We start from the raw sequence: 144,179 nt of genomic DNA on the forward strand, positions 1-144,179 counted from the left end.
GGAATTTGATATTGTGACGATGCCGGAAGGCTCCACTCTCCCACTTTTGTTTGGGAGCCTCTTGAACCCGACACCATCTCGATAGTCGCGACCTGATGAGGATAAACGCACAATGCATTGCAAAATGGAGATGCAAAAGTGAACTGTGCTTTTATTAAAAACAATCAAATGAACAGTGTCTCCAAATGCTGTTGCTCCAAAATGGAGCGATAAATAAATAACCTAAAAATAAAAAGGTGCTGGTGAAGGTTAAAAACAGTTCAATAAGGAACCCATCAAAAACATGGAGGTTAAAAACCAGAGGCAGTCTATAACAAAAAGCGAGCCCCAATGCTTCCCTTCAAACCTAGCATCTCCTCTCCTTATTCCTGTCCGGACCCGGCAGGAGGAGGAGACGCACACCGACAAGTGCAGTCAACCTTCATATTGGAGCCCCGTTCACGAACGCCCTTCCTTCGGCATCTGCGGGGCAACTCAACTAGCCAGACACGCCTCTCCTGGGAGACGCGGTCAATCGTGCCGCTCCCCAAGGAAAAACGCTCAGTATGAGCGCACCTTTCACCGCCTCGAGCTCCCACGAACCTGAGGCTCACTCCCGACCACCTGACTCACTCCATTCAACTCTGGCGCTCTCTCGTATCTGCCCGTTTGTCTTTCTTTTCCTTTAAACTTCCGTCGTGTTTCTTGACTCTCGGTCACTGGCCAGTCCGTTTTCCTCTCAATCCTCCGATCTGCCTTTTTCTCCCCTCCTGTGCCCAAGCTTCCCTTTTAAAACGAGGACGTGGCACAGCAGTCAGCAGCTCCCAACGCCAATCTGGGTGAAGGACTGCCCTCGCCACGGTACCACGCCCCCATTTAAAGAGGCGAGTACAACAATTAGAGTTACTTATTTATTAAAAACTCCCCCACCTGCCGCACACCTCCCGTTACACACGAGAGCGTAAATGCTAATAAACTGTATATGCATTTTAAACTGTCACACATCATATTTTGTCATTTTGATATTACGTTTATTAAATTTGATACCGGGTTTTTAAACTCTGACATCAAGTATGTTGATATCAAATTTCAAAAGCATGGCATTAAATTTTAAAAACTTGATATCAAATTTCAAAAGCTCTATATCAAAATTTAAAATTATAATATCAAATTTCAAAAGCGCGATATTAAGTTTTATAAGCCAGATCTCAAATTTCATAACTAGGAAAATGGATTATGGCCTACCATAGTATATTAGCATTAAGCTCTCTTTTTTGAAGTTTCAAATGCTCGTTATCAAATTTAAAACCGATAATATTAGCGTTGTAACTGAATTTCTTTTTTTTCTACTCTGAGATGTATTGCGCCGATACTTTTGAATGTACTACACGTGTGCACGAGGCACACAGAAATAGGATTTTTACAGAGCTGTTTATTTTTAGCTGCACGGTCCCAATGCGCGCATGCCCAGTGTAGGCAAAGGCCACTGTCATATGCGCTTTCGGGCAATTCAGTGTGGGCGGAGATTCAACGATGCGAACGCTCCAGTTTGGACCGAGATTGCTTACGTTTAAAAAGTTCGGTAGTATGGACGCCAGCTGCGTGTGAAGCCAACATATTTGCTTCTTTCATAAGCTGCCAAGAAGAAACACGCAATTCATCTTGCTTGTCATCAATAGATAATATTGGTTGGCATGTCTACTTTGGGGTTCATCAGTTCCAAAAACTTGTTAATGCCTGGCTGCTGGTAAGAACCAATCTTGGTTTTGTTACCTGCCCACCGTAGGGCACACTTACACACCCGCACACTGCTTCAGGGCACGTGTCCATGTGGGCTTTAAACGCTCGTGCAGCCCATAGCAAATCATTTAACAAACCTGTAAAACATGCAGCAGATACTGAAGAAATAATGATGCTTCATGTCAGACGTCAGCATTCTCTGAAGATGTTTAATATAAATAGGCATTCTCCCTGGGTGGGCTGCAGGCCCCCCATGTCCCAAAGTTCTGTGATGTACTGACTCCCCTATCTGGGGATTACACTTGAATTGTGCCTTGTGCCTTCAAGCTTACAGTAAATCAACAGAAATGGGGAGGGATGAAAGTGGGATTTGGGGGTGAGAGAGAATGTTGTTTCCTAAAAGAAATTTGAGCACTATGATGGATGTAGTTGCAATTAAGTGTCACTGGACTTTAAACATCAACAGTGTCCGTTATATTAATTCTTCTGTTTGTGGTTTTCTTGTACAGGATATCTAGGTGCACCTAGGGGTATCCAGTTAGCAAAGCAGGAAGTGGGTATCACTGTTTCACTCAGATGATGTTGTCCTCTCTGCCTTATCTGATGGTGTACTTTGGCACATACAGTACTTTGAGCAATTTGCTTTGGAGTGTGAAGCAGCAGTGATGAGGATCAGCACCTCCAAGTTTTGGGTTAGAAAAATGTGGATTGCTCTCTCTAGGGGTCTCAAGTATAAAACGTGTGGATTTGAGCGTGAAAATGAATGTACAAAAAAAAACCCCAGGAAAATGCATAGGGTCACTTCACGCGCCTGAGTTCCAATTGGAAAAACAAAAGAAATGTAACTGATTGCATCTCAGATGTTATAAGTCACCTTGGATAAAGACATCAGTCCAATACTAAATAGTCCTGTACACTTCAGAATTCATCCTGCTACTTCTGGCAGCATTCACATATCTCTCTCTCTCATATATATATATATATATATATATATATATATATATACACACACACACATATACACATATATACATATATATACACACACACACACACTTAGACTTGACAAAAGTCACCCGACCATAGGATACGCACGACAGAGCCCCGCCCGCCAACTTAACCCTCCTCCCGTGTCCACCCTCGCTCTCGAGGCATGCGCACTGCCTGCTCATGTGCCTGCCCCCAACACATCACCAAACACATGTTTACACGCTGCATACAGCGATTCCCATTCGCGACAAACATGCTTCTTCTTAGATGGTCCTGCAGGAACAGGGAAAACCTTTGTCTACAAAACCCCGATTCATACCATCAGAGCTAGGAAGCTAGGACCATCGTCCTGCTTCCACCTCAAAACCGGTCCCACCCACACGCAGCCAACATGGCATTTCTCGCCAAGCTTCTGCAGTACGCTTACAAAATAAAGCAAACTCTACATGCAGCGAAAATTTACTTCTCCAGCTAGATTCCATGCTCAGAACCATCAAACCCTTTGCTAAATCATACAAACACATGCATGAAATCGCTCAGTCCAATCCAACAGCATCTGTATGAATGCTTTTCGAGGAAAACCCTAGGCAGGATTTACGATGATACAATGCCCCGACATGTCACACCAATGTTGCAGCGATTTTCGTCTGAGAAACTGGCGAACCGCCTGCCGAAAGGGACATTTGCATCTGTCCCATAGCCAACTCCTGTAAACAGATTTCCACGCCCAATATGAATTGCAATCCTATGGTTTACCCACTTTTATTCCACTTATGGAGACATTGGCTGGCACAAAGATTTACAACATGTTCCCGATAAAAGAACCGGCAAGCGAAAAGGCTTACTCAATGCCAATTTTACGCATACAGATTAGCAACGAGGAATACATTTAGTATTTTGCACTCCAGCGACACACTATTCCAACAGTACGTCGTAGATGCGTATGTTAAAACAGAGGGCGCGCGTTTCAACTGTTTCAGATTAGATCAACAAGATTTGCGCGTGGAACAATACAAAGGACTGTCAGACGCACTGCAAGCAAACACCGAAAGTAACAACGTACGTGTAGGCAAAATATTCATATTACCGTGCACATTTCCAGGAAGTCCAAGATGCATGCAACAAAACTAGCAGGATGCCATGGCCATAGTACGTAAATTCGGACAGCCTCATTTATTTATCACTTTCACATGTAATCCTGCTTGGCCGGAAATTCTACATGCACTGTCGGATACCCAAAGACCAGAGCACAGACCTGATATTGTAGTACGAGTCTTTTGGATTAAGCTGCAGGAATTACTTAGAGACGTTCTACAACATCTTTTTGAGGTTGTTACTGATTATATTTACGAAACAGAATTTCAGAAGCGCAGCCTTCCTTATACCCACATGCTGTTTACTCTTCATAATAATTCTAACAACCAGTCTTCAGCCACAGTCAGTTATACATGGCTTTTTCTAGGGTTAGATCTTTCGACTTATTATTTGTCATCACCACCAAATCACCTATTCACAACTGGGTCTTTCAAGAAGTATTTATTTCTTCATTTCTGAATACCTTTCTCACCGTTTTCTGTTCCAATTCTTACGGCGGGGTTCAGCTATACAATATATATATATATATATATATATATATATTCCAACGTCTGCCTATCTGTTTTTCACAAGAGAAGTACTTAACTGATTTAGATCAGGTTTTTTCTATAATTTGCCTGAACATTCCGGTTGATTTTGGGACTTCTCTAATTGCGCTAAGTATCATAGCTCCCTTGTGGTACCGGTTTGTTCGCGTGAATCCAAGAGAGCAGCTGCGGGCCAAGGGGCCCTCCTCACTCACACACCAGCCTCCGTTCCAGTCGGTCTGCCTCTTTTCAAGTGTTGGAGCTTACCTTGCTTCTGAATGGCTAGCGATACCTGTTTGTTCATTAGAAATTATCAATTAAAAACGTTTGACGTTTTTGAGAGAGAGAGAGCTAAGAGCCAAGTGTGTTTTAGAGGGTAGCTGCTGATCGCCACAGATATCATGGCCATGTGCTTTTCTCCCCATGCAGGGGATGCTCACCCGTCAGAGCTGAACACGATCAGCTACAGTACCAACCTTTGACGTTAGAGCTTCCGATTGGCCAAGATTACATTTTTTTTTTTTTTTTCTGAAATTTGTCTGGTTTCACTACTACATTGGTCGGAGCCATGGGGGACAGCTAGTCATTAATTAACACTAGTGACTGACTTTTGAGGACATGCATGATCGTGCCATAAAACTGCATCCACAATGTTTCATAGATAATGCAGCATTCAACTGATCAAGAGCCAATTTTTCTCTTCTCTTTCCAATATTCTGGCATATACCGATCTTAGTTTAATTTGTCCAAAGAAAATTGTGCCAGAACTGGACAGGCTTTAAAAATGTTTTCTTGCAGTGTAGTCTGCCCTTCCCATGCTTTAGGTTTACCAACAGTTTGCACTTTGTGGTAAACCCCTCTCTCTTTACTTTCATGAAGTCTTCTCTTGATTGTAGACTTTCTCAATGATAGGTCTACGTTCTGGAGGGTGTTCCTGGTTGGTCTGAATGTTGTGAAGGGGATTGTCTTCACCAAAAGGCAGAACACTACAATCTTCCAGCAAATGTCTCTTCTGTGGTTTTCTGGACCTTCTGGTATTGCGGAGTTCACCTGTGTTTTTTTAAAAAAAAATGCACCAGCTTGTTGCTTTGACCACTACTCGTATTCCTACCATTTCTCTATAAGGTTTGTTTTGTTTTCTCAGCCTAGTGATGGATTGTTTTTACCTGCAAGGACAGCTCGTTTGACCTCATAGAGAGTTCACAGCGAGAGCATCCAAATGCACACTTGGAATCAGCTCCAGACCTTTTACCTGCTTAATAGTTAATGAAGTAATAAAGGAATTGCTCCCTTCTAGTTATGGTAACAGATTGTTAAGTGTTCATATACTTTTGTAACCCTGGAAAAATTGGTCGGTGGCCACGTAGAAAATGGCTGTCATTCCTAAAAGGTGCATACACTATTTTTGGTAAACCCCTTAAATAAAGCTGCAGGTCTACACTTCAACCACATAATGATTGCTTAATTTCAAATCCATTGAGGTGGAGTAGAGCCAAAAAGTATGAAAATTGTGAGTGTGACGATGCAGGTTCTCTTCCATGCTCTCGTCGTCTGTTCAGGAACCCTGAACCCAACACCGTTGATAATGTCACCGAGATGAGCACCTCCGAGCCACGTTGACTGTTTTTATAGATGCATCTTTCTCGCGGAGGTGAATCGCCATATGCAGCGTGTGAAACGGTTTGCGAGGGGTATCCCATGGGATCTTTAAAACAATCCTTTATAACGGAGGTTAAAGCACAATGAAGCGAGCAGTCTTTAAAAACCGAGTTTTCGGTTACGACGCACGACCGCATGCACCATAGCAAACTGTTTTACACGCTACAGCAATTCTCATCCACGACAAACATGCGTCTTCTGAGATGCTCCTGCAGGAACCCGGAAGACGTTTCCCTGCCCACCAACAGTCATTTTTCTCCGGCGTCGTCTACCCTCGCTCTCTAGGCATTCACACTGCCTGTTCATTTACCCGGACGCAAAAACTCACCGACCACCCAGTTAGTCCCTTTCGTCTGTGGTAGGAGTCCACATGCACATCTGAGCCACGCGGCGTTTATTATGCCGCGGGTTCACTATTGTGTTGTATTTTGCTCTCTCCAGAGTTCCATCTTTTCATTCACTTACTGTTGTATTCTCACAGCAACCCGTTTTAGACAACCGTGTCTTTCCAGAAGTGTGTAGCATTCAATAAATTATTATGCATGACATTACGCGTGTGTCTACCTGGCGCAGAGAGGCATAGGTAAGCCGCTGAACCCCATTCGGGCTGCAAACCGTGGAATTCCCACTAAGTGCGACTCATACGCTCACACTGCTTGCGCCCCTACCGTTTGTGCACACCCCCTCACACCTCGCTACTACTGCGCCGGTCGGGTGTCTTGGTGGATTATATTTAGAAAAGCAGCCAACGACTCAAGTGACAAGTTGGAGGTGGGCACATTAGCGGGCAGTACATACTGAACAAGAATTCAGCAGACTAGCATGACGGAGGGAGCTGAATGGACCCCCATCCCTCCGTCTGGCAAGAGAAGGCGCGATTGCGGTCCGCCAGTTTTCAGTCACGGACGATTGTGTGTTGGTTCGTTCCGTGCATTGTTACAGTGTTGCTTTTCTTGCTGATTTATTACATTACCGATTTTTCAAATTTTAATTTTCTCCCAGTGCTTAAAAAATTAAAAAACGGCCCGATTATGCGGCGTATGGTACGCCGCGGGTTGGCTAGTATTCCGTAAAGTGCTTTTATTTAAAGCAAATCAAAAAGTGCAAAAGTGCAGAGTCAAAGTTCAGTAAATAAATCCATAAAATCATGTGTCCAGTGGGGTTAAAACTATCAAATAAATCCTTTAAAATCGGAGGTTAAAAATGCAGTCTCTCCGTCCCTTGTTATTCTCTGGCCCACTTCCATCACTGTATCCCCGGCTCACCATAACTCGCAGCCGCGGAGACCCACCAGTCACGTGCTCCTTCAGTCAACCTCCGTCTTGGCCTACAAACGGACGTCACTGCCAGACCGACGAGGTTGGCTCTCCTCCCGTGATCTTTCGCGCACCCGTAGTCGCTCCTCAGACCCGACGGGATGACACCTCTTCTGCTCACCCCACTCGCTAATTGTCAGTGGGACGAACTAGCCCCAGAGCGCATCGGCCAAACGCTCCTTTATAGGTAGCCAGATCTTCCCACCTAGACTGACTGCAGTATTCCCCTCATCTTTAATTCGTGAATCTCGTTTTTCCCCACGATCTTCTCTTATCTTCCTCCACGATTGTATTCCTTTTTCCACGATTTATTCCCCTCTCTGGTGTACCTTCGTTTATATATACACCTCTACCTCCGTGGGCACAGCGTCTTAATTACACACCACAGGAAGCCACTGAGGCAAACAAGAACGACCGCACCCACACGTGCAGGTGCGACTCACTTCAATCACCTCATTAACTCCCCCGCGGCCGTGCAATCGCGCCCACGGAGAACGACACGGCTATACGGATTTTAAAAAACCTGACTTTTTTTCGAAAGCCGCGGACCCGCTATACCACAGTGGGACTGTCAAAATACTTGTGGACCTAACTGTACATATATAGACAAGGCTCAATTTAACTAACTGCCAGGCACTGTGAATAAAGGTTAAATAATCCAGCCATCCATTTTCCAACCCGCTGATTCCGAACACAGGGTCACGGGGGTCTGCTGGAGCCAATCCCAACAAACAGGGCACAAGGCAGGAACCAATCCCGGGCAGGGTGCCAACCCACCACAGGACAGGCTAAATAATTGTTAACTTAAGTAACAAAATAATTTCAGAGCCAAGCATACAACATTAAACCATAAAGAACTACATTATCCACATGGCAGACACTATTTATGCATTTAAGGAAATAAAAGTACAAGGGACATTCAATAATTCCTCTACCTCAGTAGGAGTTTTCAAGCAATTTTGGTTTTATTTTTCAGTATAGCCTCCTGATTGCTCCATACACTTCATCTACGTTTCCTGCAATGACTTTAACCCCTTGGGGGAAAAAAAAAAATCTTCTGTTTGACCTTCAAGCCAGGGTTTCACAGCTGCCTTGACATCTTCATCACTTGAAAACTGCTGTCCATACAAAGATTTCTTCAAAACCTGGAACAGAAAAGGATTTGTGGGAGCCAGGTCTGGACTGTAGGGTAGACAGTTCAGGTGCTGGAATCCACATTCTTGGATGGCAGCCTGTGACTGATGTGACACATGAACCAGCACATTGTGGTGAAGAAGCTTACTTGATTCGTACAAGGACTCTCCTGACCTCCTGTCTCTTGGAATGTTACACTCGCACTCGGCCACAACTGTGCAAGAGTAACCTTGAGACATGTCACGACATGCTTACTGACTTTCTTTAAAAGCTCAGGTAAATTACTGAACACCCCTCGCAAGAATCCATTTTTGAGGCAGTTCTGACAGATGTAACTGAACTGCAGCAATCTAAAAAGATGTACATGTAACCATTATAGCTTGTCTTTTAGCATTGATTTCACTAACAGCAATTTATAAAGCTAACATTTACATTCCTGTGCCCAGTTACTTGATTAGTTAACACAACCTATGCACTCAGCTTGTCTTTTTTACAGTGGTTTTCTATTCACCTTCATAATGCCTGTTCACTGTTATTATGGCCTACTTCACGTCACAGGCTCAAATCTACCCAATGGAAAATCGCAGCTGTCTACAGAATCTTAAAAACCGCAATAGCCCTAAATATGGCCATTGCATGGACCACACAAACTAATAAACCTGTAACAGATTCATTTTTACATTTCTATAAAGATAAACCATGGAACAATTAAATGTAACTGTACATTTCTTTTTAAATGTCCCCTTTATCATACTTCAATCTAATGTTTGTGGGCATAACTGTAGATAACAGAAGAGACCCTTCATCAAGCCTTAAGACATGTACACCCTAAAATACTACGCTTAGCTAGGAGACTCTACATTGATTACTTTAGTCGATGAGCTGAGACAGAGGTAGACAGACAGGACTACTTTTCCAGCCTCACACCTTGTGTTCTGGTAACTTCCTTCATTTTAAATTGATGGTACTGAGAGAACAGTGGATAGGAAGTCAGGGCATCACACTCTCTTAGGACATTTAAGTTAGTTTATGAGGATCTTGGTGTTAACTCATCTGCTATGCATGGAAATGAAATCGGATTCCAAATTCGACAATTAAGCCTATTATTTCATCTAGATACAAATGGGATAAACAGATGAAACTGAAATCATACTGAAGTGTAAGCATTATACATCTACTTCCAACACAAAGGTACTTTGGTTCACTTAACGTCAGGCTTTGTATATGAGCAGGCTACACGAAAACCTGAGTAATTTTAGGGGAAATTTCATCTATCAACTTCAATATATTCTTTGTCATGTAACACGGAAAATCATAAGTGATGCTTTTAGTACTATGTTTATAGTATTAAGTATAGCATTACAGTTTTGTTTTTTTTTAACCTTTTCTCACAGATTTTCCTCTCTGCAAGGAAAGTTACAATAAAATATATTTTCAAGAGTTTCAAAACCTCTTCTCTCACATGGTGGTAATATTTAGTGTTTCTTTTATTTTGATCTGCTACACATTTTTATGTTCCATGGAATCATTATGCTTATTCAAGGATGCAAATAGCCAAAAATACAGAAAGAGATTCTTAAATATTATAAAGCCAGAAAGGGAAAAAAAATAAAAATAAGGTGGTCTTGACATTGCGGAGAGCTCTGCATTCAAGGAAGCTGTTGAAGAATCTGTTTGTTTGTTTTAGTTAACTTTTGAACAATAACAGATCTGGCTAAAATTGAAATTACAATAATAAAACTACTTGACTTAATGATTCAATACAGATTATTCTGTTCTAGGTTAAAATCCACAGGGAAATGGCACACCTGTATAAAATGCAACACCTTTATACATTAATGCACACTCTTAATAAATATTGGACCTCTTACACACAATTACTAAACAATTAAATATTACAATCCAAATTTTTATACACAAATGTTTATTGTCAAATAAACATCCCATTAGCACAATAAATGGAATATTAACCTTAATAAAAGATGGTCATAATACAGATTTGCTCCATAGAACATTAACAAGTATACTTCTAATGCTCACCATTTTTGTGAGATAACATTACTTGCACGCTCATCACTGTTTCTGTTAAGAAATCAAGTGTATTTCCAAAACTATTGACTCTTACTGTACACATTTGTAAAACAATTACAATGGCTGCCTACCATCTGCCACAAGAAACAGATTCAAAGCAAAAAAAGGACCTGTAATCCTATAAAATGATTTAAAGACAATAAAAAAAGAAAGATGTCTTGGTCAAAGGAAATGGTTATAAGCAGTACTCCAGCTCATAACGAATGTAGGTGTTCTTTTCATCATTATATACACGTGGATAATGTGCAATCAGAGCATCTTGTGAACCAATGTAAATAGAGTTGTAGATCTTCCAATAAACGTCCCTCACTTTTCTTGCTGGATGAAATAAACCCTAAAAAACAAAAGTAAGCAAGTTATCATAGCCTGATAAGAATCTGAATAGTGTTGTCAATGTAGTCACTAAAATTGATTATTTTATCCATTAATCATTTAAGATCAGCAGCTGCAAAACTTACATTGATGTCACATAAATGCAAATCTTAGATTAATAATTAATGTATACCACCAGAGTGGCCAAATACAATGTACAGAATTTCAAAAGCAAATATCACACAGATTCAAAGTATGCAAAATACATGCACTGGATTTCAAAAAGATCAGGGTAGAAACACCAATTTTCATTTTGCAATGTAAAGCTAAATCAAGATCACATGGAACCTGTTTCAGAGTATTAGTTACAGGTCAAATTATACAAGTAGCTGTTTAATAATCATAGTCATGATTAACAAACTATGACTATATAAACTTGAGTAAAGGCATTTCCAAACACCCATGGCAAAAAAACATGCAACAAAGAACAATATCACTTTTGCATTTAAGGCTATATGGCTGGAGGAAAATGAACTGGAAAATATTGTTCTAGTGTTACTATAGTAGGTAGTCCATCATGATTTACTCTGAAATGTACCTACTTTAGTTCCAACATTAAGATTATGTTTTTAAAAGTACTATACAAGTATATTGTAAACATCTGAAGCTACACATAAATGTACAAACCTGGAGGCAATACTGTAACATACGACAAGGTCCAATTGCAACTCGTAAACCTTCTAATGCTCCCATGACAGCCTGAATGACATGGGGCGATGTTTCAAAAACATTCGGCCACACATAGTTAAGCAAGTGATTCAGAGAGTCTTCACAACCAAACCCATAGACTCCAAGAGACATGTGCTGAACCACTGCACTTGCAGTCTGTCTGTGCACCAAATCCCTGTGAAAGCAAATATAAAATGAATACAAAAAATTAGGAATGTCTCAATTAAAATTATTTTGCATGCCTTGTGTGTACTGTTCATCTTTCAACTGGTCTTTCATATTTCACCAATAAGGGCTATTAATATTAGAATTTTTACCAGGAGGCCAAAAAAAAAAATATCCACAACTTTAATTTCACTTTTACGGCTAATTGTCTTCTGTAATTTTTTTTTTTTTGCCAATTTTGCTGGATCATGAACTAAAAACAAGACAACTGCGATTTTCAATACTTTCTGTTCAAAGACTCCAAAAGGAACTAACGGTAGAGTGCACAAGATTACTGGGATTACACCTTTAAATTTTTGAATTTCTTCCGCTCTAAATGATTTACTGATTTCTTCACCATGAAGTTATACTGTATGCTGATGACTGTATATGACTGTACAGATGTAGGAGGGGGTGCCCAATATAAAATAAAATAACCAGAATCCATCCCTGGCACACAATCTAGACAGATGCTAGGTGTAGCATACTTACAGTATTCTGTGGCAGTCTGCCAAGTGGTACTGCTTTATATTGTTCGTACTGCATTCCGTGTCGGTTTTGCTTGGTGCTTATTCAGCGTATTGTGTCATTTTTGTGAGGGGTGATCATAAAGAACAGCAAGTTTGCGTTAAATTTTGTTTTCTCTTGGGGAAAACAGCTCCTGAAACTGTAGTGATGCTTGAAACTGATTTTAAAGAGGAAGTTTTAGGTAAAACACAGGTCGGCAAATAGTTTTCGCATTTCAAACGAGGGGGAATGTAACTTTAAGACCAACCAAGATCGGGCCTACCTTCCACAATTAGGAATGATGAAAATCTTTAAAACGTTTGCAATGCAATTTGCAAAGATCGTCGACGGACTATTGAAGAGATTTTTGAATTGACTTGTGTGTCTTGGAGTTCTTGCCACCTTCCCTACTCGCCTGATCTTTCTCTGTGTAACTTTCTTGTTCTCGTCTATGAAAAAAGAACTCAAAGGAAAGAGTTTTTGTACCGCGGAGGAATTCAAAGAAACATCACTGCAGGCATTGGACAACGTTCCTCTTCAGCAATTCCAAAACTGTTCCCACCAGTGGGAAAACTGTTGGGACAAGTGCATTCTTTCACATGGCGAGTACTTTGAAAGAGACTAAAGTTTCAAGAAGTAAAAATTATTTCTTTTTTTTTTTTTTCGAATTCCGGTTATTTTTGGGTAACCCCCATATATAATATCTTTTAAGTTCATTCATTTTATTAAAAAAAATGCCAAAATCATTTGAATGTATTTTTTACCCCTCATCAAGCAACACTCAAAAACCTTGAACATCAAAGTGAAAATATTTCAAAAAGTTTTGTAAATGTGTTAAAAACAAACTGAAATATCATACTGACACAAGAATTCAGTACTTTGCTGAAGCACCAATCAGTTCAAATGTGGTTTAATCAAGCCAGAGAATCATGTTCCTCCTAGTCAGAGAGTGCTTTAAGTGCCTTTTTGCAAACTCCAAACGGGCTTTCATGTGTCACCTGACCACTCTTTCATAAAGCCCAGATTAGTGGAGTGTTGCAGTGGTGGTTGCCCTTCTCGAAATTTCTCCAATCTCTAAATAGGTTGTCTCAAGCTCAGCCATTACATTTTTAGTCACTGCTCTTATAAAGGCCCTTCTCCACAGGCACCTCTATTTGGTCAGCTCTAAGAAAAGTGTGTGTGTTCCAAATGTCTTCCATTTAAGAATTATGGTGGCCATTGTGCTTCAATTCTGGAGAAGTTTTTGAAGCACTTCTCAGATGTGCGCCTTGATATAAGTTTGAGTCTAAGCTCTGCAAACTACTTCTTCAACCTCATGGTTTGATTTTTGCTCTGATAAACAATGCCAACTGTGGGTCATTCTATAGACAGGAGTGTGCTTTACCTAATTATGTTCAGCCAATTGAACTGACCACAGGTGGACTCTAAAGAAGGTGTAGAAACATGTCAGTGATAAGCAATAAAACAATTTCCTTGAGTCAAATTTTAACTCTCACAGTAAAGGGTCTGAACAATTGCATTAATGTGATAATTCAGTTGTTTTGTTTTTTTTTTTACTTTTAATACTTTTACAGAAATTCCTAAAAATCTGTTTTTGTGTTATTATTCTGGGATATTAACTGTTATTTGACTAAGGAAAAAAATATTTTTAATTTTAGCATAGGCCTGCAACATGGCAAAATGTGGAAAAAGTGAAGGGGACAGGCACTGAATACATACATATACTGTACACATGTTTACATACACAAATACACAACATATCTTTTTATAATAGCATACATTTGGAAAGTGAGTCATATAATCAAAAATGAAAAATTAGCAATGATATTTAAAAGAAAATTGCAATGTAATTTTTAGTACACCAAAAGTTTGAAAAACGTATGCTATATACCTGTCCATCAGTGCATCCTCCAGCAGTGGGGTGACAGCATAAATATAATCCTTGCCCATTTCTCCAATATACTCAAACAGGAAAGATAGTGACTTCAGCACACCATTCTGCACATTAAGTTCTGGGACTCTATATTCATTCATAAGTGCTGGTAGAACAGTAAAAGGTGAACAAGTCTCTGCCACTATTGCAATAGCAACAGTGGTACAGACACGATTTTGTCTTTCCTGGACCTTCAGATTATTCAGTAATGTTGCCAGAACATCATGAGGGCTAACAAAAAAAGAAAAGAAAATAGTATTATATTAAACACAGCCATGCTGAGATACAATTAAAAAATGATGACTAACAAGTAATTCAAAATGTCCATCAGAGGTCAAAATTGAATTGTACTGCTCTATGCCAAACAAATATTATCATAAATATTCACACACAGTCTGGCAGATGAATGCCAAAGTTGTGCTAATGACTCCAACTTTCATACTGAAAATATCGATACATAAATCAATTATACTACAACCTTTTACTGGGAGATTCTGGAAAAGTGTCAAACAATTCCTTAATCTAAGTTACTTTCTTTTGTTGATTGATAATCAGAGGATCATCTGGTAGGTTTATAACAATTCACTAAATCCTCTATAGTTGGGTACAACTTAAGAATTAAAAAGTTGCACAAACTGAAAGCAAAATAAGCTAGACTGGCAAGGAGAAAAAAATCTCTGTTTGCTTATAACATGCCATTCTCAAACTTGCTTAATCCAATTCAGGGTTACAGGAGATTTAGCACCTATCGCAGCAGCACTAAGCATAAGGCACAAAATTGCCCTGAACAGGATGTCAGTTAACTGCAGGGCCCACTCAGGTATATGCCTATAGTCTCACAGGCCAATTCGAAATCAAACCTGCAAACCTTTGAGAATGCCCGAAGGAAAGCCCACCTACATATGCTAGAGCATATACTGTGAAATGAAATTTCATATAAGGTTAGATGGAAATTACACACTAGAAGGTCACAAAAGTATACCTAAGTCAGTATCGCTCAAGTTAGAAATACAAGAGGCAAGTTACATTAAAATGCATATAAGGCGTAACAAACGAAATATGCAGACATCATAAAACTATGACTAGCGAGATTGATTCTCTTACTCCACATACATAAAGCTACCCTAGGATTTAATGAAGTATACTATAGAAAGTTACACATAGGAAGTATATAATCATACATACAGTAATTATATAATTATTCTGTCCTAGAATTGCATTTTACAGATTGTCTTTGTGGATTCCAGTTCCTCCAAACATTTACATAGTGCCACACAGATGTTCAGTGTTATCATAAAAATCTGTTTGACAAAGCTAAGTATAGTGGATAAATGTATTAATTACTTTTTCATTAAGGCGGTAATATTTTTTTCAATTTTGCTTTTAACAATCTTGGTACATAAAAACAAATCTCATTTAAAATAAAAATGGACAATGATAAAATAAATGTCTGCCAGCTCATCCGTTTCAGTGCTGGAAAACAATACCCATCCTGAGAACGCTAGCCAGAAGGCAGAAATACTACTAACACAGGGTCCCAGACGATTGCAATTGCTCACTCAGCCACCCATCCACAATTTCCTACACTGGGCAAATTTATACTTGCCTGCTAAAATAATCTGCAAGAATTTGGGAAATTGGGAATAAAACTGAAGTAAAATACTAAATAATTTATACCGCTAATTTAAAAACTACTGAAGAAATATTAAAAGAAAAAACTGTCTATACTAATATTTCTTTACAGTATGGCAATATGTAGAACTGCTTAATCAGAAGACATACAAACAAAAAACAGCTAATTATAAATTTAGCACTTATATTCAAATAAACATTTCATGCCAAACAGCAATAAAATTAAAATGGTTTACATTATTAAAACTTACCCAATAGCTTTTGCAATGTAACCAAATGTATTCACAGTTGCTCTTCTAATTGCCTTTTTATGAGCTTTCAGCAGCTCCAGGAGTTCAAAGCAGATTCGCATCCACTCCCTGGCTGAGACATACTCTGCTCCTCTGAAGAAAAAAAAAGTCAGAAACAATTAATACCTCTCACTCTTATGTAAGAAAGCGGTGCTAATTTTCAGACCAAAATGCAGGAGTGGTCCACAAATGCAGAAGGTTTTTAAAAAATGCTTGGCAAGGCTGCAACCTACAGACAAGGAACAAATGGTGTTTACGAGGAATACATGAGAGTTAAAACTTTAAATCTCACTGGACTATAATCTGGTGATCACTGTTAACACATTTTAGTTATTAAACACATGTTGCCCCATGTTTTTCTTTAGAAGAAAATGGGTCCAAAATCAGCTTTTCAGGCTGTGCAGTGATTTAACAGTGCAGGGAGATATACTTGCAAAAATGAAGATCTCAATTTCTATCAGATAAAGATGTCATATGAATCAGTACTTTGGCACTAGGTTGATACCAAAATTCTAAAAATTTTTACTGTATCAGTAGTACCAAATGAAATCAGTGAAAGGCACAATAATAAGTGAGAAAAAACACACGGCTGAAGTTACTTATTTATTTAGCTGGCTACTTATTTGCAAAAATGGCTTAGTGAAGATACATTACAGCATCAAATCATGAAAAGAAAAATGGTCAAGGTCATGTCTAGAAATACTTTGTGCTCAACACAGAATTGTAGGAATTGTGTTTATTATTATTTAAAAAAAAGACACAGGCTTTTGTTATTGATTTTACCCTATTATTAGTTAGTTCAAGTTAGTTCAGAAATAGGTTTGTGCATGCTTGGACAGCACTATAATGTGAGTGAGCAGAGTTTTATTCACTCAAGTTGCAGAGTCATAAAGATGTAAGAAGAGACAGAACAATGACAAGATGAATTGCTTTTTAATATCAAGTCCTGCACAACCCCTAACAAGGAACAGAGCCTTTGCATTAATTTTAGGTAACAATATAAACTTCATTGCTTAATACACACAGCAGGTACTATATTGGTGACATTTATATGGCTTTTGAAGCCAAAGTAATGTTCATTAGTATAACCCCCAAAAATGTGACGAACATAATATACACGTCATAGTATATGAAAGGTACACTGGCAAATGGAATGTAGCCCACAAGTTATACTGCAGGTCCAGTTAATGTTTAAACTCTGGATTTGTACACGGGCTAAGCAATAAAGTCTTAATAGTCTTACAAGGTACTTTAAAAACAGCACAACAAAGTGGGTTTCACAAGTTCTGAGTAAATTAGTATGAACAAATATTAAAAAACGAAGGGAAAGATCTGGAAAATTAAAGCAGTAGTATTTTGTGACATTTGAAATTTGAATCAATTTGACTTATCTGTTAAATATTATTTTTGCACATGGTGAGATTCTACTCTGTTGGGCCCTCAAGCAAGACCCTTAACCTGAGAATTGCTCTAGGGGCACTCTACAAAGGGTTGACACTGCACTATGATACCCAAAGTTCATGCAAAAAGACAGTCTCCACTTGGGGATTAATTAAGTATATCGGAATTTAAAAAAAAAAATCAAAATGATGCAATCATACTTTATAAACACTATGCTGCAACGTCTCCATGATTATACAATCCCCACCATTTGTTGTCATACCAGTTGAATCGCCATGTCCACCACAAATTAAAATTCAAGCCCTGCATTTTCCATTGATAGCTATGAATTCCAAAAGTGTATTTAAATTATAATTGGGTAATTATTTGATGCATACACATTTACCATGCATTACTAATAGTATTTAAATAATTAAATTATGTTACATAATATTGTTCACTTTTAACAAAAAAAATTGAATGGGATTTCTGTGGTACTAAATATAATATTTTATTGCTATTGGTATCAAATACAAAAATTTTGGTATTGACGACATCCCTACTACCAACTGATATAAAAATTGTGCAAAATATTGTACTGTTTGTGTGTGTATTATAACATATGCACTCACAGACAACAGCCCACATACTACAAGAGCATTTTTACCAAATTTCATATCATTGCAATGCAAGAATATCACAAAAAAATTAAAACATTTATGCAACTCTGAAATCAACAGGACTCAACAAACCACCTGTAATAATCATAGCTCATTCCATTTTCTCTCAAAACTCTTTCACCAAGGTTTGTTTGCTTTCAAGTAATATAAGTAGCTGTTTAATGATTATATTAACCACAAAATGAACTACTGTAAATACTCGCAACACATGCATATTCAATAAAGCAAAACTTAAAAATAATTACCTGTCAGCAATCCTTCCAACTAGATCAATGCAATTTTCTTGAACCTTCTCATGCCTATTCTTTAGAATGGGAGTTAATCTGGGTAGCAAGTCCTTTATTGGTGGAGTCATCTTATGCATACCTTTGGAAAACAAAACAGTAATTTTTACAATGAAAAGGAGGCAATTTGAAAAGGATGCTTAACCATTAAAATGATAAACCCATCAGGATTGAACACAATCCATTTGTCTCTATCCTTATTCCTACTTGCACTACGTAAGTATTAAATAGTTGCAGGCTTGATAGAACTACAAAGTCTAGTCCTAACAAAGCAGAAAGATGTTTAACACAGAAATCTTTTTATTCAGTACATTTGAGAATACGATTAACTGCGCTCAGAACAATTCTCATTAGCAGCAGCTTTTTAGGCTACATGTTGTGTGTGTGTGTGTTTTTTGGGGTATCAGCAAAAAAAGGCAAGAAGGACAGTGAACTTGAACTAACTTTCAGTTGTTGAAAATAAGGTATTAACTATTGTTAATAACAGGATAAAATCTTACATAGCTGTGAATAAAGGAGCTTTATAGATTGTTTTAGTATGTTAAGAATATGATTTTTCGTAGTTAATAAGCTCATAATATGTTGTCTGAATTTTTACTGGTATAGAAGTTCTTCTTCTATTGTGTAATAGGAACTGAACTAGGATTATTCCAGCTAAGCATAAGTGGACATGCCAGCAGAGGATCATATGTTACCACAACAGACAGTTCATTAGACACTATTGATTCTTTCAATATTACCCCCTAAATACAGGATTACTTGGAGTCCAAACCTACTGTAAAAAGAGTTTCCAAACAGTCCCCATGTAAATGTACTTGACAAATAAGCTTTTATTCCAGTACAGGCCGAGTGCCGGACACTGGCAAAACATGAACAAGTGACACAGGCATCTAACAACAATTCTCCCAATAATGCCAGCAAGATATGTACAATAAATGATGCTTAGGTGAACTAGTCACCTAATGTAGAGTGTACAGTGGAAAACAAAGTACATTGCTTTCTAAAACTTAATTCATACATTCATGTTTACCTGTGCTCTTTTCTGAAGTTTTGTAACGAATGTAATCCCTTGCACACTGGTAAAATCAATTTTACTTAGAAGGAATGCAGTGCATGTGACATGCTGCATTATTTCCTAAACAAAAAGTTGCTGCCTTCACTACAACCCACATTATTTGCAACCATTTTATCCTGTTCAAGGATAAGCCTATTTCATTCATCGTTGAGCTCAAGATTTTTTTTTTCTGCTTCCAATATGTCTTTAGGATTGTGACTACCAAAAGACTGCAAGCACTGTAATACATACTTCAGGAACAACCACAAAATACTGCTCGGGAAATGTCTCCAAGTGACAGGATACGAGTCTGGCATTATAACATGGCAGACCCCACCTCCATATTTCCCAAAACTAGATATTCTTATTTAAATACTACATGACAAGCATATGCATGGATAATTAATGCATGAACAACCTTACAGACAGAAGGTAAATGCCTTTCTTCTTGTGCCAATAACATGAATTTCAGTGGGCTTGAAACTGCACTTGTTTCTCAAACGTTTTTGCATAGCGCACACACACAAAATTTGGCTGCAAACTCAGTTTTCAGTTAATCATTTTGCACATTATTATATTTAAACAATGTTAATTCTTCATTTAAGAAACATGTTGAGTTGATAACATCTTCCTTAACACTTTTCATTAGGACACAAATTAAACTTTATAAGCCTTTAAATGATTATTTAATTATGATACCTAGTTATATGAACTGCTGCAACTCACTTAAAAAATTACCACATTTAAAGTGATTCAAGGCAACTGAAATCTCAAGTTCCAACATTTTGTAAAATGTTTCTAATACATAAAGTACATTAAGAGTAGAAATCAGCAATATCTCACTTCTTCATAAAGAAAACATTTTATTTAAGTTCTCCTTAAAATTCCCTGAATTCTATAGTTAAGTTTTACACTTTCATCAAGTTGACAACATTGCACTAGATTGGCACGATTATGACAAAAGTAATAATTGACAATTACTACCTTTATTATAATTGTGATTATTAGTTTTAACAGTACAATATGCCCTTTGTCCTACTAACTGCATATACTGCATTCTGTTTACACACAGTACAGTAAAACCTCCATTTTGCAATAAAGCACTTTAAAATTAATATATATGCTGTATTTATTAAAATATTTAAAAATTTACATTTAACCATTTCAACAATAAAGATACGGCAGACATATTAGAAACTGTGTGACTTTAATACAGTAAATAACTGAAGATACCAAAATATTTCAAAAATAAACTTCCATTTTTTTTTACTTCAAAATAAATTGCTACTTCTAAAAAACCAGACATCACTACCACTCAAAAATGTAAAATGTTGAAAATGTTAAACATGGAAACGTTCAATTGGGGATGTGCTTAATTAAGAAAACAAATGTTGCATGCAAATGCAAAATCAAAGCAATGACAGTAAGATTAAGAAGTTAATGTAAACACAACCTAATAGTTCTCTTGTACATACATGTAAACACATTACATTTAACAAAGTAAATATATAGCAAGCTCAAAAAGTATTTAGATAGTAGCACATTGTTACATGCTGCTACAAGGTTCGGTCAGCTTGAACAGTGGGTTCTCTTTTCCAGAGGAAGGTATTGTAATGAAAAGTAAACTCATTTAAAGAAGTAGCATTACAAACATATATTCCTCATCAATATTGTGAACCATTATGATCAGGAATGTGTCAACAGTTCTACTCAACCTCGAACTAAATGCAGATTCAGGAGGTGCTACTTATTTCAGATACATTTTATTTTTGTCAAGATTTCTGGCATGAAATAGAGGCAATGTTAACTTTGGAAAAATAAAGGCATTAGGGAATGATTTCTCTTACCAAATATTGATCAGTTGTTATGCAGAGTTTTAATCTGAGCCTTGTCTTAAGATAAATAAAATGTGATGAAAACAGTTATCTGATTTTGCTGTGGACAGCCTGATGGATACTGATCTGTGTTACCATAAACAGGTAATTAATGGCTATCCCAAGTCATAGACCTAGTGTTACTAAGACTTGGTGCTCTTGCTTAGTTTTCACGCATGCTTTACACTTGTCTATGTGCCTGAATTTTAAAGGGCTATATAAATTTTACATGCAGTGGTTTAATAGTTGTCACAATAAAAATTTGAAAATATTCACAAATTAAGGACAATTTTCTTAATTTTGGTGCTTGAATGTCTAAAAGGTGTCAGGTGATCTTCTGTAGGTTCAACATTAATTATACTTCACAATTTTTGTGGATGCGGCAAACAACAAAGAAATATATTCACACCTTTTAAAAGTTGTTGTTTGGGATCAGACTCCAAGAAATGTTTTCACCATTTAGCAAGTGGTTGTTAGTACTAGTACTAATAATGTGAGTGCTTCTAATTTGCCAGTGTAATTGTACTTTGTGAATGTATCTGTGCTTGATAACCACTTATTTGCTGTTTAGAGCAGTTTATAACTGGGAAAGTAGGACTTCTAAGTCATCTTCCACAATTAGTATAATGAGGCAGTCATAATTATAATCTATATATATAATTCACTAAGGCAGTTGGAGGTGGGCACATGAGCGGGCAGCACATACTGAATTTCATACTGAGAATTCAGCAGACTAGCATGACGGAGGGAGCTGAATGGATGTCCTTCTCCTCTCCTCCCGTTCCACACTCCGTGCCATGCACCCCCATCTCTCCGTCTGGCAAGAGAAGGTGCGATTGCGGTCCGCCAGTTTTCAGTCACGGGCGATTGTGTGTTGGGTTCATTCCGTGCATTGCTACAATGTTGCTTTTCTTGCTGATTTATTACACTACTGATTTTTCAAATGTTAATTTTCTCCCTGTGCTTAAAAATCATTAAAAAACCGGCCTGATTATGCGGCGTATGGTACGCCGCAGGTTGGCTAGTTGTGATTAATATACGATTAATTTTGCAGTCCTGCACTTGTTGAAAAGAAATAATTATAAAAAGCAGAAATCCACAAACAGGATTAGAAAGTGACTATTTCTTGTCTACACGAGATATTGAAAGTGTCCCCTCCAGACATCAAAATACTGCAGGCATAAACTGACAATAAAGTACACAAAATTAACAGGTGAACTGTACAATACATTTTGTAAACTACAAAGGCAGCTTCTATCCAACACAATATTAAGGTGTAATTTCTGTCTTTACTTTTCACAGAATGGTTCATATGCAACTATAAATGCACTTTCTGTTTACTTTGAATGAAATGTATTAGATATTCTGAATAAATTAAATATTCTTGAGAATGATAAGACTAATACTATATATTAACAGATTACACAGAAATGGACTACTTGTTTATTAGCTTAGTTGCCCTTATAAGTGTGCAATTCAGTTCAGTAAAAAAAGAAAATCTGATGTATTACATACTTAATTTATAAGGAAAGTACACCATTGTTATAGAAGTCAGAATTAAACTAATAACTTATAATGATGTGATAAATAAATATAGAAAAGAAATAAATGTTTTTAAAGATTTACAGTATACCTAATACAATCTTTTAATGCTGTGTTCCCAAAATCCTAAATTATTCATTAAACTTAAATTAATTCTTAAAAAATCTGGCAAAAAACTGATTTAGGTATTTAAAAGTATGCTTAATAAAAATTTGGGGTTTTCTTGATCCACAGACTGATTTTCAAAGACATCATATTTGCTATACAACTAATGCTACATTTGATATAGAGATCACTTTCAGTTCAGTACAAAAGTAGTATGAGTCAAAATGTCATTCAAATATTAACCATTTGAGTGTCATCAGGTTAAAAAAAACTAACAGAGTTTACATATTACTTTTCTGGGGAAAAATAAAAGGTCATGAAATGAGACTGGAATGATAAATCCCTGTAAGAATGCCTAATCTGAGACTTCCTTTTTGGAATATATTCTAAACATATAACTGCAGACCACCACACAAAAGGTTACATTTCGACATCCAACACAATATTTTACTCCCAATTTTTAACAGTGTATGAATACACAAGAAAACATACCAATGACATTGACAATGGCCTTCAGGGCTCCCAGAATACTACCCAGAACCTCTGGGTACTCTTCTCCAAGGTACTCGTACAAAACCACACCCAAGTGACCCATCAGTTTTTCCTTTGGTTAAAAAAAAAAAAAAAGTTAAAACACATTAACTAAATTAGTATTATATACACCTTAAAATTCTTCAAGAAATAGTAATAAAATGACACTGGAAAACAAGTTGTAATGAGTATAAACTACAACCTGTGGATTCAGAAACAAGAGCTCCACCTTTAATAAACAGTAATGAAGCATGGATAAACTTTGAAAAGAACCTTCTGTCCTTCAGTGTTAATACAAAATGAAATTCTAAAAAAATCCCAAAAACTTCACATAATTAATCCATCAAGTGAACTGTAGAAAAAGTATTATGGCATAATTACATTTTCCTTGTAGCACAGTTTTGTTTGAACTGTCCATTTCACTCAAATTGACTTTCATGCTGCATTGTAATTGACTACATACTTTGTATGCGTTTTTAAACAGAGAACTGGAAGGGTAAATGACTTGCCAAGAACCACACTGTAAGAGGAAGACAAGAATCGTCCAAAGCCTTGGTCACCGCCCTAAACAGCCTGCTGTTTATTAAAGTACCACATTTAGTTAATTTTCACATTACAGCAGAGTGCCCCACTTCACAAGACTTCTAAGCATCGTACAACATTTAAACAGCAGAAGAAACCGGTCTTTTCCCCCCACTGTAAACCATGCTCTTTGTAATCTGGTCTTATCTCACAGCTGTAACATAGTTCCTTTACTCAAAGGCTTTAACTCATTAAGATTATGGCACAATTTATTCCAAAAAATTCAGAAAATACTATTCTGATACATATTTCTGTATTCTGATAGCATCAAAAATAAAGACAAGATTATAGTCCTTTTCATGCCGAAATTTACATTGTTTACTACAAATGCTTCTTTTTGCTCCAAGTCTATAAAAATTTGTACCAGAAAAATACTTGAACATTACAACATGGCAAAGGAAGAGTACTGCCCATGCTAGACACTTATAGCAACGCATAAAAGAAAAATACCTCTTGACAGGTCTTCATGACCACTGCAGTTCTAGATATAAGATCAGCTGCTTGCTGTCTGACTTTCGCAGACTTGTTGTTAAGTCGCCACAAAACTGTACCACAGATCTGAGGGAGATATGGCTTAACTCTTTTTCCCAAGGCATTAACAACCGTGCCAAAACCATTCAACATCACAGAGTCCTGAAAATGTCAAAAAGAATAAAGTATAATAATAATAATAATAATAAACACATTTAATAAAGAGTTACTCTGATTTAAAGATGTTTTTCTAAAAATGCTTAATACAGTATATTAAAAACTATTTGTGTGTGTGCCTTATAAACCCTCCTTCAATCTAAGTTTTAATCAGCATCTTGTGTATAAAATTACATACATGTACTTTCCAAATACAGTCAAACCACAAAATGGGACTGGAGTTTGTAGTGACTTAGAATTTTTTTTTTTTTTAAATGTTGATATTTCTTATGCACTTTTTTCCAAGCTTCATGGCAGTAATATATCTAAACTTTAAAGAAGATAATTCAAGTGCTATTATGTAAATACTTAAATGCTAAAATGACAAATTGATTTTAAAGTGAAAATGTCAATCTTTCAAGTCAAATGTACTATCACTGATTTAACAATATAGTAATACCTCAGTGGTCTGTTCCTGGAAAGCATACAGAATGCCGTCAATAAGTTGCTCCTCCAGTTTGTGATCAATATCTGCTGCCCCAAGATTTCCCATGATTTTTTCAATAGTTTCCATCACCATTTTACGGTACTGTTCAGCCTCATCTTTCAAATCATCCACAATGCGGGAGATGATTTCTGCAGCCCCAACCTTATTTGCCAATTCCACTGTCGTATCCACCAACTATATGAAAACAAAAATCGGGTAAACAGAAAAAACACACTTTAATTCTTTGATATTACATGCATAAGAGTGACAACAGAATATACAGGATATATTAAATCAGTTTGTCAAAATGTAAGATGTTTTAAAGTACTTGTCTATAATTCCTTCGATCCAGGGCCATTCTATGCTGCCAGAAATGTTTGAAGAAAGGTGGCAGGATTTCAGTTTTGATGTAGTTTGCTTCTACACCATCAGTCCCACAGCACTGTTTAACCACCTAAAAGATAAAATCATTTATATTTTATAACATTATATTAACATAAGACACTGAAGTCAAGCCAATCTCTTCTATTAACACTTAGATATTTTTAAATGGCAGCTACTCTTTTAAATATGCATTTTTTTTTACAAAATATTGCATACTTTTCATGCAACAAAACACACCAACGACAAATACTCACTTTAAGCACAATCTTTTTCATCTCTTCATCAGGAGATTGGAATTCTCTAATCAAGATTAACATCACTTCTCTAGTATAGTAATTTGCATATTCAGCATCCATCAAGGGTATAAGATAACCAATTGCTTTGAGGAAAGCAGCAAGACCCTGTAGAGTAAAAAGGAAAACTACTGAAATGTCTAAAGGAGAAAAATGGGAAAACACAACTCCAAGTTACACAATATTCAATTAAATTGCCTTAGTTTAATCAATGAAGGTTGACAATTCCTTACCAAATAACAAAAATGAAAATCCAATACTGAAGAACTTCCTAAGGACAATTTGTTCCAGCACTTAATTTGCAAAATGTGTGTATTTAATGTAAAAAAAAATAGCAGTAGCACACACTGTACAGAGAGTAATGGTTAGGGGACAATATTTCTGTTTGCAATTCTGTTCTACTAAGGACTGTTACTGAGTTCAACAGAGCAGGTTGTTTTTAAAGTTTATCATATGCTTTGATGTCCAACTGGATCAGAGTTACAATAGGTATAAAACTCTCCACCTTGGATGCCTGTGAGAAATTAAGAAATTTGAGGGGTTTTTTTTCTTGTTAATTCAGTTGGGCTAAATAAATCTAGCATGCTAAAAATGGTTTCAAACGAAGAGTTTTAACAAATAAGCATCACTGACTTTAAGCGAAGGCAGCAAAATCGTAACTCTGATATCCCTGAAGTTAGTGTACAAAACACTAGAAGAAAGTTTTATCAAACTTAAGACTTGCATCTACTGGGCTATCATGAGTAATTTATGTAACATCTAGAATCTGCTTATGAATCTGTAAATGGATGTTAATCACAAGTGTGCTAAAATATTCAGTTTTCTATATTTTTTTTTTTTTGAATGATGTTGAGCTAATGCAGACAGCATTGTTTGTTCCCTCAACATATCAAGCATCTCTTTGTAGGCTGAACAAAAATAGGTTTAGAACTTTGACAATATGAACAAAAGTGACTTCATAAGGATAGCATAATGTATGGTAGCAATACATCTCATTGTACACTTAACAGAGAAATCAGGTTATTAGACAACGACAAAGCCCGGCCTCTTATACAACACTGGTTTGAAAGAAAGAATCATATTCAAGCAGAGAACCAATTTTGGTTATCCTCTCATTACTATCCAACTTCCAGATATTTAAGATCTTATTTACATTGTTCAGCCTTTTTATTGCTATACATTTGGCTTGTGATAAGAATTAAGAAAGCTATTAGTGAACATATTACTACAAAACAGTCAGATTGGCTGAAAAGATATTCTACTTTACTAGCTATGTCAAGCGGTCTACAATTTTTGGTATTTGGGGACAGAAAGGACTGGGGTTGTTTCTTTCTTAAAAAGATTATTAGGAAACTAGAATTACTATTTTGAACAAAGGTTAATGCTCCGGTCTCACAGATCCAGTGCTGTGCCTGGTATTTTGTAATTGGAGGTTGCAAGTTGTATTTGTGTCCCAAAGGGTTTTTCTCCAGGTACTCCACTTTTAATCCCAATTCCCCAAAATCTACTTAAGGTAACTGAATGACTAAATGGGCCCTAAAATGGACTACTGTACTTAGTGTGGAGTCAGCCCTGTGGTTAATGCTGTCACTATATGCCTCTGTGCCATGACCTTGAATTGCATTAAGAGCATTTGAGAACAACATCTTTTATCATCAAGCTACCTTTTTTACAAATTGGCACATGAACTAGATGCTAGCATGTTGTTCGAACTGCAACATAGCGCCGAATGACTATGCACAAGTCTAACTCAAAAGGTAATTAAAACAATACTACATGATGAAACCAACCCGGACCTGTTGTAACTGGTCTACAGATGTGCTGCTTTCCCCTCCACAACAATGTGTACATAATCTGTTCTCTCACTCTCCCGCTATATCACAATTACGGAAACTTTTTGACTGCCCCTAACAGAGAAAAATGATGATCAACAGGAAAAAAAACGAGTGTAAACCACATTTACAAACACCTACATAAGCTCAGAAAAGAACAGAAACACATAAAATGTCTGCAAAACAAGAAAATTAAACATAAAAGAGAAGCTACTGTCTCACCTTGCCTCTGTGCTGCCTAATACCCTTCCAGAGAGGCTTGAGGACAGAATCAAATGACTCAATGCCGTATGGTGTAGCAGCCTCAGCCAAAGCAGCTATAGCAAGGGCACTAATAGTACGGACTTTTTGCTGCTCATCCACTAAACCTGAAATACAATAAAACAGTAAAGTTTAGTACAGTCAACTTTACAGAACACCTTTACTTATAACTAGTGGTCTTTTGGGCAAAATTCAGATTTGACAAAAGACATATCGGTAACTGATACAGATGTTGTACACAATCATGGAAATATCTACCAATATATTAATATCAAAAACCTAATCTTTAGGATTCAGAATAGCTTCAGTCCTTCTAGAAATGCTGTCTTAAAACTTCTGAACTATGTGTAGCGAAATAATGCATTATCCCTCAAGAAGATAAGCCTTCAATTTTCTGAGGGAAATGGATGGTGAAATTTGCTTTTCAAACCGCGCTACATTGGCAGGGGAGGCCATAGAAGATACATCAACTTGGTATTTGTGAAACCACTATGTATTAAGTACTAATTGTCAGCCTTTTTTTAAAACAGTTGACACACATGCTAACTAGCAATCAATTTAAAAGGATTCACATTTGCACCTGCTTTTTTAATTCTGTTATTTGAAATGTATAACCCTTTCTCATTCTGTCTTTCCATTATTTAAAAAAAAAAACTTTTCATAAATGACCTGGCTGTTCTTGAGTGCGTATATTTATACAACTGCAGCTGGATTGGTATAATTTGATATTTTTTTGATTAATTGGTTATAATCAGTCTTTGACCGTTTCCATAATTTTTAAAGATAAACATGAGAGTTACATATTAGAATATGTTTTATATGCTTTTTTGAGATTATGGGTGTTAATTTAATTTATAATATTGTACTACACTCCTCAGGCTACGTCGTCGTAACAAGCTCCTAATTTAATTAATGTATTGGATTTACGGCCATACCAAAACATAACAGTGTGCTCTTTACATAGGGAAGAGGTCCATTAGTAATCAAAATTGAAGACACTTTGCTTGAGAAGTGTCTCAAAATCTTGCACTTTTCGGTAAGGTTTTATTGTGAATACCCCTTTCTGAGCATGTACAGTATTTACATGGATTATGTAATGAGATGTGAAATGTATTTATCTTTAGTTCCCAGTTGTTAGGCCCTGACGAAAGGTTAGAGACCCGAAACACAACGTCCTAATGGCCAATGTGGATACTATTGCTATATTGACTACTGACCATCTGAACTTTGTTACCTACAACATGCAATTAAGGATTGTTTGCATGACCTGCTTATATTTTGACAAATGTCTAGTATGAGTTCATGCATGATCAGTTCTCAGTCTGGGTCTGCTGGCTTCTACATTCTGGTGCTTGTTTTTCATTTTGGTTGTTCCCTAACATAATAAGGACCGATTTATTATGCAAGTGCCTTAAAAATCCCATTTGACTCTTACTTTGTTTAAATTTCAGGCTTACTAAACAGATACAGCTTTAGTAATGGTCATCCATAAGTACATCATATAGCTCTCAGCATGTTGCTTGTATGCATTTACTAACTATATGCAAGATTCAATAATTTAAGAGCGCAATATACACAACCTACATGAGATTTAAATAAAAAAGAAAAAAAACCAAAATCATACCATGTTCAATGATTTCAACAAGACTCCGAAGATGAGGCAAGATGGCACAGCCCATCAGGATGGCAATCTGCTGGACAATTTTAATGCCAGTGTGTCTTGCTTGCCAGGACTTTTTGCTTTTACATACAGCCTTGAGGAAGGGTAAAAGTGATGGAATGCCAAGGGCAGACGCCACAACAGCAAAGGCACGGGCAGTTGTGTTTCTCACATACTCGTCCATGTTGTCAATATCTGGACGCATGGTTGAGATCATTGTGGCCAAGCCAGCAGCCTAAAATTACAGATTAACAAAACAAGACTGATGAGCAATTTTCAATTTAGAAAATTCATAACACTTTTGACAATATAAAAATGAAAACCTAATTACAACACTAATAAAGATAGCTATTTGCACCTATTATTTATTTTTAATACATCACATACTAGTTAAGGAAGTGCAATTAAGGTATGCCGTTACTGAAAAATATCAGCTTCAAGTGCATAATGCAAACATATTATGACCCGTAACATAATACAAACAAATTAGCAATCTAAATTATTTGGGGGAAAAATGTCATGTAGACCCACCTTTGCCAAGTTGGAAATAATTTCTCTGCCTTCCACTCTAGCATAGTAATCTTCATCAATCAACAATGGCTCAATAACGACAAGAATCTGTCAAGTAAGAGAAACATGTTTATATTCTGTTTAAGCACTCAATTGATATTTAATTTTACATAATAACATAGGATAAAATACTGTACATTATTCTAGTTTTTATACAAATACAAAAGATTTGCTATGTAAAGTAGTCCTTAAAGCCCTGTATACTGATATTCTTGAGTTTTGAATATTAAAAAAACACCACCTTACCTTATGTACATAGGGTCGGACCAAGTCGTCAAGTTTGTACAATATCCTGTCAATGACCTTTACTAGAAGATGACGCTCCTGATCTTCCAAAGTGGGTGACATCAGCAGGGGCAGAATCTGATTAAACAAGGGCCCTGCCCCAAATTCCCTGGCTTTATCAGTAATCTGACGAAGAGCTGCCTGAAAATTTAATGGAAAAAAATATAGGGTTTAAAGTTGGAACACATTAAGTGCGGCCAATAACTGTTTAACACTATCATTTTCAGAAAAGATATTTATAACTTAAGCTTCCAAACTACAGTAAAGTTATACAGATATTTTAAAATAAACATATTACACTCACCATTTTCACTGCATACTTTTTCTAATGTATTTTAAATGATACAAATTATGTGAATGACACATGTGTATTCACTTAAGTCACATTTTATAAACACGATTGTTGACCAAAAAAAAAAAAATCAGGGCAAGGGTTTGTGTGTTCTGGGGGAAATTCTAATGTGCTCCCCCAATCCTACAAAAGTAGCCTCGAAAATGATTAAAAAGATTTTATAATTTTACAATGCTATTTTAAAATCAGCTACTTAATCTTCATGCCTTGAACTATGCTAATGTAGACTTAGAATTTACTGTAAAAAATTTCTCAGAATCTCTCTGATTATCAACAGTGCCAAAGATGAGACTGTTACTTTCCTAAATATCTTGTGGAATTGCAGGAAAAGAATCGGCTTAAAACTGCCATGTTCCATGTGACCAAACTAAAACTGTACTTTGGTCCCAAGAATGGTTTTGGTTCAGGGTGCCACAACACAGAGTATGGTTTCATTTTTTTCTGCACCATTAAGTTGCCTCACAGCAAAAATGTGTAGTGTGGTTACACTGACCTCACTTGCAGGAAATTACTAATTACAACATTTCAACAAAGAAGAAGTTGTCTAGAGAAGAGGAAATGCATTTTTGGAAGACCAGCTTGGGCACATCTGGACATACCCCACTTTCATTTACAAGAGGGTATTCCGGAAGAGGTTCAATTAACAATATACTCATAGAAATACATGTGTTTCGGACATTGTAAGCATAAGACTGGATGAGTTCAAATGTGGTTTATGTGACACAAGTAACGTTATTTTTTCTTGAACTTTTGATGTTGTTTGATGCTATCCTCATGCTGGTCACTACAGACCCCTATTACATCAGATGTGTTATCACCATTCTGCATGAAAACATGAGATTAAAAGTTTTCTTTGGCCTGCACTAAACTACATGCATAAATAATATAGTTTTTTATTATACACAGGAAAACTAAAACAAGAAGACCTTTCTCATTGGAGGAGTCCCATTCTTAATTTTCAAAAGCAACTTCATTATCTTCCTCTCCTTCTGTTCCTCTGGGCTAAGAGTAGATTCATCAACTTCTACCTAATAAAAGACAAATAAAATTGAATTTTAAAATAAATTTTAAATTATTACCATTAAAGAAAAATCAAACATCAGAAAGCATATATTTGATTTTTATTACTTACCAATAACTTGTCAAAGTACTGAATATCATCAGGTTTAAGGAAAGGCAGATTGCCAGAGGGTTGGTCATTTAAAGTCTTCATGGAACGGTCTTCTGTCTGCATGTGAAAGCCAGTCATTCCTCCAATAGGGGTTGGTGTGGCGGTAAGTTTACGAGCAGGTGTGCGGATAGGGACATAGCCTGCAGGAGGTGGCAAAACCTATACCAGGAATGCAATATATATTAAAAAAACAGCTTCAAATGCAGGATAATAAATAAAATAATCTGTTGCCGATACAAATATACAGGCATGTGAACATCCTCAATGGCAGACGCAGAAAAACAGATATTTCATTTCAAACCAAAAAGATGGAGGCCAATCTTAACAGCTATAAAGAAAAATTATTAAAAATTATTTCAGGAACTGTGGAGGCTGAACCTCTTTTAAATACATGGTTGCAGGAATTACTGTACTAGTAAGAAATCAAACAGTAATGGCTGCATACGACTAAACAATCTAGGCTACAACAGAGTTGGATATACCATAGTGTTTAGAATTAAAAATTAGTTAAATATATGGAAAAAATAGATCATAACACAGATTTAGTTCATATAACAACCACTCCATATTTATTGAGCTAAGTTTATTGAATTAACAAATACATGACGACAATATAATAGTATAAATAACAATCTTCTTAAATCTGAAAAATTCTATTTTCTCTTTTAAAATTTGTAACATATGCTCAAACTGCTAGTTGTTTGTTTAACAAAAGGTATACCTTATAGCCTTCAGGAAACATTGCATCAAGCTCCTCATCTGTAAGAGGTCGATTTCTTTCATCAATCTCTCGCTCCCAGCGCCAGGCTTGTAACTGCTCCGGGGTCATGCTCATTAAGTGACCTGAAAAAGAATATTTATTTAAATATTCTATCCAATTTAAGACAGTTGTAGGTATTATCATAGTTAAAAAGCAGCTGCAATAAAAAATTGGCAGAATGTTTGTCTCAGAATGATGCAGAGAATTACTTATGGCCATGAGCTAAATAAAACAGAAAAAAGGACCTTCACAGTTAAAAGTCAGCTGAGAGCACAATTTCTATACTGTTTTCTCTGAACAGTCAGAAAAAACAAGGTACAAACCTTGGAAACTTGCACTCACTTTAATCCTTTATTCTAGATAATGCAAATTACAGAATAAATTAAGTACTATATGTTTTCATCAATTAAGTGTAACATGGGCAATTTATGTTAACATTTCTATACTAAATTATTAATGCACATCTTATTATTGCAAATCAATGTCTCCCCATGTTACAAGAGTACTTTTCACGGATTCTGTTTTAAAGCCAAAGTTGTTAAAATTAACTCTTTTAAAAATACACTAATAATTTGGCAAATAAAACCAACAATAACATTAGAAAGACAGAAAATAATGAATTCCAAAAGAATCTACAGTAATATACGCAATGATGCAGCAAGTTTGTAGGAGATGTTTCCAGGGAAGCTGATATCCCTGAGCAGCAATGTCAGGTGGCCTTCACGCTCACCTGATCTCGCTTCGTGTGATTTCTTCTTGTTGGCCTACCTGAAATCGAAGGTATACACAAACCGACCTGAAAACTTTGAAGTCCTCAAGAACAGTATTTACCACAAAAGTGCCGTTATTCTCCTTTAAATGGCCAAATGAGTCATGTAAGCTTTCAGAAATCATCGCAAAGAGTGTATCACTAATGATGGCCATCACCTTGAAGACACTGTTTTTAAACCACAGTGAAAAAATCTATTTTTCATACCCTTTCTTATTTCATAATGAAACTTATTTTATCTTGTAGTGTTTTTGTAGAATAATCGTTTGAAATGTGGTACTACTTTATGGCTTGCCCTGCATATTTCACCAATACTACTCCTGCAAAAGAAACAGATGATGCTTAAACCTAATCAGTCTTTTTAGTTTGTACTCAATTAATTTAGCATTCACATTTATTGGCAAAACCTTCACCACAAAATCTCCCACTAACAAACTTAAAACCAAATTGCAATTAAAAAGAAATAACTACACTTTGGAAAAAGATTAACTTCTGGCAGCATTTCTAGCATTAGGTAATAAATCTTATATACCTGGTGTAGGTGTGGACATGTTCATTGCTGGGGTTCCAATTGGAGTCTTTCCAGGAGTAAGGAGTGGAGTAGATGAACCAATTTGACTTGCTGGGGTCTCATCCCATCTAGATTTCCTCTTACTGGCTCCAGGAGTTGGTGTTTCCCCAATAGAGTCACCTCCACGATCTGTACGAGGGGTCTCTGCCCAACCACTGCCATGACCAGGCGTCTCTGAAATGTACAAAAAGATACTGCAAGATTACAAAATGAAGAAATTGCATTATCAAAAGGAATACTGAAACTGTACTATAAATGTGCCAAATGAATACCTTAACGATACATTTTGCCTAAATCAGCCAGACATGGCACCACAATCATACCAGTCTAGCCACTTGTCATCAACTGTTTCAGAAATGGAGCATGAAACCATATAACAAAGATGTAATCAATACAGAACAAACAGTAAAATTGTTTGTTGCACCTAACTCCTCAATGCTGATCCATTGGTAAGGCAATGCCAGAAACAACTTGCAGTACTTGACATGAAAGAAGCAGAAAACTACATATCTTAAAAATGGCAGCTGTACTGCCAACAGCAACACAAAAAGAAATGAAGAGTCCTACCTAACTACCAGCAATGATAAACCTCTCTTGTCCATTTGCCTGGAGAGGCAAATACTATAAACAGACAAGTTCAAATAGGAAATAATAAAAAAATCTGAGACTAGAAAAAATGGAGACCTGAATAATGCTAGCAGCAGCAACAGCTAGCTTTGGATCATCATAAATTACACTGCTCAAGATGAACTGGTTAAATAAATATAGCATATAGAGGACATATACACACACACACACACACATATATATACATATACACATACATACACACTTTGATACAATGTAAAATAGTGTACAGCTTGCATAACAGTGTAAATCTGCTGCAGCCCAAAACCATGACACTCCCACCACCATGCTTGACTGTAGGCAAGACACACTTGTCTTTGTAGTCCTCACCTGGTTGCTGCCACGCACGCTTAACACCATCTGAACCAAATAATTTTATCCTGGTTTTATCAGACCACAGGACATGGTTCTAGTAATCCATGTCCTTAGTCTGCTTGTCTTCAGCAAACTGTTTGCGGGCTTTCTTGTGCATCATCTTTAGAAGAGGCTTCCTTCTGGGATGACAGCCATGTAGACCAATTTGATGCAGTGTGCGGCGTATGGTCTGAGCACTGACAGGCTGACCACCCCACCCCTTCAACAATGCTGGCAGCACTTGTACATCTATTTTCAAAAGACAACCTCTGGATATGACGCTGAGCATGTGCACTCAACTTCTTTGGTCGACCATGGCAAGGCCTGTTCTGAGTGGAACCTGTCCTGTTAAACCGCTGTATGGTCTTGGCCACCATGCTGCACCTCAGATTTAAGGTGTTGGCTATCTTCTTATAGTCTAGGCCATCTTTGTGTAGACCAACAATTCTTTATTTTCAGATCCTCAGAGAGTTCTCTGCCATGAGGTGCCATGTTGAACTTCCAGTGACGAGTGTGAGAGCGATAAAACCAAATTTAACACACCTGAGACCTTGTAACACTAACGAGTCACATGACACTGTGGAGGGAAAATGGCTAATTGGGCACAATTTGGACATTTTTTACTTAGGGGTGTACTCACTTTTGTTGCCAGCGATTTAGACATTAATGGCTGTGTGTGGAGTTATTTTGAGGGGACAGTAAATTTACACTGTTATACAAGTTGTACACGGGCTACTTTACATTGTATCAAAGTGTCATATCTTCAGTGTTGTCCCATGAAAAGATATAAAATATTTACAAAAATGTGTGGGGTGTACTCACTTTTGTGAGATACTGTATGTGTATATCTATATATCTATCTATATCCTGTTCTTCCTGTCTCCCTGTAGCGCTGTCTTAGGCGTCTCACAGTGCGGACATGGCAATTTATTGCCCTAGCCACATCAGCAGTCCTCATGCCTCCCTGCAGCATGCCTAATGCACGTTCACGCAGATGAGCAGGGACCCTAGGCATCTTTCTTTGGGTGTTTTTCACAGTCAGTAGACAAGTCTCTTTAGTGTCCTGCGTTTTTAGAACTGTGACCTTAAATGTCTACTTTCTGTAAGCGGTTAAGGTCTTAACGACCATTCCACAGGTGCATGTTAATTAATTGATAATGTTAATTGAACATGCATGGAAAACATTGTTTAAACCCTTTACAATGACGATCTGTAAAGTTATTTGGATTTTTAAAAAATTATTGTTGAAATACACAGTCCTGAAAAAGGGACATTTCTTTTTTTGCTGAGAATGTGTGTATATATATATATATATATATATATATATACACACACACACACATATATCTATAGATATCTATCTCTATCTATATAGATATATCTATACTAGACATTAAGCCTGTTACAATAACGAGCGCTAGAACAGTAGTGCATAAACATTAGTAGGAACAGTCTATATTAAATGGCAGGGGACCTTGACCTCATTCTGTTTCTTGTCTTAATTTTTTTTTGTCGAAAATATTTTTTCAAGAAGCCTAAAGTAAAATAATAATAAAAATAAAGTAAAAAAACGTACATGACAATACAGTAAGTATAATTAATATTGCATGAGTGTAAAACTTTGTAACAATCTGTAAGACACAATATCTGAAGAAGATATTCAGGTAAAATTTTCAATTTTTTATCTCATGAAATTTTTCTGTACAATTTCATTATAGACAACATTTCTTGTAAATATTCTGTCTGAGTTTGGCAACAGTTTGCCTTGTTCAGGAATCTGTACAACCTTGACAACATCTGGAAAACGTCTAACTCTTGATAATGCAACATAAAACTGACCATGGCTGAATACTGGTTCTGGCAAGTAAATGCCAACCTTTTCTAAGGTTTGCTCTTCTGAGTCTCTCTCTTTTAGCGTTTTTCTGACAGTCATTTTCTTTTTCTTCAATCGATCTATTTGCTATTTTGTCTTTCAGCGTTTCTTTTGTTGATGTTTACTTGTTGAACTGACCGTTCTTCCAGGAGATGTTGCTTATATAGGATTTGATTGTCTAGGTCATTTGTCCTACTTGACGTGTTCTTTTTTTGGGTGGCATGTTGTTAGTAGATACGTCCGTAATATTTTCTCCTACAGTAATACTGGCTTGTATGTGGCTGTAATATGCATCCTTTAATATGTCTTTAATTTTCTCTCGCAGTAATACTGGTTTGTATTTCCATAAAATGCCTGTAATTTTCTCTGACAGTAATACTGGCTTTGATGTCCGTAATATGACTTTAATTTTCTGTCACAACAGTGGGCAATCAGCAGAGTGTCCCCAGCAACTGATGTAATGTGTGCCATGCTGCTTATAATCGTGCCTGTGGCGTCTCCCCAGCAAGTATTTTAATCTGTGGGGACGTGCAACTGATTATTTTGTGTGGCGTCTCCCTAACAATGGATTTTATGTGCGCTGCCGTGACTACCCAATCAGCACTCTCCCCAGCAATGGTGTCCTTTATATCTTATCATGCGCAGCCGTGGAAAGGCCATTCACTGTGTGCCCAGCTTCCAGTGTGTGTGCTTTATTTCCTTACCGTGCGCTGCGGTGGCGGCTAGGCCATTCACTGCGCGCCCAGCTTCCAGTGTATGTGCGTCCACGTGCCGAGCGCATGGGCGGGGCGCGGTACAATGTGCGGCGAGGCCAGCGCATCACTTCACCAGAAGACACACACACGGACACCTGGGCGCACACAGGGTTTTATTAAAGAGGATGATATATATATATATATATATATATATATATATATATATAGGGCGGCACGGTGGCGCAATGGTATCGCTGCTGCCTCGCATGTAGGAGACCCGGGTTCGCTTCGCGGGTCCTCCCTGCGTGGAGTTTGCATGTTCTCCATGTGTCTGTGTGGGTTTCCTCCGGGTGCTCCGGTTTCCTCCCACAATCCAAAAACATGCAGCTTAGGTGGATTGGCGATTCTAAATTGGCCCTAGTGTGTGCTTGGTGTGTGGGTGTGTTTGTGTGTGTCCTGCAGTTGGTTGGCACCCTGCCCAGGATTGGTTGGCTGGGATTGGCTCCAGCAGACCCCCTGACCTTGTATTCGGATTCAGCGGGTTGGAAAATGGATGGATGGATATATATAGATAATATATATATAGATAAAATATATATATATATATATATATATATATATATATATATATATATATAAATATATATATACATATATATATATATAAAATATATATACACATATACATACACTGCTCACAAAAATTAAAGAAACACTTTAAAGAAACACATTAGATACATCAGATCTCAATATGAAGTTGGATATCTATACAAATAACGACAGGGCAATGTCTTAGGAACAATAGGATGCCAAGTCTTTTAATGGAAAAAAAAGTTTTCTGCCTACAGAGGGCTCAATTGTGTAGACACCCTAAAATCAGAGTGAAATGAAGATGTGGCAGGCTAGTCCATTTTTCAAAAACTTAATTTCTGCTACTCAAAATGCTTTTCAGTATCTTGTGTGGCCCCCACAGGCTTGTATGCATGCTTGACAACGTCGGGCATGCTCCTAATGAGACGACGGATGGTGTCTTGTGGCATTTCCTCCCATATCTGTATGAGGGCATCCCTGAGCTGTGGTACAGTCTGAGGAGCAACCTGGCGGCGCCTAATGGACCGAAACATAATGTCCCACAGATGTTCTATTGGGTTTAAGTCAGTGGATCGTGAAGGCCATTCAATTGTTTCAATTCCTTCATCCTCCAGGTACTGCCTGCATACTCTTGCCACATGAGGCCGGGCATTGTCGTGCATTAGGAGGAAACCAGGACCTACTGCACCAGCGTAGGGTCTGACAATGGGTTCAAGGATTTCATCTCGATACCTTATGGCAGTCAGAGCACCATTTCCTACGCAGTAGATGTCTCTGCATCCCTCCATGGATATGCCTCCCCAGACCATCACTGACCCACCACCAAACCTGTCATGTTGAACGACGTTCATATCGTTCTCCTTGTATTCTCCAGACTCTTTCAACGTCTATCACAGCTGCTCAGGGTGAACCTGCTCTCGTCTGTAAAAAGTACAGGGCGCCAGTGGCGGACTTGCCAATTCTGGTGTTCTTGAGCAAATTAGTCGAGCTCCACGGTTCTGGGCAGTGAGCACAGGGCCCACTACAGGACGTCGGGCCCTCAGGCCATCTTCATGAAGTCTGTTCCTGATTGTTTGGGTAGAGACATTCACACCAGTGGCCCTCTGGAGGTCATTCTGTAGGGCACGAGCAGTGCTCAGCCTGTTCCGCCTTGCACAAAGGAGCAGGTATCGGTCCTGCTGATGGGTTGAAAACCTTCTACGGCCCTGTCCAGCTCTCCGAGAACAGCAGCCAGTCTCCTGAAATCTCCTCCATGTTCTGGAGATTGTGCTGGGAGACACATTAAACCTTCTTGCTGCAGCACGTGTGGATGTGCCATCCTGGAGAAGTTGGACAACCTGTGCAATTTCTGTAGGGTTAAGGAATCACCTCATACTGCCAGTAGAGATGATTACTCAAGCCAAAACTAGCACGAGTGGAAAACCAGCCAAAAAGATCAAGAGGGAGAAACTTGAAATGACCTCCACATGTAAAACCAGTCCTGTTTTGAGGGTTTTCTAATTGTTGCCACTTTAGTGCACCTGTCGTTAAGTCCATGAACTCCAATACAGCTGAAAGTGATTAACAATGACCTCAGCTGCTTAACCAACCAGAAAATTATCAGACAGGTTTAATTGATTTCATGCCAGGCCCAATAAAAAAGTGTTCCTTTAATTTTTGTGAGCAGTATATATATATATATATATATATATATATATATATATATATATATATATATATATATATATAAGATATATAGATATATAGATATAAGATATAGAGATATAGAGATATATAGATATATATAGATATAGATATATACATATACACACACATACATATATACATAAACACGTACATATACACACACATATATATGCACAAACACACACACATCACACAAAATCAAAAAAAGCAATCTTTAAACTATTTTCTAAAATGGAAAAAGCTAAATTGTTTCTGGACTTTAATTTAGTAAAGGCTTTTAATTTTCTTTTAATTTTGAGTGGTCGGAGTGGTGGCTCTGAAGGTAGGGACCTGCAATCGGAAGGTTGCTGGTTCAAATCCCATAAATGCCAGAAGTGATTCCACTCCATTGGGCCCTTGATTAAGGCCTTTAACCTGCAATTACTCCACCCTGGGAATGATGTTAACCTGAATCCAGCTCTGTAAGGAGGCCCTCCAATCTGCAGGGAAAATTTGGGACTTGGTGGCAAGATTGGCACCTCCGCCACCATAAAATACTTCACTGTTCCATTCCATCTGAACTAGTAAGGTGTCTGAGGTGTCACCCATTGAATGGCTGCACTCGGGTCCTAATCTGGGATCCTGAGGTGGTTTGTCATGTGGTTGGTGCTCCTAAACTCTATTCTGAGCAGCACTGTGAAAAAGAGTGCTTGATATACTGTACTAATAAAAATCTCAGGTTGAGACAAACAGTTGTGTATAAAAAATGATTGGGACTAAATACTTTTTTTAGGGAACTTTGTATGTAAATATGTCTGTGTGTATATACAGTATATACGCAAACATACACAATTTTTTTTTGCAGTTGCCCGGGAAGGTTGGAATTGACTGTAACAACTACACATACTGTATTTTAACAAACTACATACTAGATGTGCTGCAACAAATTACATATGTTACTTAAATTTAATAGTGTGGTTAAAATGTGGCTCGTTGGAAACAAACAAGAAAGCCTTAATTATATCACCACTTTTATAACTCATAAAAAAACCCATTTGAAAAGAAAAGTACATTCTATCCACAAATACTGTGATAATCTCTTATAAACCTGAAACACAAAAAAGAGTTACTTAACTGTATAAAACCATAGTATCATTAAACATGAACTGTGCTGCAACATGCATATAAAATAGCACAAGCTTTATTGTGCAGAGATATTTACAAAAACTAACCTCTTTCTGTCTTGGGAGTCTCATCCCAGCGATTCTTTCGAACACTGGATGTTGCACCTCCATGTCCAGGGGTAGCATGCCCAGGTGTATCACCTCTGCCAGGTGTAACTGCACCAGCTGGAGTGTGACTAGGTGTTGGATCCCACATGCGTGTACTGGGTGTGGCCCCAGGTGTCTCACTGCCTTTTGCTCTTCCAGGAGTCTCATCCCAACGGCTTTGTGAAGGTGTATGCCCTGGAGTCTGCAAAACATTATTTAATTATTCTTTTTTTTTCCACATTCTGATTTCCCACTGAATATCATATGAATTTTTAAAACCAGCACATGCAGACAGTAACTCTATTTTCAAGTTAAAAAAATCAATTCTCAGCAAGATTATGGGAAAAATTATTTTTTGAAATAAACAAAAAATTATAAAAGACAAATGATAGGGACACTTTGGATAAATTGTTGGATACCTCAAAGTTATAAATCATTTTCAATATACAAATGTGGCACAATTAAATTAAAGCCAAGGTGTTTTTTTTAAATTCTGTATACTCAATGTTTTAGCAAGAAGTGTGTCGCTGATGTGTATCATCCACAAAGCTAAGGATACTAATACCTAGTATAACCAAATTTAAACAGCAGGAATAACTTTCAACATTTTATGATTATAAAAATTAAACTATGCATTTTCTAGTAAATCTGTGGCAATGTTATTATTTTTAGTCAGAAACCATCAAACTGTAGAAAACCAGCTGCAATTACATAAAGTCAAAACGTAAAACAGCAAAGTAAATTTTCAAAAATGTATGGTATTCTTTGTTTTGAATTTGTATGTAATTGCAACTGGTTTGGTACAATTTGATGTTTTTTCGATTAATGATTATTTGATCTTTGATCTTTTTCATTGACATTAAGTTAGAATAAACATGCTGTGCTGGGAGTTTTGTTCTCACTTATTTGAAGATACTGTATAGCACTCCTCAGGTTTAAGTGGTCTTAAGAAGGAACTATCAATTTAACGGATATGTTAAGGTTATTAGCACCGCTGAACATTTTTCTTTTTAGTGCGGTTTTAATAGAGGCCATGTTTCATTTAGAAGTAAGAATGAATACTACTTGCCTCAGGAGTGTTTTGGAATTTTCAACTGTTGGTAACGCTTTACTGTGAGTACCCCATCCAGAGCATATATATGTAATGTATAAACTTTAATAAGACATAAGGAATCCACGTATATCTTTTGGTCCCAGTTTGTCTCGCCCTGATGAAGGGTTAAGTGTCTCTAAAAGGGCTGGACTTGATGAATAATGCATATACTCATTGATACAAGTTTTAATCATGAATACTAACGGCCTCAATGATTTGGAACATTTTTTTTTATTTAACACCACAAATCCAGGGACTAATTTCCTGATCTATGTTTTGAAAAATTGGAGAATGTTGGAAGACTTTGTGCTCTAGTAAAAAAAAAAAACAAATAAAACAAACAAACAAAGTGTAGGCTGAGTAATTTTATTTAATAATGTAAACAGATTTTTGAAAAATTATCTTACTGTTCTTTACTTTGTATATGAATATTATCCTAACCAAATGCAACACATTACAGTTTAGAGATGTGTACAGCAACAGCAGACTTCTAGACAGCTACAAACGATGACTAATCAGCGTACTGTGGTAATTTACTCAATTAAGCAAAAAAACAAAAAGACATCTTTTACATGTAACTTTGAATAATTCAAGTTTCTGCTATGTAAAGCATCTTCCTATGGTAATTAAAACCGAAATCTAAAATCAATTGATTTCTGATCCATTATTAGCAAATGTAGTCTAGTAGATAGATTAAACAAGAGGTGGTGTTCAGAATACTGAAGTCAGTTATTTTGCCAGAAAACCACTTGTACAAATAAACTAACAGGCACAAGATACTCTATGAGTAAGGATGCTGTAGATTTTTTAGATATAATCCACTAATCAATAAAAAGCAAAATTTACTAATACAATGAGAAAGTCCTTAAACATATTTTTATTTTTCTGTTAAATTTCAGAAACAAATACTCATCCTCTGATTAAATTTAGGGTCCAAAAATGTCAAAAGAATAAATGGAAATGAGATAGCACAATATCCGAGCAATATAGACATTAATATTCAGTACATAGAAAATAATGAGATATTGATTTATTTTTGTGCTGAGCCTTTTATATCTAACAAATATCTGCTAAAAAACTAGAGGAACCAGCATAACAGAAATATAAATCAATATAAACCCATTCTCCCATAAACATGATTTACCTCAATAAGGATTTTTTTATAAACATTTTGCTGAATATTTCCAAGAACTGGGAGAATATTTGACACCAGAAAGTTTTAATATATTATTTTACAGTGTATTGTGCACAAGGAGCATTTAAAAAAAAACAAGTACAGTAATCCCTCGCCATATCGCGCTTCAACTTTCGCGGCTTCACTCTAACACGGATTTTATATGTAAGCATTTCTAAATATGCAACATGGATTTTTCGCTGCTTCGTGGGTTCTGCAGACAATGCGTCTTTTTACTTCCGGTTCACGCTTCCTCAGTTGGTTTGCCCAGTTGATTTCATACAAGGGACGCTATTGGCGGATGGCTGAGAAGCTAACCAATCAGAGCATACAGTTAAGTTTCTGTGTGCTGACTGGCTTAGCGACGGAGCGGCGAATTCGATTCCACGGTGTTAACCAGGAATTCTCGTCTCGCTCAATCAGCATCAACGTGTTTCACTGTGTAAAGAGTTAACTTTTGTGCTCTTTTGTGTTTATCTTTGTCCATAGTCAAGCCCTTCACTATGGCTCTAAAACGATCTGCTCCTGCTACTGCTTCAGGGGCTGTGCCCAAGCACCAACGGAAGATGCCAACGACTGCCGAAAAGGTAAAGGTTTTGGATATGTTGAAGGAAGGGAAAAGCTACACTGCTGTAGGACACCATTACGGCATTAATGAGCCCACGATTCTTTTTATTTAAAAAGGAGGAAAAGAATATAAGATCTACGGCCGCAGTGTCCTTTTAACCAGGGAGCAAAACGAGTTGTAAGTGGACGTAATAAGGCAGTAGTCTGGATGGAATCTGCTTTAGGGATTTGGATTGAAGACTGCCGGAAGAAGAACAACGGTGGTGCTACGCAGTCACCTGAAGAGGCTCCTTTAGAAGGGCTGTAATGCTCTCCTTTGTTGTGCAGTAAAATTAAACTCATTGTTATCAGATAAGTCGTCATGTCATTGTTGGTGAGTAACCGTAATTAATTTTCTACTTACAGTACTTAGTACATGTAGGTAAGTTTAGTGTCACTGTACACACATTTACTGTATACAATTTTTCTTGCACTGTACATATTTATTGCTGGTGGCCTGTCTATCGTAATGTCTGTAACATATGTGATAACGGAGACCCTCGATATCTTTAAAATAATATTTAGGTTTAAAAAAAAAAATTTAAAAAAAAAATTGCAAAATCTTGCAACACAATATAATTAGTAGGCATACCTACCCAGTAATCCATATGCCCCATCCCAGACTTTTGGATTATAAAAGCATCATGGCATCTAACTGATCAAATCGGTGTGCATTTTCGAAGTGGGCATACTGCAACCGAGTTGTCTATGGCATTTGTTTACTTTCACATGGTGTTTCTGCTCAAATTCTGGCTTCCTCTACATTAAATGGCTGAGACAATTACCCTTACCTTGTGCTACATGTTTGGCACTGTGATACACGTGCCATAGCAGCTCAAGTAACTGAGGAGTCCCTTAATAATAACAGTAGTCCCTTAATATAACATACTGTACTTTTCAAAATACAAATCTAACACTGGCAATAATGTAATTCTGCTCTACCCCCAACAACCTTTGCAAATGTCAGTTTAAATAATGGAGTACTGAGCTCCTATTTATTGTAATAAGTTAGAAAATATTAGGTTAAAAATTGCATGACTTTTTGTGGACACACCATTTGAAAATGTAATTTAAATAATAATTGTGTCTGATTTTCTATCGTAAAAACACCCTAATGAGCTATGTATTATTTATTAGGACCACATCTCTAAGAGTGCACCCAACACCTTCATCAATCCAATATTGAAAAAAAATTAGATAAAAATAAATACATTTTTGAAGGGCATGGGTTTTAAAGTTTAGCCCTGGGTCACCACTGAGGCTGCAGTTTTTAATTCCAGTTTCACAAGGCATTGGGTCAGTTTTACTTCTGAACAGTTTAATTAGCGAATTAATTTCCTTCTCTTATTTTGCATTTAGAAAATTATGGTACAATATTTATATTTAAAAACAGACTAACTATATTACCCAAAATTTCCTAAGGCAATAAGACCCAATTATAGTGCCAAGTTCTTTCTGTATACAATGATTGTTTTTTGTTTTTTAAACCGGGGTGAAATATTAGTTCAGAAGAACAACAAGAAAATATCTATGCTGATCTGGGAAAAAACACATGAAGCAGTGTCAGTTGCAAGAAATAGAGTAATTATGGATGACTTAAATGGAAAGATTGGAGAAGGTCAATTTCAAGACATTGTAGGACAATTCAGAGTAGTTAAAACAATGACAGTGTGAAACTTGGACTGAATGGTATGAATAAAACTATCAGGTTATTATAACACCTGGTTCTATTACCATAGTCTGTGCCGAAGGACATGACGAATAACACCAAAAACCAAATTGATTACATCAACATCAATAAAAGATTTCATAACTCAGTAACTGAGACCAAGTGTTATCTGGGTGCCAACTGCAATAGTAGGCCTGTTCTCTTGGTCTGTCATCTTCATTTAAAGCTGAAGAAACTAATGTATAATGGAAGTGCTATTACTTTGATATTGAGATATTGTTTTGTAATTTTTTATTCTTTAACAAGTTTATCGATTATGTGAAAAGACTATCTGATGACCAGCTAAATAAACAGCCAGAAGACTATGTGAACCTGCAACAGGTTGTGACGTAATAAAGAAAGTAATACTATTTATTAACTAGCAAAATACCCGCGCTTCGCAGCGGTGAAATACTGTCTGAATATTTTTATTAATAAAAAAGTAAAAATTTTTAGACTGAACGAAAATATGTAAAAAATTAATTGTTAAGGATCTCTCTGTATACCACGTTGTCAGTTCGGCCCTCTGGTTGTAATATGACTAAGCTGTGTGCTGAGCTCACTCTTGAGCATGCAACATACAGTTGGCCATGTGAAAAGCAATCCCGCCTCAAATAAATGCCAACCTTTTGTAGTGTTTGTCCCTGAGACTTATTAATTGTCATTGCGAAGCAGAGCCTTACTGGAAATTGAGGCGCGTTTGAATTAAAATGGGAGATTAGATGGTATAACGGGGATGCGAGAAATAAAAACTGTGTCACTGAGGCACTGCCAGTAAATATAGTTGCTTCAATTAGGTTGTTTTATAGAGATGTGACCTGAAGTCTTGTGCCGTTACAAAGTTTCGGTGGTTGTAAGTTTCTGCTTCCTTGGCGAAGGTCGTAAACGAAAGAAGACACCGCAGTGACACACAGAAGAGAACCCGTGGATTAAATAAAACCTACACAATAACTGAAACAATCGTAACAAATGAACAATGAAACAGCGGAGAAACCGTGAATTAAATAAAAAGGCTGCTTCGTTGGCGAAGCAAGAAAAAAGGACTTTCTTATATATCGTTCGTTTATAAAACAGTGCAGAAGCTCTGAAAAAGCTGCTTCCTTAAAAAGTAAGGAAGCGACTGAAGAGACGGCGGTGACGCGTAAGTGTTCGCAAGGCAACTGAAGCCCTGCATTATGGGATCTGTAGTTTATTGTGTTACCAGTGCTTCATATCCCCGGGCCATTAATAACAATAATACAGTATATAAAATGATCTCGGGCGGATATAATTACACGCTGGGCCAGATGTTGCCTGCGGGCCTTGAGTTTGACACATATGGAGTAAATAGAACTTGAAAAGATGTATTTTTTCGTACATCGAGCCCGCGTGCTATTGTGGTTTTGCTTGCATGCCTCAATAAGTCATCCTCCCCTTGCTCTTACTTTTTTACCGTTCATCTAATGAATACACTGAGTATGGCTTTACCAAAACAATCATTGATGGTGAATAAAGTATCCATTATTCGAGTATGTAGATTGGGATATATATATATACATATATATATATACCCGCGTATCGCAGTGAAGTAGTGTGTTTAAAAAGCTAGAAAAAGAAAAGGGAACATTTTAAAAATAACGTAACATGACTGTCAATATACAGTATTTGTTTTGTGAGTGTTACTGAGTGTTGCTGTCATCAAGGATTTGATTATCATTATTTCTTTCAATCAGGTTCGTATTTGTAGGATGTGTTGTGTTCAAGTTACATTCCGTGTTTGTCAATCGTTGTAAAGATGACAGGTTTCTTTCATTGATTCGTTTCTTACTGCATCAATAAACAGCTCGTCTTCTTTATCTGAGACCTGACACACTGCATGCACGGCTTTTTTAACACTGTCTTCCTTTAGCGGGACATTGACTTTTTCCACCGTGTGCTTTGTTTCCGCAGTAGCTGGATTTATGAATATGCTTATCAGACGCTTCATATTTTTTGCTGACTTTTCAATTGTGTAATTCGGTTTTTGTTCAGCGCTGTTTGGAACTGTTGCTTTTTATCTGTGCACTGCATCAGTTCACGTGAGCCACTCAGTGTACATGCATCGAAGGTTCCCAGCTGTGCTGGTGCCATCTCGTGCTATGTCCATGGCTGTATTTAATGTTACCTTAGTCCTGGCACTTAAACCTTTCTCTCGCAGTTTCGCTGAGTTTGTGTCAAACACCACCCTGACCATCTCATCTTCCTCTCCATAAGCACAGTCCTTCACCCGTGAATATTTACCCGTGGCAGTTTGCTATTGGATTGCCGCTGACGGACGGCCTTATATGGGCAGGCACTAAATTACAAACGCCAGCGGCAGCCTGTCTATGAACTTAATTTAAAGTGTAGGTTTACATCGTGCTTTGGTTCCGAAGTAGCAGAACTCATGAATATGGTTGTATATGTCACTCGCTCGCTTCTTATTGTTTCGCTGCCTTCTCAATTATATAATGCATGTTTTCTTCAGCGCTTTTTTGAGCTCTTCCTGGTTTTCTATGTACTGCGTGATTACGTGGGAGGCGTGATGATGTCACACGAAACTCCGCCCCACGGCGTTGAAGCTCATCTCTATTACAGTAAATGGAGAAAAACAGCTTCCAGTTATGACCATTACGCGTAGAATTTCGATATAAAACCTGCTTAACTTTTGTAAGGAAGCTGTAAGGAATGAACCTGCCAAATTTCAGCCTTCCACCCACACGGGAAGTTGGAGAATTAGTGATGAGTCAGTCAGTGAGTGAGTGAGGGCTTTGCCTTTTATTAGTATAGATAAATGGGCAAAATAGAAATGGATGACAGAGGAAATTCTGGACCTGATGGAGGAACACAGGAAATGTAAAAAGACAAAAGTATAGTCCACTGAGTAAGAATATTCTGAACAAAAGGTCTGTAAATTAAAACAAAATTTTCAATTATAGTGAAGAGGTAGAAAAAACAGGACAAAAACAAGTAAAAACTAATGTAAAATAATTCAAAGAGTTATGATGCATCAAGCTGAATTAAAGCTAAAAATGGAAGGGATGCGCTGATCGATCGGTGGCTGATTTTCACTATAAAAGACTCGGTGAATGCAAAATTTTCCAATCACAAAAAACAATCTTTTCAGCCCCTGTTTTTCTAAGCTTTATGTAAATTATTTGCTTTTCTTCTTTACGTGAGGTAATACTGTAATTAAGCCAGCACTAGTCTTTTTTTTTTTTTTTTTTAAATCAAACTTCCTGTGGTGTAAACAAAGAGATACATGTTTTTTTTACCAATGAGTAAAACATGATTAGAATATTTGCATTTACATTATATAAAGTGGAGTAACACACTGAGAAAAACGAGTCTGAGAAGTCACACTGTGCTGTAAGACAAACAGCAAAAAGCTACTTTAATTCAGACCTTTTTATTTTGTCCTTTAATTAAAATGAGACACTGCTTGTCTTAGTTTGGACTGTAAGGATGGAAAGAGAACTGTTTTAAAAATTAATTAGTTGTAATCCCTACAGATTTTATTCCCTACAGATTTTATTTTATTTTTTCTCCAGCCATCTGGAGTTTTTTTTGTTTTTTCTGTCCCCCCTGGCCATTGGACCTTACTCTTATTCGATGTTAATTAATGTTGATTTATTTTGTTTTCTTATTGTGTCTTTTATTTTTCTATTCTTTATTATGTAAAGCACTTTGAGCTACTGTTTGTATGAAAATGTGCTAGATAAATAAATGTTGTTGTAATACGTAGGGATGCTATGATCAAACATGAGCCAAACGAATCAGCCAATTATCACAAAAAAAAACTATCGGTGATCGGTAAAAAGGCCGACCACAAAAAAACAATATTTTCAGCCCGTTTTTCAAAGCTTTATGGCAATTTAGTTACAGTTTTCCTTTACGCAAGGTATTACCGCCATTGAGTCAGCACATGTCTTTTTTTCTTTTGCAGCAAACTTCCTGCAGTGTAAACAAGTGCAGAGAGTGAAAGCTTGTTTTAACAGTGAATGAGAGGCAATCGGCATATTAGCTTTTACATAAAAGAATGTGGAGTAATAAACTGAAGAAAACTAATCAGAGAAGTTGTCCTGTGCAATTAGACAAACGGCAAGATAAGCTTCCTTAAGGATTTCAGACCTTAATTTTGTCCATTAAATTACAATGGACACTGCTTCAGCTTGGACAGCAAACTTGTTTAAAATGCAGCAGCTTACACTTTTAATTGGAACAAGGAAAAAAAAAAGAATTTGAAATTGCTGCTTAGTAAAAAATAGGATTTTTTTTTTTTTAAGGTTTGTATTGTGTTTATTACTTTTTGCTGTGCGTCATACAGCACAAGTACTAATTAAAATGGTAGTCCATATTTATAATTACACCTCAGGAATTATGAATGTCTAGTTGAAACACAGAAGAAAAAAAAAAACACCTGCATAAAAAAGTAAATGTATATTTTAACAGCAAAAATCTGTGCAGCAATTAATGATTTAAGGTGATTAAAACTTACAAGAGCATGTACTGTATATTTACGTTTAAACACCACATAATTGCCTATATCAAATAATAGTGTGAGAATAAATATACAGTAAACCCTTGTTTATCGTGGTTAATCTGTTCCAGACTCTACAGCGATAAATGCATTTCCGCGAAGTAGGATTCTTTATTTATAAATTTAATATTTTCGTAGTTAGAGCATAGAAAACCTGTTTACAACCTTCTAAATACGTTTTTTAACATTGTTAGAGCCCTCTAGACATGAAATAACACCCTTTAGTCAAAAGTTTAAACTGTGCTCCATGACAAGACAGAGATGACAGTTCCGTCTCACAATTAAAAGAATGAAAACATATATTCCTCTTCAAAAAAGTGCGTGTCAGGAGCAGAGAATGTCAGAAAGAGACAGAGAGAGTGAAAAGCAAACAATCAAAAATCAATAGGGCTGTTCGGGCTTTTAAGTATGCGAAGCACCGCCAGAAAAAGCAGCTGCCAAGAAGGGAGCAATGTGAAGGTAGTCTTTCAACATTTTTTAAGAGGAGCTTCCGTATCCTCTAGGCCAGTGTGCGAACAGCCCCTCTGTCAGAAGCAGAGAACCAGCGAAAAATCCATGATATATAATTAGATATGCCTACATTTAAAATCTGCGATGGAGTGAAGCCGCGAAAGTCGAAGCACGATATAGCGTGGGATCACTGTATATATTTTTCAACTGAAAGGTGGTGTCTTCTTTTCCGCATCACCTTAAAAACAGGCCAAGTTACTCAATGAATTTACCTATTTTACTTATGTATGGGCTAAGTATAACATGCAATTTAACTTAATGCAATTCAACTCTCTCGTGCCCTTTAAACATGTTAGTTTGGTTTGCACTGTGCAACGGATGACCCAGTGTGCCAGGTTGGCCAGTTGATTTCACTAATATATTCAAGTTTTGTTTTTTTAACAAGGTTAAAACTCATCAGAAAATGGTGAGAACTGAAGAGGCTCAACTGGATTTAACTCTTTAGATAAATCAAAAAAATCCATGTTAAATATAACAGATTTTTTTGGGGGGTTAGAGATATGGTGAAAACTTTTTTTTTTTTTTTTAAACTTCAGATAAGTACATTACAGAAAAAAAACAAACAATATGACAGCTTGTAATAACGAAAAGCATTTCCTTTTTGGATAAATATCTTTGTACATATTTTTTAGTTAAAGTATGTATTTTAAGAAATTTATTTAATTTAGAATTTGTATGGTCACTGAACAATATGCCTACATAATTTCATTTTATTAACAGAAAACGAAAACACCTGTAGTCTACAGTTTAATTATATAAATACTAAAGTTAACAACTAAATATAGTAAATAACACTTCTGTGTCTGGTTAAAGTGACAGAGGAGGAGAAAAAAAAAGATTTGGCATCAGAATTGACTGATATAGTAATATGAAATCTGATCTATATCGGCATTAAAAAAACAACACACCTGATCGGAGAATCCCTAAAATTACACTATTGTGAAAAAACAATCAAAATTCAGAAAAGTACATTTATCTAAAACTCCATCTACTGGTGCAATGACCGCGCATGATTAACAGCAGCAGCACGGCAGGTGAACCTAAAAGTGTTAATGTAAAAGTGTCCTAACCAAGTTCAACACTTCAACTGTCAAATACAATTTAAAATGTACTTATTTAACACTCTATGATATCACAGTGAAACGGTAAAATCATTTACATCAAACCCCCAAAAAACAAACCCGTGAACATGCACACAGGACATCTTACCCTTCAATTCAACCATAAGTAAAATTAAACATAACTCACATCTGCCTGATCCCAACTGGACACTTTTTTGGGAGTAGCATTAGCACTGCCAGGTGTCTGCTCAGCAGTTTGATCCCATCGACGTTTGCGTTTAGCTGCCGCAGCTTGGGATACTGCTGACCCATTAACAGCTTTAAGATCACCGGATTTAGCTTTTTCGGCCAGTTGCTGACGTATTTCTTTCTGTTAAAATAAACAAATAAATGGTTAAAGCTGAAGGGTATCAGAAACACAGTTTGCAACAATGATACCATTTTGTTTTTACTTCTAGCTACTATAAGATTCATTTTATCAATACACTGTAAATACATCTGTCAGGCTTAACAGATGGCAAGGTTGTTGTGTCTTGTCACACTTGCTTATGTTTTCCTACCAGCAGCTGTGTAGTTACCCATTCTTGTAGCTTTTCCACATTTGCATGGTCACAGAGAGGGATGTGAGAGAAATACGATTTAAAATTTTAGAGGATCTCAAGATTAAAAATAAAAGTTCACAAATCGAACTGGGAAGTGTGTTATTAAGCATTATCAATTTCCAAAATGTTTTTATTCCTACATGTGCAGTGGAGTAAATTACATCGGATGAGTTTAATGTGATGGGTGTTACAAACTTCATAAAAACATATTTCTTGTACATGGCTATCAGTATATAAACATATGCTATACTATTTGAAAGATAGGCTTTTTGAACACGTGAATAAAACTCTGATTAACTGATAAAGTATTAATCAACTGACTACTCAACTATAAAACTGGTAAAATGTAGACATTCTGACAAATATGCGGTTTAAGAGGAGTTAATGATTGTTAAGTGACGAGTGCATCATTCACACTTACATGATACTCCTAATAACCCAAGAGAGACATACAATGAAGATGTAAGATGAAAAAATTAGAATATTATATCTAAGTGTAGTGCAAGTAAATTTTTAAAAAACTTGCCTCTTCCTTTGTTAGGTGCTGTTCACGCATGACATCCATATAGGTTCTGGCTTGAAGTTTAGGATCTGGAGTTTTCCCTCCTGTGGAAAAGAGCACGAACAAAACAGGGGAATCTCAGTACTGCCACAAAGACCAAATCACATCACAAGTTAAGACTTTTAAAGCAGCATTTGGCAGGATGTAAAATATTAGTACATTAAATTAACTAATATTTACATTTACTTAAAAACTCATGACTTAAAACTAACAATATTGTCTTTGTTTTAAAAAAATCTGGTCTCATAAAAATAAAAATTTAAAAACACAAGTACAATTCAAATGTTCATGTATTAGAGTAGTTAAACAGAGGTAAAAGCCATCATCTGCGCTGGAGTCCTAGGCAGAGCTCTCCGGAATACGTACACTTTTTGAGCCTGGTGTCCTTCATCAGTGTCTGACTTCAACCGGCAGAAAAGCAGCCTAGAAAATTATCTCTTTACCATTAGTAACACTTTAGAAAGGGTTTGAACTCAAAAACACAGCATACCTTCTATCACGTTACTAAAGAAAATGCGTTCAGTGTCTTATCCATAAACAGGTAAACACTTCAAATATTCCTGGGAGGTTTCTTTAAAGTAGTTTTGAGCTATATAGTTAAGTGAAGTGTAATGAAAAATACATTTCTGTATAATGAAATAAGTTAAAGCATTAAAAATTGATTTAGAAAATTAAAATGTTTCTGGGTGTGAAGTGGAAATATTTTTAGCAGATGATTTAATCTTTAAACATAAAAGTTCAACTAAGTTAAATTAAGCATACTCAAAAGTTATTTTAATCCAATAAATACTAAAATATAAGAAAACATTTATTTAAAAAAACACCATCTGAGTTAATTATAACTATAAGTGTTAAGGTCTATTGGAAAATACATAAATATTTCAGATGGTTCAAAAGTCAGTTCTGCTTGATGACTATGTGTGTTGGTACTTCTAAACAAGCCATTATTAAATGGCTTTTCCTACAGAAAATGATGGGCTACAAAGATAGATGTGTAGCTGCTGCATGTACATTAAGTCGTCAACAATCCATCCCACAACCCCCACCCCCCAACACACACCATTGTAAACCATGCCACTAAAGCTGTGGCCCCTTAACAATTGGGAAAGCACTTCCTTTGGAAGAAAGTTTTTGTGTTCACCATAACCTACACAGGATGTGTTGAGCTGCACCCTTAAGAATGCAGACAGGACTGGCATAGCAGTACTGCTGTAGGAGAGAAATTAAGGACAGTTAGTATGGGCCTGTGGAATTGTGGTACACAATTGCTTGTATTACAGTTCTTGTTTGTATTACAGAATTGAGTTTCCTATAATCATTACCCAGTCAGCTTCATGCAGGTTTTATATATCTTACTCTGAGCTCATAAATATGGCTGCATACAACTGCAACTTCTTTCACAGTTCAACCTTTAGAATGACAAAATTGTGTCAGGCAATGTTTTACAGTCCTTGAAACCACTTAAAACATTTTGCAGGTGCCGATTTCTTTTTAATGCAACTAGAATGTTAAAATGTCTTTAACAAAACACAGGAATGTTGCTTTCAACTACTTGACCTACTAGCGTAAGTTATTGCAGATATAAGAAAATATATCTGTCAAAAGAGTATAAAAAAAGCGGAAAGTAAAAACAAATCAATATTTTTTCTTTAGGAAAAGATAGCATGAACTAACTTGCCGCTCACTGACATTTAAATGAGAGAGACAAATTTGTACATATTCTGTAACAGTCTAAAGGCTGAACTTCACCTTTCTGAGGGAAATTAACAATCTATGGAAATGTAGCATTGCAAACTGCTGTTTACAACTGTATTTACAAGACAAGCTCAGGGAAACAAATTCTGCAACATAATGTTCCAACATAGTCTAGAACAACCACTACATCAAAAATTTTCTGTAGCAGGGAATTGTCTCCAAATTTGAAAATTAGTGGTAAACTGGGAAAAATTTACTTTTAATTCCCACATTTCTAAACATTTGGTACCTGATGAATACTTGATTGATTGCACAAATAACAGAAGCCAATATAAATTAGAAGATTCAACTGCTATATCACTAAGTAATACAGCAGTATGCATAGTCTCTCAGCATTTCTTACAGCTAGAGATGAAAATCACCTTTATCTCCAAACATATGACCTATCTTCAAGCCTATTTAAGGTTTGCATGCAATCTATTTCAAATGTTAGATATAAGATATAAGCTGATTTCAGCTAAGAACACAAAATGTAATGTCCCGAGTCGCAAACTATACGGGTTCTCCTTAAAGGTATGTATAACTAGACACTTGACGCCATACATGGCTTCAAAGCCATGTACAAAAGGTTGCCCTGTGTATAAATGACAGGCAAATCAACCTTACTAAATAAACATACATCAAGCTGACATCACATATCCATAGGGAAAACATTAATATAAGACAAATATATTTTTCCCTGTAACAATCTTTAAAACCTACGGCAGAATAAATGGTTAACACTTAACATACTCCGCACCTACAAATTTAGACGACCACGAAATAAAGTGGGGAAAACTGTCTATTATCACTGTGAACTGCATCTATACCTTTCCAAGAGCTTAGACCTGACTGAAAAAGAGAATGAATCCAAGATTCCCAAAAACTAAGTTTATACATTTACAATGGCAAAGATATCAGTTTATTTTAAAAACACATGCATCTGCCCAATTATCATCTTGACTTTAAATGAACTACCCTTAATACAAGACGTGCAAATCTCATTGGATACAGTCAATGATTAAACTATGTGTTCATAGTGACAAAGACAGATCACTGATGGTTTGACCAATGATATATACAGAAAAGTATGGAGACTTTTGCTAGAGATCATATTTACCATCTGCAAACGGATCGAGGCGTTCAGGTGAAATGATCATCTGCCGTCGACGGGCTTTGTACTCATCTTCACGCTCAGCAATCTTCTGTGGGCGGTGCTCTGCAAAGGGATCATACTGTGGACAAGAGAAAAGAGTAACACATTTAACAATAGTGGACTAAAAATTTTACTGAAAAGATAAGTTTGTCAAAACTGAGTACTAAGAATCGGTCTTAAAATGAAAACAAAGAAGCCTCCACAACAACTTTGAAAGTCACAATGTTGTAGGACAAAACATCAACAAGGTATTGCAAATAACTCTGTACCACACTGTGTGCTATCTTATGGCAGTTAAATAACCTGGCATAAGATTCCACACTTACCAATTTGGTAACTGTAAATTTATGCAGTAGATAATCCAACTTTTGAAACAATTTCAATAGTTACTCCTTAATTCCATGAATATGATAATCAAAGATAAGTCAGCTTTCTATAGTAACACTGAATCTTAAAAGTATGCATCAACAGAACACAAGAAAAACATTAAAAAAAAAAAAAAAGTTGCTTAAGATTAAACAGACATATTAAAGATCAGCATGAAAGGTGGAGGTTATTTCAATTCATAATTACAGATTTTCAGGACTATTAAACAATAGTGATATACATTTACATGGATGAATCTTAAAAATAGTATCACAGAGATTAAATATACAACACACCAATTCTAGCACAAGCCTATCATATTGCAAGACTCAACTTATACTGTGCAGAATGGAAAAGAGTTCTTACTTGTTCTGATGACTGAGGGATATCATTAAGTAATGCCACAGGAGCATGGTAGCCTGGTTTCTTCTGCCCCAGTAGACTAGTAGATGAGTCTTCATCATCATCCTATTGAAAAGAAAATGAAAAGAACTTATAAAATTACACACTCTCACATACACATACATATAATATATAATTAATAACATGACAAAGAAAATAAATTCAGGGAAATATAAAAATGACCAAATATTCGGATTATAAATTATCCATTACAGTACCGTATTACTGTTATCAATCCATTTGTAAACACAAATTTATAGAAATAAAGTCAGAAAGACCATTTAAAAGATTAGTGATGTCTGAAAGTTGGCCCTAAAGACGTTTGTTTCCAGAGATGAATGGTATAACAGAAGAGCTTAAATCACTGTTCATAAAAGTGAAAATTAAAATGTCTATTTACCAACCTCATATTTAATATGTATGATCTCTGGTCTCTCCCAAATATACCTTCATTCAGCTGTGTTTATATTTCCACTTTTGCTAAAGGTAGCTAGCAAACCAAAATCAGTATAATACTTAATAACAACCCCATTTTTTAGTGGAATCGGTTCATTTGAACCATTTGTTCATTAATAAGATGACAAAATTGTTTGTAGAAATGGCTGTGTTTCATGTATGGATTTTTTTTTTTAATTACATCATTCTTTCACTGTACACAACAGTACTGTACTTTTTATAGCATTACAACTTTAGTATTTCTGCAAAAGCTAGAGGTCATAAATTAGCAAGAAATACTCTCTGGTAAGTTTAGATCATTTATTAAAAAAAAAAAAAAAATCTGTTAATTTAGGAGTTGCTCAATAAAACTTTACTAATGGATCCCTGCAATTAACTGCCATCCCATTCAGGACAGGTATCTGCTTTGTGCCCAGCATAGACTTTAACTCCACCATATCAGATGGATGAATGGATGGATGATTACCTTTTTTATTAATTATCTGTAATTGTGTATTGAGCTATAAATTTATAAACTGAAAATGTACTCTGTTAAAAAATTAACACAGACCAAATATTTAACATATTGCAGAAAATTAAGCGGTTTGAAAATTACATTAAAATGTTTCTCAGAATAATCTTACATCTTGCCTGAAGAAGGGGCCTGAGTTACCTCAAAAACTTGCATATTGTAATCTTTTTAGTTAACCAATAAAAGGTGTCATTTTGCTTAACTTCTAACTACATTCACAATGGCTAACACGATATAAAACCCTAGTACCAAAAAACATCATAAAAAAAGAGAACAAGTACCGCATTAGGGTGTTCAGAAATGTAACACTAATTGAATATCCCAGGAAGATAAACAAGCAACTGATGTCAACTGATATTTTTCATTAAAAAATCTGATTAAAAATAAACTCTCTTACTGCCTGCACAAGATTTCATACTTACATAAATATTCTGGTTAAGTACAGTGGCAACATTTGCGGCTACTAAATTAAAATTTGACATGCTGTTTTCAATATGAAAATGTCAAATGTTAAAAAAAAACTCTTCATCCAGGTTAACAATCTTTAACTACACACTGTATTAAAAAAAAAAAAAAAGTGTTTAAACTCACATCCTCTTGTTCGTTTGCAGCAATTGAGGTCACATAGCCAGCAAATCGACTGTCACTACCTCCATAGATTTCTTGGTCATAGTAGCCTGTGGAGTCAAGACCTACTCCGCCATCTCCTCCTTCTTGGAGAGCTGCTTTTTTACCCTGGATTTCAAGGATTTGAGCTTCAATATCTAGGGGGAAACAGACATAGGGCAGACTGAAATGACTTATCAAACACGGTTAACCATAAATGCTTCTATAAGACAACCTTTGTCAACTATGTTAAGAATACAAATAATCAGTGCTAGGAATAGGACCAGAAAATATTTTGCCCAACAAAGTAAAAAAATATTGTTAATTCACTATTTACAGGAAAAATACAGTAATATAGCCTACACATTTTAACTCTAAGGCATAACATGACTTGTTTAACAGCATAATCATATTACTATGAGCCCAAACATATACATTTTGTGGTCATCATTATTATTGACCCTGCTGTTACATGATCATATTCACAGATCTAAAACTCATTTAACTTGATGCAAAAGAGACAGGACTGAGCACTCTGTTACCTTTGGCAACAAACAATTACAAAGAAACCCCATCTCTAAAACTGTTTATGACTGCATCCTTGGACTTTGAAGAGGGCCAATCCCCCATATGACAGTATGGTTATTTGTTCTGCTTCAAGAACCGACAATAATGATAAGGTAGCCCAGTGCTCTCCAGAATGTTTGGGAGAAAGACATTTTTCACAGATTTACCCCTCTGCTCTACAGTTTAAAATTATATATCAAATATTCAGACATGACTAAAGTGCACATTGCAGACTTTAAGGGTATTTGCACACGTCACATCACACCATGTGGAATTTACAACACCTTTTAGTAATGGTTCATCTATTTCAGGACACCAATAATGTTTGGGACATAGTATTGGTAGGTATATTAAAGCTGTCATATTTAGGGCTTTGTTGCATATCACTTGCATGCAATGACTCCTTCAAGTCTGTGATTCAGCCCCTGCTTTTCTAGGCTTTATGGTAATTTAGTTGCAGTGCCCCTTTATGTGAGGTATTCTGGTAATTAAGGCAACTCCCACTTGCACTTTTTTATTTATTTATTTATTTATTTTTTGCAGTGAACTTCCTGTAAAGTAAACAAAGCAAGTCAAGGCTTCTTTTACAAGAGAGCAAGATATGACTATAATGTTAACCTTTACATGAAAGAAAGAGGAGTAAAACTGATAAATAAAGAATCATAGGAGTCATCTTACAAGAAGCTAGAAAAGCTACTTTAATACATTCACACCTTTGTCACGCTAGGGTAACACAGTTGCACAGATTCATTCAGGGTTTTCAAGAAACAGAAACTTTATTTGTAAACAGCATAATAAAGCATAAAGAATAAATAAGAGGATGCCTGGGTGAAGATAGACAAGGAAGTGAGACCAAAGGACAGCTGCAGTACAGGCCTTTAAATGTTCGAGATGCAGATCACGTGGCATGGCAGCAGCAGCAAGTCTCCAGCTGATCTAGCGAAGAGGAGATAAAAAATTGTATTTGGTTCCCATTGAATCACTGTTTAAGAGGGGGGTTTCGGAGGAGCAGCCACATCCCCTTGGGGCTGCATTCAGCATCTCTTTTCTGGGAGCCTTGGTTGCACCATGTCCACTTTAATACTTCTCATTCATTACTACATAATGCTACTCCTTTAGTCTCACAGTCACACTTCCTCCTTCGATCACAGCACAAAGCCAAACTCACCAATCACAACACAGTCAAAACTTGACAAACTGCTCTGAGGGACTGGACACACACACACAGACCTTAGTGTTTTATTATGTAGTGGATTTTGAAATCTGTAATTAACCCCCTTTTGAGTTAACTAATGATTATTTTGGTAGTCGGCTAATCGTTCAATTTATTTTTAGATTAGTCACAATTATTTCATGCCTGACTATTTTGATGCCTGCGACCTGTGGTTGCACATCCTGTTCTGGGCTCCAGTGCATGTCTTACCTCATCTGCTCACGTCTCTCAACCTGTGAAAGTCACCCTGATGTCTCTGCATTAACATGATTTAAAATTAATAATAATCAAATTAAAATAACCAGTGAAATATATGAATTTGAAAATCAGATGATTTTATATTGGTGTGACCATCACAATAAAAAACAAATACATTAAACAATACAAACTAAAGTGCACGTAGTCTTTAAACAAAAAAGTGCATTTAACTTGACCAAAAAATACATCGTTAAAACTGAAACATTTTTCATATTTTAGTAATAAATGACAAAATGTAGACAAACTATATAATGTGTAAAGCCTAAAGTGCAAAGATCAAATAAACACTTTCACAAAAGGTTCAAGGACGATACAATAGCTTCCGTGGTGCAGCAGTAGGAATTGCTGACTTATAACCAAGAGTCCTCGGTTCGATCCTGACTGCTTCGTATATTTACCGTTTTGAGTAGTGAGTTGCTCTTATTGTTAATATTATACAATAAACACATACATTTGATTTGTGTCAGTAACAGCCACTGTATTAAATGTATAGCACTTGTAAAAGTTACCTTTTTTCACTTTTATTTTACTCTCAGTCATGATCACGATACATACTACCGCACCCCCAGGGATCTGATGCTTAATTTTTATCTGAAACTGGGAATAACTGTAGATGTGAGTGGTGTTATGAGACAATCGAACTGGAAATTCTCTGATCTGGATGGATAAAAGCTGACACACAAACGCTGGCGAATCTGCCTTATTCGTATCTCATTGTCACTTGATTTTTTTATTATGCAGTTTTATTGAGTGTTCCTGCTTACGCTGAATTAGTATGCGCCTTAAGGCATGGATGTCAAAGCCACACTGACAAAAAAACAGACACATAGGTATATATGATATTTGGAATTATTCATTTTATGAACTTATAGTACATTTCGGAAAACATTGTGGCATGGATGCAACATTATTCATATTCATTTGCGGTGTAAATTTGTTACTTGTAAAAATTAGCTTTTTTTATTTTATTTTCTCAGTCTCATTCACGCTCTTCCTACTCTCCTGATCCGACCTTAACTAACTGCACCAGCATAAATTCTCAAGAGACGGCGGCATCACATCTCTAGGGCGCTTTCACTTCAGATGTCCATGCATCGCAGTGGTGCTGCCGTGAAAAGAAAGCTCTGCTTTACATAATCTGCATTCAACTTTTTTTCTTTTTCAGTGAAGTGCTCCCACACTTTAGAAAGTTTCTGTCTAATTTTTTTTCCATCTCCTTCCCCGTACTCTATCCGACTCGCCATTGCAACCACGTTTATTTTCCTCTACATTCTTCTTCTCCTCAGACGTTCTTCTTCGTTGGTAGGACTGTGTGCAGTCTTGACAAACAACAATACTGCCCCAGACGTTCATGTAGTGCATTGCAGTTACAAAACCCAATGTGGTTCTTTGTGACTGGAGCCTCTATTGAAGGTTTTGTTTATGACGCGGAGACAAAAAAAAAAATCTGCATCAACAATTTTTTGTAGTCCATGTCATGGATTATGTCGACTAATCGTTGCATCCCTACTTTTGAGTAGCACTTATATTTAGCTAGGACCATCAGAGCGGTAGTTAGCAGGCTATGGCTGGGTGTGAAATGCAAATGATGTAGACCGGAGTTTGGAGAAATCTTATTTGTCAATTTTGAAGAGGGAGCAGACAATCAAATAGGAAAAGAGAACAGCTGGCCACTTCTTGATGGAATGTTTGGCATATGTGTAATTATGGGCGTGTGTATGGGCCTCCTCCAGGACCTGTGACATTAACCTGCATGCAACCTGGACAGATGCTTGAACATTTAGTATGCAATATGTATTGTCTACAATAATGTATTAATTGTTTTAATGACAGCACACAATCTATGTTGTTAGACTTAATTGCAAAACGTGGATCATCATCACTTGCATGGAGGTGGTTTGGCATTGAAAAGACTGATGTTGCTCAAAAGATGGAAATCTGCAAACTATATCAGAAATCTGTTACCGTTAAAGACAGCATGACAATTAACTTGTTTCACAGTCTGCAAACCACTGCACAGAATATGAAGAATACAAAAAGCTTCAGGAGTCAGCTGTCCATGACCGGTCTAAATCACTCAAGGTACAAGCAGAAAAACACAGACACACACACTGTAAAAGGCAATTTATTTATGTATATTTATTAAGATTTATATCTTGCTGACATTAACAGTTGGCTCTGTTTAACATGCTCTCATTGTAACAGTTTTGTTAGTCTTTTGCGTAAATCCTGTAGACCACTTTGAAATGGTTTACTCATACTTGCACTGTTTAATCTCAGAAAAACTTTTGACTGGTGATTTTAATGTTTGTGTTATTTTACTTCAGTTTTAAGTAAATAAACAAGACCTGTTTGAACTGTTGTTTCCATTTATCTCATTAGTAAACTACAAAAAGTTTCTTAACAAGATCAAGCTAGATCAAGAAGACGTTCGCAAACACATTTTTAAAAAATGCAAAATATTGTCTACCATTATTGTCCAAGTCCCAGAAAATAACGAGATATATATTTTTTTTGCCACTGTTGCACACCTCTAGCTTGAATTGATGGACATTTGTAAAAATCTCATTTATCCGGACGGTGCAGGATTCTATTAAAAATGCTTACTCTCTGTATCTTTTCATATCCTTACAAATGTGTGACAATAAGAGTTAAAAAATTACACCTCATTTGACCGGTAATGTTATTTCACGTTTTAAGTACGCATAAATCGTTTTCTGATTTAACTCCATAATGGGGTAAATGTGGCACTAAAGCAAGCCAGTGTGTGTGTATTTTACTTTATTTGTTTTTTGATTTTTTTTATATAAACAACAAGCACAAAAAATTTCCCATACAAACACAAAGCATTTCCAGACATGTCTTCTGCTTTTTCTTTTAAACATGTGTTGATGCAGTGCTGTACAAACAACTGCGAGCGATTTTTATATGTACTTTTTTACTTAGTTTTTATCATGTACTGTTTAATTGTGACTTTCAAAGTATTTTTTTTTATTTGCAGTCACACAAGTACAGTACAACCAATACTGTAAAAAAGCTGGTACAGTTACATTTTCGGAACCTTGGTACCGAAGTAATGGTTTTTGTGACATCTCTATTTGTCAAAAAATTTGTCAAGTCTGGCCTGGTTTTTGAGATGATTTTAATACAGATGTGTGTGGTTACATTCAATGCATAAAAAGTCAGGCATGCTTTTGGGGTCATGCATGGCATGCCTTTTCCTTGAAAATCTGATAAACAAGGCAGCTCAGACTGTGTGTAACAAATAGTTTTAAGGTTGGTACAAACGTTTTGGCATTTCATGAAATTGACATGTATGGCCAGTCTTACTGCCCAATCTGACATCATGATGGGGGCAAACACAATGTATGTGCAATATATGTTTGCATAATAATACAGTATATAAATTCAGTGTATGCTCTCGCATATAATTTTCAACTGCTGCCAAATCCGCTTCATACTGCTACAGAACATGTGTTTCACTTATGATTTCACAAATTAATACTTATTTTTATGTGAATAATACCATAAATGTTTAGTCATACAATGCACAGGTTCAGAACCATAATGTACTTAGGCACTGATCTGGATTGCCTCAAAGCCTTTATAGCTTTCTTCTCACTAGTGCACACATAATCATAGATGGCCGAGCCCAGCTTTAGTTAGTGAGATACACTTGCCATTCAAGGAACTGACTGAGCCTCGATTGGAAAATAAAGGTTATTTAAGTGAGGCATCCTTAACTTGTGTAATATCCTCAAGTTTGACAAAAAAAGTGTTTTGTAAACAAAAATATCACAAAATACCTTGGAATTTAATAATTCATTTAGCAATGATATAACTTTTTGAATTTTTAGTGTTAATTTTAACCAGTACTTGTTTTCCACTTAATGTAGTAAAAATGTTATTTTTTACATGCACATGTCAAGATAAATCAGGTAGAATCAGGTAGTCCATAACGTTTTTTCTTTATAAACGGTATGCTTAATTTTACATTGGAGGGAGGTGTAATGTGGGGGTTGGTTGTGGGTATGGGATTGGAAGAGATTCCCTCTTTTGGTCGCGCATGAAATTCAGGCCCGGGTTTGTGATATGCAGAGATGATGTACTATTGTCTCAAAAAACAACAAATGAAAAAATACTAAAAATTAAATAAAATACTAACCCTGCTGCACATGACTCTCCATAAAGAGCCATCTGTTTAATTAAAAAAAAATCTTTAATATAGCCACACTGTTTCAATTTCAAATGGGGACACATAAGAGAGACTGCTGGTTTCAAATGTGGTTGCTAATTGCACGCATTATTCATAACCCTTGAGGAAAAAAGAGAGAAAGGTCAAAAAAAAAAAAAAGAACAAATTCAAGTACCTCCCATAATGCTTTTCTCTTATAAAGGTACAACCCATCAAGTTGTCACACATTCAGACCACAAGATTCTTGCATTATTTATATCAAATAAATAAACAATGAAAACAGATTTCTGACTGCACATGAAAGACTGCCGTCAGTGCAGCATTTCATAGTGAAAAAGTAGGTGACATTTGTGAAAAATAACTGTATATAAATCAAATAGATTGAAAAAGTCTCATTCAAAAGCAAAAAAATTACATTTAAAACTAGATGATCAGTTGTTTTACCTTGCACTCATTTCAGCTATGTAGTAGTCCAGCCATGCTATTCATCATTGCGGTATTTTACAGCTGTTTTTGCATATTAATCCTGGTCTCGTCAAACTTTTAGATGGCTAGTTAGGGTCATTATTATCAACAAACCTGTCTGCATCGTGAAAACAATCATAATTCATCGTGCATTTTGGAACTGTGTTGCCTAGACAAGCAGAACAGAACTCATTTTTAACGTATTTTTACACTCATGATCCATTTGAATTGTGTCAAATTGAGTTGATTACTGTAGTTACATCATTTGAATCTCCAGTTAGTTCAGCCATATTTAATTTTTATTTTAACTTCAAACAAAGCACAATGTACCAATAAATAACTCACGAGTGTGTTATGGACTTTTTTTCATAGGGCAGAAATACTAGGTGTTGTGCTATGTTAGCCATTATGGATGCAATAAGAAGTAAAGCAAAATGATTCCTTTTTATTGGCTAACTAGAAAGATTACAATATGCAAGCTTTCGAGGCAGCTCAGGCCTCTTCTTCAGGCAAGAGGCCTGTGCTGCCTTGAAAGCTTGCATATTGAAATCTTTCTAGTTAGCCAATAAAAGGTGTCACTTTGCTTGACGTTTGACTGCATTGGGCAGAAACAATTTTAACTGGGAAAAAATCAACATGGAGGGTCAATAATTGTTAGTATCATTTCAATAATTAGTTGTTTACAGCACACAGCTTTGTGAGAAGAATTTGTATTACCTAATTACTAGAAGAGCACAAGTAATAATAAAAGTTGCATTTATAGATTATGTTCTATTTACATGCTACAGAATCAACAGGTTTCATCAAGCAGCTCTACAGAAGTTGGCACACATGTTCAGAACATACAATAATATGCTTCACTTTTATAAGAGGTGAGAGATATCATGAGAGTTTCATTTCACTGTACGATGATGCATGTTTGCTAGCCTCTCTTTAGTTTGTCTTCATTCTCTAAATTATTTGTATTTAATGTACATTTTGGAATGATTGGCTAACATACACTACATATAATCAAAGTTGGCATGCCTCCATTGTTAACATGTCTGCATCATAGCCAAAGATTGATCACCTTCAGAGGACATCCCACCTGCACACATCACAAATGCATTTACACTTTTTTTTTAGCTACCTCAGCTAACACACAATTTTGCACAGACTGACAAGAACACAATGAGATTTAAAAAATACAAGTTACTTGCATTCTGTTTTTGCATCGCCCAAAAGAGAGTATTTTTTTGTAAGTTGATCCAAATAAATGCTCAACAATCCATCATTTAGTACAAGTTTTTTGTGAAATACGTAAACACGTAGTACCTCAGCTTAAATTAACGATTGGCTGGGACATTAATCTTCTGAACCTTGGTGAAGAAAATGAATCACAACTCAGAAATAGGTTTTTATGCTCATTACAGGTGGAAGGAGGCAGGATAAAGTGGACCTTGCATTTTTTTTATTTTTTATTTATTTTATTTTATTTTTAAGATTGAGAGATGAATTATATATAAAAACGCAGAAAAAATTGGAGACAGTTTGTGGCCAAGAATCTAGCCAAAGACATGAATGTTTATTAATCTTTCTAATCGCAAATGTATTTTAATTTGTATTTCTTCGTTCTTCAAAAATATGAACCGCATTTTTGAAGTTTCAGGATTAATATTTGTCTTACACATGACAAAAAGGAAAAACTGTGTTCTTTCAAAATTAGTCTCACTTTTTTTTTTTTAACGTTCTTAACTGTTGCCATCAATTGCAGTGTCATAGCTCTTTCAACTAAATATGATACAATAAAGCCATTAATTATTGCTTCACTTTTGCTGGAATTTTCGGTCAATTTCAAATTCAGAGATGATCTCTTATCAAGGCAAATGCACATTGATCTATTACGATTCATAACTCTGAAACATTGCAATGTCCTCAGCAACAGTCACAACACACTGTTTTACTTGGGTCTCACAAAAAGCAAACTTTTGCCAAGGAATTCACTCCCTTAAAAGAAGTCTTGTACTTTTTTTAGAGTAAACATAAGCCTGTAAGTTGCTTCTGTGAGTTTTATATTTGCCACATTCTGTTTATAACTCTTAGCATTAGACATAAAACAATACTTTGCTGTATGAAATTTCACAATGAAAAATACTTCCAATATGCAATTCTACCTTGCATTGTGGATTTATTTACATTATCATGATTGGTATGGCAAACGAAAAAGTCTTCAAAAGCAGAGGGATTAAAAATGACTGAAAAACAATGTATAAAATGCCAACTGACTGCAATTTTGCTGAACCATTATTCACTGACTTTAGAAATGTGAAGGTGAATGTTGTTGGCATACAACATAGGCATCAACATATGTGAAAGTGAGCCGAGTCAGCAGGTTAAGTGTTTTTCACACACACTTGAATCACACAAGTATGGAAAATCACAACACTGTTTCATAAATATAACAGTGCATTCTGCAGGTATGTTTTCAGATCGGACTCTATTTGGACCTATAAAGCGCAAAACTTCGAGAATAGTCCTCCAGCATGGTGGATAGAGAAAGCAACGAAATTCCCAAAATTCGACTTTCTGGTGAAATCTTAGATGTGTCCCCATCACATCTGTTCCCAGTGCAAGGATTATTGTTGTAGCAGAAAAGTCTTAGTTTTCTAGAAATGAAAAATAATAATTTCTTTATTAATCCAATCAGGACCCACAGCTAACGAACCAATAAGGCTGTCAGGTAGGAAATAAAAGGACAGGAATTGGCGCGATCTTTGATGTAAATAAATAAATAAATAAATATGGATGGTTTTGCACAAAAGTTACTTTATATTTTGGGTTTATAGGGTCATTATTGTCACAGAGCACAGAGTAAAGTGAAATGGAGTGTGAATTTTGTGTTGGTATGCTTTGTACTTGAGAATGAGTGTTCAGTTATATGGAGCTCTGTCAAATGGCTAGGCATGCTTTTCTTTAAGAAAATCCCTGCATTTTCAACCAACATCTGCTACACATAACACATCATTGTGCCATAGGCAAGTCCAAAATATTTATTTGTAGTATATGAAACAAAATATGTTGGCCTATGTTTGTTTACACAGCCTGAGTAATGAGCAAAACAATATCACAGACAACTTCAGGAATACCATGAAACCCAGCCAGACTAATATTTTAAGAGTCAAAAAGAGGACATGTCCGGGAAACTGATGATGTATGGTCACCCTAAATGTCACCATCTCCTAATAAAAGCCACACCACTAGACGCCGCTGTTGTGTAATGATTGCAGCACTAAGTAGGTTTGTGACGGAGAAGAAAAAGAGGGAGAGGCACAGAGTCCTTTGAACCCCATTGCTGGATAATCCACACTTCTGAACTTCACTGAAACAGATGGACCCGAGAGGTCAGAAGTTGAAGGCATGAGCCCATCGATGGAATTAACATGAGTAGTAGATGGAATGGCTGCACAAAAGATGACATTAGTCTGCTCTCCCTCTTGTACCTTTCATACAGCTTTCTGTAACACTCAGTAGAAAGTGGCACACTGCTGATCACTGATACACTGTAACTTGAAATAGGATATTAAATAAATGAGAATACCCAGAACTCAAACAAATCTGCGGAAAATCTAACTCTTTGTGCACATCTACTGTCCAGAGTAACTACAATAAAAACAATATTATACAGGTATTGCCTACCAATACTAATATGGTAATGTATAGCCTAAATTCTACTCAAGACTTGTTCATGTCAAAATGCTGTCAGGAACAAAAACTACTAAAATTAAGCTCTCTTTTGAAACAGAAGTGAAATTTCAGTAAAAATAATTTAAACAGTCTGCTAGCACATTCTCACCATTATAAAATGTGCACAATCAGCAAAGCAATGAAAAGAATACTTCCAACAGATACTGTAACTGGTAGAGTGTGGTGCTTTCACCACTGGTGGAAAACATTTTCTATATATTAACATGAATGAAAGAGAAAACATCAGTCACTGATATTTCCTGGAATGATATCACCTGCAGGTTTAGATTGTTTATAGCCTATGCAAGCATTTTCATCATAGTTGTGTTCATGACATTCAGCGCATTTCACTCGCATAAACAAAATCTTAAGAGGTTGATTTATGTTTCACTTAGTTGAATGCAAGAATAAATATTTTTTGTATAAATTGAATTATCACTAGGAGAAAAAATCAGTTTGGACAAGTGGTAAATAAATCAATCCATACAACTACTCTTATGCACAAGTATTATGTTCCCAAATAGCCTGCAAAAAATTTAAATCAAATAAACCGTGACTCACTTTTAAATGAATTTTGTAGTTACTCATGTTTTGCCAGGCAAGAAGTTGGAGAGATAGTGCTCACCAAATAGCATATCATGCACTTGGCCTTTCATTTTCAGAACCTACTATCATTTAGTATATACTGAAGTTGCTAAATTCACCTTCAGTATATCCTTGAGAAACTTTATCCTACTCAAGCAGATCATGCACACCTTGCAGTTGTGTTAATATCCTTATTAAGGCAGACGTATTGACAAAAGAAACAAAAAATCGCATTTCCCCTTCCATGACGGCTGCAATCATGTGCCAATGATCATATGTTACAAATGTTTTAGAGGTCAGTAATCTCCTATTGTGACATTTCATATTTTAACACTAGAATTACTAAAACTTACGAAAAAACTTGTAAATCCGGCCCACCTTAAATCAGCTTGAACCTCTCCATTCAGTGTCTTTTGTCTTGTAAATATATAGAGAAGCCAAAGCAGACTGCTATAATCATCACCCCGCCCCCCCAACCCCTACAGAAACAGCAAAAACCTCTTCCAACTGAAGCCTTGTCAGGGAGTCAGGTACCTTGAGTTGTACAGGCTAAAAAATATATTGTTATTTGGAACACATGCATTTCCGTGTTCCGTGTCTACAAAGATCTATGTATGTATAGGATAACAGGAAATGCAAGAAATGTTGAACACATACCCAAAAGATAAAACTTTTTTCCTGTTTTAGTACCAACGACAAAATTTTGACATGAAATGTATAATGTGAGAAGACTGAAGTCTAAATATCAATAAGCACTTTCACAAAAGGTACAAATATAACTGAACAAGTGCACTTTTATTCAAGACTATAACTGAAGAAAAAGAAACCGTGTTAGTGTGGCTTGTTGCCGTGACTTCTTTGGTAGTACAGCGGTAAGAACTACTGACTCCTATTCGAAAGGTTTCAGGTTCAAACCTTACCACATTCAAAAATTAACATTTTGAACAGTGAGCTGCTCTTGTTATTATTATACAATAAAAATATATATGTGATTTTAGACTGTAACAGCTGGTGTAAAGGTATGGTACTTGTAAAGGTTAGAATTTTATTTTTATTCACCAACGTATCGTGCAAACTGCTGTTTTTGCTTATGTTTTGTGATGTCTTTACATAAGAAACTTTTATATGTTACTGATATAAAAGCAAGATCGAATGTTATTTACCTTGATTTATTTATTTATCTTCCTACAGTATAAAGTACAAGTAAACTGCAGAGCTTCCTCTGTTTGATCGGCAAGGGCAAGCTCACAAATTACATGTGTAATGTTATGAAAAATGCTTGCTGACACTTCAGTAAGCGAGCAATGGTACGAGAATACAGTTAGACTTCTAATTTGGGCACATACACCATCCAGATCTAAACACTAGCATGGAGAGTCGCTCACTGTCAAGAGGAACCAACTTCCACTGTGATGAAAGCACACACTTAAGTCGTATTTTAAACAGTTTGGACTGTAGTTTGCGTATTACAAAATCAAGTCTAATAGCTGTACAAAAGTCAGTAAATACCACATTCCTTGCACTTCCTCACATTCTAGTACACCTGGATAATAAAATCTGCCTTGCCAAAGTAGTACTTGTACACTAAAGTTCAGCAGTTAATACAATAATGCAGTCTTGCCTGATTGTCACGGACCTAGGGTAGAGGCTCAGAGCCACCTTACACATAAATGAAAGACATGCATGTGCAAACTGGCAGCACCAACTTGCTCCACATTGATCCTCAACACAGGCACATCAATAGGGCATGTTGTGTTCCCTACTATTCTTCCTGTTAATCCATGACTATGTAGCCTGGCACAGCCAGTCCTGCACCATGAAATTTGCAAGTAGCACAACAATACACAACAAAAGAATTTATTCCCCCCCAAAAAAAAAAAAAAAAAACTTGCCTGCTGATAATTGGGTGCCACAATAAATTCTCCCTTTATGTCAGTAAACCAAAAACTTTGTCACAGGCTTCAAGGTCCAAGCTTTGTCTATTAATACAGTATATCTACATCGACCAAGATGATCTGGAGACAACAACTATACATTTCTTGTAATCACTATCACTATGCTTAACGGAAAAAAACAACACATCTAAACTATTGTCAAGAAAGTCCAACAATATATAGTTCCTCGGACTTCTGAAAAAAACCCGAAGAGCTCTATAAATGCATGTTGAACTCTGCATCCGGCCACAACACGTGTTAGGCTCAAAACTAAAAAAAAACACTAGAAACGGTCGTGAAGTCAGCCCTGAACCCTACTGGAGCACCACTTTATTAGAAACACCTCTTGCTTTCTCCTCTAAAATGCCAATCATGCGGCTAATATTCATTCTCTCGATACAGTACATATATATGTGTGTGTGATGCAAAGCTGTTTAAGACTACTAAATGGCTAATACCGGTGATAAAAGCGACTTTTGCCAGACACCCTGTTTCAAGCATATCACAAACGGCCACCTTGTTGGTATTTTAAAATACTGCAACATTTAAGTGTTTAAAAAACGACGTTCTGCATTCTTTGTAAAGATGTACTGTATATACTGTATTTATTATTCGGAAATATCTGATCTACATTCCACAAAAAAAATCTAAAAACCTTCTCGGAAAATATCTACAGTCAAAGGAAATAAAGCAATCGATAAAATATGTTGAAAAGATAAAAGCTATGTTAAGGTTCTTACAAATAGGCCTTACAACTGTAAACACTGCTTTTATTACAGCAGTAGTATGTTGTAAAGCCACCGTGGTGCCTGCGAAATGTGCAATCTCAATAAATAGGTGCGCACCTGATGTATACACTCCTTGAGGGAAACTATGTAAAGTGAACAATTCCTTTTTATCAAAAATTATTTCTGTGATGAATATACACTAAAAGAAGTAGATATCAGTTAAATATTGCAAACGCTCCCGGTTCAATCGCCAATTAACATTCGCGATCAATGTTAGACGCCATTATCTGATTTCAGTAAGGAAACAAAGTCGACTCAGCCAAATACCAGGTAGTACTTAAATGCAAACAAGTATTTCGAAATTGCTGCTTTGATAAACAATTGCTAATATCACCAAGTCATTAAACTGAAAATCAAAAGAAAAATATTAACATTTTCCTACCTTCGTGTGTTTTGGCAATCTTCGCCATGTTCTTCTGTGTCGATGCCTACGGCGCACTCCTAACCGGAAGGCCTGAAGCACGAAACTTCCGCTCACTGTGAAATTTCCTTGCGCATGCGCGCACTGTGATATACGTACTTAACGTTTACAGTAAAGGAGATTGGCCGATTAGTTTGGAGCCCGTAAAAAGTCTCCATCAATCCACACATATTTGATACCCGCTTATATATATATATATATATATATATATATATATATATATATATATATATATATATATATATATATATATATATATATATATATATTTTATATGCATTTATTGTTTACACCGTTCAATATTAGTTAAGTGTCAGGGTGCCTTACCTTAATAGACAAAAATCTGTATGTTCACCCATTGTGGTTCTGGGAGAGGAGGTAGAAATAGTGACTGAATATAAATACTAACTAACCTAGATAATAATCTTAACTATAATACAAATACAGTACAACAAAATTATTCTCTAAATGCAACCAGCGCTTATTTCTCCTCCATAAACTTAAACTATTTAAAGTAGACAAGGACCTCATGTTGTCCTTTTATCACAGTATGATCCAGTCTGTGATCACTTTCAGTTACATTGCCTGGTTTAAAGCTCCAGCAGATTACGAAGTATGTAGCTAAAGTTATTGGGGCTGATGTAGATGATTTGACTAGAGTGTGTCAGAGGGCAATGTTAAAGAAACTGGAAATCATCTCAAATGATGACAGTCATCCATTACATGTAGAACTAAACTTCAGTAAATCAGGAAGGATAGTCGCTTTGAAATCCCACACAAATCGCTCCAGAAACTCCTTTCTTCCTATTGCCATTTGACTTTTAATGATTAAGGTTTGATATATATCCTGTAACCTTTTTTTGTGTAAATATGTATTATCTAACTCCCTTACCTTTTTTTTTTTTGCTGAGCATGCAGGAGTGTCAGGAGTAATTTGTGACAGACTGGTACCAGCAAGAGTAAAAGGGAAGGTGTACAGGACATATAGTGAGACCAGCTATGTTATATGGAGACGGTGGCACTGAAAGCAGGAGACATAACTGGAGGTAGCAGAGTTAAAGATGCTAAGATTTGCATTGGTCGTGATGAGGATGAACAGGATTAGAAATGAGGGTCAGCCCAGGTTGGACTGTTGGGAAACAAAGTCAGAGAGGTGAGAATGCGCTGGTTTGGACATGTGCAGAGGAGAAATGTTGAGTATAAGACTGCATTGCATTGTCCGACTTTATCATGGTGCAGTGGGTGTCTTGAATTGTGCGGTCATTTGTCGGTCATTTATTAGTTAGTACTCCTGTTCTATAGTATGAAAACAATAAAGCATTGCGCGGGCAGCTGTGACCTGTGAATGAGCAACAGAAATGCACATTCTCGTGGGTGTCTTGTTGTAGTCTGTGTGTATCGTAAAGAATAACGTTTTTAAGAGAATGGAATTTGGACCTTGCAATTATCTGTAGAAAGAAGTATTGATTTCTGTGTAAGCTCTGATTGTGAAACTTCACCAATTTCAAGGTTTGATTGACTTTTTTACCGAGGTGAGGCAAGGAGAACTGACCTGGATGCAGCACCAGCTTAATCTCGGTTCATCTCTCCTTCTGGCGGTCCTGGCAGCAGCACAGCAATTTTAACTATGTGTTGCATCTGTTTTTGAACTGCAGTTCAGGTGTTATCAGGAGACAACGTTCTGTTGGCTGTGCTTTATTGCTTAGCAGTAAGCCGGCACCAGTTGCATAAAAGGCATATCCAATCCAACTATTAACAATGGCACATTGCTCAATTTATATTTAAACTTTATGCACAGAGTTAAAAAGTTATTTTTTTGAGTTCAGTTCATTCAGTGAACTGATTCAGTGATGTAATTCATGATTCAAAATTAGTAATTTGACTTCATCTTCAAATGTGAAATTACTTTTGTAGGGGATGCAAATATAAATCAAAGAGTTTCTAGGGGTGTATAGCATAGAAAAGGTTGGAAACCACTAATCTAAATAAACCCTGCGCTGCACACGAGTTACACTAGATTCAAAACATATTCATTGATCAGGCACAATATGTCGTCTGATGTTTATTTACACAGTCTAAGTAACAATCAAGACCAAATCCTTGAGAGTTTTAGGGCATTTATAAATAAATAAATGTTTTGTATAGTCCAAAATATATAACATATATTCACCAACCAAAACACAATATGCGCTAGAGCCCACCCTGTCAACTTTGAAAACTGACTGTTTTATTTTAACCTATATTTCATAATGCAGTTGAAGGAATATTACTGACAAAATAAAAAAAATAATCAATAAGAACCAAAAAACATATTTTGTGACACATTTATTTATTTATGCTAACATTTCATGCAGCTTTTGTTTATTTTTACTCACATTTCAGAATACTTTTATTCATTTAGAATCATCCTAGTTGCTCTTCTCTGGACCTTTTCTAGCGCTGCTATGTCCTTTTTAAAGCCTGGAGATCAAAACTGTACACAGTTCTCCAGAGGAGGCCTCACCAGTGCATTGTAAAGCTATAGCATAACCTCCTTGGACTTGTACTCTACACATCATGCTATATAACCTAACATTCTGTTAGCTACTGTATCTTAATAGCTTCTGAACACTGTCTGGAAGTTGATAGTGTAGAATCCATTACTACTCCTAAATTCTTCTCAAAAAGTGTACATTTTTGATTTTCAGACCTCCCGTTGAGTATTCAAACCTAACAATTTTACTTCCAACATGTAATATTTTCATTTACATTATATTTCATCTGCCACAAATCTGCCCAAGCCTGTATGCTGTCCAAGTCCCTCTGTAATGATTCAATGGATTCCAGATTATCTGCCAATACACCTATCATGGTATCATCTGCAGACATAACCAGCTTGTTATTTACATTCCTATCCATATCATTTATATATCTTAAAAATAGCAGTGGCCCTGTAACTGACCCTTGTGGCACAATACTCTTAACATAAGCCAATTCTGATGAGGTTCCTCAAACAATAACCCTCTGTTTCCTGTGTCTGAGTCAATATTGCACTCACCTACAAGCATCACCCAAAACTCACACTTCATTTAGTTTGATACTCAACCTCTCATGTGTTACTTATCAAATGCTTCCTGAAAGTCCAGATAAATAATATCATATGCTCTACTTTGATCATTCCCTTTTGTTGCTTCCTCATAGAATTCCAGTATGTTGGTAAAACATGATCACCCAGTTCTGAGCCCATGCTGACAGTTCAGTACAATTCTTTCTCTTGCCATGTGTTGCTCAATCTTATCCTTAATAATTCCTTCCTTTAATTTTCCTGTGATGCATGTTAAGATTACTGGCCTCGAGTTTCTTGTATCTGCCCTTTTATTTATCAAAATAATATTTGCCATTTTCCAGTCCTTCAGAATTTCTTTAATGCACAGTGACTTCCTAAAATACACTTCAAGGGTTTATATATGTACTCACTAACCTCAAGAACTTCAGGGTAAATATTGTCTGGTCCTGGAGATTTGATTGATTTCAGACTATTTAATCTAAGCACTGCAGTACTTCTCCCTCTTCAATTTCCAAATCCCTCAGTACATCCTTGGTAGTCCTTTTTACCACTGAGAGTTTATCTACTTTCTCACATGTGAAGACCTCAGAAAAAAAAAAATTTTGAGCATCTGCTATTTCACTGCCTGTATTTTTTAATTCCCCTTTACTGTTCCTAAAGCACTTCTCCTCCTCCTTGACTGTTCTTTTACTACTTCAACATTCAGGGAGGGGATGCTGGCGCACGCATGCTGTTGCCACTCCGCCCAGTTAACAACACTTTTTGTAAAATTCGCCTTAATCCTACACTTTCTTACGCTTGTTTTATTTTCTTTATTGTACGTATAGTTTGTGGATGCAGCTGACTTGAATTGTATGCATTTGGTTTAATTTTTACAGATTTTATGGTCTTTACTTTGACTGGGAACAGCTGAATCTGTGGAACATGGGACGAGACCTATGAACATTTCTTTGTATCTGGCAATCTAGGAGCCTAGGATGATCTGTCTCCTTAATTATATTTGCTATGCTTGTCTGCTCCCGATTCATTTTACTGTACTCGATGACTAAGAACTGATCTGATGTTCATATCAACCTGGCTTGTGGCTCTGGGGTGATCACACCTGTAATACCCAACGTTACTGTTTATGGCTGTATGTTGGAACCTCCAAATCCTGCTACCTCCTCCTGCTATGCTTTCTGCTGCTTTACTATCGCCGCTCATCTATGCTGTCCTACCGGCTCCGCTGCGCTGTGTTGCTTCTCCACTTCTATCAGATAAGTATTGCTCAGTATCATGCTAAAATACTCTCATAACAAACTCCTTCATATTAAACAGTTTGTCCAGAGCAAATGGTCTGACTGGAACATCCTAAAAGACAACTGTTATTTTGCAGCACTTGAAATATGTACATTGTGGGTTAGGTCACTGACACTGCCGGGCAGCGAATGAAAAGACCACCGTCGGCTTTTGCTCAGGAATACGCTGTCCTACTCATGACCCTGGAAATAGAAGTGTCAGTGTGCCAAATTTAAAGTATGTAAAAATAAACTCCGATCACGACTCTGTGCAAAAAGAAGCCTCATTAACTAATATTGCATTGTTTAATTCAAGATCTCTTAATGGCAAAGCATTGGTGCTGTCAGAATTCATCATTGACACCAAACTTGATATATTGTGTTTAACGGAGACTTGGCAAAAACCGAATGAATTTACGTCTCTCATGGAGGCAACACCTCCTGGATACACTTTCCTCACAGAGCCTAGCAGCTCAAGACAAGGCGGTGGACTTGCAGCAATTGTCAGAATGGATTTACACATCAAAAGAATCCCAATTGACAGTCCATTGTCATTCGAGTGTCTGGCTCTTAAACTAATAATGGAATCAGGTCCTGTCTCACTCATTGTTCTTTATTGTCCTCCAAAATAAAATGCATCCTTCTTATCTGATCTGACAGAACTTTTAACCCACTTAAGCTTCTACTCCCAGAGAGTTATCCTTCTTGGTGATTTCAACATCCATATTGACATTACTACATCTAAACTGAGAAATGAATTCCTATCCTTACTGGACTGTTTTGACTTGACACAACATGTTGATTTTCCCACCCACTCTGGTGGTCATATATTGGATCTGATCTGTACTTCTGGACTATCTGTTGCCAACATTTACAGCACTGATTTGGGACTCTTTGACCATAAAGCAGTACTTTTCACTGTCTCATTATCTCTCCCTCCTCTTACCTCTAAACATCAAATTTCTTATACAAACCTTAAAAAATATCAGTCCCTTTATTCTTTCTGGATCCATTTCTGATCTTTTACTGTCTTCACCTATTCCATCAACACTAGTCTTGTTGACCACTATAACTCAGCCCTTCATTCAGCATTAGTTAAAACAGCTCCTTTAAAACATAAGAAGGTTATCTTTTATGCATTCAGCTTCTTGGTATAACTCAGAATTGCGATCTATGAAAGCAACTGGTCGACGCCTTGAGAGAATGTCACATAACACTGGCCTCACCGTGCACATCCAGGCTTTCTCTGACCTCCAAAGAGCTTACAGAGAAGCACTAAGTCCTGCCACCCATCCTGAACACCCATTTTGGCAGAATAATAGAAATTGGCCATGGCAACCCAAGGGTTTTGTTCTCTGTAGTTAATAAACTACTTGAACCCACATCTGGCCCAACTACCTCTTCTGCTGAAGTCTATGAGAAATTCTTCCACTTTTTCATAACAAAATTAAAGATCTAAATAATTCAACTAACATAAATACATTATTTGTTTATATCTTTCCCTGCTTTCCCACTCCATCCAGCTCCTTCTCTAAGTTCTCACCAGTCACATCTGCGTTTGTTAATAACCTGCTTTGTAAGATGAAGCTGACTACTTGTGTACTGGATCCCATTCCCAGCACACTACTTAAATCCTGCCTTAATGCCATAATCCTGACTGTTACAACAATAATAAACTCATCCCTTTACACTGGCTCTGCGCCGCTCACTTTTAAAATTGCTTCTGTAACCCCAATGTTAAAAAAGTCTGGTCTTGATGCTGACAATCTTAACAATTTTCAGCCTATTTCCCACTTATCTTTTCTACCAAAAGTGTAGAAAGCGTGTTGTAGCCTCCCAACTCACCAATTACTTAACCTGTAATAATTTGATGGAACCCTTTCAGTCTGGTTTCAGGCCGCAGCACAGCTGTGAAACTGTTCTGCTACGGGTAACCAATGATTTGCTTATGGCAGCAGACTCTGGACAAACCAGCATATTAATTCTATTAGACCTCAGTGCAGCATTTGACACTGTCAGACATGACATTCTACTGTCCAGAATGGAGAACATGCTGGGTATCTCTGGCACTGCCCTCCAGTGGTTCAAGTCCTATCTGACTGATAGGCAAGAGTTTGTTAGTCTTGGCAACAGCAGATCCAGCTCAGCGCCAGTCACACAAGGAGTTCCTCAGGGCTCTGTCCTCGGTCCTCTGCTTTTCTGTATTTATATGCTTCCCCTTGACCATATTATTTGTAGCTATGGACTGAATTATCATTTTTATGCAGACAATTCAACTCTATTTCAATGTTAAAAGTGGAACTTCATCAGAGCTTTCTCATCTCACAACCTGCCTTAGTGAAATTAAAACCTGGATGGAGCAGAACTCTTTAAAATTAAATTGCAACAAAACTGAACTCCTGCAAATTGGGACTAAATGCAACTTAATAAAATGAGCTCCTTCCCAGTCCATCTTGGCAATGATCTCATCAGACCTGCCTCTACTGCAAAGAATCTTGGTGTCATTTTTGATTCCTCCCTTTCTTATTTCGCCCAAATAAATCACATTAAGAAACTTTCTTACTTTCACCTCCATAACATATCACATGTCCGCTCCTTCCTCTCTTTTTCTAATGCTGAGAAACTTGTCCATGCTTTTATCACATCCACATCGATTATTGTAATTCCCTACTGGCAGGTGCCCCTTCTAATCTTATATCACAGCTCCAGCTTATTCAAAACTCGGCTGCAAGAGTCCTTACTCAAACCAGCAGCATCGAGCACATAACACCCATCCTGCTCCGCCTTCACTGGCTCCCCGTGTCTTACAGAATCGAATATAAAATTCTATTAATAACCTACAAAGCCTTAAGCAACCTTGCACCAAACTACATCAGTGACCTTCTCCATCACTATGTGCCTGTCCGCCCACTAAGGTCCTCTGATTCTGGCAATCTTGTTGTGCCCCACACTAATCTACACTCCATGGATGACAGGGCCTTCAGCTGTATTGCTCCCAGACTCTGGAATGACCTACCAAAATTAATCAGGTCAGCTGACTCCATGAATTCTTTTAAAAAAACAACTCAAAACCCATCTGTTCAGGAAGGCTTTTAGCTCTACCTGACTTTATTACCCTTCTCTCAGTTTACCTCTATGTCAAGATACTCATGTAACCTGTATGTGTGTGTACTAAACCATCAATTATGTTGTCTGTTAGGCTTTTTCTCTGAATTTACTATCTTACTCTTCTTTATTTATTTATCTGGTTTAGTAAAATGCTATACACTGTATACCCTGCCGTTCTTTCTTAAACTCTGTGAAGTGCCTTGAGCATGGGAAAGGCACTATATAAATAAAATGCATTATTATTACTAAAATACTGAAAGGATCTCTTTGGGTCATCTTTTGCCTTATCTGCTATATGCCTCTCATACTGCCTTTTAGCCTCACTAATATCCTTCTTAATGGTTTCCCTCATGTTCTCATACACCCTATGATTCACACTGGAGTTTTTAGTCTTATCCCCTTATACAGCTGTTTTTATCCTTTGCAGCTTCTTTTTTTAACTCTTTATTAATCCAATGTAGAATATTTTTAAATTTCCTGCTAATTCCAAATTTATATATTTATCTGTGTTACATTACATGTAAAAGTTTTTAAACCTGTTCCACTGCCTTGACTGTCTCCACACTTAAAAGGTTATCACACTCTGTCCTCTTTAGACTTTGCTACATATGCTCAAAATTTCCCTACTAACGTTAAACTTAACAGTTTTAATCTTTGCATCTGTGCTCTTCCAAAATACTGAGAACTGTATTATATAATGGTCACTTGACCCTAATGGTTCAATCAGCTATACACCTTCAGTTATCGCCTGATTATTACAAAATACGAAATCCAGGCAAGCTTCAACCCACATTGATGTTTTAACATAATGTGTTAAAAAACAGTCATTGATTACTTCTAATAACTCCTATTTTTGTGCTGTTGTGTTTGCTATGTTATCCCAGTTAATAGTTGGATAGTTAAAATCCCCCATGACTATAATATCCTCCTGTAAACTTGACATTTTAACATTACTAAAAAGATATGCATTGAAATTGCTGTCTGCATTAGTTGGTCTATAAGACACTCCTAAAATAAAACCTCATTCCTGATGCTATCCAGGTGAAGTTACATGTCCTCAATAAGATAGAACTTATTGTCCAGCTGCAAAGGACTTGCATTTAAATTCTGTTTGACATAAACACCAACCCCACCTCTGTTTCTGTTCCCTCTATCCTTCCAATAAAATGTGTATCCCTCTATGTTATACTCACCCTCATCTTTGTTATTTAGCCAGGTTTCTACTATTGCTGTAATATGATAATTACACTCCACCACATATAACTCCAACTCACTTGTTTTATTTTTGATACTTCTAGCATTAAGGTAAGCTATTTTAAATGTGCTACTCGTTTTATTTTTGCATTTAAATGTTAGGTTAGAATTTACATTACTATGCATTTTTATTTCTACACTATTGTTTGTTCCTCCATGTGCATTCCTAAACCTGGCCTGTCCAAAACTCCCTGCTCCTCCATATCGTAGTTTAAAGAATCCTCGACTAACCTACTCATACGCCTCCACAACATTGTTGACCCTCCAGTTCAGATGTAAATTGTTGCAGCAGAACAGGTCCCATTTGTTCCAAAACTAGTCCCAGTGCCCCATAAACCTATGCCCTTCTACCCTTCGACCCTACATAAAGATCTGAGCCACACATTAAGCCTACTGATCTCCTTAATCTTACCTGGATTGGCATGTGGCACAAGCAGAACTTTGGAGAAATCTACCTTGTCTGTTCTGCTCCTCAGACTGGCACCTAATTCTTTACATTTGGATCACAGAACTGACAGACTACATTATGTATGTCATTTGTTCCAACATGGACAATGACAACTGGATAAACCTCTGCTCTGGCCAAAAGCCTATCATCCCTTCCAGGAGGTCACCCATCTCTGCACCCAGAAGGCAACACACTTCATAAGACTCTCTGTCTATGGAGCAAACCTGCACTTCAATTCCTATAATGATTGGGTCCCCAAATATCACTACCTCCTTCTTTCTGGGAACTGAGGGGGACCTCTTGCCTGCCTACCAAGTCAGAATATTCAGAGACACTGTCCAGCTCCACAAGGACCTGAAAACAGTTGGACACTTCCAATTCTGAGGTTGATATCCCTGTACAGTGTGCACCCTTTACCTCGTGCCTGACCGGTATATTAACGTGGGCCGCCTGCCTGTGTGGCACTGAGCCCATCTTTATCTCTTTAAAGTCAGCCATTGCCTTTTTTTGCCACTAAGGAATCATTGTTTCTGTTATTTATAACTAACTATTCATCGATATGATGCTAGTTATTTCTTGCTGAGATGCCAATGTCACTACTGCTGTATACTGCCCTGCATTGGCAATGCTAGTTTGAATACAAATAACAAGTACAAGAATAAGAAACATTTCCAAATGGTCCCCCAAACACTCAGCTTCTTTTGCTTCTGTGTGGGTGAAAACAAAAAAGCAAAAAAAACTCATCTAAAGTGGAAAAAGGCTTTAAAATCTCCAGCACAACTCCTTAGCGGCAACCAAAAAACTCTTACACCACAGAAAGCACAAATAGTTTCGGCCACTTCTCTTCTGTTTGCAAGGATGTGCTCAGTATGTCTCAGTCTCCAAATCAATATACCAACTTTTATATTCCACTTTACCATTATAAAAGAGCAAAACATCTTTATCCTTTAAGGATATATTAACACCAGTAGTCATCTTAAAGAAAGACTCAAGAGCACACCAAACGAATTGTAAATACATTCAGAAAATAAAGGAATAATACTTTCTTTCTCAAAGTTACAAAATACACCAGTTAACAGAGGTGTGTAGAGTAGCCAAATATTGTACTCAAGTAAGATTAGCGTTACTTCAAAATAATATTACTCAAGTTGAAGTAAAAAGTAGTCATCAAAAAAATTACACAAGTAAGAGTAAAAAAATATTTGGTGAAAAGACTACTCAAGTACTGAGTAACTGTTTGATCATAATAAATGATTTATTTTTTTGAAATGTTGTATAAGACAGACAAAAATATAAAATAATGTGCAAATTCTGCTATTTTCAAATAATAAAATAAAAAATGTGTAAAAATAACTAACATCTTTACAAAATAAAGATGCACAAATAACACAAAGTTCCAAATCTCGGTTATTCACAACAAAGCTTTTGAAGCCAATACCTACAGTAGGTAACATGTATGTTTGAACAGTGCAAACTACTTACAGTGACAAGATATACTGTACTCTGACAGTATAATACTGTATATTTATTTGCCCTCCAAATAGCACAGCTGATAGAAAATAAAATTAGAACAAGGAAGCTTGTGCACATACAAGAAGTCTCACTTTACCTTGCCTGTCTGTGTCTGTGCATGTTTGGTTAAAACGTGCTTGTTCTTCACTCAGTGAAGTGATGGTTAAGCTTCAGCAGGAGTTGGCTCTCATTTTTCATGTACAAGTGGAACCTTGGATTGCGAGTAACTTGGTTTGTGAGTGTTTTGCAAGATGAGCTAAAATCTTTAATAAATTTTGATTTGATAAATGAGCGAGGTCTTGCAATACGAGTAGTCCGTATAAGCTTTGTCTGCCGAGCATCACGTGATCACAACTGAGCTGATGGTTCTTCTCTCTCTCACTGCAGAATTGTGGGCAATCATCAGTCGGCGTGCCTCACTCATATAGTCAACATCCATACGAGCGTATACTGTTTACTACAGCATTGTGACCTTGTGTGTGCTGTGACATGCGAGTCCCAAAACACAAAGCTGAGTCTCAATACTTTAGCAACACCATCTTTATTCAGCTTGAAACAGGAACAGCGTGGTTATTTATTGTAACGGGATCTGCCACTGATCTTTACACAGACACAGTAGTCAGGGTCATGCCCAGGTTAGTGGCCAAGCAATACTGTGCCCTGTGCATTTATAATGTTCTTTGTTCTTTGTATCACCCATCAATGGCAGGTTCTTATAGCATGATCGTGATCTTTTCGGATTCGCTTTTATGGTGAACTGCTACAATGTTGGGTGCCTGCGGTTGCTTCGGGATGCTCTTCCGTGTGTCGTCCTGTTGAGTGACATCCCACCAGAGTTTAGAAATTCACTCACACCAGCCACGATTCTTTTCAAAGGTAAAGTGCAGGTTCATTGTTTTATACATTTTTACTTTATATTTTGTATTAATCATTTTTATATAAATAATTTTGGGTTGTGGAACAAATCATCTGAGTTTTCATTATTTCTTATGGGGAAATTCACTTTGATATACGAGTGCTTTGGATTGTGAGCACGTTTCTGGAACGAATTATGCTCGCAAACTGGGGTTCCACTTGTATTCTTTCTTTTCCTGTCCGCTGTCTGTGAGGAGTTTGTGTTATGCCGCCAAAGTTTGTGTGTGGTCATGTGACTGCATGGCTACATCTGATTGGTGAAACGGAGTCTTGTGATTATTGTTGCTACATCTGATTGGTGAAACGGAGTCTTGTGATTATTATTGCTATGCCTGATTGGTGAAACAGTCATGCAGTAGATCCACTGGCGGCTTCTCTCTGGCAAAAATATAGCGTATCTAATGGAAAAAAGTAACGATTCGAGTGTTGCCTAATGTAGCGGAGTAAGAGTAGCATTTCTTCTTCACAAATGTACTCAAGTAAAAGTAAAAAGTAAATGTAACAGAGTAAATTTAACTCGTTACTACCCACCTCTGCCAGGTAAGTCAACATCTTTTTAAAATCATACTAGCACCTGCGGTTAAACGTTTAAATACAATGAATATTTTTAACAGAATTCTCTTGATTTTTATTGGTGATATAATACATTCTTGAGATATTATAGGCTTCCTTCCAATTAATATCTTGAAACTGAGAAAGCCATAAGTTTTTTCCTTAGGAGATTGTATATTTCTGACTTGTTACAACATTTGTCATTAAGTCAGAGACGCGAGATTGCATTGGTATTTGGTTTGCAAAGGAGAGATGATGAGTATATTGGGAAAAGCAGAGGACATAAAGGTGATAGGTGTAACAGAGCAAGATGCAGAGGACAGGAAGATATGGAAGAAGACGATCTGCTGTTGCAACTCCTTACGGGAGCAGCTGAAAGAGGAAGAGGTCTTACCATCCAACATCAGACTAAAATCAACATTTAGCCTTAAATTCACAATCAATGGTTACATTTTGTAATAATTGAATAAGTTCAGAAGTTATGGTGCCAAATATAATTGCCTATTCTTTAATTGATATTGGAAGTCCATACATCTCTAAAAAATCTGAATGATAAGCTAATAGTTATTATTATGAAACAATTGTACTATCGAGAAATTTTCATTTTTAAACCAGTTGCTCAAAAAAGGTGTTTTATTTTTATATTTAATATGTTTAAAGCATCTGTATAAGGATAAATTTTGTTTCTTTACAATCATCCAGGAAATCAAGGTTTGCCTATGGAAGTAAAATAATTTAATGGGGAATTTGTTAACATCAAAATTGAAGCTGAGGAGAATTCAATGCCATACACTTTTTTGAGAAACAAGATTTTGGGATGTTACCATAATATGTCTTTTTATTTAATCTAGTTCTGAATCCATCTAATCATAAATATGGTATTAAAAGTTTCAAAATCAAATGTATTCAGTCCATCTTGACTATATGAATTACATGATATATTTGTTCAAATAATGAGGCTTTTTTTCAAATTAAATCATACATCATCCCTTTAGCCCTCTTAATTATTGGTTTTGGAAAATCTAAAACCATTGCTGTATGCACCAATCTTGACAACCCCCCTCAGCTTTGTTACTCACAAAACCTTAACAAAGGCTTCTTTTGGACATCACACTTATAAAAACATCATTGGTTATTCATCTCTGTTCAGAGTTTATTATTTACATGATGGTAAAACCTTGTTCATATGAAGGATGCACAGGTCTTATACTAAATATGTAACATCAAATGAAGTGTGTCTCAGTGACAGACCACCCCAAAGTGAAGTTCTGTTAGTAGGTCACATTGCAGAGATGAATAAACTATGCTTTGTAAGTGTTATGAAGACACAAAACGGTGTTTATTAAGGTCTTGCTAGATAAAAATAAATGAGTAATGAAATTATTTTTGCAGTATCTAAAGTGTTACCAAATATTCTTCTACTCAAAGATAAATTTCACGTTAACCAAATACAGTATCAAATCTTTTTTTAATGATATTCCATCCTCTTAAAGTCAGTAATAGCAGGCACAATTTTTCTTCCATCAGTAAACACTCACATCATCTACTATAATATTGTTATGCGACATTGACTAAACCCTGTCACTTATTCACAAACTCACAAGGAGGCTATGAGTTCAATTTGCCGATCGAACGGGTCGCAACAAGTATAAATGTGTTGTGCTTCTGCTTTGCTCCGCGATCTGTGCGCAGGCTTCACGCGGTAAGTATATGTCAGGCTTTAATCTGTGTGCCCAGTTCAGGTGCTTTAAAGAGGGTGGCGGGAATGCGATCGGGAGCGGTACTAAACATTTTGCAGGCGCTTGAGAAAAACGAGGTGAAACGGGATGGAATTTTGTCGTGACGGGAGAAGTGGCGTCTTGGATGCTGACAGATCCCCTTGCACCCTTCTACGTTCTGATTTGCATGAACGAATGCGCGAACACTCATGAGGAAACTTGACTGTGTGAAACCACAAGGGAGTACGCTTTTCCACATCTAACAAATATAATTGTATAACTATACAGGTGTCGGTCATGAATATCATGACAAAGTTGATTTATTTCAGTAATTCCATTCAAAACGTGAAACTTGTTTATTAGATTCATTCATTACACACAGACTGATGTATTTCAACTTTTATTTCTTTTAATTTTGATGATTATAACTGACAACTAATGAAAGTCCCAAATTCAGTATCTCGGAAAATTAGAATATTGTGAAAAGGTTCAATATTAAAGACACCTGGTGCCACATTCTAATCAGCTAATTAACTCAAAACACCTGCAAAAGCCTTTAAATGGGCTCTCAGTCTAGTTCTGTAGGCTACACAATCATGGGGAAGACTGCTGACTTGACAGTTGTCCAAAAGATGACCATTGACACTTTGCACAAGGAGGACAAGATACAAAAGGTCATTGCTAAAGAGGCTGGCTGTTCACAGAGCTCTGTGTCCAAGCACATTAATAGAAAGGCGAAGGAAGGACAAGATGTGGTAGAAAAAAGTGTACAAGCAATAGGGATGACTGCACCCTGGAGAGGATTGTGAAACAAAACCCTTTCAAAACTGTGGGGGAGATTCACAAAGAGTGGACTGCAGCTGGAGTCAGTGCTTCAAGAACCACCACAGACAGACGTATGCAAGATATGGGTTTCAGCTGTCGCATTCCTTGTGTCAAGCCACTCTTTAACAAGAGACAGCATCAGAAGAGTCTCGCCTGGGCTAAACAACACCACCAACAACAACATTTATTTATATAGCACATTTTCATACAAACAGTAGCTCAAAGTGCTTTACATAATAAAGAATAGAAAAATAAAAGTCACAATAAGAAAACAAAATAAGTCAACATTAATTAACATAGAATAAGAGTAAGGTCCAATGGCCAGGGGGGACAGAAAAACAAAAAACTCCAGACGGCTGGAGAAAAAAAATAAAATCCATAGGGATTCCAGACCATTAGACTGCCCAGTCTCCTCTGGGCATTCTACCTAACATAAATGAAACAGTCCTCTTTGGATTTAGGGTTCTCACGGAAGGACTTGATGATGATGGTCACGTAGACTTCTGCCTTTTTAATCCATCCATCATTGTTGAAGCATCATGAAGCTTTGAGTAGGTGGAGGTGGCGCAGACCACCATCACAAAGAAACCGGAAAAAGAAACAGAAGAGAGAGTAGGGGTCAGTACGGACTTTAGACCCACCATGAATAGTTATTATGAAGAATTGAACATACAGAGTATCAGGATTAAGTTAAATTAAGTTAAATTGAAGTTATAAAAAGGCCATGTTAAAGTAATATGTTTTCAGCAGTGTTTTAAAGTGCTCTACTGCACTAGCCTGGCGAATTCCTATTGGCAGGTTATTCCAGATTTTAGGTGTATAGCAGCAGAAGGCCACCTCACTCTTTTAAGCTTTGTTCTTGGAATTCTAAGGAGACACTCATTTGAGGATCTAAGGTTACGATTTGGAATATAAGGTGTCAGACATTCCGATATATAAGATGGGGCAAGATTATTTAAGGCTTTATAAACCATAAGCAGAATTTTAAAGTCAATCCTGAATGACACAGGTAACCAGTGTAGTGACATTAAAACTGGAGAAATGTGTTCGGATTTTCTTTTCCTAGTTAGGATTCTAGCAGCTGCATTCTGCACTCGTTGCAAATGATTTATGTCTTTTTTGGGTAGTCCTGAGAGGAGTGTGTTACAGTAATCTAGTCGACTGAAAACAAATGCGTGAACTAATTTCTCAGCATCTTTCAGTGATATAAGAGGTCTAACTTTTGCTATGTTTCTAAGGTGAAAAAATGCTGTCCTAGTGATCTGATTAATATGCAATTTAAAATTCAGATTACAGTCAACAATTAGCCCTAAGCTTTTTACGTCCATCTTGACTTTTAATCCTAATGTATCCAGTTTATTTCTAATAGCCTCATTGTATCCATTATTGCCAATCACTATGATATCAGTTTTCTCTTTATTTAACTTGAGAAAGTTACTATTCATCCATTCTGAGATACAAGTCAGACATTGTGTTAGTGAATCAAGAGAATCGGGGTCATCAGGTGCTATTGATAAGTACAGCTGTGTGTCATCAGCATAGCTGTGGTAGCTCACATTGTGCACTGAGATAAAGACAAAACTGCTGCTGAGTGGTCCAAAGTTATGTTCTCTGATGAAAGTAAATTTTGCATTTCCTTTGGAAATCAAGGTCCCAGAGTCTGGAGGAAGAGAGGTGAGGCACAGAATCCACGTTGCTTGAGGTCCAGGATAAAGTTTCCACATGATGGTTTGGGGTGCCATGTCATCTGCTGGTGTTGGTCCATTGTGTTTTCTGAGGTCCAACGCAGCCATCTACCAGGAAGTTTTAGAGCACTTCATGCTTCCTGATGCTGACGAACTTTATGCAGATGCAGATTTCATTTTCCAACAGGACCTGGCACCTGCACAAAGTGCCAAAACTAACCGGTACCTGGTTTAAGGACCATGGTATCCCTGTTCTTGATTGGCCAGCAAACTCGCCTGACCTTAACCCCATAGAAAGTCTATGGGGTATTGTGAAGAGGAAGATGCAATACGCCAGACCCAACAATTCAGAAGAGCTGAAGGCCACTATCAGAGCAACATGGGATCTCATAACACCTGAGCAGTGCCACAGACTGATCAACTCCATGCCACACCGCATTGCTTCAGTAATCCAGGCCAAATGAGCCCCAACTAAATACTGAGTGCTGTACATGCTCATACTTTTCATGTTCATACCTTTCAGTTGGCCAACATTTCTAAAAATCCTTTTTTGCATCGGTCTTAATTGATATTCTAATTTTCCGAGATACTGAATTTGCGACTTTCATTAGTTGTCAGTTATAATCATCCAAATTAAAAGAAATAAACATTTGAAATACACCAGTCTGTGTGTAATGAAAGAAGTTTCACTTTTTGAATGGAATTACTGAAATAAATCAACTTTGTCATGATATTCTAATTTTATGAACGGCACCTGTAGGCACCGATGGCTGTGTTAAAGCTAGCGCAAAAATCAACACCATGCTGGGCTGCACTTCACGAAAATAATACATCTTAGCGAGTACTGAACGTAATGTACAAGTTACGTTTTTGTGGGTTTCTTAACCCCTTTCTTAAGTTGCCAGTTTACAAAATGTTAGTTTAGTGAACTGTTCCCCTGTAGCATACAAAAATAAGCACAATAAGACAAGTGAAAATCAACCGATTGATAATATTATGTAGTTTAATTAATGGACATTCAATGAAATTAAATAAACTTTTGAAAAGTAACAAAATATACATTACATCATAATTTAAAAACTAAATACGACAACAGAGTAACGATACTTGAGTTGACTGCTATTCGCAGCTCCTTATTCGCTTGGCTACTTATTCGCTTCCAGACAACTATTATTCACATTCCTTCTGCAAAGCAGTTATTTTTTCAACATTAATAGGAAGACGTATGTTGATACATAACAGTTAAGTTTTGCCTGGCCCAGCTTAGGTGCCCGCAGGTGAAAAGAACTGGCAAAGTTGGCATACACCCATATCTAATGAACGAGATTAAGTGTGATGTTTAAAGGGTATTGTAAACTGTTGGATGTCTTTGTGCCACTGCAATTTCCATTTTCCAAACACTGAAGATGCCTCTGTGGAGTTGCAGTTGAGTTTTATCAGGATCAACACAAAGCCTGGGCCAAATGAACTGGCAAAGTTGTCACATTCCCATATCGAATGAATGAGATTTAATGTGATGTTTGTGAAGGAAACAAAATTGGACATGTATTGTTTCTGAGACGAACGCAAAATAAATGATAAGCACGCCGCGTGTAAATTCAAGTCAGAGAACATGTACGGTAAGTGCAATGAGACTCCAAGAGACAGGATGTATGAATGGGTTTCAGCTTCAGCCCACTGGTTTAATTTAAATAACACTTAAATAATTGGTCGGAGACACAAAATACAAAAGGTATTTTTCTGTGTCGGCTTTCTTTATTGCAGTTGTACTGTCTATCCAAATCACAATTCTCAGTTCACGTCCTATCCTTTTTCTTTTTCCACGCTTCGCCACATACCAATTGCAATACTGAAAACGTCTCCGTGAAAATAAAAGTAGCTGCAGCCTTTGAAAGCCTCTTTTCAACACTTTAAAATAATACAGAGATATTAGCTTATAGCCTAAATTGCTGAAATGAATTGTCTATCTAAACAGTCAGACTATAAACACTGTATTGCATTTTATCATAACTTATAATTTAAATATAAATCTTAGTATTGTACTCCAAAAGTTCAGAGAGCTGTCATAACGTGGATTTATTATAATATTATATACAGGATATATCGCATGGATACATAGAATATATAGGATATATCCTATGTGGCGACCGCTGCCTGTAGGTACGGTTGGCGCAAGAGGAAGCCCGTTTAAAAAGCACTTAGTGATTAAAGACTGTTATCAAGGAGCACGTAGATCACGAATGATTTGACGTGAAAGTTTGGTTTTGATGGAGTCTGAGAAACACTCTTAAATTAAACTAAATCTTAAGATGAGGTTAACGATATTCTTAGCGTTGTAATGTTCTAGCTGACACCTTTACCAATGAGACGGTTTGGATGATTGATGTGGGTGCAGCCAGTCAGCGCGCAAAATTAGAACGGATCAGCGAATGAGACTAATAGCTCCCCGAGCAGAGGCGTGTTTTACATAATTGACTGTTAAATCACAAGTAGCGAAATCCACGAAACTGGAAAAAATGGCGAAGAGCGGAGGGCAAATGAAGAGAGTAATAACGAGCGGTTTGAACAATTTATCCATTTTTTCCAGCTGTTCTAAAAATCCCATCAGGTAAGTTTTCAGCACACATTATAAAATAGCACGAACCTAGTGACAGAAGTTCATTCCGAATCTTTTAAAGAAAGTCTGTAACGCTTCCAGAGACTTATTAGCTCGTGTCTATCACGGCGATAATTGGCGAGAACCAGTTGAAGTAGTGACCATCAGGGACCTTTTAACTAACAAACTCTTAAGATTTCCGCAACGTAACATAACATCATTGTTATGCATGCGAAACTATCTCATATGTTCTTTCCATTACCTTTATCTTTATAATATAATTCATCGTAGATTAACCGACAGTTACTGTATTCTGTTTAGTGAAGACGTCATTAGGAGATCATCAACAGGGGCTTCCCGGCTCGGTCGTGAATTAATTTTTGTGTTTACATTTCTGTTTTAACAAAACGTGAGTAAAAGGCAAGGGTTTATTAGGGAAGAACACGTTGTAGAAAAGTTAAATATGGAAATGTGTTTTCTGAAAATCCTTAAGTTTCTCCCATAGTTACAATTGCATACTTAGGATGAATAGTTCTGATTAGATGCTGCGGATTCCCATAGACAGTCATGGAAGTCCATCAGATGTCCCAAGGTAGAGACAGAGGTTTAGTACAACTTAACACAATTATATTTGAAAATACATTTTTCTCTTGAAAAATGTTACGTCCATACTAGCAGTAGGTCATCTACATTGAAACGGCAAAAAACTTTTATATCTTTCTTATAGGGCTTGCGAATTTTATGCGTTGACAGGAAAACATACCAAGTTGGGGGAAAAAGTATTTCTTAATTTAGTTAGAAGTTCAATAATAAACAGTAATTGGTATGGGATGAAAACCTGTAGCCATCGGGGCTCCTCAGGACTGAAGTTGGGAACCACTAGCTCAGCTGGGCACACTTTTAGTTTCCGAGTCTCATCTACAGCACTCATCTCAAATTCAGCAAAGCCAATTCAACAGTCGCTGTCTTATACTTTTAACTGAAGTAGTCAATGAACAAACCAAAACCTCTTTTTAAACATTTTAGTATCATACTGGGAATGTTTCTGGCTTGCTTTATAGTGCAAGTAATATCGGCACTATGTACTTAATGTATGCACCTGTTGCTTGGTACATCACAGTAATATTTTAAATAAAATTGCTTAACGGTCACACATATATACGATTGATTGACTGACTGGCAGGTAGACAGGAGAATCTTGGCTATTTACAGAAAGTCATGCCAAAAGTAAATTTAAGTTTGAAAAAAAAAAGTTATAATGTGTGATGTTTTGCATTTAGTATTTGTCAAGGGCTACACAAATAATAATCTTTTTAATTTTTAAACTTCTTTATATTTCATTTACACTTATCAACACAATGTTTATTATAATAAAATTACAGCATCTCTTTTTGATAGAGAAAAATGTTGGTCCACATTCTTCACAAAAATATAAGACATTTGCACTGTTCTTTACTTCTTTCTGTTACTTATGGATGTTTTTATTTTATTACCTGGAAGCATAACATCTTTTGATTTTCTTTGAATTTTCCGTTGCCATCTGCTGTTCAGTAATTTTAATCTGATTATATTACCAATGACCCTTAAGAAGTCAGAACTCTCGCCATCTCTGCTTGACATTGTTTTTATTAGTTCAGATGTGTGACTTTCTGCAGAATTTTTCAGTTGGGGATCTTACAATTATCATTACAGTTCATAAATGCATCATTTATGTTGTAGAGATTTCTCTGTTTCTGTATGTACTGTCATGATGACTGTGTTATCCATTCCATGAAAAAATAAATGGCTTGCAAAATGCAAACCTTTATTCTTACCAGTGTACTAATGATTAAGTTTGATATCAGTCATTATCTGTATCAGTGACATTTTAGGGAATGAGGAGAAAAGCATTTAAGGAAATAGTTATATAAATTTAGGATGAGCTTTTCATGTGTTCTGTAGATATGTTTATTTTATTGTGGGGTGTCTTTGTTTTTTATCTAAGGAAAGCGGGGATAATGAGAAAATGGGCATAAGGGAATAAAGATTAATGTGTGGGCAAAAGCAAGCATATGTTAAAGGGGAAAAATATAGCAAGGCATCTTGACAATGATTATTTATGATACTTAATCAGAATGCTGTCTTTTTTACCATCTTGCAGCTATTGTGTTGAAATTGCAAATATCCTAAATGCTTTGAAGACCTTGTTTACAGGGAAAATGAAACATCCTCAGAAAGCAGCAAAAGGATCATGGTGCCAGAGAAATGTTGTATAATTATACATGTTCTATTTTAAAAGATCAGATGAACAATATTTCAAAAGTTTAATTTTCAGTTCTGTTGAAAGTAATCTGTTGACTTCACTGGGCATTAGTTGATGTGTTTTCAATGATTTAGTAATATTATTTATATTCTTGTTTATACAGAGCAGGGGTCCACAATCGCAGTCCTGGAGGACCACAGTGGTGACGGGTTTTCATTCTAGCCAGTGTCCTAATTAGAACTCAGTCGTTGCTGATAATGAAAGTTGGTGTTTAACTCTGTGCCTTGTTAGTGCCTTTATTCATCAAAGACAAATTTTAGTTACTGTGTAGATCAGATGTGCTCAATTACAGTCCTGGAGGTTTGCTATGGCTACAGGTTTTCACTTTAGCCAATTTCTTAATTAGAACCATTTTATTTACTACTAAAGCAATACATTTTTTAAGCTTAATTTGATTTCTCTTGCCTGTTACCATTCAGAAACCTTAATTGCCTGTTTTAGATTTTAGCAGCTGCATTTAAGTTTTAATTGTTGCCTGTTTTCTTAATCAGACATTATTTAATAATGAGATGCAGATAACCAATAAACCAGCAGCTCTCCAGCTAACTTGCTTTCCATGAAGTATCTGTGATTAAAAAAATGTTTAGAAATGAATAAGAGGGGAATTGGAAAGACCATTAAGTTTAAATCTACAGTGCATCCGGAAAGTATTCACAGCGCATCACTTTTTCACATTTTGTTAAGTTACAGCCTTATTCCAAAATGGATTAAATAAATTTTTTTCCCTCAGAATTCTACACACAACACCCCATAATGACAACATGAAAAAAGTTTACTTGAGGTTTTTGCAAATTTATTAAAAATAAAAAAATGGAGAAATCACATGTACATAAATATTCACAGCCTTTGCTCAATACTTTGTCGATGCACCTTTGGCAGCAATTACAGCCTCAAGTCGTTTTGAATATGCACTGTATTCTGGTCCACAAAACATGTGGATAATGTTCTCCCAGAAGGAAACTCTACATTGCAATTAAAGTTTTTCTTGAATGAATGCAAGCATTAACAAGTTAGATAGTTAAATACCAAGTTGCATTATCAGCATGGACTGTCTTCTAATTGGGAAACTAGTTGGAATAAAAGCCTGCAGCCAATGCGGCCCTCCAGGACCGTGATTGAGGACCCCTTATACAGAGTATCTCATTAAACAAAGGAAACCACAAAGTTACTAGTGTTTTATTTAAAACCTGCAATTGAGGTCATCATTTGTTTCTTTACTAATTGTATGTCTTTAGTTAATAATTATCTTCATCCAGTATGTTTTAACCTAAACACAGTTAAGTTAAAAAATACATTAATTTGTTAGGAAAATAACTTTTAAATATAAAACTGACAAATTTGTAGTTATTTTTTTTTTTAAAGTGCCCTATGTTTTAGTTTACTAATCTGACTAGTTGCAAACTGCACAGTACAGACCCTTGAAGTGAATTAATATAAGAACAGTACTGAGCTCTTAGAATACCAAACTAAGCATAAGTTCAGATGAATTCTAGGGTTGTTCAGCACTAGTCTGCAACCCCTCCTGCGATCATAGTTTGCATTAGATTGTCTCATCAAGAAACCATAAACATATTTGTTTTTCAATCATCCATACTGCAGCTTATTTTTGGATTTCCTTGAATGCAGGGCCACATTCCTCTGAAACTTTGGATAGCTAGATATAAAGTGCATGGGACCTCATTCTGTCAAAAACACTATACAAAATTATCCTTGCGCTATTGTTTGCTGTTCTGTTTCAACTCTCTCTCCTGACGATTCTAAATTCAATAATGTGTTCAGTAAGTGGATATCTTTAGAATTAACTCCTCATGGGAAACATAATTGTGCTGTAGAATAGTTACCTGACTGACCCCTGTCTATTGGTAAAATAAATTTCTTATCGAACATGAAACTATAGAATTTAATATATCTTAGACAATCTGCAAAATGGTTCATTATACCATCCAGTTGTCCCAAAGGTGGTGGATTTTTCTTTGCAGAAAAAAAAGGAGGATTATTCCCTTTTATAGATAAGTGTGTTTGAATTTTATTCGAGAATAAAGAATTGTTCTGCATTCTCATCTGACTCTGTGACTATCTTCTTTGAAAAATGGAGGAAGGATTTTTTCCACAACACCCTCTACCTCATCTTTTTATTACTAAATCAAGCCACTGAGTGCTTACTTGTTACTAAATTGGATGTACATAGTGCTTTCAATTTTCGTCAAATAAGGGATGGAGATGAGTGAAAGGCAGAATTTAATACATCTAGTAGATATTATGAATACATGGTACTGTGCTATTAGTTAATGCAGAAGCTGTATTTTAGTCATTCATTAATGATATCTTTTGAGATTTATTGTATGTATATGTGTTGGTGTACATTGTTGATCCCCTAATCTTTCCAAAAGATAATAAAACTCAAATTATTTATATTTATAATTAATCCATTATTGTATATGAAAAAAATTTTGTATTTAAAGTTTGAAAAGCGAGAGCGCCTTAAAGGGAAAGGTTTGTTTTTGGGCTATTAAATACCTGGAGCAGGGTAAGCCATGGACAATACAAAAATTACTGCCATATTAAATTAGGTTCCAACGAAAAGCATTAAACAACCTGAAATAATTGTGGGTCTTGCAAATTTTATTGGCAATTCATGAATACATTTTTAATAATTTCTCCTATCACATCTTTAAAAAGAAAAAGTGACAAAAAGGTTATCTGGACATTTCAGACACAACCAGCTATCGTTTGAAATGTTTGTTTACATCAGCCCCTGTATTATGTCATCATGATCCTGAGCTCCACTTTACTGTGGATTCAAAACATATTTAGGCCTGTTCATGTTCTGCACACTTTTAAATGGATACATTTGCCGTTTTTGCTTGTCTTTCTACACTGAGTAAGTCATTATGACAAAGTGAATACAGTAGAGTGTCGCTTGGCCAACATAAACAGGCCGGCAGAACGTAGGATAAGCGAAAATGTTGGATAATGGGAGATGTTAAAAAAAAGCCTGTTAGACGTCAAACTATGTTACAATTTTACACATTACGAACCTAAATCATGTTTTACAACAAAACAGAAAAAATTAACTGAAAAAATTAACTTACAGAATTGTCTGACATTAAATACTGTATGTACTGTACTTAAAGTTCAGTTCTGTGATGATTTAAAGAAATTTTTGATTGTAGTCTGGTTTCCTGACGAGTGCTGTTTCTTCACTGCCAAGTCTCGCCATCTTTGCAGCATCAAAATGTCGATTCCTGTGGCTTCTTCTTGTTGCAGTTTCTAGAGCCTTGTGGTTCTTGTGTTAAACTGGAGAAGGCTGCATGCGGGAAATTTTTCTTGTATTCCCGAAACTTCTGGGGATCAAGGAGCGTGACAAACATCAGTTTTTCGTGGTCTTAAAATCTGGTCTGTGCCTGGCAAATAATATTGTCCAGAATCCTGCCATGGAGTTGGCAGTAGTTTGCGCGAGGATCTTGCGCTCGGAGCGCCTGCAGTGCGTTCAGTGGCCTCGTAGAGTTCCTCATATCGGCTTCTATCCAATCAATGGATCTGAATACGGTGACGTTGCCATACGCCTGCTAGAGGGCCCTACTGACACCAACTCAAAATCTGATTGGTTCAAGCAACAGTTTAATCGACATTTATACTGTGTTAGAGGGCCTGCACAATGGATTGTGAAGGCCTCTCTGCCTGGCAACAAATGATGGCTGAAATGTGATTGGTTAAATGCTTTAATACGAAAAAACATGTCTGAAAGCAGCACAACCATCGGAAAGCTATGAAAGAAAGCGAACAGACTATTTGGAATTATTTAATTAGTATTCATGGACAAAATATAATTAATATCAGTTTGTGATTCAGATATTTTTTTAGGCCAGCAGAGAAGGCATGACTTCGCCAGGTGTTTAAGCATCGAGGCTTTATACCCTGCGTCTTCTCATTAAACTTGTAACTCGCGAATATCTTGTGCGATCTTGTGATGTCCACGGCTTTATTTAATTTTAGCTCAGACCCGGCACTTAAAAGTTTCTCTTGCACTTTCGCTGAGGGAGGGTTTCTGCAGTAGCTGCTGTTATGAATATGCTATGCAGTCCTTAACCCGCAAATATTTACCTTATATGGACAGGCACTCAATTACGTGGGAGGCGTGATGATGCGAAACACAACTCCACCTCACACGGCGACCGAGCTGCAGGCTATTACAGTATATGGACGAAAGTAGGTTCCTGTTATGACCGTTGCACGTAGAATTTCGAAATGAAATCTGCCTAACTTTTGTAAGTAAGCTGTAAGGAATGAGCCTGCCAAATTTCAGCCTTCCACCTACACGGGAAGTTGGAGAATTAGTGATGAGTGAGTGAGTCAGTCAGTCAGTGAGGGCTTTGCCTTTTATTAGTATAGATAAATTAGCCTTAGTGGAACAGAGACCCTGGGTGGAGGGTACTAATTTTGCTTTTACGATATGTACAGATACTAAGGAACCTTTATGTATTTAAAATCCCCTAAACAACTTAATGTGCAACAAGCTAGATGGGAGTTTTTTTATACTATACTCGCTATGTCATACCAACTTGGGTATAAGAATGGGAAAAATAAAACTCTGTCTTATTTATACGAGCCAGATGAAAAAGTTGCAAACCCTGAACCCATCCTTTCTCTGGATACATTTTTGGGGGCTAATATAATGCCGCCTTCTGTTCAGAACGACATACTCAAACCTGAAAGCATTGTGGATGGAAGATTATTTCTTAATGTTTAGTTATCCAGGGATTACCCAAACTATGATTATTCTCATTGGTATTTCTGATGGTTGATATCTGTTTTTTAATAAAATTGTTAGCATTCTTGATTCTCTAAAATTTCACAATGTTGTCTGTGATTTCAGACTGTTTGTCAGCAATTGGCTTTCATTGTTATTAGAAAATTGAAAGTCCTTAGTCTTATGGTCTAAACTTGCTAGCTCATTTTAAAATTCCCTGAACTTTCATCACCTGCCCAGGACAGTTTATCCACACCCTCTCTTCCTTACAATCCTTACAGATGACGCTTCAATTGTGATCTGCTAGGCTGGCTACTTTGAGCAGCTGTTTAAAGTTGATTCTCCAGCTAGGATGTTGGACATCTCTGGGTCTACAGTTCTTAAGGCTGATCCTCCAATTAGCTGTGAATCACCCAAATTCACTGAAATTGCATTGATGGTGAACCTGCTGAGGACAGGGAAGGCTGGTGGGGTCTGTGGTATCCGGGATGAATTTCTCCAGATTGTTTATGTAAAATCTTCATTACATTTAGAGCAGTCTTTGGTTTTTTTATATTTGCTTCATTGTATTGTATACATCCAGTGATCCTCCTATTCATTGGCTTAAACTCAGATATTTATCACCTTGCGGGAGTTTGATGACTGGAGTGTCTGCTCATAAAATATCAACACTTGACTGCAACTTTATTACCAGAAGAAGCTTCCTAAACATCTCTGGAACTTTGATCAGTAAGAGGAAAGAGTACTCGGAGCGCAGAATAATAGGGTAAGTGACTTTGGAATAATAAGTACTACAATTCCTATTGATGAAAGAGGTTCTAATATTGTAATAATTATAGTTAATAACTGCATACCTGAGTTCCTGTAAAGTTAAAAAAACAAAATACAGTGTATACAGTGTAGTAACCAAAAATATGTTGTTGTGTTATAGGGAAAGTAATTTTTCTTGCCTGTTAGAAGATATTGTTTTTACAGAGGATTCTGTGAAAGCTTTTATTTAAATTTATTGTTTAACTTGTTTGTGGTGAGTTTAGCTGCCTATAGTGAAAATGTACTTTTTTTTTTTTAAAAGCTGCATGCTTTATTTACATTAAATAGACAATTTCTTAGGTAAGCCAATTTGGTAGTGAATGGCTTCTGTACAGTATTTGTTCCAGTATGAATTTGTCACAAGTGTAGCACAGGAATGCTGGCAATATCAAGTGCAGCATATTCCGTTACTGTTGCAAATCAGCTGGTACTGAATGTCAATTTTAAATAACTATTTCAGGGACACTAGTGCTGGCATGTCAGGTACACAGTTCTATGCCTTGTCCAATGATGTGTAAATTGGCCTTAGCCTTGCCCTTTCTCTCAGTAGTTGCTTTGCTCCACCACACTACCATAAAAGCAATGATATAAGGGTACGTCATTTTTCTTGGGTTGACCAGTAACAGCAATATGATACTTAGGTTATTTTTTACATTAAACAGAAGGTAGGCCTGGTAAAACTGAATTAATAATGATGAACTATAAAATTGTAGTAAAGAAACGGCTATTTAAAGGAAAGCAGGTCAATTTGCTGGAAGAATATTTCTCAAATTTGTAATTGGGTCATTCTTTATTAGAATATTACTTATACTTTTTTGTTCTCCATCATACCCTCTAATTAAATGAACTACTAGTATCTGTGTTTAAAATATTAAACTACATATTTGTAAAGTATACATTAACTTTCAGTTGGTGCACTCCTTTTGTTCTTTGTAATATTAAGTGTAATATTACTCAAGTTTGTTTTTAAAAAAAAATTCTATTGTTTTAAGAAATGCAGCTTATTCTGTGACACTGGAATAATGTTCTTGGGTAGCAGCTTGTCTTGAGTACACATTTTCTTTGCATCAGACTGGACCGAGAAAAAATTCTTGGCTTAGCCAGGGAGAGGAAAAAGTTGAGGTACAATAATAGTAGAAAAAGCAGCATATGATTTATTAACACCAGATTTGTAAAAAGTACTGAAATGGTGCTTGAATTAAAAGTACTTCATCATTTTTTTACTTTCATTGAAGGTAGATGCTGTTTTTTTGGAAAGCTTTGGCTAGTTAACACAATACATTTTATTTTTAAAACAGCACTCAATATTTTAACTACAGGATCTTGAATCATGCACAAGCAATCCTGCCTTTGATCAATATTTATCTGCAGTCCATCACAGTGATTACCCTGTGTGTGGGCGTGGCTTACACTGTGCCACCCCAATTGGGATACCGGGCAGCAGTAGTTGAGGTACCTCTATTCCAGAGAGGAGAATAATAAAATACAAAAATAACAATAAAAAATTTTAATAGATACACAATATAAAAAAAAAACTGAAAATCAACATGGATTTATTATACTTCACCAAATTAAAAATGGGTTTTATAAGGGCAATTATTTTATATTAAAAAGATATACAATTTCAGAATTATTTATGTTTAACAAGAACTCTCTGTATTTTTTTCCCTCAGTTTGGTACCCAATTTTATTTTCACCTGCTTGAGTACTCATGTAATTTATAGGATCAACCATAATTAAGTTCCAGGCATATTAACTCTCCAGCATAACCAATTGGTTGTCACATAGTACATATTCATATTTTTAGTGCATTTCTATGGACAATTTAAATTCCACATAATGCCATTTGTGCACACACGTAAGCATTACACCAACTTGCATTATTATTATTATTACACTACAATAATTCAACTTCAATGCAATGTAATAAAATGTCCGATACTAATTTGAGAGTCAATGTTCTACCAAAGAATGCTCTGGATATGGGTCAGTTCTGTTAATTTGAAATGTTTTCTACTGAATTGCATTAAGGGCTAATAAAAAGAGCAGCTCAGAGAAAATATGTTGCACTCTTTGCAATTCAGTGGAAGACAGAATAACGGATGTTATTTACTTTTCCAATAATTTACCAAGATAAAATGTATTGCTGCCCAAAGTTCAACATTAAAGATAAACCTAGAATATTTACTTAAATAAGTCCGTTTTTTCTTTAGTCGTTGTTGCTCAAGTAGATTCTGGTCAGCAGGGCAGTGTTCTATTAGCTTTCCCTGAGCTCACATTCCATAAGATAGCAATAAAAATACTTCTCTCTGCTTGAAAAAATACTGACATCCCTTTTATTAGCTCTCACATAACAAAAGACAGCAGAACCTCTTGCAGATCATAAAATCTTGTTTGAACCCCAAGACTGTCTTCTGCAGTTAACCAGCGACTTTCACAGCTGGGCTCACTCTAGTGTTTCAGTATTTGAGTTCGTAAGAATCCAGTGCAACACATGGAGATTTTTTGGACAATATACAGGGGTGAGCAAAATTAGGTTTAAAGTTCTTCATATGGAAAAGTACATGCAGGTTATGATTATTACAAATCAGTAATATTTTAAAATAAGTTCATAAAGCACAGAGATGATTATTACAATAGCTTTATTAACTCAAAGGAATGTCACAATGGCACAATGTACTTGGGTACAGTCTTGTAAGTACATAAATTGCCGGCCTTGTTTACTCACAACTGTAAACCTTTTTTCCCCCACCCCATTATAACTTGTAGTAGTCTCAAGGTATTACTTGTATCCATAAAATCTTTATTGCACAAGTTTAAAAAGACACTGCTTTTTGAGACTTCAGGGGGCTCTATGTAAGATAGCTTAAGGAGAGAAAAAAAGCTAGATTTACTTTAGATTTCAAATACCACTGTGGGGAAAGTGCCCATTCAGTTTCCATGTGCCAGCAACGAGCAAGAAGCATGAGAATGCCCAAATAAGCAGTATAAGGCGCACTATTGTGATTTTATTTTTAAATGATATACAGCATTCAGTTGGCTGTCTGACCCTTATGAAAGATCTGGAGGAAATAAATGTAGTACAAATTGTTCTTTTTTTTACTTCATTTTTTTATACAATTTTTTTTTTATATTTATTTCTTCAAGGCACTTTTTTAATGCTGCTTACAGGGAGTGTTTCTTAGTTTCACACAATTAAAATGCTTAATAGTTTTTTTTTTTTTAATCTGGGAAATAGCTGTAGCAAAGAGTTTTATCATAGACTGAATTAAAGTCAACAAAATCTAAAGAAGTGGTAATGTTTATGTAGTTTGATGGGGACTGGCTTGTCTTATAACTTCTATGCATTTAATAAGTGAAATACAATACAATAATATCCCTAAATGTACTAGTCTGTGAAGGAAGACATGAAATCCAGATTTATATTTTCTATTTCAATTTTTTGTAGGTATTCCATGTTGGAGATGTATGATGTGGTGGCCAACATTCAAGACTATAGACACTTTGTGCCTTGGTGTAAAAAGTCAGTCATAATTTCTAGACGTTCTGGTTATTGTAAAGCTGTCCTAGAAGTTGGATTCCCGCCTGTGCTGGAGAGCTATACATCCCTTGTCACGATGGTGCGGCCTCACCTAGTTAAGGTACAGAGGTATGGTGGTGTTCAATTGTTGGGAGTGATGAGGGATAAAAAAAATAGACTGAAACACATCACAAATTTTTGCTCATGGTGTGAAATGTGTAAACCTGGGGCACAGTCAGTAAGTTCCAGGCCAGGTCGATACCATGGTGACATTCTATCTACATTCAGGGTCACTTTGAGTGCAAGGTTCTTGAAGTGAACAATGTTTAGTTAAGTGTGCAGTGCAATTGAGCCTGTTAGTAGAACATTTTTTTGAAAATAAGATGTATTGTTTTGTGAAATAAATTCTTGCATACAGAAAAATAAGTAAAGATCACAAAAACAAAGTGAAAAATAATACAAAGATGTACCGTAGGGAAAATATTTTTTGCAAATGCAGAATAGCATAACCAGCCCTTACATTCAGAAAATGGTCCAAAGTCTTTAACAAACTGCTATATTTAGATGGTAAAATTTAAGATTTAGATTTTGCTTTCTAAGAGGAATTGTTAAATGAATTAAATGTATCTTGTTTGCATTACTATTAGTGATAAAATCTTATGTTTTACTTTCAGTAAGTACATTTTAAGAGGACTGGAGAAAAGTAAATCCATTATATCTTTGAAGAAAGATCCTTTCTTTATTTGAGTAATTAAAGCCAGGTTGGGAAAGCACTATGTGCCAAATTATTGTTTTGTTTTCTCATCCCCTCTCTACTCTTTTTCATTTTTTCCCTTGGGGAATAACAAAGTATATCAAATCAAAAATATATGCTCATAATTTCCAAGACTAAATGAGACAGTTTGTCTGTGTTTTGTGGTTCTGAAGAGAGTTTATAGGTTTGCACCCCAGAATTGTTTGTGGGAGCACCATCAGCAGTGTGAGGTACCAGTGTCACTATTGCTTCTTATTTTGCCGCTGTATTTGTGGAATGACAGCTGAGTCTAACTAGAGGCCAGCCTTAAATGAGCTGTTCATAAATGTCTGGCTTTATTAATTAGACAATGCAAGAAAATTGTTCTTCAGTTTCATGATGAGTTTTACTGACTATTGTGCTCACCCTTTGCCTGTGGTTGGTAAGGGCTTAGATGAATATGTTGGAAATTTGTGGATCTTCATCCCAGGAAACTTGGGACCATTTTACAGTATTTGGAAAATTAATTCTCCACCACCACAGGGTAATTCTCAATGTTATACTTGCAGATGTCATTGGTAACTCTCCTAGGAATGACTTGGGATTTTGTGATGAAGGGGTCACTCTCTCCCTCTGGTATGATGGTTTTCTTATTAACAGTCTTTTCAATCTGAAACCTGTGCCTTAATATCTTTGCTTTTGCCAGGCTACTGAACACTTTGCTTAGCACATTTACGGTATTTAACGATTTCCTGGTGACCATCACGCACTTTTTCATGTGTCTTAGTAGGATTTGAGGAATTGTAATCTGATCATGTGATTGTCCTTGTCGACTCCACTCACCCTTGTTACTTCTGGGAGACTCTTCAACACATAACTGTTAATAGTCATGAACTGAGATGAGCCGGGCAAATGAGGACACACACAAATAAAACAAGGGGAAGGTGCAAAAAAGTGTCAAATGCTTTTATTTAAGACAATCCAGTTTAACACTCTACTCTCTTCATAGTAACTATCCTTCCGGCTGCCTGCCCTCTTCTAATCTTGGTGTCTCCCACTCCTGCCATCTCCAGAATCTTATTACCTTTTAACCTCCAACTTAATTCTTTCTCTTCTTGCTTTTTCTTTCTGTTTTCTCTCCGTCTGCCATGCTGGCTTCTCTTATATTAATTTGAATGGCCTGAGATGTGAACCTCCACCCACACCGAGGTATGAGTTTGGTACTTGACTGACCTGCTCACTTTGCACTACCTAATTTATTTATTTAAACCAGGGGTGCCCAAGACGTCGATCGCGATCGACCGGTAGATCGGAAAGGTAGTGCAGGCAGATCACGTTGCAGTCAAAAAAAATTTTTTTAAACGTTAGTCTATCGTATAGTGTATCCTCCCTGTGGCATTTGCCACTTGATTGACATACAGGGTGGCCAGTCTGAGATCTCTTTTCTTCTAACACACTGGTCATCCCGCACACTCGATCAAACGTGCGAGCTACTGCAAAACTCCGGCTGTGATCTAGTTAGCCTTCCAATTTATATCGACTAAAGAAGATATAAAAAAAACATAGTTTGGGGAGGGTATGGGCTGGATGTGGAATTGGAAGAGGATTTTTTTTCTCATAATGTCACAATCGAAGTGCGTTTGTCTGATCTGTCAATCTATCATTGCTATTCCAAAGAAGGAAAATGTGGAAAGGCACTTTCGAACTGTTTATAAAAACTACGAAACTGACTTCCTTCCGAAAAGCGATCTGAGAAAGAGAAAGGAGAGGGAATTAAAATCACAGTTGATCGGACAGCCATCATTTTTCACTCGGCTGAATTCAAAAGCAAAGGCAGACGCACTAAAGCATCATTCTGGGTGAGTCACTCGATCATTAAGTATAAGAAGTCCTTCCAAGAGCTACTTCCTTGACTGCATTATTCGTCTCTACTTATTTATGCGAGTCAGTCTTTTCCCACATGAAGATTATTAAATCCAAATACTGTAGTGACCATAAATGTATTGAATTGTTATTGTGCCATAAAGGTTATTCAGTTATGCAAGGTACGACAACATATATTTTATGTATAAAGTATACTCGGTGTGTGTGTGTATCATAATATATAATCATTTTGAATGTAGATCATTTCGACCTGGTCATTTTAAAAGTTGCTCGTAAACTGAAAGTGTGGGCATCCCTGATTATAACCTTCTTTCACCTAATGGGGCTAAATGCCAGGATAGTACATTTACAGAATACTTTGTTAATAAGTAAGGACCAGTTTTGATTGCAAAGAGATAGGAGTGGCCCAGTTTTTCACTCCATTTATACAAAGAAAACTAGAGGTGTGGGAATCTTAATACATACAAATTAGAGATGTACGATATATCAGGAACTGTATTATTATTGGCCGATGTTCATTAAAAATGATGACATTGAAATCAGTCAGATGGGTACATTTTAACCAATACAGCTGGCCAATATAATGCAGGCTTGTCAACATTGTCAGTTCACTAAATAATTAAATGTTGCTTTCTTTGTTCGGTGAGACAGACATTAAGCTGCAGAAAAACATGCATGTAAGCACAGCCCCTTGCAATCACAAAAAAAAACCTGGGTTTCCAATTTTGCTGACAGCAGTACTATACGTGTTATTTGTTCTTCGAACAGCATGTCAGTCGTGTGGTTATATTTTTCTGTGAAAAAGGAAAACAACAGAGTTGCTATCTGCTCTACCTGCTAAAATTAGATAATACGAGGAGGCTGCAGAATTACATTTGTCAATACCATAAATTTAATTACCCATCTGAAGACCCACCATAATGAATTATACATGAAATTTCTAGCAGCTAATGCTACAAAAACAAAAGTTTAATCAGACGCTACCGGGATCACAAGCAGTAGACTTATACAGGAAACCTTTCAAAACATGAAGAAATTTCCTCAAGACAGCACCAGAGCTAAAGGCATAATTACTAAAATAATGGAAATAATAGCACTCGATGACCAACCTTTTTCCCTAGTTGAGGACGAAGGGTTTCTTAGGGCTACTACATCATTTAGAACCTAGGTACATTCTTCCAAGCTGCTTCATTGCATAAGCTTTTGATTCCATGTTAATGAAGTGGATCATTTTAAAAAGCAATGTGCACGTTGTGCTTCATGACATCACTTGAAATTTGGCAAATGTATGAAAGAAAATGGCATTAAAAGTTTAAGCTGTATGGCTCACACGTTGCAGCTTGCTGTAAATGAATGCTTATTGAGTCAGAAAAGCATCTCTGACTGTGTTGCCATTGAGAGGTGAATAATTACTCATTTTAAGTACTCACAGCTTGCTATTTTGTGGCTGAGAGAAATACAAATGGACCTTGGTACCCTAATAAGAATGCTTCAGCAGGACATGCCGAGTCGTTGGAACAGCATGTATTATATGCTGAAAAGTCTGGTTGATCAGAAGACACACTCTTGCTGCATATATGAGCTTCCTTCGCATACAAGCTTCCTTCCTGTCTCATGGTGCATCAGTGGGAACTTGTGAAAAACATGATTACTCTACTCGAACCATTAAAGCAACTTAATAAAGACATAAGCTCATATTCATCTACAATTGTGGATGTGATTCCATCTGTTGAAGCTCTTAAACGTCTGCTTAGCAAGTATGGCAAGACAGATTCCAGAGTTCAGAGGGTGAAAAACTCACTTTTGGAGACTGTCACAAAACACTTGGTGTATTCTCTGAGCCACTATACTATCTATCTACTGTCCTTAATCCACGGTACAAAGATCAATTTTGTGATCAAGATACCAAAAAACAAGCGCAGGAAGCACTTGAGAAACAACTGGTTGAGATGTCAGCTGGTAAAGGAGATGCAGAGCGCAACAGCGAACCACAAGAGAAAAAGATTTGCACTCGGGGAAAGGTTGCTGCTTCATTGCTGGAGATGTATGAAGAAATTCTTGAAAAGGATTTGTATGCGGCTGCAAAACCACATTCAATTGCTGGCGAGTTAAAATAACAAAATCATAAAAAAAATTATTTTATTGTAATCCATACAAAGCAATCAAGTTTTTACAAAAAGAAAAATTGAGTTAAGAACAGATCGATCCCCAACCCTGAGAGAGAGAGCAAGCCAAACGGCGTAAAATTTAAGGCTAGTAAACATACCTAAATTAATAAATTATCTGTGCTTCATGAACTTATTTTAAAATATTACTGATTAGATCCTGCCATGTTCTGAAAAAGTCTGTACGGATCCTCTGAGTATTTGATTTTTTCCAATTTCAAATAATATAACACATCTGTTTCCCACTGACTTAAAAGAGGAGAGTTTGGGTTCTTCCAGTTTATCAGAATAAGTCTGCCTGCCAAAAGTGTAGTGAATGCAATCACAATTTGTTTGTCTTTCTCCACTTTAAGCTTCTCTGGAAGAACCCCAAACACAGCTGTTAATGGGTTAGGAGGGATTGTGAGTCCAAGGCTGTCTGAGAGGTAATTAAAAATTTTTGTCCAGAATAATGTTAATTTGGTGCAGGCCCAGAACATGTGACCTAGTGAGGCTGGGACTTGGTTGCAGCGTTCGCAGGTTGGATCATGCCCTGGAAACATTTTGGAGAGTTTTAGACAAAATCATAAAATTATTAACAATAATAATACTAATTATCATTAACCGTCCCAGATTAAAAAAAAAAAAACACAAGCCATACACTGCAGCTTCCTAATATGCAATCAGTGTCATCATGCATTTGTTGGAAACTCACCATCGGCACTGTGAGGCGGCTTGCTAGGACCGTGCATGACTTAAGAGTGCAGGGCTAATGCTCTGCAAACATTAGCTAAGAAATAAAGGTACATGTTAATGGCATCACCTCCTGTTTTTCGTCAGGTTTTTACAATTTGTTTGCCAGATTGCCTACAAAACTGTTATTGCAATGACACAGTTTGTTGGTTTTTCCATTTTAGACAGTCGAGTTGCTGTGGAAAAATATTGGAGGAATTTAATTTAGTGGATACTTAACAAAACGGGTTCGCCTTCATGCTAGGATGCAGCTTCAAGTTTTGTACCTTGTGAAAGATGTCTCCTATGTCTAAACTGTAAAATATTTTAAGGCAAGATCTACTCCAGTTTTAATGTAAGCATTACTTTAAAACAAAATCACCCTAAAATATACAGCAGTCTCTCAATATTTCAAGGCACACCTGTGTTACAGGTGTAACCGCTTGTGCTGCTTCTCTTAAAAGTGCATCCGCATCGCACTAGAATGCCCTTTATATGACCCAAATCATTATACATCAAGCTTTCAACATCACAAGTTTTTATTAATGGCGGTGGTTGGTACAGGTGGGTTGTCCTGTTTTTCCTTTACCACATATCTGGTCAGCCCAATAATAATTGAGAAAGTACTTCCTTCTGTAATATCAGAAGACCATATTGGATTTATTAAAGGCAGGTACTTAAGCTTCCAATCTACAATACATGTTTAATGTAATATACTCACTCATGAAATCTTGTCACACCATAGACTTTATCATCTTTGGATGCAGAAAAAGCATTTGACATGGTTGAATGGGACTACCTATTCACTACATTGCACAAATTTGGGTTTGGCCCAAATATACAGTATGTGCATGGATAAAACTACTTTATACCAGTCCAGATGCCTCCGTCTGTATTAATAAAATTATCTCAAACTATGTCAAAGTTGAATTTGGTACTTATTAAGAGAGCTTGAATAGAAAATATCACTATATGCAGATAACATGGTACTGTATATATCAGACCCACAAACTTCCTTACCCGTAGTCCTTAATTCACTAGTGGAATTTCAAAAGACGTCTGGACTCAAAATTGATTTGAATAAAAGTCTTCTTTTTCCACTAACCTCTCCTGCACACTATATTAGAATGCACATAGATCCATTTGTTTTATCAGATCAGTTTAAATACCTAGGGGTAGACATCACAAGAAAATTTAAAGGTCTTTTTCAACACAATTTACCATGGAAAAAATCAAATAAGATGTGAATACATGGTCTACCCTTCATCTCACATTAACAGGGAGAATCAACACTGTCAAGAAACTTCCTTTCCAAGCCGCTTATTCTGTTTGAGAGCACACCCATATACATTACCAAATCTTTCTTTAAGAAATCAGACTCAATTATAACTTCATTTATTTGAACTTTAAGACAGGGTGACGCTGCAAAGACCTAAAGCAGAAGGTGGCATGGCACTACCTAACTTTTTAAATTTTATTATTCAGTGACAAATATACAAACTACAGGGTGTCTCTAAAGTCCGGACATATAGGAAATGGCACTATTTATAAATAACTATATTTTTTTGCCCCACAGATTAAATAGGAGTTTGTTGAAAAAGAAAGAATTGACCTTAGCCACCTTGACTTCTTTTTCTGGGGTATGCTAAAGGAGAAGGTTTACTCGATGAAAATTAAAGATACAAGACATGTGAGAAAACGCATCATAAATGAATGTGCTCAAATTGACAGAATTATGAAGTTAATGCATCGGGTTCATGAGAATCTCGCAAAGCGCATTGAACTTTGCATCACAAATGGTGGAATTCACATTGAAAATGTTATTGATTAATATTTCAATTAAATAAAATGTTCATTTTTTTAATTTAAAATATGCATTTTGCCTATGTGTCCAGACTTTAGGGACACCCTGTATAAAGACCTGGGGCGCCATGTATAACGGCAATGTGTAGAATTCACACTAAAAACATGGTGTACAGACATAAATGGAAACGTGAAAATGCAAAAAAAAAAAATTCAGATGCACAAAAACGTGCATAAGCCAACTTTCACATGTTTCCGCTTCATAAGCCCTAGATATGTGAGACGTAAAGCATGTCCACGTGCCTGTGGCCCCACCACGACTCCTCCCAGAATTACGCCCCATTCAATCTGCAAGTCAATGTAAATATCCCCCTATGTTCAGTGTATTGCGAAAAGACCATGGAAGAAGCAAAAAACACCAAAAACTTCAGTAAATGCGAAGTGGAGGTCATACCCAGTGGAGGCAAGGTGACTTAGACAGTGGTATGAGCAATAAAAGTACCTTCATGGAATGACACTCAAAAGTTCAAGTTCAGAAAGTTGCACGGTGCCAAAAATAAAAAAAGAAGTGGTCAGATGTCAAAGGTGAAGTCAAAAGTCAGTCTTAGACCACTGTCAGGGTGTCATCCGGAAACATATTGGGGCACAGAAAAAAGAGAAAAAAAAATTAGGGACACAGAAAGAAAATGTCGATATGTAGACTCAAACTACGAGATTAAAGTGGAAATTATTTTGTCATTAAAGTAAAACGTCATAAACTTCATCTTACAATTGACGTTTAATTTACTAGAGTTTCTCAAATATCATCAGAACTAAAATAACATGTTAAATGTTTCATATTCATGTTCCCCAACCTAGTTATTAATCACTATATGCTACTTAAACTGGCTTTCTCGTTCGTAGACAGGAGCATGCAGGCAGTTATCGCTACATAGAATACATTACATTTATAATATTACAGCTCTCTGAACATTTTAGAATAGTAAGATGTATACTTGATATAATTTCATGATGAAATGCAGTAAAGTATGTACTAAACATGTGGGGGAACGGTGGCACAGCGGTTGCGATGAGCTGGTGCCCTATCCAAGGATTGTTCCTGCCTCCTGCAAGATGCTTGTTGTTGGAACACGCATGACCCTGAGTGGAATAATTTCATGCAGATTCTTCAAAAATATTATGGAACAATTAAAACTCTTCATTATATGTGTTTAATAGTTCTATCCATCCCATAAGCATCATGCGTGAGGCAGGAACCATCCCTGGATGTGGCACCAGGTCTTTGCTACCGTTGTGCCACCGTGCCATTAATATGTTTAATTATGAACAGTATACATTATTTAAGTGAAGTTAACAATTTATCTGTAAAATGTAATATACATACTTTTATGGATTTCATCATAAAAATAATAGTATACATCCTGTAATAGTATAGAGCCTAATATTCTAACAGCACACAATTCCAAGAGGATTGCACTTGGAAATGTGAATTGACTTAGAAGCTGGTCATCATCATCTGTAAATACGTCTTCCATTGAATCGAACTGAATTCTTCTATTGTTAATGTATGCTATAATGAGATTCAAAATACAAATCCTACCAAATTTTTTCACACCTCCAACCAATTTCTGTTCTAGAAGAAATATTGATTAGTCTTGAAGACTTGGATGGCATCTCAATAATATATAAAAATATATTAAAGTATCTTCACTTCAAAGATCCTAGGGTACAGTGGTGAAAGGACCTTTCACTTAATATCTCAAAAAGGTAGTGGAAGGGAGCCATACATAAAATACTCTCTAACTCCATATGTGCAAAGCACTCAATCATTAAACTTAAATTCTTTTGTCAAGCACATTTATCTCATTTAAAATTGTCCAAAATGTATCCAGACTAAGATTCAACCTGTGAACATGCTAGACAAAAGCATCATTCTAGACAAAATCTTAGAATCAGATTGAATCAGACTTTAGCCTTAGTGTCACAATCATTCCTAACCCATTAACAACTGTGTTTGGTGTATTCCCAGGTGGGCTTAAAGTGGAGAAGGATGTAGACTTATCCTGTTTAACTGGAAGAATTCTAGCTCATCTGCTATTAAGTCCATGTGTGACTGATGTTTTATACTATTTAAAATTGGAAAAAGTCAATAGAGGATTTCTTCAGAACTTTTTAAAAATATGGCAAGATCTTATTAAAGACATTTTAGAATAAGCATTTACATCGGAAAAATGAACATGCTCCCTTCTTTGTTGTTTTTATGGATTTGCTGTTGACTGTCCTCTCTTTCTCTCATGAGGGGGTTGACTTGATTTTTTTTGTAATATTCTCTTCTTCGTTGTATAAGTTAGATTTGATCGTTATTTTTTTTTTGAACAAAATTAACAAAACAAGAAAAAAAAAACTGCACAACGCCCCGGACCACTTATCATAGGTCACCAGGAAACGACAGCATATTCATTGAGGTTCATTTTTGGATGAGAAGTAGGTCTTCATGCTTCATGCTATAAGGCAGTTTATTCTCACTGCATCTTTGTGTTTTTTTGTTTTTTTTTTTTTGCTCTCTCACAATATGAATGAGGACTGGCCATTCTGTGTGTGTAATTCTTCTTGAGCCTGAATGTTATATTTTAGTTCACTCATCACAAGCCAAACAATTCGAACATACTCAGCTTTAACATGGTTCCTCATTTTGCATATCGGTAAACGTTGCTATCTCAGGGGCACATAATCGGTGTCATTGCTGTTGGTCATTCCCCATTCGTTTTATGGACTGTCTGAATGTGTAAAGCTGTTTAAACCAAATGAGAATATTTCAAGAAATTCTGACTTAGTCAAACTGCTGGTAAGCAATGTTTTCCAGTCTGCATAGCAAAACTTCTCAACATTCCAGCTACCTTGAATAATAGTCCAACTGAACGGGGGCTCTGGAGACATTTGCCTTAGTACCCACTGTGCTGGGCTTGGTTATGTCCTAGAAGCCAAAGGGTTGTACATCTGCCATTACTTATTTCACACGTTCATTCAGATGATGAGCTGTATCTGAAAGATACTTGGTTCACAGTACAAAAGGCAGTGTATCATACAAAAAATTAGTCTTGGTTATAGTGTGTCTCAGATGTTGGGAAGTATTAATAATGGCCTCCTCTGTCTTTCTCCCCAGTGCCCTGAGTAATGGTGCTGGTTTTGTCTTGGCAGATATTTTGCTTTATTAATCATTACTTCAGCCTCCTGATTTGTCTGGAGAGTTCTTCTTAGTTGGTGCTTATGGTCCTTAAGAAAGTCCCAAAGTCGAGCTTAATATCCACGTATACCCCTGATGTTTAATCATTTCTGTAGGTGGAGTATATTAAGTTTTTCCATATAATTCCTGCACTTGGTGGTGTAAGCTGTGACTCCCATATTACTGCTAAATAAGATGCTGACTAATGAGCTTTCTATCATAAATGTATTGAACTGAAAATAGTTGTCCATTCTGTCTTGTTGTATGGAGGAACTGTCTTAATCAAGAATTGCACACATTCATTAGCTGTGGTTGAATTTTCAGTTTTGAGAATTTTGACCCTGATACTACTTAGGTGTCTGATCCAAGTATATCTTTAAAATACTGGTTCAGTCTCCTGAATCGTTCGAAGTAGATGTACCGTCTAATGCTTTTTGGTGTCATGTATGTTGTATCTTTGACCTATAGGAAAATTTTTCTTTAGCATTATCAGCGTTGCTATGTGCAGTTACGTGTTTTTGTCTTCTACTGTGTGACACTCTGGCAAACTGACAATTTTTTCAAATGTTTAGTATTCTAAATTTCCATGTTGATAGCTGCACCTATTTCTATTTTTGGATAAACATTTTGTGTCAGCTGGAATAAACATATTTAACTATTTCTGCCTTCCACACCACTCTTGAATGTGCCTTTTAGATGCAACTATAACTCCTAATTTTGTCTGGCACAACCTCTGGCAATCATGCACTGAAATTCTCCTGCCCCGAACACAAAGTGTCTCCAAACCTGACTTCTGCTATTAAGGCAGTGCATTTAATACTGTGAATCATTTCATGTGTAGTTTTTACTCCTGCTTTTATCACATATTATTGTGCCTTCCAAAGTAAAACATCCACTTATAGTCAATCATTAGTGTGGTACTGACTTTTATTTGGTACTACCAACACTGCTAAAAAAAGGTGGCACCATTCTGTTTTTGCCATTTTAGTATCGACTTGGTAACTAAGTTATCAGTTCTTGAGTTATCTCTTATGCATTCTGATTCAGACCTATTAAAAAGCTTTTCAGCGTCTAAAGAGGGTAAAACTTCATGTAATTTAGATGTAGTGTATATTACATGAAGTAAAAATCGGAATGTGTAGCTTGACTGCTTTCCTTTGATAAGCCTGGTCTGATCATGTGAAACGATGAATGACCGTATTTTTCCTCACACTGTTTGCAAGTGCGTTGTTCACTAGTGTAATGTCCACATTTACAAAGGAGGATGGTCTGTAAGCTTAGGTGAGTTTGTTTACATTCTAGGTATTGTGTTTGAGGCCAAGATTCCTTTGCTTTTGTTACAAGGAATATAGCATTACAGTTGACAGATTACAGAAGAATGTTGTTTGAAGAGTATCTAACAGGTGTTGCAGATTTTTATAAATATTGTACATCTTCTAAAATTTGCAGTGGCTAAGTTTATGTATAGAAGTCTCTGAAATGGGATACATAGAGAATTGTAAAAAAGCTGTCTGTTAGAAACTCCTGTTTATTACATTCAGAAGAGTAGTATTCTTTGCTTTTGTCATTTTCATGTGATAGACTGATGAAGCATTTCATGGAGACCCCACTCATTGAACCACAAATTTATTGTTTGACAAATAAAAACTGTTACAAGGCTTCTCTGAGTCAATGCCATTCTTTGCATCTATTAAGAAACCCATTGGCTAATTTTAGTCCTGCTCTACTTTTGCATTGTTTGTTAGATACAAGGCAGTGACTTATTTTACACAGTTTAATCAGTCTTTACTGCTGAGCAGAGGTTATTTAATTAGCATTTTCCAAATAGCTCTGATTAAAGTTCAGGCTGATGAAGAATAGATGGAGAGGGAGATGATCTTAATGCACCACAGTGTGTACCTTAAGCTGGTAGCTACATGATATAAACCAAGAATAGAGTGACCACCTTTGCAATCCATAGGGGAATTGTCTGCTTTGATATTTTACTTGATTTTTGGTAAAGCTAATAATAAAAAAGACTTTTCATAAGGTGACAGCAACAAATATATCTGAGTACATTTCTTGTTGGACTGTATTTCTGGACATAGATAAATGAAAGTGAGTAAGTTGCATTCAGTTTAAAAATACAAAGTAATTATTTAAAAAGTGGTGTTTTAGAAATGGGAGACTTGCTTATTATAAACAAAAAAAAAAATGTGAGTAAAAAAAGATCAATAAAACGGTGAGTGACCATGAAACTGCTCTCCCAAGTTTGCTTAAATTGTTTAAGATATTCCAAGATGAATGGAGCTCAGTTTTGAGTATTCTGACCCCATTTCTGCTCCCATGGCTCAGCATGGGATCTTACGATTTCTCTATTAACATTACTGGACCATCAACCATTTTTGTGTATGTAGATTTAGCACCCAGTTTTGATTGTCAGGGGCCAAGTGTTTGTAACCAGAAGAAATCTCAAGCACAGTTTTGCCCAACACAATTCTTTGTTCAAATAAATGTATTTATTTGCCAACAACATGTTTCTAATAAACAGACAAAAGAGCAATATCAAATACAATAAATAATCAATTTCCCACCTGCCTCCCGACTCTGTCTCCTCTGAGGTAAGGCTGCAGGGTTAATTTGAATTAAACCATGGAACTTTCCTGGTATCACACACAAGTCATCCAGTGCAGTTCTGGGTTGTATGGAAACCAGGGCAGTCCTCCCCTGACAGGACCCTCTGGCAGCACCCAAAGACCCTGATAGGGTTGTGTTTCCGAACTCCAATTTTCAGCATTCTCTGCAGGTGTCCTGACTGGGCTGGTCCCCGAGGAACACTGCCACCTGCCATGTCGGGGAACAAACTGCTCCTAACACCCATGTCCGCTTGGTCCATCCATTATGGCCTCCTGTCCGGGTAAGAAATCGTCCTTCATCCCAGCCATGGTGTCTGTCCTTCCTTACATTATGAAAAAGAATCCATGGGTTCCACCTTTCTACTTGGATTGAGATTCAAAGGCTTTAACAGCTGTTTTTTTTTTTTTTTTTTTAACCCAGCACATGTCAGTTATCTTTACTGCCCAGTTGTAGTAAACCTGACAAAGCAACACTGATCAATATTTCGTCTGGCTGTTTACTGGAGATGAATTTAGATTATCCCTAGTATAATTTTGCCTCTTTAGCCTAGTGGGTCTTATTCTGTAATGGTGTTTATTTGGATCAATGAAATAAGGGAAACATTTTTTTTCTTTTTGGCATAGTTTGTCATACCCATAGCAGTTTATATTAGTGAAACCTGAAGAATGACAAGAGGCATTGCTTATAAATTAGAGATGCTTACGTAGGTTGATGGGAGAGAACTGGATAGTCAGAATTACCAATGGGTTAATATTGCAAAGAATGGAACAACAGTGACTTAAGTGATATGGTGAAACAGAGACGACTAATAATGATGGGTCACATCTTGAGAATTCCAGAAGGAAGACACCCCAAGACTGCATGGGAATGGATTCCACCGAAAGGAAAAAGAGGATGACCAAAAAATGACCTGGAAAAAGATAGCAATAAATGACCTGGACATGGGCTTGAACTGGTATGAGGCAAAGATCATAGTAATAGACTGGGACAAATGTTGCTGCCCAGTGCAATTCTGTGAGCAGGAGGAGCGAAGCCTAACTGTAAGTAGGGTGATACCATTTTAGTTTACAATGAACATTTAAAAATGTGTGCATTCAGCTGTCTTGGAAAGTCAAAATGTGCCTTGTTTTAGATGATATAAACAGTTTATTTTATATATCAAGCATTTGTATAATCCAAATGACCTGTTTATGTGCTGTTTTATAAGACAAATGTCTTTCTTTTTTTATGATTTGCATAATAATATACATTTTTAATTTGATTATGTGAATTGTACATACATTCATAAAGCAGTTTTGCTTACCTTCTTCTCTTCACAGGCATCCTGTACTGACGGTAAACTCTTTAACCATCTGGAAATAACCTGGCGATTCAGCCCAGGTGTCCCGGGGTATCCCAGAACTTGCATCCTTGACTTCTCTGTAAGTGAACTTCTGCTGGTCTACTGGAATGCTCCTAAAATATTTCATTTGTGTTCTGAGAGCAATGGCTTCTTATAGGGTTCTTGATTGTCTCAGTAATTTTAAAAGCACAATGGCACCATAATAGCAGTTTAAGAGACCACCAAATGCTCATCAATTATCAATATCACACATATGCTTTTTATTATACTATGGTAATACATTATTTTAGGTATTTTATAACCAATTGTAGATCAAATAGATTATATTGTTTTTTATATATTTTTTCAAACTCCACAGATGTTTACTTGTTATTGTTAATCATTCATTTAAAGAATTCACACATGTAGGGTACTGCTTTTTATTGTAGGTATACAGTAATGTGCCAAAGTGTTTATGGAAAGCCATACTTGGGTATATTATTGGCAGGCAAATATAAATGGTATTGTAGAGGCAGGGGTGGCAGTACAACTGCAGTCATACGAAAAAGTTTGGGAACCCCTCTTAATTCTTTGGATTTTTGTTTATCATTGGCTGAGCTTTCAAAGTAGCAACTTCCTTTTAATATATGACATGCCTTATTAAAACAGTAGTATTTCAGCAGTGACATTAAGTTTATTGGATTAACAGAAAATATGCAATATGCATCATAACAAAATTAGACAGTTGCATAAATTTGGGCACCCTAACAGAGATATTACTTCAATACTTTTTGACCATTCTTCCTTACAAAATCTCTCCAGTTCAGTTAAATTTGATGGTTACCGAGTATGGACAGCCTGCTTCAAATCATCCCATAGATTTTTGAGGATATTCAAGTCAGGGGACTGTGACGGCCATTCCAGAACTTTGTACTTCTCCCTCTGCATGAATGCCTTTGTAGATTTTGAACTGTGTTTTGGGTCATTGTCTTGTTGGAATATCTAACTCCTGCGTAACTTCAACTTTATGACTGATGCTTGAACATTATCCTGAAGAATTTGTTGATATTGGGTTGAATTCATCCAATCCTTGACTTTAACAAGGGCCTCAGTCCTTGATCTAGCCACACAGCCCCACAGCATGATGGAACCTCCACCAAATTTGACAGTAGGTAGCAGGTGTTTGTCTTATAATGCGGTGTTCTTCTTCCACCATGCAAAGCGCTTTTTGTTTTAACCAAATAACTTGATTTTTGTCTCCTCAGTCCAAACAAGCTTGTTCTAAAATGAATCTGGCTTGTCTTAATGAGCATTTGCATACAACAAGCGACTCTGTTTGTGGCGTGAGTGCAGAAAGGGCTTCTTTCTCGTCACCCTGCCATACAGATGTTCTTTGTGCAAATTGCGCTGAATTGTAGAACGACGTACAGATACACCATCTGCAGTAAGATGTTCTTGCAGGTCTTTGGAGGTGATCTGTGGGCTGTCTGTAACCATTCTCACAATCCTGTGCATATGCCGCTCCTGTATTTTTCTTGGCCTGCCAGACCTGAGTTTAACAGCAACTGTGCCTGTGGCCTTCCATTTCCTGATTACATTCCTTAAAGTTGAAACTGACAGTTTAAACCTCTGAGATAGCTTTTTGTAGCCTTCCCCTAAACCCTGAGACTGAACAATCTTTGTTTTCAGATCTTTTGAGAGCAGCTTTGAGGATCCCATGCTGTCACTCTTCAGAGGAGAGTCAAAGGGAAGCACAACTTGCAATTGACCAACTTAAATACCTTTTCTCATGATTGGACACACCTGTCTATGAAGTTCAAGGCTTAACGAGCTAATCCAACCAATTTGGTGTTGCAAGTAATCAGTATTGAGCAGTGACAGGCATTCAAATCAGCAAAATTACAAGGATATCCACATTTTTGCACAGCCAGTTTTGCACATTTGATTTAATTTCATACAACTAAATACTGCTTCACTAAAAATCTTTGTTCGGAAAACACCCCAGTTCCTAGGAAATTAAAGACATACCACTGTTATCTTTTTTTTGTTGAAAGTAGAGTAAATTATTATGCAGGCTGAAAGGGAAAGACTGTAAGTAACATTTTAAGTTGGATATGAAAATTGACACAGATAAAGCGTCACAATATACAGTAGATGAGAGACCTACAGAGGATGGAGTGCACAGCTCAACAGTGGCAAATTTAGGTATGGGTAACAAGTCACCTAGGATGGCATCTTGCTGTGGGCGGCACGGGGCTCCCACAAAAAACTCAGAATGGTGATTGCAGCCTGAGCCAGTCAATCCATTAGGAGAGCCATTTATGAAACTTAAGGTCTGCATACACCGGACACCACGAGGCATGTACTCCATAAAGTCTGAAATCATGTTCAAGCACAGGCCACAAAGGTGTAACTGAAGGGGTGCATGTTGTGGACACAAAAGGGTTTAACAGGAATTTCATAAATGCCACACAGACAGTCTTACTAGACTTCAACGACTGTGTTTAGGTGTGCACACAGTGTGTATACACAGGGGTACCATTTATGTAACTGAATGGACGCTTGCTCTGAACACCTAGGGGAACATCATCCCAACAGTGATTAAAGTCTAATACTGAGTACCCACTATGGACATCGCGGGATGCCATCAGCACCCAAACCCCCATGCCACCGATTGCTTGAAATGTGCTTTGACTGACACTGCAACTCAGTGTTTTCCAAAACACTGTTACAAAACTCCTGGCACAGTAAGATCTCTGCTGTCTTAACTGGTGAATATGATATGAGCAGCATAGACATAAGTGTTCTGGAGTAGTGGAAAGGACAGCTTAATGAGCTGATAGCAAAGTTTTAAAGATTATTAAGCACTGAACTAGACACCAGGGTAGGTGATCCAAATGGGAAATACCTTGGTCTTTGGTTGCCATGTTTAGTTTGAGTCCACAATATAGCAACAGCATTCTGAATGTTTGGCAGAAAGATCTGCTTAACTTCGAAATGATAAAAATACTGGAAAAACTTCAGCATCCAATCAGCAGAGGTTGCCTTTTTAGTGTTTTGTAGGTAATGAAATTTAAAGAATAAGTTTGGTATTTTTCAAATCATTTTTTTCTTCACAATCACAGTATATATTAATTTGCCACATGAAATTGTGTTCTAAAGTGAAGCATATTTTATAAATTTCAAAAAATAAGCAGCCTGCTGTTGTTGCCTTTTATAATTGAACTATAATGTGATTGTAAGGAAATAATTTTGACTTAAAAAACACTGAATTTATCCTTTAAATAAAAAACAAACTTTAAATTGTAAACTAGTGTAATTCTCTACATGTGTGTTGTAACATACCACTTCGTATTTTTTTTATTAAAGACTAAAATTTGTGTTTGCTTTTATTAATTAGTTTTTATTAAGTTTTTTGTTTTTTTTCTTTTCATTTCATTTTCTCCATCTTGAGGTTTCTTTTGAGTTTCGCTCACTGTTTCATTCTCAACTGGCAACAATGTTTTTTGACGACGTCGTAAAGCAGATGGTATCAGCATTTGAGAAGCATGCAGATAAGAAGCATGGCCCAGAAACCCAGATCCCTCATGAGTTAATGTTCCATGAAGTGCACCACACATAGCTGAAGAGAATCTGGATGTTCAATTCACCACTGGAAATTCAAGATCAGCAAACTCGTGGATTTTCGACTGCAAGCCAGCACTCCCAAAGGTGTGTGTTCTGCTGTGTCACCATCTTTTATCCTAATCCTCTGAGATAACTCCTCTCCAAATCACTCTTGTTTTAAACAATTGGAAAGGGGAAGCTTCAGAGTACCATATTTATTCTAAAGCATTTCCAAAAAAAGATAGTATGGCCAGAAGTTTGTCATCTTGGAAATACACTTGTGAGATATCAATAGGCACTTATGATACCTGAGTGACAATGAAGTGAGGGGCATCAAAAATGGTCATTCTTAACTAATCTGATAAGGTCTGTACTCTTTGGTGCATGTTGATTGCACCAGCCCCAAAAGTAAGTGCCGGGATTAGGTACTGATATTAGAACTTTTATGAAGCGATTGTAAATTGTGTGTGATGGATGTTTGTTTTTAAAAGAGGTGCATTACTACAGCTGTTTTTTCTTTTATACTTGGGAGGACGCAGAGCTCCAACTCAACCAGCAGTATAAATATTGGTTGTTACTAAGTTCTCATTTAGTGGGTGTCTAGCAACTGTAAAATAATTCACATGTAGCGTTTAATTTCCCTGTACCAATCGTGTAACTTTTGGGCCAACATGTACAAGTTTGGTTGTAAGTATTTTTGAATAAATAACTTTTTTTAAAATAGTTTTTCTGTCTAGTACACATTTTTACATGCTTCTGCATATAATGTGAAAAGCACTTACTGCGGTCACCCGCTCTGTCCATCTTTCTGTTTGCATGAAACAGCTCAGTTCTCAGTGGGCTGAAATCTGGCACACTTGTTCTTCAAGGAAATTCATGAGATGGTTCAGGTTTTATTGAGGCATTTCAAATAGAGCATTCTGTGCAACATAAGTTGCGGACTAGTTTTTTGTTTCAAATTTACCTTGACAGTGATCACTTCAATTTGTATATTTTGTATATTTCATTTTACTCATCTGACAGCCACTCCTGAAGGCAAAAGAGATTCCCCAGTACAAGTTAGCCCAACTCCAGGAGAGGACCACCTAAGCCCCCTATGCAGCTGCTCATTTCTTCTGCTGCTTGAGGTAAGCTAACTGTAAAAGTTAAGTAAAAAAAAGTCCCTTATCTGGAGATGAATGGAAGAGGACAGAAATTATGTAGGCATCGCTCCATAAGTATAATGGGAACAAACATGTACTTGGTTATATACATTACAGTAGAAAGAACCTCATGGGAACATTATGTGCACATTATTATTGTAAAGCTTAGACATGATCAACCTGCAGCTAAAAGGTGTTTGAACTATAGTAATTACATGGCAAAGGTGCAACTCACTTAACTGATGTAAAGATAGGATCAGTTTAGAAAGAGAACTGTAGTTGGCATGTAGGTAGAAGATCAGAACCATGAAGTATGTGTGCAACAAGGACTGCACTGTGGTGTTCAGGTTCTGTGTGAAGAAGTTGGCTGTTTGTACTGCAATAGCCTTTATTTCTAACTTAATTGTATGGCATCTAGAGAAAAGCCAGGGATGCTGGGAATCACTGCTGATCCCTCTGGAGATGATGTAGCAAAACTTCGAGGAGAGAGGGTGACCACATGATCACCCAGAAGATACCATTACTCACTTGACCATCCTGCAGAGTCTGTATGTTGGAGTAGTTCCACTGAGGAACAACATTGGAACGGTTGCTTTTTGCATCATCAATGGCTAAAATGGTGCAGAAGATGAGCTTGCAGAGTCTAGGCAGCATATCTCAGATATGCGATTGAGGGATAGTAACATCCAGTCCTACACAACATACAGTGGTATGAAAAACTATTTGCCCCCTTCCTGATTTCTTAATTCTTTTGCATGTTTGTCACACAAAATGTTTCTGATCATCAAACACATTTAACCATTAGTCAAATATAATACAAGTAAACACAAAATGCAGTTTTTAAATGATGGTTTTATTATTTAGGGAGAAAAAATCCAAACCTACATGGCCCTGTGAGAAAAAGTAATTGCCCCCTTGTTAAAAAATAACCTAACTGTGGTGTATCACACCTGAGTTCAATTTCCGTAGCCACCCCCAGGCCTGATTACTGCCACACCTGTTTCAATCAAGAAATCACTTAAATAGGAGCTGCCTGACACAGAGAAGTAGACCAAAAGCACCTCAAAAGCTAGACATCATGCCAAGATCCAAAGAAATTCAGGAACAAATGAGAACAGAAGTAATTGAGATCTATCAGTCTGGTAAAGGTTATAAAGCCATTTCTAAAGCTTTGGGACTCCAGCGAACCACAGTGAGAGCCATTATCCACAAATGGCAAAAACATGGAACAGTGGTGAACCTTCCCAGGAGTGGCCGGCCGACCAAAATTACCCCAAGTGCGCAGAGATGACTCATCCGAGAGGTCACAAAAGACCCCAGGACAACGTCTAAAGAACTGCAGTCCTCACTTGCCTCAATTAAGGTCAGTGTTCACGACTCCACCATAAGAAAGAGACTGGGCAAAAACGGCCTGCATGGCAGATTTCCAAGACGCAAACCACTGTTAAGCAAAAAGAACATTAGGGCTCGTCTCAATTTTGCTAAGAAACATCTCAATGATTGCCAAGACTTTTAGGAAAATACCTTGTGGACCGATGAGACAAAAGTTGAACTTTTTGGAAGGCAAATGTCCCGTTACATCTGGCGTAAAAGGAACACAGCATTTCAGAAAAAGAACATCATACCAACAGTAAAATATGGTGGTGGTAGTGTGATGGTCTGGGGTTGTTTTGCTGTTTCAGTACCTGGAAGGCTTGCTGTGATAGATGGAACCATGAATTTTACTGTCTACCAAAAAATCCTGAAGGAGAATGTCCGGCCATCTGTTCGTCAATTCAAGCTGAAGCGATCTTGGGTGCTGCAACAGGACAATGACCCAAAACACACCAGCAAATCCACCTCTGAATGGCTGAAGAAAAACAAAATGAAGACTTTGGAGTGGCCTAGTCAAAGTCCTGACCTGAATCCAATTGAGATGCTATGGCATGACCTTAAAAAGGCGGTTCATGCTAGAAAACCCTCAAATAAAGCTGAATTACAACAATTCTGCAAAGATGAGTGGGCCAAAATTCCTCCAGAGCGCTGTAAAAGACTCATTGCAAGTTATCGCAAACGCTTGATTGCAGTTATTGCTGCTAAGGGTGGCCCAACCAGTTATTAGGTTCAGGGGCAATTACTTTTCACACAGGGCCATGTAGGTTTGGATTTTTTCTCCCTAAATAATAAAAACCATCATTTAAAAAATGCATTTTGTGTTTACTTGTGTTATATTTGACTAATGGTTAAATGTGTTTGATGATCAGAAACATTTTGTGTGACAAACATGCAAAAGAATAAGAAATCAGGAAGGGGGCAAATAGTTTTTCACACCACTGTAACTCTAGCACACTTTTATTAAAGCGATGTAGCTCAAAGTGCTTTACAAGATGTCGAACAAGTAGTTTCATGCAAAGAAAAACAAGTTAATATTAGATAAGAAAAATAATGCATATACAGTATAGTCTACAAAACATAAATAATGCACATTTACATAAGTTAGATATATAGTTAAGCGAAATGGAGTCCTTAAATATAGAATAGTCTATAAATGACGGTCCAATGATAAGGTTAGTTGGCCAGGATGGTCAGAAAAAAAATTTAAACTCTTAAGTTAGAAACAAAAAAAAAAACAAATCTTTGGATTCCATTCCAAAAGACCACCCCGCCCCCACTGGGCATTCTACCTAACATAAATGTTCTTCAGCAGTTCTGTATTGATTTCTTTAATGCTTCATCTTAGAGGATTCAACACAGTGGATCTTTTGGCAGGTTGGGGTATCTGCTTTCATTCAAACCTCCTAGGCAGTTGTACAGGACTTTGATCAGGTGTTGGTGGACAACAAAGATGAAGCAGGATTGGAGCTTGCACTGTGCTAAAAGAGCTACACATAGTTATATTGTGGTTTTGGTTTATCTGAGCATGAAGTATTTATCTGATTTGCTTTTGCTTCAGTGTATCTTGGGATTTAATATAACATCTTTATGATAATCGTCATCCTTAGTATTCCCAGAATGCAGTAAATTGGTCCCTTTCAAGTTCTTAGATGTTTGAGTCATTTTGATCAATTAGAATATTAGAACAGTCTGGGTTAGAACCGGCCATTCGGCACAACAGTGCCCGCTGTTTCTGACATCTTAATTCTTATAAAAAAAAAATCAAATCTAGTTTTAAAAGTCCATAAAGTCCTACTGTCTGTCACACTACTTGGCAGCTTATTCTATATGTTTATAGTTTTCTGTGGGAAGAAAAACTTCATAATGTCTGTGCCATATTTACCCTTAACAAGTCTGAAACTGCGTCCCTGTGTTCTTGATGAACTCGACCTAAAGTAACAGTCTCAATTTACTGGAGTAATTCCCTTCATGATTATAAAAGTTTTAATCATGTCTACTATTAATCTTCTTTTGCTTAAACTGAAAAGGCTCAGCTCTTTTAATCTTTCCACATAATTCATCCCATGTAGTCCTGGAATCAGCCTAGTCACTCTTCTCTGGACTTTTTCTAGTGCTGCTACAGTATGTCATTTTTGTAACCTGGAGACCAAAGCTACAGACAATACTCAAGATGAAGCCGCACCCGTGTGTTATAAAGCTTAAGCATAACCTCCTTGGACTCCTACTCTACACATCAGTGCGCTATATAACCTAACATTCTGTTAGCCTTCTTAATGGCTTCTGAACACTGTATGGCACTTAATAGTGTAGAGTTCACTACAACTCCAAAATCCTTCTCTTAAGGTGTACTTTCAATTTTCAGACCTCCCATTGTGTATGTAAACCTAACATTTTTACTTCCTACGTGTAATACTTTACATCTACTGACATTAAATTTCATCTGCCACAAATCTGCCCAAGTCCCTCTGTAATAATTCAATGGTTTCCAGATTATCTGCCAATCCACCAATTTTGGTCTCACCTGCAAACTATTTCTATCAAAGTTATATACCGTATATACTCACGTATAAGTCAGGTCTTAAAACTCCAAAAATCGATCATAAAATCAGACCCTAACTTACACACCGTTCAAAAATGCAACACTTACATTTTTATTTATTTATTTTTTTAACATCTTGCCTCCTTCAATCTCGCATCAGTTTCTCAGACGCATCGAATTTTGTTGCAGCAGTGCAGTTACCAATTTCTTTTACTATTTCCACGTTTTTAGTTTTAAACCAGCTTCATATTTTCTTCTGATCGAACACTCCATCGTAGATAAGGGATGCTCTTACGATAAAGGTGTACGAGGGTGTGAGATGCAAAAAACACAAATCGGTCCAAACGTTGCTTCAGAATAGTTTGGGTATTACCGTGTGGTCACGTACTGTAGGCACAATACACAGGAAAAAAAAAGCAGTGTGCTACGTGGTTACTATCTCAGGTGGGCGTTAGCATATCATAACCTCTTGGACCAATAGTGTGAGTTTTCCACAATCGACTTATATAACGGACATTATACGAGGTGTGGCAGAAAAGTAATGAGACTGGCAACACTGCAAGCGATCTGGCAATGCTACACTGTTGTCCTTGATAGAGCACGTGTATCAGTACCCTCCCATAGCTCAGTGCGAGTTTCAACTCCTTCCGTTAACTACGTGATTTTTGTGACTGCTATTAGCGAGTTGTGTTTTTGGTTGTGCGTCACGCAAAATGGAACAGCGGAATTTGGAGCAACGTTGTGCCATTACATTTTGTGTTAAGCTTGGAGAATTTTTATAAAGACGTCCTTGAAAGGCTCAGAAAAAGGGTCATTCGCGTGAGACCAGACATTGCAGACAAATGGATGCTCCATCATGACAACGCCCCATGTCACACTGCCCTCTCCATAACATAATTTTTGACCTCAAAAGGCATTCCTGTGGTTCCCCAGCCCCCTTATTCACCTGACCTCAGTCCGTGTGACTTTTTCCTTTTTCCTAAACTGAAAAATGTCCTCAAAGGACGTCATTTCGTGACTTTGGAAAACATCCAAAAGAGTGTAATGGACATGCTGAAGACCATACCGGTTGAAGACTTCCAGCGCTGCTACCAACAGTGGGAACAACGTCTCCATCGGTGTGTAGCTGCCCAAGGGAACTACTTTGAAGGGGATAACGCTGATGTTTGAAAAAAATAAAAACTTTGGTAAATAAAAAATCAGTTTCATTACTTTTCTGCCACACCTCGTAAAATGCCAGAAATTATACGGTAAAATCAAGTCCCAAATATATAATATGATATATATAAAATGGCTGCAGCCCTAGCACGGACCCCTGTGGAACACCACTGTTAACATCAGCAAATTCTGATAGGTTTCTTCACACCATAACCCTCTGCTTCCTGTGTCTGAGCCTATTTTGTACACTTCTACAAACATCACCCTGAACTCCCACTTCTTAGTTCAATGCCCAGTCTCTCATGTGGCACCTTAAGTCCAGATAAATAATATCATCTGCTCCACTTTGACCATATCCTTTATTTGTTTCCTCATAGAATTATAGCATGTTAGTAAAACACGACCTCCCCTCTTCTGAACCCATGCTGACTGTTCTTAATAACTCCTGTCCTTGCCAGGTGTTGCATTAGAGTTATTAGTCTTGTATGTCTTATACAGTCGTTTTTTCTTTTGCAGCTTCATTTTTAACTCTTTATTAAACCACTACAGAGGTTTTTTTTTTTTTATATATTTCCTATTCCACATTTAGATACGTGCCTGTCTTGCATTACAAGTAAAACATTTTTAAACCTGTTCCACTGCACCTCGAGTGTCTCTACACTTAAAATCATATCCAGTCTATCCTCCTTAGACTTTGCCACATCTACTCATAATTTGCCCTACCAAAGTTAAACTAAACGATTTTAGAGTTTGCATCCACACTCTTCCATAACACTGAACTTTATTATATTGTATTATGGTCAGCCGACCCTAGTGTTTCAAACACTTCTACACCTTCAATTCTATCCTGATTATTACAAAATACTAAATCCAGACAGACTTCAGCCCACGTTAGTGCTTTAACATACTATGTTAAGAAACCGTCACTGATTACTTCTAAGCAAAAAAAAAAAAACCTGTTCTTGCACTCTTCTATTTGCAGAATTATCCAGATAATATTTGGGTAGTTAAAGTCCCCCATGACTAAAATATCCTCCTGTAAACTTTCCTTTGTTATATTACTAAAAAGACATGCATTGAAATTGCTGTCTGCATCAGGCAGTCCAGAACACACTCCCAAAATAAGACCTCTTCCCTAATGCTTTTCAGGCATAGCCTCATGTCCTCGCTAAGATGGGGCTCATCATCCAACTGAAGAGGTGTTTTAGTTCAGTTTGACAAACGGCAACTTCACCACCTTTTCTGTTCTGTCTATCCCTCTTAAAAAAACATGTATCCCTCTATGTTATACAAGTCCCCATCTTTGTTATTTAGCCAGGTGTCTGTTGTTGCTATAATATACAGCGGCACGCAAACTTTGGGCACCCTTACTTTTAATGTCTGTTACTGTGACTAGTTAAGTGATGAGAAGATGAACTAATCACCAAAAGGCATAACGTTAAAGGTAAAACCTTTCTTTAATATTTTACCCAAGATTACATTCTTATTCCCATTATTCCCATGGTACAAAATACCCAAAAAATTAAAAGGGCCTGAAGCAAAAGTTGAGGTACCCAGCATGGTCGGTACTTAGTAACACCTCCTTAAGCAAGTATCACAGCTTGTTGACGTAATTTATAGCCAGCTAAGAGTCTTTCAGTTCTTATTTGGTGTATTTTCATCCATTCATCCTTGACAAAGGCTTCAAATTCTGCAAGATTCTTGTGCCATCTTGCATGCACTGCTCTTTTGAGATCTATCCACAGATTTGCAATGGTTTTCAATGTCAGCTTGCGCCTCTTGCGTTATTATTCCATTGTAAATTTTGAGATTTGTTTCAGATCATTATCTTTATCATCCTCTTTAACTTCAGTTTTTTTTTTTTTTTACAGATGGTGTGATGTTTGTTCAGAATTTGTTGGTATTTATTTGAATCCATTCTTCCCTCTAGCAATGACATGTTGCCTGTGCCAGTGGCTTCAACACAAGCCCAAAACCTGATCGATCCACTGCCATGCCTAAGAGTTGGAGACGTGTTCTTTTCCTAGAATTCAGCACCCTTTTTTCTCCAAACTCAACTTTACACATTGTGGTCAAAAAGTTCTATTTTGACTTCATCGGTTTCCAAAGTGCATCAGGCTTGTTTAGATGTTCATTTGCAGACTTCGGGTGCTGAAGTTTGTGGCTAGGGCACAGGAAAGGTTTTCTCCTGCTGACTCCATCATGAAGGTCATATTTGTTCAGGTATCACTGCACAGTAGAAGAGTGCACCACCACTCCAAAGTCTGCAAGATCTTCCTGAAGGTCTTTTGCAGTCAAATGGGTGTTTTATTTGTCTTTTAAACGATCCAATGAGCAGTATTTTCAGAAAAATTTCTTGGTCTTCCAGACCTCAAATTGACCTTCATCGTTCCTTTTAACTGCCATTTCTTAACATGAAGAACTGATGAAAACGGCTATTGGAGTACGCTTTACAATCGTCTTGTAGCCTTCTCCTGCGTTTTGTGCGTCAATTGTTGTATTTTTCAGAGTGCTAGGCAGCTGCTTAGAGGAGCCCATGGTTGCTGATTGTTGAGAGGAAGTTTGAAGAGTCATAGAATTTACGCAGCTTTGCAACTCGCTTCACATGGGGTTTCGTAACGATGACTGTGAACAAGTCGCAGCCCTAATGAGCTAATTAAGGTCTGAGACCTCGGATATCTTCAGGTGCCCAAACTTTTGCATTGTGCTCCTTTCCTTTTTTCACTGTACAATTGTACATAACAAAAACGATACAGTAATCTTGCATAAAAATGCTGAAAAGAAATGTTATCTTTAATTTTATGCCTTTTGGTGATCAGTTCATCTTCTGCTCACTTAACTATTCACAGTAATTGACATTTTAAGAAAGGGTGCCCAACCATTTGCATGTCACTGTCATTCAGCTCCACTACATACAACTCCAACTCACTTCTTGTACTTTTGCTACTCCTAGCATTAAGGCAAGCTATTTTTAATCTGTTACTCATTTTACTTTTGCATTTAAACATTGGGTTAGAATTTACATTACAATGCATTTTTATTTTTACCCCATTGTTTGTTCCTTCATGTACAGTTCTAAACCAAGCCTGTCCTAATCTCCGTGCCCCCTCATTCCCTACTTTAAACAGTCCTTGACTAACCTACTCATACACCTACCCAACACACTGGTGCCCCTCTGGTTCTGTTGAGACCTGTCAAACCTGTCGCGGCGGAGCAGGTCCCTTCTCTTCTAAAAGGAGTCCCAGTACTCCATTAACCAATACCCTTCTACTCAACACCAAGATTTGGGCCACATGTTGAGCCTTCTGATCGCCTCCGTTTTACCTGAACTGGCACATGGCACAGGAAGAACTTTGAGAAAACTACCTTGTCAGTCCGGCTCCTCCGCCTGGCAACTAACTCTTTTTATATTAGGATCACAGAACTGACAGACCACCTTTATGTTTGTCATTTGTTCCAATATGGACAATGACAACTGGACCTCCAACAAAAAAAAAATTGGCTCTAGGTCTCCTAGCTGTGGACCCAGAAGACAACACACCGTGCAAGAGTCTCTGTCTCCGGAGCAAACCTGTGCTTCAATCCCACTAATGGCTGAGTCCCCAACTATCACAATCTCCCTCTTTCTGGGAACTGGTTTGAAGTGACCTGGTGACCACCTCAGAATCTCCACAGACAACGGGCACCTCCTCAAGGGCTTGAAAATGGTTTGACACTTCCAGTTCTGGGGAGGAGAATTCAACACATTTTTGGGGTTTAACTGATTTTAATTGCTAAATGGGGAATTTAGTGCAGTTAATTCCCCCCTTGGGGTGTTATTGATTGTGATCTTATGCCAGTATTGTTCATTTTGAATTGATGCTTTCCTTCAGGTAATTTCACTTTTTTTTTTTGATACACTGCAAGTTGGCAGGCATTGGGCAAATGTGTGGTGTGGTATTGTTCTGAAGGGTACGCAAAGCACCTGTTGGTTACTGGGGGCTTTGTGTTTCTGGGATCCTTTTGATATTCTAAATAAACTTTTATATATATATATATGTATATTTTAATCATTTTCGTAATGATACAGTATTTCCCTGACACTACTATAACCTTGCACACCACTTTTGTCTGAAACAGCCATGTTAATTTTTACCTTCAGACTTCAACTGAGAGTTTAACTCTCCATCAGGTAATTCTTTTAAAAATTAAACTTGAGTAACGTTTAGTCACAGACCCTCCACACCCAACAGCTAACTACAAAACATCAGTCAATGCCCTTTTGACCTCATTTCAGTTGACTACCATGGAGCCACGTTAATGAAGCATTGTTCTTTTAACAACATCATATTGTAAAAAAAAGGTAGAAAGGGTATATTTAATGTAGTTAACTAGTGCTTGTAGAGTGATTGAATTTTTATTACTGTAAATTTGTTACAAAAGTAAAAAAATGTGGCTCGTTTGAAAAAACATGAGTGTTGGGTTTTTATTGCCTTTAGCTAGTAAGTTCACAATTCAAAAAGGTTGTTTGAATTTTTTCAATCTTTATATCAGTTTTTCAATCAATCCCTTTTAACTTTGCTAAACTATTACTAGCAGTACCCTGTGGCTGCGCCCACATAGTGAAACAGGACAAACTTTAAAAATCAGTAGACGTTGGCACTATGTCTGATCGTGTTCAGCTCTGATGGGAGCGCGCTCCCCCCATGGGGAGAAAAGCACATGGCCGTGATATCTCTGGCAATCGGCAGCTACCATCTAAAACACACATAGCTCTGATCTCTCTCAAAAACATCAAACATGACTCCCTAACAATCTGTAGATAATAATGTCTGATGAACAAACAGGTATCGTTAACTAAGTGGAGCCAAGGCGCACTCCAACACGTGACGAGAATAGACCGACTCGAACAGAGGCTGGCGAGTGAATGAGGAAGGCCCCGCCCACAGCCACTCTCTTGGATTTGCATAAATACATCGGTACCGCAAGGGAACTATGGTACTTAGCGGGATGAGAGAAGTCGCAAAATCAACCGGAAAGTTCAAGCAAATTTTAGAAAACAGCCAGATCAAAATCTGTTGAGTAATTCTGTTGTGAAAAGCGGACAGACATACAGACAGAACGCGCTTAGACCACAAAATGTTTAAAACCGTTTCGTAGCGAGCACCTATGGGCCATGGGTAACCTACACTCCAAATTTCAAGTCCTCTTGGTTCAGGAGATTTCGTGATGAGTAAGTCAGTGATATTTGACTTTTTTATATTCTATCTATCTATCTATAATCTAGAGAGAGAGATTTTAAACTCGCTGTTCAGCACAGTATTTACTAAAGAAGTCTTCATTATGGCTTGTTTCCATCACCGTGCACAACCAAATTCTCAGGTCTATCCAGGTCCACCTGTAAACATTGTCCTGACTCTGATGTGGTGTCATCTAAAAATGTAATCAACTTGTAATATTTTAATCTAAATCCTTATAATTTACTTTAAAAAATGACCCCGTAAGCCTGAGCACTAGCCCTCGTGTTCTGTTTGTAGCGTAGCACTTTCTCTCCTCTGCTTAATCCCTGACTGCTCAAAGCTCCTGTCTCACTTAATTTGATGATTAGGAAGCACTTTATGTATTCTTTGCCAACCAAAGCATAAAATATATGTCATATGGTCATGTCAGATCACATACTTTTATTATTTCCAGCCAAGATCTCCTCATCAAAACTTGTGGCAACTGTCCACTAAATCCCTGTTTTGGTAATTCCTCATTCTGCTATCTTGTCTTTTATGATCCACTAGCAAAATACCCGCGCTTTGCAGCAGAGAAGTAGTGTGTTAAAGAAGTAATGAAAAAGAAAAGGAAACATCTTAATAATAACGTAACATGATTGACAATGTAATTGTGTTGTCATTGTCATGAGTGTTGCATATATATATATATATATATATATATATATATATATATATATATATATATATATATATATATATATATATATATATATATATATATATATATATATATATATATACTGTGTATACACACATATACATATACATATCTACATATATATCTACATATATATATTAGGGGTGGGACTCGATTAAAAAAATAATCTAAGTAATTAGAGGCTGTGTAAGAATTAATCTTGATTAATCGTATGTAATCACACATGAAAATTTGCCCCAAATCGCAAATGGTTTTTTTTTAATTTAAAAGGGTTTTAGTGGGCGACAGAATCAAATAATAGACATGGACATAAATAATGTAAATTCAAGCTTTTAATTTCTGAAAAAAAAATGCTTTTAAACTGCATTTCAATTCAAAACAGAAAGAAAAATATCATCCCTGGTTAAAATTGGGCAGACTTTGTCTTTAAATAATAATAACCAAAATTTCAACATAAAGTGCAGTTTTTCTTCTTAAAAAAATAAGTCAGAAACATAAAAGGTAATTTGACCATCTTCATCTTTAAACTCTGAGTAACCTTAGCCATAATTATTTTGTACATTAGGCTAAAACAGTGTGATCATTGAACATTTTGTAATTAGATGTATTTAGAATTACTAACGGTCACGGAAGTCCAATGATCCCCAATAAGAGCCACAAAGTCCGCTTTCTGTAATGCATCTAATTTTGCTTGCTTTTCAGTGTGCACAAAACCATGCTTTTATCAAGGCTTCGCTCGGGTAATCTTTTGAAATGAAATTTTGCTCCGATCAGTCGTAGGAACGCACTTTATTCCGACTCTTAACATTTTTGTAGCTCTGATGTGTGTATCAATGTCATCGATGTACAGGCCCGCTGCTGGCCAAATGGGTGCCCTAAGCAGAAATTTACTTTTGTGCCCCCTCTCCCAAATATTACGGAAGTAAAAATAAAATAATAAAAAAAACACACCTACTATAGGGGCCAAAATAGAACTTTATTCAAATAAAAGTAAATACATAAATAAATCGTATCATTTATAAATTACAATTGTAGCTCTACTGCAAAAAATACAAACTAAAATTACAATTTAAATAAAACATTTATAATAAATAAAATAAACAATAATAAACTGAAATAAAATGAACACTGTGTTCTGCTGGAGCTTTCCAAAGTTCAAAATTTACAAAGGCACATTCTGCTTTTTCTTGAGGCAAAGTCGTAAATGAGCTCTTCATATGATAAAGCCTTTGCTAATTCAGAGTTGATGCTGACAATTGCCAGACCACTCATGCGCTCTTGTGCCATAGATGAGCGCAAGTACGTTTTGATGAGCTTCATTTTAGAAAAACTTCGCTCAGCAGAGGCAACAGTTACAGAGAGCGTCACTGCTATGCGCAGAGCAATCCAGAGATTTGGTTACATGCACGGGCTTCATCTTGGGCTTTTTTTTCTTTCGTTTCTCGGCGCCGGACTGTTGATGTCTCTTTCCAGGAGCAGGCATATTGTTCAATTATTATCATTTTTGGCCAAATAGGCAGCTGTAACAGAGGTGAGGGCGCGCGTCATCACGTGTGCTTAGCCTACTCTGCGTTCACCGTAAGATGCAATATATACGTTTATATTTTTGTTTATTTGTATATGTATATTATTAATATTAATTTATTATTATAATATATAAAAACGATTTTTTTGAGCAGCTGGGATGGTGCCCCCCTGGGAGTTGGTGCCCTACGCAGACTGCGTACTCTGCGTATAGGGAGCGGCGGTACTGTCGATGTACCAGGAAATCATGCATTGACAAAAGTTCCCCTTTGCTTGGAATTGAAAGTGTGATTAAATGCGTTATTTTTTAACGCGTTATGGAGTACATGCATCGAAGCCTCTCAGCTGTGCTTGTGCTAAGAAAAGGAAACATTTTAAAAATAACGCAACATAACTGGTTGGGCCACCCTTAACAGCAATAACTGCAATCAAGCGTTTGTGATAACTTGCAATGAGTCTTTTACAGCGCTCTGGAGGAATTTTGGCCCACTCATCTTTGCAGAATTGTTGTAATTCAGCTTTATTTGAGGGTTTTCTAGCATGAACCGCCTTTTTAAGGTCATGCCATAGCATCTCAATTGGATTCAGGTCAGGACTTTGACTAGGCCACTCCAAAGTCTTCATTTTGTTTTTCTTCAGCCATTCAGAGGTGGATTTGCTGGTGTGTTTTGGGTCATTGTCCTGTTGCAGCACCCAAGATCACTTCAGCTTGAGTTGACGAACAGATGGCCGGACATTCTCCTTCAGGATTTTTGGTAGACAGTAGAATTCATGGTTCCATCTATCACAGCAAGCCTTCCAGGTCCTGAAGCAGCAAAACAACCCCAGACCATCACACTACCACCACCATATTCTACTGTTGGTATGATGTTCTTTTTCTGAAATGCTGTGTTCCTTTTACGCCAGATGTAACGGGACATTTGCCTTCAAAAAGTTCAACTTTTGTCTCATCAGTCCACAAGGTATTTTCTCAAAAGTCTTGGCAATCATTGAGATGTTTCTTAGCAAAATTGAGACGAGCCCTAATGTTCTTTTTGCTTAACAGTGGTTTGCGTCTTGGAAATCTGCCATGCAGGCCGTTTTTGCCCAGTCTCTTTCTTATGGTGGAGTCGTGAACACTGACCTTAATTGAGGCAAGTGAGGCCTGCAGTTCTTTAGACGTTGTCCTGGGGTCTTTGTGACCTCTCGGATGAGTCGCCTCTGCGCTCTTGGGGTAATTTTGGTCGGCCGCCACTCCTGGGAAGGTTCACCACTGTTCCATGTTTTTGCCATTTGTGGATAATGGCTCTCACTGTGGTTCGCTGGAGTCCCAAAGCTTTAGAAATGGCTTTATAACGTTTACCAGACTGATAGATCTCAATTACTTCTGTTCTCATTTGTTCCTGAATTTCTTTGGATCTTGGCATGATGCCTAGCTTTTGAGGTGCTTTTGGTCTACTTCTCTGTGTCAGGCAGCTCCTATTTAAGTGATTTCGTGATTGAAACAGGTGTGGCAGTAATCAGGCCTGGGGTGTCTACGGAAATTGAACTCAGGTGTGATACACCACAGTTAGGTTATTTTTTATCAAGGGGGCAATTACTTTTTCACACAGGGCCATGTAGGTTTGGATTTTTTTTTCTCCCTAAATAATAAAAACCATCATTTAAAAACTGCATTTTGTGTTTACTTGTGTTATATTTGACTAATGGTTAAATGTGTTTGATGATCAGAAACATTTTGTGTGACAAACATGCAAAAGAATAAGAAATCAGGAAGGGGGCAAATAGTTTTTCACACCACTGTATATACCCGCGTTTCACAGCGGAGAAGTAGTGTTTTAAAGAAGTTATGAAAAAGAAAAGGGAACATTTTAAAAATAACGTAACATGATTGTCAATATACAGTAATTGTTTTGTGAGTGTTGCTGTCATCAAGGATTTGATCATCATTATTTCTTGCAATCAGGTTCGTATTTGGAGGATGTGTTTATTTAATGTTAGGTAAGACCCGGCACTTAAAAGTTTCTTGCTACAGCAATTTTAACTCCATTACAAAGTGATCCAAAATCTCGTTTATACCTCGTGTCTTCTCAGTAAACTTGTATCTCGCGAATACCGTCATTCACCGTGTGTCTATAAACTTAAAATAAACTTACGGTTCACGCTGTGCTTTGTTTCCGCAGTAGCTGTACTTATGAATATGCTTGTATTTATGAATACGCTTGTATGCATCACTTGCTTCATAATCTTTTTCTGCCTTCTCAATTGTGAAATGGCGTTCTTTGTTCAGCGCTGTTTGGAGGTCTTCCTTGTTCTCTACATACTTACGTAGGAGGCGTGATGATGTCACACGAAACCCTGCCCCCCACGACCATCCAGCTCAACTCCATTACATTATATGGAGAAAAATAGCTTCCAGTTATGACCGTTACGCGTAGAATTTAGAAATGAAACCTGCCTAACTTTTGTAAGTAAGCTGTAAGGAATGAGCCTGCCAAATTTCAGCCTTCTACCTACACAGGAAGTTGGAGAATTAGTGATGAGTGAGTGAGTGATGAGTCAGTGAGGGCTTTGCCTTTTATTAGTATAGATAAAGTTGCCTGTGGTACAGTCGGTATCAGGGCCGGCTTGAACTGCTCTGTTCTATTTATTGGTTTCTGAAAAAACAAAATCCAACATATGTTTGTGAAAACACTGGTCACAATCCACAAATCTGCAATGTCTGGGTTAAAAATGACATGCTCATAAGCAAGACTCTGTCCTGGCTGCATCAAGTACAAGGCTGGAACCAGCCATGGATAGCTTAGTAGGCCAATGCAGGTTCCTCTAAACAATCTCTTTGGGGTCAGTTTAGAATCACCAGTTACCAAAGCTGCAAACCTTTATTAATGTAGAAGCATGACCATGATGGTGTGAGCAATTTGAATCCAGGGGTCTCATATATAAACATTGAGTATGCACAAAAGTTTTGCGTACACCCGTTTCCTCTGGCTCTTTTAGATGTATAAAAACTAAGTTTGCCGTAAAGCCACACACATTTTCACGGTAGCCCCCTACCTTCTGTAGCACATTTCTACTCCGTTTTGCAAACTTGCTGCATCTAGCGTCAAAGCAGTGCTACTGTTTCTGTGCCATTTACCTTTCTTTTTCATATTCGCATCAATGATGCGAGATTTATCAAATACACAAATTAATTGCAAGCCGTTCACAAATTTAATTCACTTGATTGTAATCATTCTGTAATGCTGCATGGAATGGCCAAACTCTTCCAACTACCATGGATGCTTTAGTGTTGTTAGAAGACATTGCAAATGGAAGAATTAGAAGAGAGCACATATTTCTAGATTATGGTGACGACTGGCTTCTAAGTCGATTTCGATTTGCAAGAGCTGTTTGCAAAACTGGTGCCAACTTTACAAAGGCAGACTTTGAAGAGTTGTGCTCTACCTGCTCCTTTGCAAGTTCTGTCCACTCTCCGGTTTTTAATCACAAGTTTCCAACGTGAACTTGCTGACAGATCGGGTAATTTACAAACATCAGTGAGTTGCCCCATGCCAGCTGTATAGGGTGGTATCCGTTTGTCGTCCATATATTGTCAGGAACTCCACACAGAGTCATAGCAAGGTTTGGGGCAGCCACCCATATATTTGGTTTCCTGGCTGCAAAGTCTCAAAATGTTATACAGCACTGATGTGCACAAAACCTAATCTATACGAGTAGTTCCAGTCTGGTTTTTGCCCCCTTCACAGTACAGAAACGGCATTTGTTAAAATTACCAATGACCTTCTTATGGCCGCTAACTCCGGTTTAATTACTATTCTCATCCTTCTTGATCTGAGTGCGGCCTTTAATACTATTTGTCATACCACTCTCCTTAATAGATTATCTTCGATTGGCATTACCCACACTCCACTTGGTTGGTTCAGATCCTACCTCTCAGGCCGCACTCAGGTTATTCAGCTTAAAACTTTCACATCCCAACCCACCGCTGTTACTTCAGGTGTGCCCCAGGGCTCTGTCCTGGGGCCTTTTCCTTTTATTATTTACCTTCTTCCGCTTGACAATATCTTTCGTAAACATAACATTCATTTTCACTGTTATGCTGATGACACCCAGCTCTACCTTGCTAGTAAACCCACCTCTGCCTTTCCACCATCTTTGCTTATTGACTGCATTGCTGAAATTAAATCCTGGATTTCTTCAAATTTTCTTAAATTAAACAGTGACAAAACTGATGTTCTCCTCATTGGCTCAAAATCATGATTATCCAAAGCCGATAATCTTTCTCTTGTGATTGATAACTCCATTGTTTCCCCATCACCTCAGGTCAAGAGTCTGGGTGTCATCCTCGACAGTACTGTATCTTTCCAATCTCACATTAATAACGTCACCCGGTCTGCTTATTTCCACCTGTGTACTGTAATACTAATCGAATCCTCCCCTCCCTCCTTCCCCATACCACTGCCATTCTTGTTCACAGTCGTGTTACTTCTCGTCTGGACTACAATTCACTCCTCTTTGGTCTCTGTAATAAATCTCTCCATAAGCTTCAGCTTGTCCAGAATTCTGCAGCTCGCATCATTACTCGAACCTCATCTATTCACCATATTACTCCGGTCTTGCAGCAGCTTCATTGGCTCCCGATTTAAGTTTCAAATTGATTTTAAAATTCTGTTATTAACATTTAAGGCCATTCATAACCTCACCCCTCCATATCTGACCTTCTTCATGTTACCTTTCCCACCCGTAACCTTAGATCCTCTTCCTCCATCCACCTGACTGTCCCTCTCGCCCACCTAACCTCCATGGGGAGCAGAGCATTCAGCCGTTCTGCTCCCAAGCTCTGGAACTCACTACCTACTGAGCTCAGAAATATTGAATCATTTTCAACCTTTAAATGTAAACTTAAAATGCATCTGTTTAAAATGACTTTTTCTTTATGATTACAGTGGCTTTGTTTGGTTTTAATTTTATATCTTCAGTTTTTTTCTGATGTTTTAAGTTGTTAATAATGTGTTTTTTATTTATTTATTGTTTGTTCGGTGTCCTTGAGTTCTCAGAAAGGTGTCTTGTATTATTATTATTATTATTATTATTATTTTTACTATTATTATTAAAACCCGAGTCCAAAATAGAACTGAGGAATAAGGAAAAGGTGGAGGCTTTTAAAGGGTAAGACAGGAAGTGAAGTCAGAGGGGTCGGGCTTATAAGGGTCTTCAGCCATAGGCTCGAGCCCAGACGTGACATCAAAGGGGCTGGAGCCGCAAGGTCTTCCTCCATAGGCTCGGACCCGTCAACAGGGCCAGGTGGAATCTCCCATGGATGGTCTGCAGGAAAGCGAGAAAAAGAATCTGTGCACTCTGCCACCTCCTGGTCTGACTCAGAATTGCCCTCACTCAAGCCCTTTAGCCGCCTCCCATGCACACGCATGTGACAATATATAAGATTTCCCCACACGGCGGGTGAATTGTGAAACATCAAATTGCTTTCCGAGGTAGAGGTGTGTGTGCAGCCAGTGCCCAATGACGTGCACGGCCCAGCAGCACCATCACTGCATGGAATCACGTCATTGGTATGCTGGTCAGTGTTTGCAATATTGTCTGAAACACAATAAGCAAACAGAGGGCTGCGACTCGCCTTTTCACGTTGACCACCTCGTTTTCATTTTGGGAACTGTGCGGCTTTCTGAACTTGAACTTTCAAGTGTCTCCACCACACGGTATCACTCCATAACTTCTTTTTGTTGCTTATACCGCTGCTTAAGCCAACAAATAGTACATTTTTCCTTGCCTCCACTTTGCAGTCGCTGAAATTCTTCTTTTTCCACAAGATTTTGCAATTGTCTTTTAACAAAATACCAAACGGAAGGTGATATTTATATTGATTTGCATATTAAAATATACAAAATTCTGGGAGGAGTTGGGGTGGAGCTGTAGGTGCATTAAATTTCACGTTCAGTGGGATTTGTAAACTGGAAGTGCATGGAACTTGCATACACACAGTTTTATGCATCTGGATTTTTTTTGTGTGTACGCACATTTCAGTTTTTGTCTGTACGCCATATTTTAGTGTGAATTCTTCGCACACCATTATACACGAGGCACCAGGACACTAGATCAGTTAAGCGGCAGCCCTAACCCATGTTCTAAAAGGCCACCATCTTTCAAATATGTTTTTTAGGAAATCACAACATACTATGTCAAAAAAAAGTATGTGAACTGTTTGGAATGACGGGGTTTGCTGCATTAATTGGTCATAAAATGTGATGTGATCAGGCATAGACAAACACAACATGCGTAAGCTAATGACACACACACACACAATTATAATCTTACATATCTTTATTGAACACATCCATCAGACTTTCACAGTGTACTATATAAAAATTAAATGAACCCTTAGCTTTAATAACAAGTCAAACCTCCTTTTGCAGAAATAACTTCTAACAAGCACTTCCGGTAGCTGCAGATGAGTCTTGCACAACATTCAGGAGGAATTCTGGAATATTCCTTATTACAGGTCTGTTTCAGCTTTGCCATATTCTTAGGATATCTGGTGTAAATCGCTCTCTAGAGGTCACTGTACAGCATCTCCATTGGGTTCTTACTGGGCCACTTTTTTTTTTTTTTTTGTAGCAGACATACACCAAAGTTCAAGGTTATTGTCCTGCTACTCAACTTGAGCTTCAGCTGCTAAACCAACCATGCTGTCATTATGTTGTAGGATACTTGATAAACTTTGGAAGTCATTTGCCCCTCACAGATGTCAAGAAGTCCTGGCTCCCATGTCAGCAAGGCAGCCCAAAATCACGATGCTCCCTACACTATTTCATCATTGTGATGATGCTTTAATGTTGGTAGTGTTATTTGCCATTGTTTATTGCTTCTATGCCAGTGTAATATCATCCAGGTAGTATTTCAGAGGGTGCAGTAAGACGGTCTGTTCCAACTCTGCTTTAAGACAAAGGATTTTTAAGTAATCAACAGAAGTTGGGACACCTGTGCAAATTGTTTGCTTCAAATTGCAAGGCTTAATTTTACTTTAATTGCTGCAGAACATCTGTAAGGCTGTGACCTATTAGTTGTTCTCTGAAGAAAGCCAATTTGTAATACAGTATTCTGATATTTCCTTTTTCAGTTTTTGCTAACCTAAACTTTAAATTTAAACCTCTGGCAGTTTACTGCTAACCTTTTCACCATTTTAGGTCATTCATTGCAGTTCAACTAATTAAATTTGAAGAAAAACCAGGGTGTTCTAAAACTTTTGCCTGATAGTGTGTGTATCCATCTTGTATTATCCTTCTTTTATGCATAAATTGTATTACAGTATTTGGTTTGTTAAAACATGTGTTTGTTGAAAAATGGTCTATCACACTGTGTCTGAACCACAACATTGGAAGTGAAAGTTACTTTATACAGACTGTCTCTGACTTATGAACTTGGTTCATCGTGAATTGTATTAATCTCTTCATCTTTCTGGCATTGGTATCCTGACATGCATCATGCATGCATTAATTAATTAATGGCTTTGAAAAAGGCAACATTGATCATTAACTAATAGATTAACATCAGTTATTCTTCCATTATACACATTTCTGTCAGGTCCGGGTAGGACACGTCCTTTAGTGCTGGCATGCACTGAAACTAACCAAGGCCCGTCCTTTTAGACTGCACAGCAAAAATGGTTGTTGCTAATTGAAAAGCAGTGAGAAAACGAAAAAAAAAAAAAACCTCATTGGTAAATGTCCAGTACTGTCCAGTCATGCATTTGGTAATACTAGAAAAACCGTAAAACGTACATCATATAATATTAGTAGGAACTACAGTGTATTAAAAAGGACTGAGCAGGCTCTTGTTTCGTAGGACACTGTTCCTTTAATGTGGGAAGTGACATCCTTCACATTTTCTTAAGCTCTGTGACATTTTCTATACTGAGGTGTGCTAGACTGGTCACATCATATCAAGAGAGACGTACCCCAATCAACAAGCTAATTAAAAGGGCATGCCCAGTTATGGGACACACTCTGGACCTCATGGAGATACAGCAAAATAGAAAATGAAGGAAAAACTGATGGCCGTTCTGAACAAAAACTGCACAGTATCTCTATGACACACCTACACTGGGGACTTTCGACCAACAAATTATTCAGCATAAGTATGTCAAGCAATGCTGTGGGGGACTTTTGATGTCTCACTTAGATTGCTCTCTTCTCATTAGCCAAGTCCAAAGTTTTTCTTCTTGTTATTCTTGTGTGTGTTTTAGGGGAGTTGTTCTCTGCTCTAATATTTCTTCAGCTTCTGTAAAAAGCTAAATTTCTCTTTTGGCAAAATAGAATATCATCATCTTGTATTTTAGGCTTGCTTTCTACATTCAATGGCATTCTGTCTCTGTTCTGACTTCAATGTATTTGTGGTAACATTTTAATCATTTTCCACCTCATAGTTTTACGATGATACATATGGAGTCCAATTTTCTGCATACAAAAATTCAACAAGCTCCTGTCTCACTTCATCAGTGAATGGCTACAATTATGCCTTTTACAATGTAGAATTGTAGCCGTTTCTTTATAATTTTATGTCAAAATTTTAAGTCTTAAAAATTAGCTTCTTTTGCACTGTATTTATCTGAAGTTACAAATCTTAACTGTATTAATATTTTCATAAAGTAATTGTTTTTGTTTGGTTGCTTTCAAAATTGCATTTGCTGTTTTTTTTTCATAAAATGTTCCCATATTTTGTTATGTGACGAGGGATATCTAAACACTTGCCTTGAACTTTGATGCCTTGGGTGGGTCCAGCTTCATGAGGAAAGGACTACAGCCAACCCAGTCTGAAGCACATTTAGGCAGAGATAAAATGCGGCAGGTTGGAATTGTCTATTGACAATATGAGCAAAGGTGGACAGAGTATGGGCAACAAGACACAAGAGCAGAAAAATCTCAAACTCGGGTCTTCTTCAATTTTGTGCTCACCACAAGTTCACAGAGTGGTGGTTATCAGTTACTGTAGCATTTTTATCAGCTTGAACCAGTCTGGCTATTCTCCTCTGCTCTCTCTCATCAACAAAACTTCTGATCACTGAATGTTTGCACAAGTCTGAGAAAACTCAAGAGCAGGCGTCTCCAACTCCAGTCCTGGAGAGCTACTGTGGCTGCAGGTTTTCATTCTAACCCTTTTCTTAATTGGTGACCAGATTTTCCTGCTAATTGACTCTTTGCCTTAATTTTAGTTGACACACAACTTAAGACTCGGGCCCCTTAATTGTTTCCTTAATTAGCAACCAAAACATTATTAAGACAAAATGTACCCACACATAAAACAACCTGCGTCCATCACCCACTAACTGAAAATAAAGGTGAAGGCCTCAGTAATGTTGATCTGCGGAGGTCCACAAAAAAAAAAAAAAAAATCAATCAGTTTTGGAAATGTCTGCCAATGAGCACCATGGAATTAAATAACTGGTTTAATTAGCAATGAGAAATGGCTTCAAATTAAGAAGCTGAATGAAGTGGAGTTGGTTGGAGTTTGAGGCTCCAAATTAGTTGCTTGTTTGTTGGATTACTTCACATCAAATTTATGTTTAGGTGCCATTTAAGGGAAAAAAAAAATTCAGCAGTCAGAGTCTAAAGAAAAGTCAATTAAAATAAAGGGAAATAGTTAATT

At 36.9% G+C, this 144,179-nt stretch overlaps 2 protein-coding genes across 5 annotated transcripts; one reads left to right on the plus strand and one right to left on the minus strand.

Annotated features, from left to right (window-relative positions):
* Positions 1-10,343: 10,343 nt before the first annotated feature.
* Positions 10,344-72,545, minus strand: sf3b1 (splicing factor 3b, subunit 1). 3 transcript variants are annotated; one of them, XM_039755873.1, is made up of 25 exons: positions 72,463-72,545; positions 58,338-58,510; positions 56,744-56,845; positions 55,976-56,090; positions 53,086-53,165; positions 52,145-52,327; positions 41,230-41,470; positions 34,154-34,366; positions 32,814-32,935; positions 32,054-32,251; positions 31,848-31,949; positions 30,531-30,710; positions 30,246-30,332; positions 29,679-29,949; positions 28,016-28,161; positions 25,923-26,069; positions 25,613-25,738; positions 25,258-25,479; positions 24,621-24,803; positions 23,550-23,661; positions 18,444-18,564; positions 16,100-16,231; positions 14,175-14,447; positions 11,531-11,747; positions 10,344-10,865 (listed from the first exon to the last, which is right to left on the minus strand). In XM_039755873.1, the coding sequence occupies exons 1-25, from the start codon at positions 72,488-72,490 to the stop codon at positions 10,707-10,709; spliced, it is 3,933 nt and encodes a 1,310-aa protein (XP_039611807.1). In that variant the 5' UTR covers positions 72,491-72,545; the 3' UTR covers positions 10,344-10,706. The 3 variants fall into 3 exon arrangements, with proteins under 3 accessions (XP_039611807.1, XP_039611808.1, XP_039611809.1); XM_039755874.1 differs by lacking the exons at positions 55,976-56,090; positions 56,744-56,845; positions 58,338-58,510; positions 72,463-72,545 and adding an exon at positions 53,488-55,956 and having other exon boundaries at positions 10,707-10,865; XM_039755875.1 differs by lacking the exons at positions 10,344-10,865; positions 11,531-11,747; positions 14,175-14,447; ... (16 more) ...; positions 52,145-52,327; positions 53,086-53,165 and adding an exon at positions 53,503-54,330.
* Positions 72,546-91,340: 18,795 nt separating this feature from the next.
* On the plus strand, positions 91,341-130,069 carry LOC120530992 (coenzyme Q-binding protein COQ10 homolog B, mitochondrial-like). 2 transcript variants are annotated; one of them, XR_005634051.1, is made up of 7 exons: positions 91,341-91,449; positions 99,103-99,255; positions 102,748-102,940; positions 117,274-117,375; positions 120,730-120,986; positions 121,905-122,008; positions 128,966-130,069. XR_005634051.1 is itself a non-coding variant. In XM_039755876.1 (6 exons), the coding sequence occupies exons 1-6, from the start codon at positions 91,358-91,360 to the stop codon at positions 120,895-120,897; spliced, it is 909 nt and encodes a 302-aa protein (XP_039611810.1). In that variant the 5' UTR covers positions 91,341-91,357; the 3' UTR covers positions 120,898-121,604. The 2 variants fall into 2 exon arrangements, 1 of the variants encoding a protein (XP_039611810.1); XM_039755876.1 differs by lacking the exons at positions 121,905-122,008; positions 128,966-130,069 and adding an exon at positions 116,794-116,994 and having other exon boundaries at positions 120,730-121,604.
* Positions 130,070-144,179: the final 14,110 nt, after the last annotated feature.

This window comes from Polypterus senegalus, chromosome 6 (genome assembly GCF_016835505.1).
Source record: "Polypterus senegalus isolate Bchr_013 chromosome 6, ASM1683550v1, whole genome shotgun sequence".
Classification (NCBI taxonomy): Eukaryota; Metazoa; Chordata; class Cladistia; order Polypteriformes; family Polypteridae; genus Polypterus; species Polypterus senegalus.

Coding starts and splice junctions, on each gene's coding strand:
- LOC120530992 (XM_039755876.1), top strand. CDS start 91,358: ATGGCGAAGAGCGGAGGGCAAATGAAGAGAGTAATAACGAGCGGTTTG. Junction 102,941..116,793: donor TGCGGCCTCACCTAGTTAAG/GTACAGAGGTAT, acceptor TGAGAATTCCAG/AAGGAAGACACCCCAAGACT. Junction 117,376..120,729: donor CTTGCATCCTTGACTTCTCT/GTAAGTGAACTT, acceptor CTCCATCTTGAG/GTTTCTTTTGAGTTTCGCTC.
- sf3b1 (XM_039755873.1), bottom strand. CDS start 72,490: ATGGCGAAGATTGCCAAAACACACGAAG. Junction 32,936..34,153: donor CATGTCCACACCTACACCAG/GTATATAAGATT, acceptor ATTCTTTTTCAG/GTCACTTAATGAGCATGACC. Junction 28,162..29,678: donor TGTTGAAATCATTGAACATG/GTATGATTTTGG, acceptor ATTGTATTTCAG/GTTTAGTGGATGAGCAGCAA.